General features: G+C 44.7%; 5 protein-coding genes across 19 annotated transcripts in view; 2 read left to right on the forward strand and 3 right to left on the reverse strand.

Annotated features, from left to right (window-relative positions):
* The first annotated feature begins 10153 nt into the window (after positions 1–10153).
* On the forward strand, positions 10154–11956 carry A4GALT (alpha 1,4-galactosyltransferase (P blood group)). The gene has a single exon (XM_040342026.1). The coding sequence runs from the start codon at positions 10220–10222 to the stop codon at positions 11231–11233; it is 1014 nt and encodes a 337-aa protein (XP_040197960.1). The 5' UTR covers positions 10154–10219; the 3' UTR covers positions 11234–11956.
* An 8346-nt stretch (positions 11957–20302) lies between these two features.
* Positions 20303–50379, reverse strand: LOC120932821 (poly(U)-specific endoribonuclease-B-like). Its single transcript, XM_040345560.1, has 7 exons — positions 50262–50379; positions 32525–32624; positions 32315–32426; positions 29147–29268; positions 28948–29060; positions 25462–25615; positions 20303–21991 (listed from the first exon to the last, which is right to left on the reverse strand). The coding sequence occupies exons 1-7, from the start codon at positions 50279–50281 to the stop codon at positions 21728–21730; spliced, it is 885 nt and encodes a 294-aa protein (XP_040201494.1). The 5' UTR covers positions 50282–50379; the 3' UTR covers positions 20303–21727.
* Positions 50380–50528: 149 nt separating this feature from the next.
* Positions 50529–85538, forward strand: LOC120932819 (NADH-cytochrome b5 reductase 3). The gene is made up of 9 exons (XM_040345559.1): positions 50529–50656; positions 62892–63023; positions 64796–64868; positions 65731–65837; positions 78142–78271; positions 78548–78631; positions 78976–79061; positions 79354–79453; positions 83637–85538. The coding sequence occupies exons 1-9, from the start codon at positions 50636–50638 to the stop codon at positions 83807–83809; spliced, it is 906 nt and encodes a 301-aa protein (XP_040201493.1). The 5' UTR covers positions 50529–50635; the 3' UTR covers positions 83810–85538.
* A 16792-nt stretch (positions 85539–102330) lies between these two features.
* On the reverse strand, positions 102331–103369 carry REP15 (RAB15 effector protein). Its single transcript, XM_040342027.1, has 2 exons — positions 102420–103369; positions 102331–102377 (listed from the first exon to the last, which is right to left on the reverse strand). Exon 1 carries the CDS (start codon positions 103203–103205, stop codon positions 102483–102485), a length of 723 nt encoding a protein of 240 aa, XP_040197961.1. The 5' UTR covers positions 103206–103369; the 3' UTR covers positions 102331–102377; positions 102420–102482.
* A 17034-nt stretch (positions 103370–120403) lies between these two features.
* PPFIBP1 (PPFIA binding protein 1) overlaps positions 120404–144179 on the reverse strand; it is a 161249-nt gene continuing 137473 nt past the window's right edge. For 8 of the 15 annotated variants that reach the window (XM_040345570.1, XM_040345569.1, XM_040345568.1 and 5 more), the window contains 14 exons: positions 141714–141768; positions 140649–140823; positions 137299–137331; positions 133441–133582; positions 133139–133273; positions 132023–132173; positions 131082–131193; positions 130264–130352; positions 127543–127665; positions 125873–125998; positions 125411–125599; positions 123043–123222; positions 122006–122071; positions 120404–120554 (listed from right to left, as the gene is read on the reverse strand). In XM_040345570.1, coding sequence (XP_040201504.1) covers positions 120468–120554; positions 122006–122071; positions 123043–123222; positions 125411–125599; positions 125873–125998; positions 127543–127665; positions 130264–130352; positions 131082–131193; positions 132023–132173; positions 133139–133273; positions 133441–133582; positions 137299–137331; positions 140649–140823; positions 141714–141768 — 1663 coding nt within the window. In that variant the 3' untranslated portion in view covers positions 120404–120467. The remainder of the gene's footprint in view (positions 120555–122005; positions 122072–123042; positions 123223–125410; positions 125600–125872; positions 125999–127542; positions 127666–130263; positions 130353–131081; positions 131194–132022; positions 132174–133138; positions 133274–133440; positions 133583–137298; positions 137332–140648; positions 140824–141713; positions 141769–144179) is intronic. The other 7 variants (XM_040345566.1, XM_040345576.1, XM_040345575.1 and 4 more) reach the window with 3 other exon arrangements.

The following is a 144179-nucleotide window of genomic DNA, read 5'->3' on the forward strand; positions in this document are numbered from 1 at the left end:
CTTTTATAAAGTCTCATTTTGCTCCAGAAAACTAACAGGTGCGTACAGGGCGTTATCTACGGCGCACAGGGCGTAATCTACGGCGCACACACTTAATTTTGAGGATCGCCCTATCTCCCTCATTTGCATCTTTGCCTATCAAATAAAGCGGCGTGACTAGCGTAATTTGCGTCAGAGGATGCGCCGGAGTAATTATTTTAGGTAGGACGGAAAAACCGGATTTTTCGTTTTGAGGATCGGGCGCAAAGATACGCGCGGAGTAAAATTAGAAATCTCGAGTTAAGTCGGCGCATCTGCTTTGTGGATTTGGCCCATAGCGTCTACAAAATAGGTGATAGATTTATTTTTTTAATTTCAATATTCTTTATTATTTTCTCAATTACAAAACACCCATTTAAAATACACCACTAACATGATACAACAGGGTAATAATGTAACCTTTAGATATCTTCCTCCTCCCTTTACCCCCCCCCCCCCACACACACACCCCCACCCAACCCCTATCTACTTGTACAGGTGTCCTACATCCCATATAATCTCCTCTTTCCTATCTATAGTAGATCCTATATCTTGTTAACTTCTCCTTTCCTTCCCTTCTCCTCCCCTCCCTCCTCCAACAAATCAATACGCTACTACTTCCCTCTGCTGTCCCTGTCCCCCCCCCCCCCCCTCGGGTGATCTGATATTTACCTTGTAGCCTGTAGATCCAGCTGAAGGCTTCCACAACTTTATAAACTTATTAAAAATACCCCGTCTAGGGAGTACTACCTTTTCCTTCCACATTGTCTTATTTATCACATTTACCCATTCTTCGGATGTCGGGGGGCCTCAGTGATTGCCAGTTTTGTGCAGTCAGTTTTCTCACTTAAAATAAGCACTGCAGTACTACTACTGTAGTGCTTGCTGGCTCACTACCTTCCTCCATACATCCCAGCAAGCATATTCTAGCCTCTAATTCCAGTGTAGTCCCAAAGGTTGTATTCATGATCTCGTGTATCTCTGCCCAATACCTAAACAATCAATATCAATATATATTTGCATTATGTAAATTTCTGTATAATATTACTCAACTAGCAATTGTTTTAATATTTTTCTATAACAAATTATCACTGTCAAATATATTAATTTGTTGTTCCATCCGTTGTACATTTCTTGTGATTTTCAGCATCACCTGTAAAGCTCCTGAAGAAGCTCATTGAGAGTGAAACGTGTTGAGCGATTTCATTGCAAGCCCTCCACGCTCTTGGTTTGAGCGTTGTGTATCTCTGATGGATGGTTTTAATATTTGTGATTTTCTATTCTATTTTGTAAAATAAAAAGGGGAGGGGACAGACAGCTGGCTCAATAGCTATGGCCTGGGAGTTTCTCACTTCTGCCTAATCTTGTCCCATAAGGGGGGGTACCAAACTGATTCTTTGCCCCGGGTGAAATAATGTCTAGCTTCTCCACTGGTACTGCCTATAAGAGTACCAGTACCAGCCATTCTACTCTAATAAAGTAGAATGGCTAGTGGCTAGTGAAGGGGGAGAGGGGGTGTGGGTGGCCGGGGGGGGGGGTGCAGAAGTTGTCCGGCCACCATGGGAGAGACCTGTCAAAGTGGGCCAGTCTGGATGAAGTCCAGGGCCAAATTTTTGTCCCAGTCCAGCCCTGCCCCCAGATCAGTTCACATATCACAGTGCGACCTGTCAATTTGGACAGGAATCAGATCCCATGGGTGTTCACACCCATGCAATCCGATTCTGGTGTGGACAAAAAAAAAGGGTCCTGCATGAGTTTGGTCCAAATGTGATGCAAATTCAGCCATACAATCTATATGGTTAAATTGGCATTGCACAGACGTCGCATGTGATTTGCACAGGAGTGAGCTGCAAATCACAAGTGATGTCTGACATCACAGCAGTGTGAACCGGCCCTTAAAGTGCTTGTAAATCCCCCCCAATAAACCTGCAAAACAAAGGCATAATGAGCTAGTATGCAGAGCATACTAGCTCATTATGAATTACTTACCTTAGATCGAAGCCCCCGCAGTGGTCCTCGTACACCGTTTTGGCCGGCGACATCGCTCCAGTAGTTACTTCCAAGTATCACGGGCTCCGGCACTGTCATTGGTCGGTAGCAGCATACTAGCTGAAGTAACAGCATGGACGTGCAATTGTTTCAGTGCGCATGCGCCGATGACATCAGTGAATGCTGATACAGGGGATGTCTCCTAAACCATGCAGGTCCACGGTAGCTACAGGTAAGCCTTATTATAGGCTTACCTGTAGTAAAAAATGGTTGTAAAAGGTTCACAACCACTTTAAGGTGGAGTTTTTCTTAATAATTATACTGTTGCTGTTTATTGTGACGAATCAGAGCCCCAAAAAAAAGAAATTTGGATTATGTTACGAAGTTTCGGCAGTACGATCTACCTGCATTGACACACTGAACCCAACACACTGAAAGAGCGAGCAGAGGAGAGACAAAGCACAAGCCTAGAGGAAGGTGTGTCAGGCTGCGTGGAAGATATGGGAATTCTGTTACCGAGTCACATTACCAACTGCAGAATCAATGAAACAACACTGAGACCCATCACCAGCCTACGCCATGCCAGGTAAGACTATTCTACCATCCAATTCTCATATCCTTCTATATGAACTGTCTATTGGGAAGGAAAACTGTAAACACTGTACTTGCATTTTTTTTTTTTTTTAACAACAATGTTTCCTTCTCAACAGACAGTTCATATGGAAGGGAAGGAGAATTGAGTTGTATTTTTAATAATTTTTTAGTTCTCAACTTGAACTCAGATGTGTGTGTTTTGCATGGAACATATGGGGGTCGTAACAGATGATTTTAGGACCCTAATGTGAAGCTTTAGATCTGTAAAATGGATTAAGGTGGTAGAGTGAAATAAGCTCTCTATTTCGATATGCTGCTCTTATTGTCCTTACTCCTTTTTTTTTGTTTTGTTTTGTTTCATTTTAAGAGCTTCCAATAGAGTTTTAGAAAAAAAAATATTATTATTTATATAAGATGGGGAGGAAATATATATAGGCATGTATACTTTATGCATGGTTATGTTTAGGAAAAAGGAAATATGGATACTGAAGTATTTTTGTGTTATCTCCTTTTAGCTTTTACATCTATTCCTTATTTTTATTTTTGTTTGTGCTTTTTTTCTCTGTCAATAAAAATTGTATACAAATAAATGGAGTAAAAAAAAAAAGAAAATATGGCTTGCAGTGACTTCTCTTGTAAATATTGCAATTTTACAGTTAGGTGTTTAGAATTACCCCACTGTGACTGTGCGTGATCCAGCACTTTCGGGTTGGGGGCGCACAGGTGCAGTGGCCTGCTTCCGCTGTGACAGCGGTAGCCGATCAGCGGGTACCGCGGACTTGATGTCCACTAGCACCCACTGATCCTTCAATACAGAGGCAGAACAGCAGTCTTCCATTCTGTCAGTAGGAAAGGCATTGATCCTATGTTCCTGCAAAGCAGAGACATGGATCCATGCCTTCCCCTAGTAAAAGCACCTCCCACAGTTTAGTAAAACACTGGCTAGACACACATTTAACCCTTTGATCGCCCTTGATGTTAACCCCTTCCCTATTAGTGTCATTGGTCCCCAAAAAGTGTCAGTTAGTATCCCGACTGTCCGCCACAATATCGCAGTCCCGCTATAATTTACTGATAGCTGCCATTACTAGTAAAAAAAAAATATACAAATATCCAATAGTTTGTACACGTTATAACTTTTACGCAAATCAATCAGTATACGCTTATTGGGATTTTTTTGCCACAAATATGTAGCAGAATACATATTGACCTAAATTGATTAAGAAATTCAAATTTTTACATTTTATTGGATGTGTTGTACAGCAGAAAGTAACATTTTTTTTGCAAAATTGTCAGTCTTTTTTGTTTATAGTGAAAAGAATAACCGCAGAGGTGATCAAATACCACCAAAAGAAAGCTCTATTTGGGGGGAAAAAATACATTTTATTTGGGTACAGCGTCGCAAGACTGCGCAATTGTCAGTTAAAGTAATGCAGTGCCATATCGCAAAAAGTGGCCTGGTCATGAAGGGGGGGGGGGGTAAATCTTTTGGTTAGTGGTTAGAGCAATATTAAACCCAAATGCAAACATTTATTAAATTGCAGCTTAACAATTCTTAGATGCGATAGCTGCATTTGTTTTATTTTTTAAACTTTCTTTCATCTATTTTCATCTGGTGATTTGGCCATAAGTCTGTTTTTCAAATGAAAGTTCTTCCAGATGTATCTGTTTAGGGCAGGGGTGCTTATAATGATTAGCTTCAATCTGTTTGTGTAAAACATTTATCTCAGGGCCGATCCTAGGCAGGGTGCACTGGGTGCTTTGCACCCAGGCGCCGCAGAGGTGGGGGCACCAAAGCTCCAAAGTGCTCCCCTCCCTCCTCCTTGTCTGTGTCCAGAGGCAGAGCTTATGTAGCGGGTGCTGCGGTTCCCCATCCCGCTTGCTCTCTCCGCTGGCAACTGACAAGAGCACATACCTCCCGCTGTCCCCGGAATCCAGGCTTAGGCTCCACTAATTAATTCTGTCCGGTGTGCATGGAGCAGTGTCCTGTCTGCCCCGCCCCCTCTGCATGTGTCGGCTCTTCTCCCATAGGCGGTGTGATGAGAGGCTTCTGGGTTGGCCGGAGCTGCTGCCAATCATCCCGTGCACTCCCAGAAATGCTCTCCGAGTGCCACCCTCCAAGTGACCAAAGATGCTACGTATCCCCCGCCCCCCTGTAATGTGCTTCTGCTCCCAGCGCGCCCGAGCTACAGGGATATATTGGACAAGTACTAATCTATGGGGACACCTGATGTGGGGGGCTCTGATGGGGACACCTGCTGTGGGGGGCTCTGATGGGGACACCTGCTGTGGGGGGCTCTGATGGGGGACACCTGCTGTGGGGGGCTCTGATGGGGGACACCTTCTGTGGGGGGCTCTGATGGGGGACACCTGCTGTGGGTGGGCTCTGATTGGAGAAACCTGCTGGGGGGGACTCTGATGGGGGACACTTATGAAGACTTCAGGGCCGATCCTAGGGTCACAGGTGCCTGGGTGCAGAAATATTTCTGTTGCCTCATTTTACTAACTCCTCTCCTTTACAAATGTTTCTATGGCAACAACTCAACCACAGAGATGCTCCCCCACGAAGTATTCATTACTCTGGGATCCATACATGATCTCTTACAATAAACAAAATACAGGAAGAAAAGCAGAGTACTTTATTGGGACCTGGAAGGCTAAAACTAGCCGCGCTTTACTGCCGATGCCCCCACACTGTCAATGTGAAAGGGCTCTTGGTACATCTCATTATACATCGCATCTGTAGACAGACTACTGAGGTGCAGGTAGGGACATGGGCTGTGTGTCCTATGCAATATATCATGCCATAAAACATCTAGAGCAGGGGCAGTCCAGAGCACATGTAAAGGGATTCTGGGGATGCCCCAGTACACTGAACACTGTGACTCACCTCGGTTCTCTCACTGTGCAGCTCGAGATAGAGATGGGAGGGGGAGGCATTCCAACTGGAGTTGGATGGAGACAGTGCGGGATCCAAGACTCCCAGTGTGAGGAATTCATTCCTGCACATCAGCACTCAGCAGCCACTGAAAACTAGAACCCTAGGCCCCTCCCCCCAGCACTGCCAGGCTGGACGGGCTGCCCTATGCTCACACACCAGTTCTGGACAGACACACACCTATGCTCAGAACACTAGTTCTGGATGGTCACAAACAAGGAGAGAAGGAGGGAGGGGAGAAATCCGGCACTTTGACGCCCCCATCTCTGCAGGCGCCTGGGTGCAAAGCACCCTGTGCACCCTGCCCAGGATCGGCTCTGAAGACTTCTAAGGGGAGCATCTCTGTGTTTGAGTCGTAGCCATAGAAACATGTGTAAAGCGGAGGAGTAAAATGACCACGCTCCCACGTGGGGGAGCCAGAAATATTTCTGCACCCAGGCGTCTGTGACCCTAGGATCGGCCCTGTGTGGGAGTATAATTTTACTAAAAAACGTTACTGCAAAACTAATTGTACAGCTACAGCTTTCTACAGCTAATAAATACTACTGGAGTTTTTATAACATCCGGTGTACATAAAACCTTATATGCAAGTCTGTGGATTTGCTAGATATTGCCTGATGTTAAAGAGTTTGTAAAGGTAAAAAATTGTTTTCCCTAAATAGCTTCCTTTACCTTAGTGCAGTCCTCCTTCACTTACCTCATCCTTCTCCACACCAGGGAGAAAGCCTTGCATTACGGTGTGTAGTTACAGACAGAAGAACAGAAAGTGAGGATTTCTCAGAAGAAATAAGGACATTTAAAAGAAAAATGGAAGGATGAGGTAAGTGAAGGAGGACTGCACTAAGGGAAAGGAAGCTATTTAGGGGATTTTTTTTTTTTTTTTACCTTATAACACCTTTAACTAGTAGCTGACCAGCTACATCACAAAGATACTACATCTCTTAGCCCAGGTTCACACTGGGTGCGATTTCATTCGATTTGAGATGCGATTTCACATGTGAAATCGCATCTCAAATGCCGCCAATTGTCGGCAATGGCGCCGTCCTAATCGGTGCGACGCCACATCTGCGGCGCTGCACCGATTTCAAAAAGTAGTTCTTGTACTACTTTTTGCGATTTCGGGCCGCGATTTACATAGACATCTGTGCAGAAACCTGCACAGATGTCTCTTAAATCGCGGCCGAAATCGGGACTGCCGGCGGGAGTGAAATCGTGCGAGTTCAGCTGAACTCGCACGGCTTCACTCCCGCAGCCCAGTGTGAACCAGGGCTTAGTGCCTTGTCCCTGAACTCACAAGAGCGGTGAATCTGCCTGCACTGGCGGGGCTGTGTGCTCTTTCTGCTGGCTGTGGGATCTGCAGGCATCCCAACCTGCAAAAACTCATATCGGGTAGATGGCCCTCGCACCCCCTCACCAATTTAACAAAACTAGAGGATAATCAAATGAAATAGATCAAAAGATTTTAAAGGAACACTCCATGATTTGAAGTGGTCATGGTGGTAGGAGTCAGTATGAGAAAGAGAGGGAGGCTGAGAGAGGGTGGTTTCAGGCAGGTTTCAGGCAGACTGAAACCCAGACATGTGACTCAAAACCTAGGCTGTTCAGGTGAATCCTGGAGAGGTGGCAACCCTAGGTGTCACCCCCCCCTTAATAATACGAGGATCAATGTCACCCCCCTTCATAATATAGGGGTCAGTATCACCCCCGTCTTCCATAATACAGAGGCCCGCAATAGAAAACCCCTATTAGATCAGAGTCCCCTTATATCAGTGCTCCCCTTAGAGAAAAAATAATTGTGAACAATGGTGGAAACCCCCAAGGATAATCCAAATATTAACTCACTCCGATCTTATTCAAACATATATACTGTGCAATCTTCATACAGTATCTGACAAAAGTGAGTACACCCCGCATGTTTTTGTAAATATTTTATTATACCTTTTCATGTGACAACACTGAAGAAATGACACTTTGCTACAATGTAAAGTAGTGAGTGTACAGCTTGTATAACAGTGAAAACTTTGCTGTCCCCTCAAAATAATAACACACAGCCATTAACGTCTAAACCGCTGACAACAAAAGTGAGTACACCCCAAAGTGAAAATGCCCAAAGTGTCAATATGTTGTGTGGCCACCATTATTTTCCAGCACTGCCTTATCCCACCTGGACATGGAGTTCACCAGAGCTTCACAGGTTGCCACTGGAGTCCTCTTCCACTTTTCCATGATGACATCATGGTGGATGTTAGAGACCTTGCGTTCCTCCACTTTCCATTTAAGGATGCCCCAGGGTTTAGGTCTGGAGACATGCTTGGCCAGTCCATCAACTTTACCCTCGGCTTCTTTAGCAAGGCAGTGGTCGTCTTGGAGGTGTGTTTGAGGTTGTTATCATGTTGGAATACTGCCCTGCGGCCCAGTCTAAGAAGGGAGGGGGATCATGCTCTGCTTCAGTATGTCACAGCACATATTGGCATTCAAGGTTTCTCAATGAACTGTAGCTCCCTAGTGTCCGCAGCACTCATGCAACCCCAGACGATGACACTCCCACCACCATGCTTAACTGTAGGCAAGACACACTTGTCTTCAGTAAAATGTTTGCAGGCTTTCTTGTGCATCATTTTTAGAAGAGGCTTCCTTCTGGGACGACAGCCACACAGACCACTTTGATGCAGTTTGCGGCGTATGGTCTGAGCACTGACAGGCTGACCCCCCACCCCTTCAACCTCTGCAGCAATGCTGGCAGCACTCATACGTCTGTTTCCCAAAGACAACCTCTGGATATGATGCTGAGCATGTGCACTCAACTTCTTTGGTCAACCATTGCGAGGCCTGTTCTGAGTGGAACCTGTCTTGTTAAACCGCTGTTTGGTCTTGGCCACCGTGCTGCAGCTCAGTTTCAGGGTCTTGGCAATCTACTTATAACATAGGCCATCTTTATGTGGAGCAACAATTCTTTTTTTCCAGATACTCAGAGAGTTTTTTGACATGAGGTACCGTGTTGAACTTCCAGTGACCAGTATGAGAGAGTGAGAGCGATCACACCAAATTTAACAGACCTGCTCAACATTCACACCTGAGACCTTGTAACACTAACGAGTCACATAACACTGGGAGGGAAAATGGCTCATTGGGCCCAATTTGGATATTTTCACGTAGGGGTGTACTCACTTTTATTGCCAGCAGTTTAGACATTAATGGTTGTGTGTTGGGTTATTTTGAGGGGACAGCAAATTTACACTGTTAGACAAGCTATACACTCACTACTTTACATTGTAGCAAAGTGATATTTTTTCAGTGTTGTCGAATGAAAAGATGTAATAAGACGTTTACAAAAATGTGAGGGGTGTATAATACGGTAGGAATAGTGGTGTAAACCTCCAACTCATTCCAAAATGTGTTTTGTGCTTATTTTTTACTTAAAAATTCCCTTTGCGTTAGATAAGTTGAATATTAGCACAACACATTTTGGAATGGATTGGAGGTTTACACCACTATTCATACAGTAATATATGTGCAAGAAGATTGCACAGTGTATATGTTTGAATAAGATTGGAATGAATTACCGATTTTTTGTTTTGGCAATAAAACCTGGAAGCTGATTGGCTTCTATACAGAAGTAAGCCTGATTTTGCACTCTTTCAGCTAGATTCAGTAAGAGTTAGGCCGGCGTATCAGTAGATACGCCGACCTAACCCGGAATCTGCGCCGACCTAAGTTTAAGTGTATTCTCAAACAGAGATACACTTAAAGCTATCTAAGATACGACAGCTTGCGCCCTCGTATCTTAAGGTGCAATATTTAGGCTGGCCGCTAGGTGGCGCTTCAATAGCTTTCGGTGTAGAATATGTAAATCACTAGATACGCCTATTCACGAACGTACGCTTGCCCATCGCAGTAAAGATACGCCGTTTACGTAAGGCATTTTCAGGCGTAAAGTTATTCCATCAAATAGCTGGACTAGTAATGTTAAGTATGGCCATCGTTCCCGTGTCTAAATTTGAAAATTTTACATCGTTTGCGTAAGTCGTCCGTGAATAGGGCTGGACGTAATTTACGTCCACGTCGAAACCAATACGTCCTTGCGGCGTACTTTGCCGCAATGCACACTGGGATATGTACACGGACGGCGCATGCGCCATTCGTAAAAAACGTCAATCACGTCAGGTCACCGCCCATTAACATAAAACACGGCCCCTCAGCCTAATTTGAATTAGGCGCGCTTACGCCCGCCGCATTTACGCTACGCCGCCGTAACTTAGCAGGCAAGTACTTTGTGAATACAGTACTTGCCTAGCTAACTCACGGCGGCGTAGCGTAAATACGTTACGCTACGCCGCCGCAAAGATGCGGCGGGCTACTTGAATCCACCTATTTAACTTTAGCAAATAGACCCCAATCGCTTTTCTAGCTTGGAAAAGTAGCAGGCTGAGGAAGGTTTTGGTTACTCTGGTAAAGGCCAGGGGATTCATTAACCATAGGAGATAGACCTTGACTGTCATTGGACTAGGTATAGTGCTCAAGGTATGAATGAAGCTTGTACAAGGCATTATTCTTGTGTACAGGTTGGATGATCATGCATGCTTGCTTTACAATTTTTTTTTTTTATCTTTCAGGTTCATGAAAATGTATTGAAGTGAAGGCAAAACAGCTACTACTTCTGCTTTTTTCCCTTGGTCAATTATGGCTATCAAGTCCTGGTTAATCTATTTGGCTACTTTGACCACACTATCTTTTTTCATACTGATCATGTACTTGAAAAAGGTCTACATCTTTGAAGAAAAGGCAAAAGTTCACCTTTTACCAAGAGAGGTGGTGTGTCCGGATACCATACCTTTGACATTAAATATGTCCCAACCCACAGGGATTGTTAGTAGAATCTACTTTTTGGAGACCTCGGACAGGACAAGTCCAACCTTTCAAGCCATGTGTGCTGTGGAATCTGCAGCAAGAGCCCACCCAGAAGTTAAGGTTACTGTCCTGATGAAAGGTTTAAGTGGCCACAGCATGCAAGAGAAAAACTTTGGCATTTCTCTTCTTAGCTGCTTTCCCAACATAGACTTTTCACCCTTAAACTTCAAGAAACTCTTTAACAATACTCCATTAAGCACTTGGTTCTCTAAAGTAGAAAACCAATGGGCATTGTCAGACTATCCAACGCTTTCTGATGCTTGCCGCTTGGCCATCCTTTGGAAAGAGGGCGGTATCTATTTGGACACAGATTTTATTATCCTAAAAAATTTAAAAAATATCACAAACGCGATGGGTATGCAGTCTTTGTATACACTTAATGGTGCTTTTCTCACATTCCAACCACAGCACAAGTTCATTGAGCTTTGCATGAAAGACTTTGTTGGCAAGTACAATTACTGGTTTTATGGTCACCAAGGTCCACAACTCTTGACTCGAGTATTTAAGAAGTGGTGTTCAATTCGAAGGCTTAGGGACAAGAAGAGTTGCCGAGGTGTCAATGTGCTTTCAAAAGAGGCCTTCTACCCTGTCGACTGGCAGGAATGGAGAAAGTATTTTCAGGTTATTGAACCAACTGAGTTGGAAAAGCTTTTAAAGGACAGCTATGGTGTTCATTTATGGAACAAAAAAAGCCAAGGGATATTACCAGAGGTGGGGTCGTTTCTGGAACAACTTCAAGACAAACATTGCCCTACAACAAACAAGTTGATGAAGTTGTATTTATAAACCCTGGGCCGCTGACTGGATATGTAATAATGCTGACATATTGCTAAATATGGGGCTTGACTTATGAGATGTTGCATTTTACAAGACTGAATAAGAACAAGAGTATCCAATGTGGTGTACGGTGTTTGAAGATGTATTTAATCCATCCTTTGGGGAAGGTTTACCAGCTTTACCTTTTTTGCCCTTCCAGGTTTTGTGGCTGGTTGCTCATAATCCTCAGTGAATGTTATTTCCAAATAAGATTACATTTCAAGGTTCAGGATGAAACTTTCACCTTTCTGATGAATATTGCTCAGAGAAAAAGCAATCCGGTAACAAGAGGTTACAGACGTCAATAAGAGATTCAGCTATAGATGAAACTTTAAACATATATCTGTTCCAATAATAGTTTAGTCCTTTGAAGCAGGCAGTAGATGCACTCAATGGGACTTAAAACAGGAGGAATTTTCCAATTTAATACAGTGTCCCAGAATGAAACTGACGCAGCCACCCCAACGACAAGCCAACGATGGAATCTGTCACTCCTTTTCAAGGGTGTTTACCTCGCCTAATGCCCTACAGTGCATTCTGCACCCTGATTGGGCAAAGTCTTGCCCAATCAGGGCGTAGTAAAAGCTGGTTGTTAGGGAGCAGGATCGGGAAGCTGGCCGCAGTGTCCTTAACAACTGATGAGTCATCAGCTGTCAATGGGCTTCCCCGCTAACAGCTGATAATAAAAAAATTGCTGGTAAAAAAAATAAACGACGTATCAGACCCTTTGTGAATCTCGTCTGCGTCATCAAAAATGGCAATACAACTTTGAAAGAGGTTATAACCCCTCATTGTTTTATTCAAACAAAAAAAAGTTTTGGCTTTATTCTCTTAGCTTGTAAGTTAACATTCGTTTTTTTGCTTTTTTTTTAGTATACCTAAATCTTGGCAGGAGCTATTCCCTGTATTGACCTCCCTGAAAAATGCAAATTTGTAAAAAAAAAATCTACGTATCTGGTTTCCTAGGGCCAGATTCACAAAAGAGATACTCCGTCGTATCTCAGATACTCCGTCGTATCTCTCAGAGTATCTATGCGACTGATTCATAGAACCAGTTACGCATAGATATCCCTTAGATCCGACAGGTGTAATTGTTTTACACTGTCGGATCTTAGGATGCAGTATCGCGGCCGCCACTGGGGGGAGTTCGCGTCGTAAACCAGCGTCGGGTATGCAAATTAGCAGTTACGGCGATCCACAAAGGTTTTTCCCGTCGTTACGCCCAGGGCTGTGGAGTCGGAGTCGAGGAGTCGGAGTCGGGGGAAATGTTGGGTACCTGGAGTCGGAGTCGGAAAACAATGCACCGACTCCGACTCCTACTAAATTTAGATTGGAATAAAAAAAAAAAAAAAAAAGCAAGTTTAAATGTCCCAATTCACAAAAAGTTATAATTAATGACTTCTCTACTGTAAGAATAAAGACCAATGCATGCAATGCCTCACGTAACCGCAAAACGAACACGTTAAGTGACCGTGAAGAAGCATGCTTTTCATGTGCTTCACTATATGGCACGCAACGCACAATTAGGAGCTGCAATACTTATACTTTCCATAGTGTTGTGTTCTGCTTTTACAGGGAACGCATGTTAGAGAACCAGTAAGTGTCCAAATAAAAAAATTCCAACAGGAGTTTTATAAAGCACTAAAAGAAGTTGAAAAGTATGATCGCTCATCAAAACTTACTGTTGAAGAAGCCATCCTTGTTTATCCAGAGATCGTTAGTGATGTGGCCAGAATAGTTACTGCAATGCCACCCACCCAAGTCAGTGTCGAAAGATTATTTTCAGCCCTAAAAATAATAAAGCCCTGGTTCACACTGGGTACGATTTGGAACGATTTGAGATGCGATTTGACATGTCAAATCGCATCTCAAATCGGCGGCAATTGTCGGCAATGGCACTGTCCTAATCAGTGCGACGCCGCATCTGCGATTTCAAAAAGTAGTTCCTGCAGAATTCGCAGCAGTGTGAACCTAGGCTCAGTCTGACTTAAGAGCTTCTATGAAAGAGGATCTGGCAGAGGCAATTCTCTTCCTTAGAACTCTACATTGAATTGATTTGCATTTGCTAAGCCTAGAACTACATTTCAAGATTAATATAAACCATTTCTAGGTTTTACAGATTTTGTTTTTGCTTCATTATAGATAAGCTTTGTTTTTGTTCTAAAACAACCAAATAATGTGGTTTGTATTTTTGAACTGGTAAAAATCCTGTTCCTGATGTTTATGCCTGCTGCTACTATCCAGCCACTTGATTGTTTTCATTGTGTTTGTCTTTTGCTTAAACTGTGCAATACAGTAGACTGTTGGCTTCCCAGCCAGTAGTCCTGTGGTAGGTTGCTTTTCTTTCCCTCAAGGAATGTATAAAATACATTCGCATATTAATACAGAGGAGTCGGAGTCGGAGTCGGAAGTACATAAAACTGAGGAGTCGGAGTCGGAGTCGGAACATTTATCTACCGACTCCACAGCCCTGGTTACGCCGGCGCAAGTGTTAGATTCCCGTCGCAAAGATAGGGCTGCTATTAACATGGTGCAAAATTACTCCACCATGTTAAAGTATGCCCGTCTTTCCCGCGTCGCTTTTGAATTTTTTTGTTTTCCCGGCGTAAGTACGTTGGCGCGTCGTAATTGCGCGCAAAGCACGTCGGGAAATACGCGAACAGCGCATGCGCAGTAAGTCTGGCGCAGGAGCGCGCCTAATTTAAATGGTACCCGCCCCATTTGAATTGGGCCGCCTTGCACCGGACGTGTTTACGATACACCGCCACAAGTTTCCAGGTAAGTGCTTTGTGGATCGGGCACTAAAACTGAAAACTTGCGGCAGTGTAACGTAAACGGCTTACGTTACACGGGCGCAATTGTACCTGAATCTGGCCCCTAATTCCTGTATATACTGTACTCTTATGCCCTGTACACACAATCAGTCAATCCGATGAGAACGGTCTGATGGATTTTTCCATCAGTTAACCGATGAAGCTGACTGATGATCAGACGTGCCTACACACCATCAGTTAAAAAAACGATCGTGTCTAAACGCGGTGACGTAAAACACAACAACGTGCTGAAAAAAAATTAAGTTTAATGCTTCCAAGCATGTGTCGACTTGATTCTGAGCATGCGTGGATTTTTTTCTATCGGTTAGGTATTCATCGGTTAATTCTAAAACAAGTTTCAAATTTTTTAACCGATGGATAAATAACCAATGGGGCCCACACACGATCGGTTTGGTCTGATGAAAACAGTCCATCAGACCGTTCTCATCGGATTGACCGATCGTGTGTACGCAGCATTAGTCATATAAATAAATGGCCCTGACCTTCAGGAGAGAAAAACACATGATGGCATTCAAGAGTACTGTGAGCTCTGTGAGAGGTTATAAATATCTGGAAGTGTGCTTTAAGTAACATGACATTTTTTTGATGACTAAAAGGCACACACGATACCAAAATCGGAAGTAAAATTTCATCCGACGAACGATCTGCTGATTTTCGGATTGTTAGTAAGGTGCTTTCCACAGCTGATTCCGTTTTTTCATCTGACTAAAGCTGGATGTGCCGACTAGAACATTTTTGTCATACGTAAACTCAACGTTATATTTTTGTTTGATTAGTATGGTTTTCGTCCGAAAAAAAAATCATAAGAGCATGCTCAGAAACGCTGAAAGTGCACTTGGAGGTGCAGTCGCTGTTGATCCGAGGGGGACATGCAAGAGAGATAAAAAACAGCATTTTAGCTTGCACATGATTGGATGATAAAATCAGTGCTTCCCCTCATTTCAGATCTTCCCCTCAGATTTACAGCGACTGCACTTCCACGTCCACTTTCAGGTCAATTTCAAGTGCGCTTTGCACATGCAGCGCAAAGTGGTGTTGCCTTTCATAAATAACCCCATTACGTCACTTCTGACGTTGTATTCTGTCGTACGAGAATTTTCGTATGGTGAGTAACCTCTTCACTTTCAACATGAGACTAGCATGCACCAAAAAAACGGACGAACAATCATCCTAAAATCTGAGAGTGTGTGGACGAGGCTTTAGATTGTAAGCTCTAATGGAGCAGGGCCCTCCGATTCCTCTTGCACCAAATTGTAATGTAATGTCTGCCTTCATTTTGTAAAGCGCTGTGCAAACTGTTGCTGCTATATAAATCATATAAAAGTTATGACAGATCCACTTTAAGGGTCTTTTGCAATACGCGGTACTTTGAGCATTTTTTTCTGCTGCTTTTTCTGCCAGAGGTTCTGGTATTTTTCTGCTCCTAGTGTGCAAGAACTTTACACTGAAGGCACTTTATAGGAGTTTTAGCGCAAAAAATATTGCCTGTAAACTGCCACCCCTGCCAACCCAATGTGAAAGCCGGAGTGCTTTCACACTGGGGCGGTGCGCTTGCAGGACGGAAAAAAAGTCCTGCAAGCCGCATCTTTGACGCGGTGCGGGAACGCTGTATACACCGCTCCTAAACCGCCTCTGCCATTGAAATCAATGGGAAGCGCTACCCAAGTACCGGCAAAGCGCTTCGGCAGTGGCACTTTTAACCCCTTTTTTGGGGTTAAAGGCGCCCTGCTCCTGCCCACACAACCCCGGTAAAGCGCTGCTAAAACTAGTGGCGCTTTACTGCTAGCGCAGGGCGGTTTTCAGTGTGAAAGGGGTCTTAAAGAAACGTTCTCATCGTATTCACCTTGCCTGAACTCTGGTGCCCCCTATTGAGCAGACTGAAGTAGAACTCTAAATTTGCGAAGTGTGCAAAACAGCAAGTAACAGGCTGTGCAAGTTATTTACCTCTCAGTGCACCTACGTTTACATATTTGTTTTTTCAAAGTTTACAGAAAACGGTAATACATACAGTCACTAGAGATAATACTATTTATTGAAAAAATAATATATATATATATATATATATATATATATATATATATATATATATATAGGCTTTTGCTTTTGGCTTCTGTTGTGTTTAAGGAAGGATCTGGAACACAATAAGTTAACCTCCCTGGCGGTAACCATTAGTGGTATTCCCGAGCCAGACTCGGGATCGCATGGCAGTATCCAGGCATGGTTACTTACCTTGTCCCCTGAATCCTGCGATGTCTCCCCGCTGTGTGAGCGAGCTGTGTCCTTCTCTGCTCGATTCACAGTGCCCGAGTGCCGCCGAGCTCCGTTCCCTGCGACGTTACGACACACGGGGGCAGAGATCGGCGCCAAACTCAAAAAAGTAAAAAACACAATATACATACAGTATACTGTAATCTTACAGATTACAGTACTGTATAAAATAATTACACACCCCCCTTGTCCCTAGTGGTCTGTCCAGTGTCCTGCATGCACTTTTATATAATAAAAACTGTTCTTTCTGCCTGGAAACTGGAGATTGTCCATAGCAACCAAAAAGTGTCCCTTTATGTCAAAAGTAGTTTTAGAGCAGCTAGAAAACAGTGATAATAAATTAGAATCACTTGCAGAATTGAGCGATAGCGATTTGTGGGGAAATTCGTCATCAAACACTGAAAGTAATGACAGCGACAATTCTGCAACTGAGCAAATTTCAGTGTTTTTGATTTAAATTACATTATTGAATAATTTTTATTATAATTATATTATTATTATTTGTTATAATTATTTATAGTTATTTATTATAATTTATGATTTTGTGTTTTAAACTTTATCATACCTGAGATGTCTACAAGACTCCTGTTTGGACAGATTTAAATGAGTTATTCCTAAGAATTACAGGCCTACAATATAAAACGCCAAATTTCCATGCAAAATAATTGTACTGCTTTCAGCACCTAAAATCTGAAATAATCATACCGCCAGGGAGGTTAATATACAGAAGAAGTAAAGTTTTTATGTAGCAAAGTAAATTTGCTTTGTAAATAGGGCAAAGCTGTGTTCATTTTTACCACTTGCGTAGCTGACCATGCTTTTTCTGGCATTTTTTGTTTACAAGTTTAAATCAGTATTTTTTGCTAGAAAATTACTTTTAACCCCCAAACATTATACATTTATTTCCTTGAGTTGTGGACATTTGAACGTTATCTGTTCTATTTTATTTTGTTAAACGCAATAAAAATATATTTGACTCTAAAATCTCCATAGGCAACGCTTTAAGCACCTTTTTACAGGTTACCTGTTTGGAGTTACAGAGGAGGTTTAGTGCTAGAATTATTGCTCTCACTTTAACAGCAATACCTCACGTGTGGTGCAAATACCTTTGACATATGCGTGGGGGGCTTACGGATGTGATCGCTTTTGCGTGCCAGCACGGAGGTATTGGAGTGCTTTCCATTTTTTTCTTATTTAATTTTACCCTTTAATTATTATTTTTTATCACTTTTTCCTATTACAAGGAATGTAAACATCCCTTGTAATGGAAATAAGGATGACAGGTCCTTTTTATGGCGAGATCTAGGGTTAAAAAATTTTTTTTCTCCTTTTACCATTAAAAGCAAAAGACCAAATAATAATAAAAAAAAAACCTTATCCAGCCTGAAGCGGAAGTGACATCACAAGGTTGCTGCAGTCCTCCAAGGCCAAAGCGATCAAAGCAGATCTATTCCTTAATTTCCTGTTTGGCCATCCGGTGGCACAGTCAGATCGGTTCTCGGGTGAACCAGCGGAAACAAAGCCCTAGACACATGATAAACCGGCCATCGGCTGTAAAAAACAATACCGGTTATGGATGATATCTTCAGCCATAAATACCGGTAAACCACTTGCAAACCCCAACATATATATATATGTATTGTGGTCGGCAAGCGGTTAATACCCAAGCTTGTGCAAGGTACATGCATGTGCACATGGCTGTGAGGTGCACTAGAGACACACCCTTAAAGAGCACTTTTTTGTCCGTGTTTCACATGCACTTTTTTTCAATTTACAGGTGTTTTGTTTTTGTGCACCACCATTTAAAAAAAAAACAGGATTTTTGCTCACCTGATTCAGCTACCACCTTTTTTTACCAAGCTAAGTAAACCTTTAGTATTTGAGTTTTGGAGTTTACAGAGCAATATAAATTTTTGCTAATTGTTTCTTTTTTGATGTGTAGCATTACTTTGTTTATTTCTCTATATGAGTTGCTGTAAATACTCCTCATTGGCAAATATAAGTTATTTTCCCCTTTGCTTTAGCTCTGAATGTGATGCCAACCCTTAGTGGACTTTGCGACATCGCTTTCAGAAAGTGATAGAGGAGTGGCTCTGAAGCCTCGTACACACAATCAGTCCATCCGATGAGAACGGTCTGAGGGACCGTTCTTATTGGTTAACCGATGAAGCTGACTGATGGTCCGTTGCGCCCACACTCCATCGGTTAAATAACCGATCGTGTCAGAACGCGGTGACGTAAAACACAACAACGTGCTGAAAAAAAATGGAGTTCAATGCTTCCAAGCATGCGTCGACTTGATTCTGAGCATGCCTGGATTTTTAACCGATGGTCGTGCCTACTAACGATCGGTTTTGACCTATCGGTTAGGAATCCATCGGTTAAATTTAAAGCAAGTTGGCTTTTTTTTAACCGATGGTTAAATAACCTATGGGGCCCACACACGATCGGTTTTGACCAATGAAAACGGTCCATCAGACCGTTTGTCCTCTGGTTAACCTATCGTGTGTACGAGGCCTGAGGATCTCATCTATGAAAGTCACCCGACTTGAGATAAGTCTTTACGCTGAAATATATATATTCTTGCAAAATATAAATTTGACAAATACATCTTTACACATCGCCGTACATCTGTTTGTTAAGCCAGTCATGCATGGATTGAAATTCAGCTGGTTCAGCAGGTACTGGCCATATTTCATTCCATGTATGGGCAGGCTGGCTGTAGAGAAGTCAATCTACTGAACATCCACCCTGTCGGAGTTTCCCTGCTCGATCAGCACTGCAGGCTATAACCATTAGCACTGATCAGTGTATTTCAACAGTGGGGAAGTCTACCGACTGTCAAAATACAATTAGTGGGGAGGATTCTCCCATTCACATCTAGCGTGTGGATTGGGGATTTTTTATTTATTTTTTGTTCAACCCACCAAACACCAAAAAAAAAAGACTAATCTATGGGCTGCTTTATAGATGAATGGTAACATTTTCAAAAGCCAATATGATACAAAAAAAAATGGATTTTTGTAAAGCAGCAACATGTATCTTTCATCAAATATTCACGGTTTGGGAAACAATCACTGTAAACACATGAACCTGGATGATTAACCTGCAGTGCAGCTCCACAGCACTGTGGTAGTTCATTGAGAACTGAAAGTCGACAACTGTAAAGGATGTCAGGGCTTCTAGTTCATTCACACCCAGAGCTGTGTGAAAGTATGACACGGCTGTGTGGGCGGAACCCCCCACGGCAACACTGATTTTAAAAAGTGACAGCTAATACAGGTAAATTCTCCCCGTACTGCTCTCACAGGTAGCAGCATTGGGAACATGTTACATGTTGCACCCATTTTTAGGATGGAAAATGTAACATGTTCCCAAAGGTAAACTTTAACAAACCCCTTAAATTAGGATCTGCTCCATTTTATTGTTTAGTTAATTCCACCCTTTAATAATAAATGTTTTCACCCAAGACCCAAGATTCATCCAACTTTCACCTAAGGTTCACACATTTTTCGAATTGGATTCAATTAGCAAAATGTGTGACTTTAGGGTGCAAGTTGTGTAAGTCTTTTCTAAAGACATTCATAAATAGAACCAGAGTATAACTAAAGGCAAAACTTTTTTTTTTTTTTAAGAGTTGATTAAAGAGATGAGAGGTTAGAACCCGTCAGGTTTTTATTGCTGCCTGTATCCCTATGCGGGGATGGGTTGATGGTTGTGCCATTGATCTTGACAATAGATGGCCGCCACTGGTTTATAGGTTCTTTTGATGTGAAGACACGGTGCCGGGAGTGTACCACTACCATATCTTCCTAAATCATGCTATGTCCTTATATGAGACCATTTATAATTCTATGGCCATCAGTGTTATGTTGCATTGTCAATTCCTTTAAATAAATAATTGTTATAAGGTTTTTAACTATACCAACTCAACGAAAACTTTTGAAATGTTTTAATGTTTTGAAATGTATATGATCTTTTACAAATGAACACTTTGCAATAAAATCCAACGCTTCACATTACATAGATTCATGGGAATTTCTTCATTAGAAAGCATTCACTGCTTCAAACTTTCTGAAATGTTTACAAGGCACGAGGTAAAAATATTTGGTCTGTAAAGAAAGTCTTTAAATAAAAAAAACAACAAGAAAAAAATAATGTATATGTATTTAAAAAGATACACACTGGCAGTGACTCGTCGTGCTATTTATAAGGGTGTTAAATTGTTCTTAAAGGATAAGTCCTCCCTAACACTAAAATCTATGCATCCACTCTCTCATATAACTTATCTAGCCCTGTAAAGAAGAAATCAGTATACATACCATACATGCCGACAACGACTGTGAAATGTCACGAAGGAATGACTTCACCCATAGACTATGGGGCTTCCCTTGTCGGTTGTGTCCTCGGCAACTGCCTCAGCAGCGAAGCCACGGCTGACAGCTCAGCGTGGGATCGGCTTAAAAAAATGTATATATATGGATTTATTCTTTACAAGGTTAGATAGGTTAGTGTTAGATCGTGAATGTAGAAATTTTAGTGTTAGGGTGGACTTATCCTTTAAGGCATTCTAAAATGCTAGACAATGTTGCTTGAAAGACCTCTTTGCCATGCCCTATGTTTTAAATATTTCCTTTTTTTTTTTTAATACTGTAATCTGACAATTACAATAGTAAAAAGAGGTCACTGAAAGGGACAGTATTCATCTGAAGGCTTTCTTTTTTTTCCCCACAATAAAACCTCCTGCCAGCATATTCTTACACTGTCAGAGCTGACAGTGGTTAAGAGATCAGGAATCACACTGATTGGTCCCCATTGGTCACTGGGGACCCCAGTTGGCAGTGATAAATGCCATTTAGAGCCACCAGCTGCACTGTCAGCATGTGGCTCTCAAAGGGAGGTTATTGAACATATCCCTAGCATGGAGCATAATGCTGGGAGAGGTTTATATATGAAGAGTGGGCAGGAAGGGGTTAGACACGACTGCAGCTTGATGAATCAGTGCCAGTGTGAAAAAATGTAATGTTTAATGACATTCTGTAAACAGGCCTATATTTGGCCCCTAACACCCTGATAAAATATAGTAACTGGCCTCAGTTTTCTCCTTGTATAGGAGGGTACATGTTGAATAGTACTGTCACCTGAATAATGCCCAGAAACCACATGCCCCCACCAAGGTGTCTGACCTGAAACACCTCAATATTATTCCTAGTAAATTCTCATAGAATAATGTCTGAACACAATCATGGCTCCCGTCATTTAGTTCAGGTGACAGTAATATCACGTAACAGTCTTGAGATATGCTTTGCTACATTATTTTGCGTTTCCTGAGAGTGGCCACTAAATGGCAGGACACAGGTTTTCAGTACAAATCTGGATTGTTACTGCTCAGCAGGGCCGGGTAGGCTGTTCCAATGTATCGGCCATGGCGGTTGACAACAATCTGCAACTCGTACTCCTCCACCCGAACAATCGCTTTAGTGACCTTCTCCTGAGACATCAGGAACACGATGGTGTAGACAGCGAACTCAAATTCAGGACTGACTCCAATGAAGCTGCTGCCCACCGGTTTTACCATGTCCTTCCAGCTGAACTGCAGGTTCAACACTTGGTCGTCTTCATCAGGCTAATAGAAGAAAGACAAAGAATAACCCAACAATGAGTACGAGGACCCTGACATAAGTGTTCCTAAACCCACAACAGTAAAATCAGTCTGTATATGCAGTAAAGCATGCTTGTTATGCTCACTGTGGAACCAAAGGGGTTTGGAGGCACTCTGCACATACTCGGTTTGATGTATATTGCAAGAGAGTTTTTTTTTTTTTTGGAAGGATGCATGTGATCAGCAGAGGGCCAATCAGCACTGTCCAGATAGAGGGTCAGTGGTCCTGCAGCCTTAGGCCTTGTACAGACGAGCAGACATGTTCACATCGGACATGTCTGTTGGGAGGTTTTGGTCTGATGTGTGTACACACCATCAGACCAAAATCCCCGCGGACAGAGAACGCGGTGACGTAGACGACACCGACGTTCTCTGACACGGAATGCTTCCAGGTATGCGTCGAATCAATTCGACGCATGCGCGGGATTTCGGGCCAGCGGACATGTCCGATGAGTTGTACTAATCATCGGACATGTCCGACGGACAGGCTTCCAGCGGACAAGTTTCTTAGCATGCTAAGAAACTTTTGTCCGCTGGAAACCTGTCCGCTAGGCCGGGAAACTGTCCGGTAGGCCCTACACATGGTCGGACATGTCCGCGGAAACTGGTCCGACGGACCAGTTTCAGCGGACATGTTCGGTCGTGTGTACAAGGCCTCATGGGTAATTCAGAGGAAAATGAAAACTCCTTCTACAAGCTTTAACCAGTGCTCTGCTTGACACAGATATAAGTCACTGCTTATATACTGCTGATGAAAAAAGGTATTTAGCAGTTTATATTTACTAAAATAATTGCATTTCCATGTTCTGTGTGAGACCAGATATAGTGAATGCAGGGTCCTGGGTTTAGTAACACTTTATGACCAGTCCTTTTGTTTATATGTAACAATTAGTATTGTTTGCTAGAAAATAACTTAAAACCACAAAACATTATATATTTTTTTAAAGTAGAGGCCCTACAGAATTAAATGGTGGATGTTGGATTTTTTTATGCCACACTGTATTTTTGCAGCAGTTTCAGAGTAAATTTTTGGGGGAAAAAATACACTTTGATTTTTAATGCCCAACTGTTTGGTAAAATATAAAAAAATAAGTTACACTGAGTAAATATATACCAAACATTGTCATGCTTAAACTGTGCACGCATGTGCCACAGCGACAAATGACGTAAATGTTACTATCATCACTTTGCAACGCTTTAAAAGCCTTCACAGGTTACCACTTAGATATAAACAGCAGTTCTGGTTCTAGAATTACTGCCCACAATCTGATGTTCGTGGTGATGCCTTACATGTGTGGGCCAATCGCTATTTGCGTGCAAAACATTTTTAATCATTTTTACACAGTCGCTGTGAATTTTTCTAAAAGCATTTGATCACATCAAATACTTTTCCGTATTTAAAAATGGTGCTGTTTACATTTGGGGAAACTGAAAGTAATGTATGCTCATTGCTTTCGGTTTCCTATATCATAGAGACGATCAGAGCCATTCTGGTCTCAGATTACCTCTATGATCAGCCGGTGGAAGTGCTGGCTGGTCGTTCGGGTCTCCTTGTGGGATGGGAGAGCCAAAGAAAACCAAGGAAGGTGGTGGAAGGAGGGGGGGGGGGGCTGGTAGTCCCTTCCTGCTGCTTGTAAAATCAATCCAGCAGTTTATTAGCCGCTAGGATTGCTTTTACAAGAAAGCTGATTGTCAGCTCTAAAAACAATACTGGGATGATGCCTACAGCTGCAGGCATCGTCCTGGTATAACCACTCAAACGGCTGGAGCTGAAGTGGTTATTCAGGTTACAGGGGGCTTTCCATTGGACAACAAAAGCCTATATTGCTCCTTTACTTTCCTCTGTATCTTTCTTTAGATACTGCTTCATATTTTTGGTTAGGGGTTAGGTGTCAGGTGTAAACAGCAATTTGGTATATTAGGATATATTACAGGTCTATAGAGTGGTAAAGTGGCTCAGCAGTTAGGCATTTAGCCTTGAAGTGGGAGGGGTCCTAGCTTTAAATCCTACCAGTTACAGCTGATTTCTAATTCCTTCCTCCCTCCTTGCTTCTAACGGTTTGCAACATTTCAGAGAAATGTGCCTTATTAGTCTAGGGCAGTGATGGCGAACCTTGGCACCCCAGATGTTTTGGAACTACTTTCTTTTACCTTTAGCAAGAAGATTTATTTATTTCTCCCCATATACTCATCACCAGGTGTATAAAATTCTAGCAGGGGCAGCTATTGTTAGCTCAGTTTCAATTGACATATGCACACCTCCAAAACTACATTTCCCAAGAGCTCCCAGATGCTCTTTCCCTACATACAGTGGGCTAGATTCAGATAGGTTAGCGGATCTTTAGATCCGCTTAACCTATCTGATTTACGTTACGCTGCCGCTATTTTTTGAGGCAAGTGCTTTATTCAGAAAGCACTTGCCTCTAAAGTTGCGGCGGCGTAACGTAAATCCCCAGGCGGAATTCAAATTCCGCGGCTAGGGGGAGTGTACTATTTAAATCAGGCACGTCCCCGCGCCGATCGAACAGCGCATGCGCCGTCCGCAAATTTTCCCAGCGTGCATTGCTCCAAATGACGTCGCAAGGACGTCATTGGTTTCGACATTAACGTAAATTACGTCCGGCCGTATTCGCGAACGACTTACGCAAACGACTTACGCAAACGACGTAAAAAATTCAAAACTCGGGAACGACGGCCATACTTAACATAGGATACACCGCACTTACCCCTGCTATAGCAGGGGTAACTTTCCGCCGGAAAAAGCCGAACGCAAACGGCGTAAAAAAAAAGCGCCGGGCGGTCGTTCATTTCTGAATCGGCGTAAATGCTCATTTGCATATTCGACGCGTAAAAGATATGGAAGCGCCACCTAGCGGCCGGCCTGGAATTGCAGCCTAAGATCCGACGGTGTAAGTCACTTACACCTGTCGGATCTTAGGCATATCTATGCGTAACTGATTCTATGAATCAGTCGCATAGATATGACCAACGGAACTCAGAGATACGACGGCGTATCAGGAGATACGCCGTCGTATGTTCTTTCTGAATCCGGCCCAGTGTGTGGGAATGCTCTTAGGAGTTAAAGCAGCAGTATTGCTTTACTGGGAAAGGAATCAATGTATGCATGTGGGGTTGTACATAAAAGGTAGCAGAAAGGTGGAGAACATTGCTTGGGATTTCACAGCAGAAGTGTTGTCAGCTGACTACAGGAAGTAAGAAGCTCACTGGATTTCTGGCAGATCACCAGGTAAAAGGGCTAAACCATGAGGAAATCTGTGTCTATTGCAGAGATGTACAATTCTTTTTGTTTTGCTTGGATGTACAAGTTAATCCAACAAACATTGCCCCCTAATCCCATAAAAAAATGTTCATACTGGTTCAACTTTTGGCACACATACCATAAAAAATCTGGTCCCCCTTTTTCTTATTCTTACCCGGTTTTTGTGCTGTCGGGCCACAAAGCCCTTGTAGTCTATGTTGTTTCTCTTCTCCTGCAGATAGAACTGAACCCAGTTGTGAAGGCCCATGATTTCCTGACCTCGCTTCGACTCGCCCACAAACACGTGTTCAAATCCGCAAGAGTCGTTTCTGCAGTAAATGTAAAAAAAGCTATATTTATTTGAAACTCCTGGTAAAAAGTGAATTTATAGGCTATATTCTCATAACATAATGCCTACATACATACGTTTTTAAAGTTAATAAAAAAACTGTAAAAGACATAGGGGCAGATCTACAAAGGTATTACGCCGGCGTATCTCTTGATACGCCGGCGTAATTTCAAATTTTGCGCGTCGTATCTTTGTTTTGTATCCTCAAAAGAAGATACGACGGCATCTCGGCTAGATCCGACAGGCGTACGTCTTAGTACGCCGTCGGATCTAAGCTGCAATTTTTCGGCGGCCGCTAGGTGGCGTTTCTGTCTAATTCCGTGTCGAGTATGCAAATTAGCTATTTATGGCGATCCACGAACGTACGACCGGCCGGCGCATTTTGTTTGCGTCGTTTGCGTTCGGCTTTTTCCGGGGTATTGTTAAAGCTGCTGTTATGAGGCGTACTCAATGTTAAAGCGGTGGTTCCCCCTTAAAAACAACATTTTTTTATTCCACTGCCCCCCCACATTCCATCACAATTAATGCTCTTATTATTTTTTTCCTGCTGTACATACCTTAGTACAGCATATTCACCCGTGCATCCGGGTTGCGAGTCCCGCGGGAGTGGGCGTTCCTCACATGCTGTTGATTGACGTTTTGCCCAAAAACTAGCTCTCCCCTCGTCGCGTAAGCCGCGTCACGATTGGCGAAAGGAGCCGAACGCCGATGCGCATGCGCAGTATAGCGCCGACTCGCCGTTCGGCTCCTTTCGCCAACCGTGACGCGGCTTACGCGACAGGGGGGAGCTCGTTTTTGGGCAAAACGTCAATCAACAGCATGTGAGGAACGCCCACTCCCGCGGGACTCGCAACCCGGATGCACGGGTGAATATGCTGTACTAAGGTATGTACAGCAGGAAAAAAATAATAAGAGCATTAATCGTGATGGAATGTGGGGGGGCAGTGGAATAAAAAAATGTTGTTTTTAAGGGGGAACCACCGCTTTAAGTATGGCCGTCGTTCCCGCGTACAATTTTGAATTTTTTACGTCGTTTGCGTAAGTCGTTCGCGAATAGGGATTTGCGTAGAATGACGTCACCCTCGTGAGCATTGGCTTGTTCAGGTTAATTTCGAGCATGCGCACTGGGATACCCCCACGGACGGCGCATGCGCAGTTAAAAAAAAAACGTTATTCACGTCGGGTCACGACGTATTAACATAAAACACGCCCCCATCACAGAGATTTGAATGGCGCGCCATTACGCTGCCAAAGATACACTACGCCGCCGTAACTTACGGCGCAAATTCTTTCAGGATTCGGAAAAAATGCACAAAGTTACGGCGGCGTAGTGTATCTTAGATACGCTGCGCCCGGCACAGAGGTATGTGGATCTACCCCATAACCTTCACCTTTTTTTTTTTTTACACACACGTTCTTTTCAATTTTTGTTACTGCTTTTAAATCTCCAGGTTTATAAATAACCCATGATGGTTGCTCTCTAGGGTGCTTTCTAACAATGCAAATTTATGAGTCACAGAATACAATAGGCTCCCTGTGCAGTTTATAGCTAATCTCTATAGAGGTAATGTGACCACAACAAGAGCTCCCTCTAGTGGCTTAACAACATATCTCTATATTCAATACAGTACAAAAAATGTGGTAAAGAGGGTTCTGAAAATGTGAGTCATATAGAGTCATGTGTCATATCAACATGTGTGCTTACTCAAAATACACTGGGGGAGATTTACTAAAATTGGTGCGCACAGAATCTCGTGCAGCTGTGCATAATAACCAATCAATTTCTAGTGTTTTTGTCAAAGTTTAATCGAACAAGTGGAAGTTAGAAGCCAATTGGGTACTATGGCACAGTAGCACCAGATTCTGTGTGCACCCGTTTTATTAAATCTCCCTCACTGTGTAACTTTAATTATATACCTTGTTCATTATAGTAAACCTGTACTGAGCATGTATTTGCAATATTGTATGTATATGTAAACTGTATTGGTAGCATTTTCACATAACTCAATCCTTCTGTATTAAAAGAGAAGTATGGGATTTGCTTTTGTTTTTTTTAATCATACTTGCCTAGCTGGATGGGATGCTGCATCTGTCTCCCGCTGGCTCTAACACTGAGCGATCAAATAACACTGATCGCTCAGTTCTCACAGCTCCACGAGCAGAAAGCTGTTAACTGTCTGTCTCCGGCTCTCTGCTCCTCCCCCCCCCACGCTCACTGGAGCGCTGGGATGTGGAGGGGGTAAGAGTGGCCAGCTTAGACTCTCAACGGATCCCTGCCGGTCCAGGCGTGTAGGCAGATTCTGACCATATGGTTGCGAAGTGAGAAAATATACCGCTCTGTAAACTGCTGATCCCTTGGCTTTGCTTCCGTCCCACTGAACCAAAAGGGTGCTGGCTGTGCACAGGTGCATTAGATAGAAAAGGTCCTGGACCGCGGCACTCCTTGAAACAATGTCTTTATTTAACAAATGGAGTTCAAAAGACAAAAAACAACCAAAAACAATGCAGTCAAAAAGAAGAATGGGGCAAAAGGAAAAGGATGGCTGACATGTTTCACATCGTAAGATGCTGAGGCCCCGTACACACGTCCGAGGAACTCGACGGGCAAAACACATCGTTTTGCTCGTCGAGTTCCTTGTGAAGCCGCCGAGGATCTCGGCGAGCCAAGTTTCCTCATTGACTAACAAGGAAATATCTATTTGGCCTGACGAGAACCTCGTCGGCTTCCTCGGCCAAAAGTGTACACACCACCATGTTTCTCTGCAGAATACGGCTCCGATCGAGTTTCTGGCTGAATTCTGCCGAGAAACTCGGTCGTGTGTACGGGGCCTTACTCGTAAGCATCTTACGATTTTGAAACATGTCAGCCATCCTTTTCCTTTTGTCCACTTCTTCTTTTTGACTGCATTGTTTTTGGTTGTTTTTTTAACTTCATTTGTTAAATAAAGACATCGTTTCAAGGAGTGCGGCGGTCCAGGACCTTTTCTATCATATGGTCGCGAACCTTCCCGAGCCTGGACCGGCTCTGTGACGTCAGCCGACAGTGTGCTTCAGCCCGCTGTCTGCTGAAAATGGGTCACAGGAGTGTAGAATGAACTGCAGTCCTGTGATCCACAGGAGAAGTACAGCCAAACAAGTTTTGGCTGTACTTCTCCTTTGAGGCTGTTAATTATTATTTTTTTATTTAGTATACCAATTGTGAGTTTTAGGAAGTCCACATTTTAGGAAGTCCACATAGTCAATAGTGAGAATATTGCAGAGTTATATACATTGTTCAGTATTGTGTATGGCATGCAATAAATTTTGTCTCACCCTTTTCCTGGCTCCCGGCTGTACAGCTGAAACCAGATCATGAACAGCTGAGATCTGAACTCTTTTTGGCTTGGTTTTGCCAAATTCTTCTTAACCAAATATTCATGAGAAAGCTGAAAGGCCAAGAAAACAAGTTGGATTCACCTCTGCCACGGAAGAAGGCTGGACTAACAAAGAAAAATGCGCCTTGTTCTTTTACCTTCATCACCTTCGTTTCCAAAATGGCATCCAAGAAACGGTTTATTTCTGCCACTTCCTCTGCCGTGACCACTTCAGCCACTCCGGTGGACATCTCATAATTGTCCAAAAGAGAGATGAATGCTGAGTGTGAAAGCAAAAAGGGAAGATTTAGACCATAATCATCATTTGTTGATCTCAGATAGACAATCAGGGTTCCAGTTAAAGTGAATGTGTTCAAACCATGGCAAATGGAAAGAAAGCGTATGAAGGAAAAAATCAGTTGCCAGATAAGTTGCCAGATACAAGCAGATCACAGACCTCCATTAGTAATTCTACCTAGTCAGAATTTTTTTTTTTTTTTTAGATGCCTTCAAAGTGTTGTTGCTAGGCAGAATAGTTAATCTTCCCACTTCCTGCACCTAGGTGCTTAATGCTTCCTAACCTACACCGCACAGACTCCTGGGAATGTAGTGGGTGTAACTTTCCAGGAGTCTGTGCACTCCCCAGTCTCAAAGAATCATGTAACTTGTTATATCCTCTGTGTTGTGAGGGACACAAGACTCTGGTCTGGTACAATGGATGTTTATTCAGTACAGGCTGTACACTGCAACATGCATCTCAGGATATTACATATCTCTGCTTCCTACATGTGGTCTCTCTAAGATGGCTACTATGCCCCTTGACCCTTGTCATCACTGCTGGGTGGAGCCAGCCTTAAAGTGCCAGTACATGTGGAACCCTTCAGGTATAACATAACTTGGACAGTACATGTGCTGAAACCTGATCTGACACTGCTTGTGCAGCACTGAGCATGTGCGAGATCTGCAAGGCTGAAATCCAGGAAGTCATACAGTCTGGCTTCATGATGCCCACACTTAAGATGGCCCCAGTCAATTTCTATTTTATAAAGTGTCTAAATTCTGTAACAACCTAACAAAACGGACCTTAGTTTACAGACTAACTTTACTAGAATACATTAAGCTTGTGTATTACAGGGGTATTTATATTTAAAAAGTGAAATTGTGGCCGGAACTCCGCTTTAACTAGGACACATTTGTAAGTAACCCAGACGTGGATTAAAACTAAACTCGGGGCAAACTGCTAAATACACAGATGAAATACATATAGAGGAGTTGCGTCACCCACCAAAGTATTTCTATTTCTGCCCATCCAATCCTAAGCTCTGCCACACAGCAGAGTCCACTCTGGCAGGAAAGGAGACTTTATTTTCTCTACTGCAGTTCAGCAACCTTACAGATCTTTTCCCTCCCCCAACCTGTGACGGGACAGTGAAATGAGAAGCAGCACAGTGATGAGCTCATCTCTCTCTCTCTCACTCACTCACTCTGCTCTCTCCTCTTATCAGCATGACCCTTGTTAGCATATGAGCATTGCAGCACAGCTGATACCAGGTTAAATTAAGGTCCTTACACTGCATTCACTTAAAATATACGTACATTTAAAGTGGCTGTAAAGGCTCAGGGTTTTTTACCTTTGTGCATTCTATGCATTGGCTATCTGGGACTCGCACTCCTGATTGGCTTGTCAATAAGAAAAGAGAGGGGGCGGGGCTGAGCCGTGGCTCTGTGTGTGAATGGACACTCGGAGCAGATGCCCCCATTGCAAGATGCTTGTTCTGGGAGAGAGCGGCCAAGAGAGTTGGTGAGGGCCCCAAGAAGAGGAGGATCTGGTCTGCTCTGTGCAAAACCACTACACAGAGCATGTAAGTATAACATGTTTGTTACTTAAAAAAAAAAGAAAGCCATTAATATCACTTTAAGGATGTATTAATGATCACAGGTCTGCATTCTGTGACCCAAAAATGGAACTTCCGCTTTTCGGAAACCCTCCCCCCTCCAGTGTCATATTTGGCACCTTTCAGGGGGAGGGGGGTGCAGATACCTGTCTAAGACAGGTATTTGCACCCACTTCCGGGCATAGACTCCCGTGAGAGTCACGCCACTCCCCCCCACTGTCTCCTGGGAAACACACTGGGCTAGATTCACATAGATTAGCGGATCTTTAGATCCGCGTAATCTATGTGATTTACGATCCACCGGTGCAATTTATCGAGGCCAGTGCAGTATTCACAAAGCACTTACCTCGAAAATTGCACCATCGGATCGTAACTCCCCCGGCGGAATTCAAATTCCGCGGCTAGGGGGAGTGTACAATTTAAATCAGGCGCGTTCCCGCGCCGATTTAACTGCGCATGCGCCGCCGGCAAAATTTCCCAGTGCGCATGCTCCAAATGACGTCATTGTTTTCGGCGGCTACGTAAATTCCGGCCATCCGTATTCCCGATCGACTTCCCGATTCTCGGCGCGGGAACGACGGCCATACTTAACATTAGCTACCCCTCATATAGCAGGGGTAACTATCCGCCGGAAAAAGCCGAACGCAAACGACGTAAAAAAAAACGACGGGCGGGCGTTCGGTCTTGAATCGGCGGTTCTCCTCATTTGCATATCCGACGCGTAAAAAACTGCGACGACACCTAGCGGCCGGCAGTAGATTGCAGCCTAAGATCCGACTGGTGTAAGGCACTTACACCAGTCGGATCTAAGGGAGATCTATGCGGAACTGATTCTTATGAATCAGTCGCATAGATCCGACCGTCGGATCTCAGAGATACGACGGCGGATCAGGAGATCCGCCGTCGTATCTCTTCTTGAATCTGGCCCACTGTTCCTAGGAGAGACCAGTGAGAACGGGCCACGCCGCTCGCGCATGCACAGTAGGGAACCGGGCAGTGAAGCCGCAATGCTTCACATCCTGATTCCCTCACCGAGGATGGCGGCGGGGGCAGCCAAGAGACGTGCGATTGCTCGGCCTCAGCTGCCGACATCGCAGGCGCGCTGGACAGGTAAGTGTCAATTTACAGTCAGCAGCTGCAGTATTGTGGCTTTAAAAAAAAATAAAAAATTCAGGTAGACCTCCGCTTTAAGAATGTAAAATAGGTCATATAAAGAACAAAATATTCATTACAAGGGGATATCCAACCAAATGTTGGTTTGATTGAAACATGTGGAACACGAAAAGGCACTGAACTGAACCTGCCTTATGGCCAAACCAATGTCCAATCAGACAGTCCAAGTACTCATGACATAGTAACCATCTAGCAATTCACAATTTAACTTATGCCACTTGAATATGCCTGAAAGCCTACAAGAACACGGAGACTTACTGGCAAATGTTTTCCTGCTTTTCAGCTTTTCTTCATCCACATGCTGGAAGAGCGGGTAGTGGGCGCTGTCTCTGGCATTTTTGCTCCCCGCTGGTACATATCCAGCTTTCCCCTGTAGAAGTGACAGTATAGATATCAACAATAATTTGTACAACGAATATGGTGTGTATGTGTTACCTTTATTCTACGTTCTGCCATTAACAAACGTACCTGCAATGAGATGCGATAATCTTTACCAGGATTCATGCGATTCACATCGGCATCCCAGAGTTCGTTGAAAAATTTGGAAAGCTCATGATTTAAACTACCCCTAGGAAGTAAAAGAGAAAGTCGTAGGAGTTTAACGATGACAAGGAAACCAGTTGGATGCAACTATGACCTCAAATGCCAACTCAACTCCTTCTGTCGTTCTAAATACAGAATGCAGCAGAGGGCACAACTGAGCTTCTGACATCGCCGAGTAGTAAATAGAAATCCTACTCGGTGCACAACTGAGCTTCTGACATCGCCGAGTAGTAAGTGAGAAATCCTACTCGGTGCACTAACAGTCATGGTATCCGAGTCTGTGGTTACTTCTGTCATTCTGGTTCAGACCCTAGCCTTTGTATTCTGTTGTGTATCGCTACCGGCTCTGACCTTTGTTTACAATTCTGCCTATCCTGACCACGTTTTTGCCAACTATGCTCTTGGAAGTTGAATAAGTACTTTGGGGCAGATTCACAGAGATCGGCGTATCTCTGTGCGGGCGTAACATATCTCATTTACGTTACGCCGCCGCAAGTTTTTCAGGCAAGTGCTTTATTCACAAAGCACTTGCCTGTAAAGTTGCGGCGGCGTAGCGTAAATCACCTGGCGGAATTCAAATTCGGCGGGTAGGGGGCGTGTTTCATTTAAATGAAGCGCGTCCCCGCGCCGAACGAACTGCGCATGCGCCGTCCCTAAAATGAATTGCACTAAATGACGTCGCAAGGACGTCATTGGTTTTGACGTGGACGTAAATTACGTCCAGCACCATTCACGGACGACTTACGCAAACAACATAATTTTATAAATTTTCGACGCGGGAACGACGGCCATACTTAACATTGACTGCACCTCATAGACCCAGGGGCAACTTTACGCTGGAAAACAGCCTAACATAAATGTCGTAACTTTACTGCGTCGGCCGCGCGTACGTTCATGAATTCACGTACCTAGCTAATTTGCATACTCGACGGGGAAATCGACGGAAGCGCCACCTAGCGGGCAAAAAAAAAATTGCATTTAAGATCCGATGGCGTAAGAGACTTACGCCTGTCGGATCTAATGGATATCTATGCGTAACTGATTCTAATGCCGCGTACACACCATCACTTTATGTGATGAAAAAAAACGACGTTTTTAAAAACGTCATTTTAAATGACCGTGTGTGGGGGAAAACGTTGTTTTATGTCTTCTGAAAAACGACAAAAAAAATTTGAAGCATGCTTCAATTTTATGTGTCGTTTTTCAAAACGTCGTTTTTTACTTCACAGAAATTGACCGTGTGTAGCAAAAAACGTTGTTTAAAACGACGTTTTTACACCCGCGCATGCCCAGAAGCTAGTTATGAAGCGAGCTTCAATGGAAAAACGTGGTGAACGTAACCTCGCTTTGCTAGAACATTGTGAGAAAAACGATGGTGTGTAGGCAACTTCGTCTTTGAAAATTGAAGTTTCAAAAACGTCGTTTTTTACTTCACAGAAAATGCCGTTTTTTTTCATCACATAAAGTGATGGTGTGTATGCGGCATAAGAATCAGTCGCATAGATACGACAGGCCAGATTAGGACTTACGACGGCGTACATGGCGATGCACCGTCGTAAGCCCTTTGAGAATCTGGGCCTTTGTGTTGTTCACCGGTCTACACCACTAGCAAATCTGGCACCCGAGGCTGAACATTTCTTTTGCATGTAAATGGTATGTGGCAATATAGCGGCACCAAGCCAACACTGTGGGTGAAGTCAGATTGCATCAACAGTGGGAGGGGCTTAAAGGGCCATATGTTTTAATGACTGTGCCACAAGCGACTATGTAGCAGACAGTCCAAACCTCAGTATGCTCATTTTATTAAAATAAAACTGTTCTATTGCATATTCTTTACTACAAACTAACCTTAAAGTGATATTCAAGTTTTTGTTTTGTTTTCTAAACAATAAACATGTTATACTTACCTGCTGTGTAGTGATTTTGCAAAGAGCAGCTGGTTCCTCCTCTTCTTGGGTCCCTTGCCAGCACTCCTGGCCCCTCCCTCTTTCTGGGTGCCCCCACAGCAAGCAGCTTGCTATGGGGGCACCCAAGCAGGCACGCTCCTGAGCTGCGGTTTTGTGTGTCCATTCACACACGTAGCTATGACTCTACTCTGCTTCCACCCTCTTTTGATTGGCTCACTGGCTGTGATTGACAGCAGTGTGAGCCAATGGCTCCCGTTGCTGCCAAAAGCCAATCAGGAGTGTGAGTCCCCAGACAGCCAAGGCTCTTGTGGACATTGCTTGATCGAGAGGAGGCTCAGGTAAGTATTAGGTGGGGATAGGGGGGCTGCTACAAAGTTTTTAAAAAGCTTGTGCCTTTACAACCACTTTAAAGCGGGGGTTCACCCTTAGAGGGCACTTTTCCCCCTTAGATTCCTGCTCGTTATTACTAGGGGAATCGGCTATTTATTTTAAAATATGTGCAGTACTTACCCGTTTACGAGACGCATCCTCTCCGTCGCTTCCGGGTATGGGCTTCGGGAATGGGCGTTCCTTCTTGATTGACAGGTTTCCGAGAGGCTTCCGACGGTCGCATCCATCGCGTCACGATTTTCCGAAAGAAGCCGAACGTCGGTGCGCAGGCGCAGTATAGAGCCGCACCGACGTTCGGCTTCTTTCGGCTACGAGTGACGCGATGGATGCGACCGTCGGAAGCCTCTCGGAAGACTGTCAATCAAGAAGGAACGCCCGCTCCCGAAGACCCATACCCGGAAGCGACGGAAGAAGATGCAGCTCGAAAACGGGTAAGTACTGCACATATTTTAATATAAATAGCCGATTCCCCTAGACCGAACGAGCAGGAAGCTAAGGGGAGATTTTTTTTTTTTTTTTAAATGGGTGAACTCCCGCTTTAACAATGTGCTGAACTTAGAATGCAGTAATCAGGAGTAAGCCCAGGTTCACACTGGGCTGCGGGAGTGAAGCCGTGCGAGTTCAGCTGAACTTGCACGGCTTCACTCCCGCTTGTCAGTCCCGATTTCAGAGACAGTCAATGTAAATCGCGGCCCGAAATCGCAAAAAGTAGTACAGAAACTACTTTTTGAAATCGGTGCAGCGCCGCAGATGCGGCGGCGCACCGATTAGGACGGTGCCATTGCGACAATAGCCGGTAAATGCCGCCAATTTGACATTGCGATTTGGGGTAATATGTGAAGTGGGGTAAAACTGTATTATACTTGATTATACAGCTCCCGCGCCTTCAGTCCACGACTGTCCTTCCTCCCGCTCTCCACTCTGTGAAAGGTAGGAGTGGAGAGGGAAGGGAGGAAAATGTATGAAAATGTTAAGGATGGGGAGCGGGGGCAGTGCTGTGTGTGTGGAGGGGTGGGGGTCATGTAAAGGGGGCATCATGTAAAGTGGGCAGTACTGTGTGTGGGGGGATATGTGATGGGGGCAGTACTGTGTGGGGGGGGGGGTATGTGATGGGGCAATACTGTGTGGGGGGATATGTGATGGGGCAATACTGTGTGGGGGGGATATGTGATGGGGCAATACTGTGTGGGGGGATATGTGATGGGGCAATACTGTGTGGGGGGATCTGTGATGGGGGTCATCTAAAGGGGGCAATACTGTGTGGGGGGATTTGTGATGGGGCAATACTGTGTGGGGGTATATGGGATGTGGAAATACTGTGTGGGGGGATATGTGATGGGGTAATACTGTGTGGGGGGGATATGTGATGGGGCAATACTGTGTGGGGGGATATGTGAAGGGGGTAATACTGTGTGGGGGGATATGTGAAGGGGGATATGTGAAGGGGGTAATACTGTGTGGGGAGATATGTGAAGGGGGGCAATACTGTGTGGGGTGATATGTGAAGGGGGGCAATACTGTGTGGGGTGATATGTGAAGGGGGGCAATACTGTGTGGGGGGATATGTGAAGGGGGTAATACTGTGTGGGGGGATATGTGAAGGGGGTAATACTGTGTGGGGGGATATGTGAAGGGGGATATGTGAAGGGGGTAATACTGTGTGGGGAGATATGTGAAGGGGGGCAATACTGTGTGGGGTGATATGTGAAGGGGGGCAATACTGTGTGGGGTGATATGTGAAGGGGGGCAATACTGTGTGGGGTGATATGTGAAGGGGGGCAATACTGTGTGGGGTGATATGTGAAGGGGGGCATTACTGTGTGGGGTGATATGTGAAGTGGGGTAATACTGTGTGGGGTGATATGTGAAGTGGGGTAATACTGTGTGGGGTGATATGTGAAGGGGGACAGGGCTGTCCTATGAGGCTCAATAACTCATGATCTGTTTGGACAGTGCTGATTGGCCCTGTGCCAAATCACATGCACCCCCCACCCCCCCCCCCCAAAAAAAACTTTCTAGCAATACACATCAAACTGAGCATGTACAGAGTGCCCCCAGTGCTTTGTTCTATCAGCAGATGGGTCAGGGACTGTGGAGGAAGGGGAGGATCAGAGAAGACAGGCTCAAACAGCCTTTGTACACAGCGTGCAGGATTAACCCCTTAGGCTCCACAGTGAGTATAACAAGCATGCTTTACTTTACTGCACATACAGACTGATTTTACTGTTGTGGGTTGTTTGGTAACACTATACTATGGACTTGGGATCAAAGCTGGCTTTACCTTTCATCTTGCCATTGTGCATTTGGCTCCCCTTCTCTCTAAATTGTTATGGCTGCAAGGATCTGAATCTTCTAGATGTCATCTAACAATGGCCAGGTTTCAGCACCAGCTTCTGTATTCTCATAGAGGGAGGACAGGGTGGCAGGAGGCCACATGTTCAAACAGAGGTTCTTTGTGCAGCTTCTATATTACAAGAGGCAAATCGTGCTTAGTCAGCAAGATGTGTACAGTAAAGCTGCTGTATAAGCTGGATTCCTGCTTTAATATACAGTTCAGTTCAAAAACGTTTCCTTTGTGTAAAAACGCCATCACAGATAGCCCGTGGGGCACAATTGACTTGATCAGATTCCTTTGTTTTGTAGGCATGCAGGAACCCGATAAACCCCATAACGTCAAGGCTTGTCATGCAAAGAGTGTCTCCAGTCAAACAGTTAAAGGATCAGTAAAGCAATTTTTTTTTTAAAATAACAAACATGTTATACTAACCTCCACTGTGCAGCTCGTTTTGCGCAGTGTCCCCGATCCACGTCTTCTGGGGTCCCTCAACGGCTGTCTTGGCTCCCCCCGCAAGGACTCAACACCTTCATGCGAGCGAGCCATAGCCGCCGACTGTATCACGTGGCCCCGCCCCCCGGTGCGCCGCGTCATCGGATGTGATTGACAGCAGTGCCAGCCAATGGCTGCGCTGCTTTAATCCATCCACTGTAGCCAATCAATGGCCAGGCTCAACGCCAAAGAGGATGTCGGGAGCGAGCGCGGGACTTTTCGAGGGGTCAGGTAAGTATAACGGGGGGGCTGGTATTGTCGGATGTTTTTTCACCTTAATGCATAGAATGCTATAAGGTGAAAAAACATTTACCTTTACTACCTCTTTAAAGTATAAATAAATGCAAAACTTTTTTTTTTTAGTTTTGGATAGAGTGGAGAGGGATTAGAACACCCGTCAGGGAGATTCACCCTTTCCATTTGTTCGGTTTACCATTATCATTGAAAGTAAACGGAAAATCGCACATTTTGGGCTGTCTCCAGAAAAGTAATAGAGGGGAAATCTTACAATGGGGACTCTAGTTCTAGTGACCTTCTTCTCCTCTTCTCTCCCCCTTTTTTTTCTTACTACTTGTAACGGAATGACCCGTGACACCCAAAGACTTTTGAAGGATGGGGGGGTACTCCTCTGCCAGCGTCACTGATGACTCTTGGGTCTAGGGTCACCCTGTGCCCCTTTTCGGGCATAGGGTGACTGATAAATGATAATTCATGTTTTGCAGGATATCTTGGAATATCACAGTTTGATTTCATGCTGACCCCCAACCGGTCAATAAGAGTGTCTACTTCAATGCTTAACCTAGGCTGTTGAGATGCTAACTAAGTCTGCTATTATAAGATGTTAAAGTATCTTGCTGTGATTACATTCTGTGTCCATTGTACTAATTAAGTATGGAAGGTCAGATGTCTTCTTTCAGGGGTAGGGAATTAGCATGTCAATTATGTTTGGTAAAGGAATGTGTTTGTGTAACAGGTGAGGGGAACTTGTCGGAGACAGGTTGTCTGGATAATGACTAATAATTAGCTCAACTGAATGTCATTGTCTAAGAGAAGGTGTATTGAAGCCCCCCATTGTGTGATGCTGGGGGTGGAGAGTTTCATTGTCACTGTAACATGCTTGTACTGTATAAGAAAGCTAAGAAACCATTAAAGTTCATTCATACATTTTGAAACCAGAGAACAGAGCTGTGCGTGTCTCGTTCATTCTGGGAAATGGGATGGATCGTGTCTGCTAGATTGTGGAGTGTCAGATAAGCTGTCGTGGTTGATGGAATGGGAGTATCGTAAACGGTGGTGACACTACTCTTTCTACTTCTTTTCCTTTATCTCCCGTCCACCCCATGCTTCTTGAAGCTCAATGTTCCGTAATTATTATGGTAGGAATACTTGAAACTTTACTGACAGATTGTATCAGTTCTAAAATCTCTTCTATTAATATTCCTGCTATCTATCATAAATTATTATTTGGTTTATATTCCAACTTAGGGCCCTTTCACACGTACGGATCCCATGAGGATCTGTACCTTTCTCATCCGCTTGCTCAGCGGGGATCGCTCTGTTGATCCCTGCTGAGTCGGCAGATGACAGGGCGGTCCCCGCACACTGTCAGATCTCCACTCTCCTCTATGGAGGGAATCAGATAAACACGAACCGTCTGTCCGTGTTCATCTGATCTGCAGACGAGAGGAAAAATAGGGTTTTCCTCCGTCTGCAGAATCGGAGCATAGCGGACACCGATGATGTTTTTCTTAAAATAACAAACATGTTATACTTACCTCCACTGTGCAGTTCGTTTTGCAGAGTGTCCCCGATCCATGTCTTCTGGGGTCCCTCGGCGGCTGTCTCTGGTCCTCCCCGAAATTAGTCACGACAGTAATGCGAGAGCTCGCATGGTGGTCAGTAATTGTGGGCGCGCTCCCGTGATACAGCGAGCAGCCATAGCCACTCACTGTATCACTCGGCCCCGCCCCTCGGTGCACCGCGTCACTGGATGTGATTGACAGCAGCGCCAGCCAATGGCTGCGCTGCTCTCAATCCATCCGCTCTAGCCAATCAGCGGCCAGGCTGAGCGGCGAAGAGGATATCGGGAACGGACGCGGGACTTTCAAGGGGTCTGGTAAGTATAACGGTGGCTCGGAGGGGGGGGGGGGCGTCAGCATCAGATGTATTTTCACCTTAATGCAGAAATTGCATTAAGGTGAAAAAACATTTTCCTTTACAACTCCTTTAATAAAATCTTTTGACAAGAAAAGGGATAGCATATAAAAAGAAAAAAAAAACACACCAAAGTTCTGCAGATTCCATTGCGACTTTACATTGTGACTTTCATGATACTCAGTCTCTGGATGGGTGTGCGACTTGGATGAAACTTTGGCTGTTCACTTTGCCTTTGAATGCTGCACAACTGTCACAATAATAACATTAAAGGGAAGTTCCAGCCTTATTTTATGTTTATGAAAAGTCAAAAAGACAAAAAGTGTAGCTGCTGGCTTTAAATAAACAGACACTTACCTGTTCCACTGTCCAGCGACGCAGCCGCCTGGAGCTTCACTCCCCCCCCCCCTCTTCGCCAGCGCCTCCATTCTAATTGTGGGCACCCGGCTGTGACAGCTTTCGGCTTCACGTTTGGGCACTCACTGCGCATGTGCGAGTGGCGCTGCGCTTCCCGAGTGGACAGGCGATCGCCTACAGGGAGGGGCCGCCAAATGGCGATATGACGAGTCGCCTAAATGGTCCCTGGGCGGAAGGAGGAAGTGGGACAGGAAGTCCCACTCCTACTGAAGCCCACACTCCCCCTCCCAAAAAAAATGACATGCCAAATGTGGCATGTAAGGGGGCGAGGAGTGGTTTAAGCAGAAGTTCTACTTTTGGGTGGAACTCCGCTTTAAGATGCAACTTTCATGAGTTTACATTGCAGTCTATGGCACGCAAGTTGCATAAAAGTTGCATCACAGCAGTGCAGGAATCTACTTTAGGTTGCATAGATTTGAACATCTTTCATTGAATAGATGGACTTTAACCTTTTATGCGACTTTAGGTGTCCAAAGTTGCACTGCAAGTCACACAAGTGTAAATTTGCAAATGCGTGCAACTAAACCCCTGTTTCGCCCCTTCCAGTGCTCCTTGCTGTGAAGACCAGTTATAGGTAGGGGCAGTGACTGTTTTTTTTTTTCCCCAAGTGTAAATGGAGCCTACAAAAAATTTAATAAAAGAAAATAACAAAACTGGAAAGACTGCAAAAAAGGAAGGGCAAAGGAACAGAAGAGCAGAAAGATGAAAGAAATAGAATAAAACAGAGATCAAAGGATGATGAATAGGTTAGTCTATGGTGAACACAGAGAAATTACAACAAAGCAATAAAGAAGGAAAAAGAACATGAAACACTTAGGCCGCGTACACACGACCGGTTTTCTCGGCAGAATTCAGCAAGAAACTCGATGGGAGACGTATTCTGCCGAGAAAACCGGTCGTGTGTACACTTTTAGCCGAGAAACCCGTCGAGGAACTCGTCGAGCCAAAAAGAGAGCATGTTCTCTATTTCCTCATTGGGCAATGGGAAAATTTGGCTTAACTAGTTTTTTGACAGCCGAACAAGGAACTCGACGGGAAAAACGATGTGTTTCGCCCGTCGATTTCCTCGGTCGTGTGTACGCGGCCTCAGGAAAAAAAAAAAAAAGTACAATAGGAGATTTAGAAAGCAAAATATGGACACATCCAGAAAAAAAAATTGCACAGTAAGAAAAAGAACTATCCCTGAAAGGACCTTTGCTGCACATAAGGTGAAATCACCTCACAGCAGACTGCTGACCCAACCTGGAAGTAGAAAGTCTGATGGAATCTTTTGTAAAAACTTGCTGGATCGCTAATCCTATTCTTCTAAAAAAAGAAACTGGAGCTCAACGGGACCAGACAGGGTCAGGAAGAACATTAGTATCCTCTCCTTAATGACAGGTTTATATTTCCAGTGGGTTCTGCCTAAGTATTCATTCGGGTCCAGGACCATCCTGATATCCATGTCCCCCTCACTTATCAGAATGATCAAAGTCCTGTGGCTGCCAGGGAAAACGTATCAATGCAGAACTCCCGCCCAAAGTTTTATTCATTACTAAATTTAACATTTCATTTACACAGCCAATGACATACACAAGATTATATGTATTTATTAATAGGATTTTAAATGGTATAATTTACACCGTAGGGGAGATTTACTAAGGCCCCTTTCACACTGGGGCGGGAGGTGCGGTGGCGGTATAGCGCTGCTATTTTTAGCGGCGCTATACCGTCGGAATTGCTGCGGTATTCGACTGATAGCGGTGCATTTTTAACCCCTGCTAGCGGCCGAAAAAGGGTTAATACTGCCGGCAATGCACCTCTGCAGAGGCGCATTGCCGGCGGTATAGCCACGGTGTCCCATTGTTTTCAATGGGAAGGAGCGATGGAGGAGCGGTAAACACACCGCTCCTCTCACCGTTCCAAAGATGCTGCTAGCAGGACTTTTGGAGCAATCCCGCCAAGGCATCGCCTCAATGTGAAAGCACTCAGGCTTTCACACCGAGACTGCAGGGCAGGAGTTTTTCAGGCGGTATTTAGCCGCTATTTTTAGCGCTAAAACACCTGAAAAACTCCTCAGTGTGAAAGCGGTATAAGACTGGTCACCAGGGGTCAAGTCCTGGGGAAAAAAAAAGTGGGAACTCCCACTCAAGATCCACTCCCCCACCAAAAAAAAAATGATACGATCCACTGTACCACTGTAAGCAAGTTCTTTCTAAATCCCGCGATAACTAGCGGCAGACCGCAATGTCTCCTGGGAACATGACAAAAGCTCCCAGGAGGCATTGCGGCATCGAGGAAGTGACGGATGAATCCATATACAGGAAGCGGCCAGTAACATAAAGGATTACTAAGGTTCGCCTGCCCCTGACAGTGACTCGAGCTGGGCATCGCCGCTTAGTGAATGATTGGCTCGGGCGGCTCGGCTGCTCTAGACCTGCAAAGGGAACTGAGTTCCTGCTGTGAAAAAAGTGCAGGAACTCTGTTCCCACGCGTTCCCGCAGGACTTGAGCCCTGCTGGTCACACATAATCTGGTGCAGCTGTGCTTAGCAACCATTCAGCTTCTAGGTTTAAGCCTTCAACCCGCAATGAACGCGGGTCTGAAAACGTGTAAGTTCAGCTGAACGCGCACAATTTTAAATCTGCATTTCAGTGCGAGTTCGGGGGCGATTTGTATAGGTTCATGCACATATGTCTATTAAAATCGTCCCTGAAGTCACCAAAAGTAGTGCAGGAATTACTTTTGGAAATCGGTGCGGCGCCACAAAGTCGGCGTTGCACCGATTGGGACGGTGCCATTGCAGGTAACAGGCTGCGATTTGGCATTTCAAATTGTGCCCATGTGAACATCTTAATTGAACAAGCCGAAGTTAGAGGCTGGGTTCACACTACTGCACTACTTTCATCCTACTTTGCTCTGCTACATTGGTCCTACATTTATCCTACATTGGTCCTACATCCATCCTACTTTCATGAACAGGATACTACTTTGGTCCGACTTCAATGATATTCAATGGGTTGAAGTAGGATCAATGTAGGACCAAAAGTAGTACAGGGAGCATTTTCAAATTCGGACCGACTTGTGTAGGACCAGTTAAGACAGCTCTCATAGGGAAACATTGATTTTCACACGTCCTGCTACATGAGCTCCCAATTTAGGAGCGTTTGTCGGACAAGTGTGAACCCAGCCAGAAGCTGATTGGATAACATGCACAGCTAGGGTTGCCACCTCATCCCTTTAAAACAGAACACATATGAATTACACAGGTTCTGAGGCTAATTTAATGCAGGTAAGGCACCAAATGAGTCTAATAACCACCTTAATTAGCCACAGAACCTGTGTAATTAATATGTGTTCTGTTTTAAAGGGATGAGGTGGCAACCCTATGCACAGCTGCACCAGATTCTGCGTGCATCGCTTTTAGTAAATCTCCCCCTGTGTGTTTACCAGTGTTCAGGTGAATTCATTTTAATTGTCTTTGTGAATGTGCTGCCACGGATAGATAGATCGATTTTCCTCAGTCCCCTCTCCCCTAGTGATCAGACTGCAACATATTAATTTTGAGGCTGAAGCATGGGCTGATCTGTGTTAGATGCTTGTGAACACCAAGAACTTAACGGGCACCAGGATTTCCATGATTGTGTCATCTTTGAGCTGGCATTTCGTTCCAGGGAGTAGATGGTGACCCTGGATGATGTCTGACTCTGAACAAAGATGGTGCCATCCTTTTGGAAAGAAAAGCAGAAGGCATTTCCAGGGGGGACTAGGGTCTCAGTGAGAAGTGGAAAAAAAAAAACTTGGAAGTGTTACACTGGCATTACTGAGCATGCATGCACTTAAAGGAGAAGTACAGCCAAAGCTTGTTTGGCTATACTTCTATGGACCACAGGAGTGCAGTTCGTTCCGGTTGAAGCCCACTGTCGGCTGACGTCACAGAGCGTGTCCAGGCTTGGGAAAGATTTCGGCCAAAAATGAACGGCTGCACACCATAGGAACATTCCAGAAATAGCAAATAACAGCCAACAAAGACAGAGTGTCCGAACCTAGGAGGTGACACGTGCGTTTCACACTGACCTCAGTGCTTCTTCAGTGGTTTGAAGAAGCACTGAGGTCAGTGTAAAACCTACACGTCACCTCCTGGGTTCGGACACTCTGGGGCAGATCCACAAAGAAAGTAGGCCGGCATATATACCGATACGCTGGCGTACTTTCAAATTTCCGCGTCGTATCTTTGTTTTGAATCCTCAAAACAAGATACGACGGCATCTGGGTTAGATCTGACAGGCGTACGTCTTCGGATCTTAGATGCAATTCTTCGGCGTCCGCTGGGTGGCGTTCCCTTCGTATTCCGCGTCGAGTATGCAAATTAGCTATTTCTGACGATCCACAAACGTACGAGCGGCCGTCGCATTCTTTTACGTCGTTTCCGTTCGGCTTTTTTCGGTGTATAGTTAAAGCTGCTATTTGGTGGCGTACGCAATGTTAAGTATGGCCGTCGTTCCCGCGTCAAATTTGAAAATATTTTATTTTGTTTGCGTAAGTCGTCCGTGAATGGGGCTGGACGTAATTTACGTCCACGTCAAAACAATGACGTCCTTGCAATGTCATTTAGCACAATGCACGGTGGGAAATTTAGGGACGGCGCATGCACAGTTCGTTCGGCGCGGGGACGCGCTTCATTTAAATGAAGCACGCCCCCTACTCGCCGATTTGAATTACGCGCCGTTACGCCGCAAGAGATACACTACGCCGCCGTAACTTACGGCGCAAAATCTTTCTGGATTCAAAGCTTTGAAAAGTAAGTTACAGCGGCGTAGCGTATCTCACATACGCTGCGCCCATGCAAATGTACGTGTGAATCTGCCCCTCTGTCTTTGTTGGCTGTTATTTGCTATTCTTTTAAAATAAAATCGTTGGAACGTTCCCGTGGTGTGCAGCCTTTCTTTTCTTCCTATTGATCATCTGTGGCTTGAACCCAGCGCATCCGGACTGTAGTGATGGCTCACCTGGAGCGGCATCTTCCTTGTTCAAATCTTCGATTTCAACCATATGATCGGGATCCACCCAGATCCCGGGACTGGCACCCAGCTCAGCCTCTCAGCAAGCAGCTGAGAGCCTAAAGCAGGAGCTTGCGCACTGAGAGATCGGCAGTGTTTGATTGCTCTGTTCTCAGCCTAATGCCCCGTACACACCATCACTTTATGTGATGAAAAAAAACTACATTTTTAAAAACGTCACTTTAATTGACCGTGTGTGGGGGAAAACGTCGTTTTATGTCTTGTAAAAAACGACCAAAAAAAATTGAAGCATGCTTCAATTTTATGGGGCGTTTTTCAAAACGTCGTTTTTTACTTCACAGAAATTGACAGTGTGTAGCAAAAAACGTCGTTTAAAAAGACGTTTTTACACCCGCGCATGCCCAGAAGCTAGTTATGAAGCGAGCTTCAATGGAAAAACGTGGTGGAACGTAACCTCGCTTTGCTAGAACATTGTGAGAAAAACTATGGTGTGTAGGCAATTTTGTCTTTGAAAATTGAAGTTTCAAAAAGGTCATTTTTTACTTCGTTTTTTTTCATCACATAAAGTGATGGTGTGTATGCGGCATTAAGCTACTTTTCACACTGGGGCGGGGGTGTTTTTCGGCAACTAGTGGGCACATTTAACCCCAACTAGCGGCCAAACAAAAGGGTTAAAAGTGCCCGTGTTGTGGTGCTGCCAAGGTGCTTTGCAGGCGCTTCAGCAGCGCTGCCCATTGATTTCAATGCGTTTTGGGAATGCTGTGTATATTGCTCCCACACCGCCCAAAGATACTGCTTGCAGGACTTTTTTTCCATCCTGCAAGCGCACCGCCCCAGTGTGAAAGCACTCAGGCTTTCACACTGGGGAGACATGAGTGGCGCTTTTCAGACGCTATTTTTAGCTCTAAAACGCCTGAAAAGCGCTTAGTGTGAAAGGGGTCTTAGAACCAGCGGGGGCTGATGCTGCATCCACCTAGGAAAGTATCATTCCGAAAAGAAAAAAAACCTCAGCTTCTCTTTTAACATGACAAATATATCCGACGGCCGAGTTCTGACAATACGAAGTGCGTTTCCTGTCTTTACAGCTTAGAAAACAAAGAAATCTTCAGAGAACACGAAGCCGTAAATGTAACTAAGTGAGAAAACGAAATAAAAACTACAAACAATGTCGCAGCACAAATCTGTAGAGAAGACGGGAAGTGGCAGGGTGGTGTCAGGAGATCTAGAAAAGTAAAAAACCCTCAAAAACCACATAAGACGGCGAAGAGCTCCGGTCATGTGACCCCCCTCCACACTGTGCAGCCATTAGGAGGGGACTCTGCGATTTACAGACAGCTACAAGATGAAAGCCTGCGATCACCAGGGGCTGGTCTGTGTCTCATTAGAGAAGAGAAACTCCAAACAGAAAAAAAGACGTCACAGAGTCTCATAGTGCCCACACACTAGATGAAAAAATCGGTCAAAAATCGGTCATTTGGAAATCGTAGACACTGCATTGTCTGCAGCATCAAATATATCATATAAAGTATGAAATGTATGAAAATTGATTTTCATCCCAGACACCAGCAGTCATGGGAAAACCGGAAAGACCAGTATTGACTACAGAGTACCCACATGGCACTTACTGAGGAAGAAAGGTTTCTGGCGAGTGCCCAACACTGCGCTGTTCCCAGACTGTTATTTCACTAATAAATACCGTCATCTCCACCTTTATTAAACAATCCGCCAAGGCCGCACCGAGAACGCGCTCCTATTGTAACGTCACCATTCACAATCCCCAATATTAACCGTAAAAGCCCTGTCTGCCATAAGGACCAGTTCAGGGTATAAAGTTCCGCTCTGCTTGTCCCCGGAGCTTGCACTTAGATGTCTGAAACCAGTACAGAAACCTATACTGTATGTGTAGACAGATTTTACTTTCCCACACACATACAACCCGATAACAGCAAGAGACGCAATGCTGCCAAGCAGGGACGGCGCTACCACTAGGCAAACTAGGCAGCCGCCTAGTGCGCACTGCTGCTTTGGGGCGCCCGGCCACTGGTGTTCTTACCCTCTTCTTTCTGCAACAAGCAAATAAGTCTCAGCATCAGCAGGCAGCCGCCGCTCCGTTCACAAATAGTGTCAAAGGCACACTGGTGGTGGAGGGCTGTGTCTGTGTCCCAACTCCCGAATCAATGGAAGCAAGCAAACATTCATTGATGGGCGCTGGTGAGGTTGCAGTTGATGGGCGCTGGTGAGGCTGCATTTGATGGGTGCTGGTGAGGCTGCATTCGATGGGCGCTGGTGAGGCTGCATTCGATGGGCGCTGGTGAGGCTGCATTCGATGGGCGCTGGTGAGGCTGCATTTGATGGGCGCTGGTGAGGCTGCATTTAATGAGCGCTTCATTAAAAAGGTGGGGCATACATGGGCAGGGAAAAGGAGGTGGGGTCAGGGGTGGAGCCAATGGGGTGCGGCAAAATTAGGTTTTGCCTAGGGCAGTGGTCTCCAAACTGCGGCCTTTGCTTGATTTTATCTGGCCCTTTTTTATTCATTGGCACCAATGAAGGGCAGAATTCCTCCCAAGGACTTCAATGAAGGGGCAGAATTCCTCCCAGCGACGGGGCAGAATTCCTCCCAGTGATGGGGCAGAATTCTTCCTAATGACACCAATGATGGGGCAGAATTCCTCCCAATGACTTCAATGAAGGGGCAGAATTCCTCCCAATGACGGGGCATAATTCCTCCCGATGAAGGGGCAGAATTCCTCCCGATGACGGGGCAGAATTCCTCCCGATGACGGGGCAGAATTCCTCCCGATGACGGGGCAGAATTCCTCCCAATGACGGGGCAGAATTCCTCCCGATGACGGGGCAGAATTCCTCCCGATGACGGGGCAGAATTCCTCCCGATGACGGGGCAGAATTCCTCCCGATGACGGGGCAGAATTCCTCCCGATGACCGGGCAGAATTCCTCCCGATGACGGGGCAGAATTCCTCCCGATGACGGGGCAGAATTCCTCCCGATGACGGGGCAGAATTCCTCCCAATGACGGGGCAGAATTCCTCCCAATGACGGGGCAGAATTCCTCCCAATGACGGGGCAGAATTCCTCCCAATGACGGGGCAGAATTCCTCCCAATGACGGGGCAGAATTCCTCCCAATGACGGGGCAGAATTCCTCCCAATGACGGGGCAGAATTCCTCCCAATGACGGGGCAGAATTCCTCCCAGTGAAGGGGCAGAATTCCTCCCAGTGACGGGGCAGAATTCCTCCCAGTGACGGGGCAGAATTCCTCCCAATGACACCAATGATGGGGCAAAATTCCTTCCAATGATGGGGCACAATTCCTCCCAATGACGGGGCAGAATTCCTCCCAGTGACGGGGCTGAAGTCCTCCCAGTGACGGGGCTGAAGTCCTCCCAGTGACTGGGCAGAAGTCCTCCCAGTGACGGGGCAGAATTCCTCCCAGTGACGGGGCAGAATTCCTCCCAGTGACGGGGCAGAATTCCTCCCAGTGATGGGGCAGAATTCCTCCCAATGACACCAATGATGGGGCAGAATTCCTCCCAATGATGGGGCAGAATTCCTTCCAATGACGGGGCAGAATTCCTCCCAGTGACGGGGCAGAAGTCCTCCCAGTGACGGGGCAGAAGTCCTCCCAGTGACGGGGCAGAAGTCCTCCCAGTGACGGGGCAGAATTCCTCCTAGTGACGGGGCAGAATTCCTCCCAGTGACGGGGCAGAATTCCTCCCAGTGACGGGGCAGAATCCCTCCCAGTGACGGGGCAGAATTCCTCCCAGTGACGGGGCAGAATTCCTCCCAATGACACCAATGATGGGGCAGAATTCCTCCCAATGATGGGGCAGAATTCTTCCCAATGACACCAATGATGGGGCAGGATTCCTCCCAGTGATGGGGCAGAATTCCTCCCAGTGATGGGGGATTTTGTACTCCTGATGGCCACAGTCCGGCCCCCTTAGAGTCTGGAGGACAGTAACCCGGCCCTTTGTTTAGAAAGTTTGGAGACCCCTGGCCTAGGGTGTCAAAAATCCTTGCACCAGCCCTGCTGCTAAGATAAAGTTGGCATTTTCTTTTCCTCTGCCAGAACTCTGGGAAATATCCGGCACTTCCACATACAGGGGCCATGTGACCTCCTGTTACATAGTGTGGGTACATCTTCGGCTCCATCCACACCAATGTGTTTTTTTCATGCTTTTTGCAGAAACGCAGGACATTCTTTTGAACACTGGTTCCTATGGAACACATTCACATCAATGCATTTTTTTTTGGAAAGGGTCAGGGAATTTTTTTTTAAAGCGAAACTGTGCTTTTTTTTTTGTTCAAAAAAAAAAAAATCAAAAAGCACTGCAGAAACATTTAAAAGCAAAGCGCATAGGTGTGAATGGAGCCTAAGCCTAAGTTTTTCCACTATTGCGACCTGAAAGTTTTGATTTTCCGCCAACAAACGTTTTATAGCATGCTTTAAAATTTTCCGCCAACAAATGTGTGACGGTGGATTATCCAATCGTGTGTACAGAAGTCTGTCGGGAAAAAAAATCCAAAGTACAAACACGCATGCTCAGAAGCAATGCTAACCACAGCACAACATTAGCAGAAGTTGCCCAAAGGGCGGCGCTAAAGAGCTGAAAAAACAGGTAGTTTGTTATTTATTGGCTGACAACGTTTTGCCGTCTGTATGCAGACGCTTGTACAGCAGGGCTTGGATCCCAAGAGCACAATGCAGCACACCCGTGTATGTACTATTTACACATGCGCAAAGGCCACTAAAATTATACATATATATATATATATATATATACATACATATATAAATATATTTGAAAAAAATAAAACATTTTAAAAAAAGCCCTTGCACTACACAGTTGGCAGATTGTATGATGTGTGGACAGGATAGACTGTCACCAGATCAGACATATCATTAATTGCAGTGATGGGCATTGGGCAGAGCACCCCGGGCACTCACCTGGCTGCACCTGTGGCCATTCTGCTCCGCTGATCGCACCGGAATAATCACACAGCTGCCAAACACTCGAGTACGATGCCAACTCATCCAGCCAATTACAGCTCGCATCCTGGAGCCGCCCAGAAACCGGGAGAGGCCATGATAGACAGCCAGTCCAGCGAATCACTGTGCTGGTCCAACCCCACCCTGTAAAAGGGGGGTGGTCCAAGGTTGACGTGCACGCCCCCGTAATTTGATTGGTGTTGCGTTGAAGAATAGACACAGGGTGGGCGTGACAGACTGACATATTTCGCGAGTGCGCGTGTCGTAGAACGTTTGCAGCTTACATCTTTTTTTTAAGTGAAGGGAGACGGGGAGCTGCTGTCACTGACAACATGGGGGCACACGTTAGTACGGTAAGTTAGGGGTATCGCTGGGGGACAGGGGGAGGTGTTTGGGGACGGTGGGTGACACAGCATGGTGGTTCCCCAACCGCCGGGCCTGGGATGGGCGTGACGCCTGTCAGGAACTCCAGAGAACTTTCCCGGACAGAATTCACCCTTTGCCCAAGTCTGCCCCCCAACCAACCCCCATCTCCCCTATACACCGAGACATTGCTAGATGAGCCTCGCTCACACCTCCAAGAGCTTCTGCAGCAGGCGTGCCCTTCACACCCTCCCCATACAGCTGAGTGCTGGGAGGACCCCCCCTCATTACTGTATCCCCAGAGTCATGTGACCTTCCACACGTCATCTATACCAGCTTCTCCCATCTCCTGGGCCTGACCAACATTCCATTCCTGCAGTTGCCCCATCGGTGTCGTGTGTGTGTGTGTGCCCCATCGCTGGCCAACCCTCTCCTCCTCTTCCCCTCACCAATGCCACCGGTGCCGTCTCCCCTTGCCCCTCACCAATGCCACCGGTGCCGTCTCCCCTTGCCCCTCACCAGTGCCGTCTCCCCTTGCCCCTCCCCTTGCTCCCCCCCCCCCAACGGTGCCGTCTCCCCTTGCCCCTCCCCAATGCCACCGGTGCCGTCTCCCCTTGCCCCTCCCCAATGCCACCGGTGCCGTCTCCCCTTGCCCCTCCCCAATGCCACCGGTGCCGTCTCCCCTTGCCCCTCCCCAATGCCACCGGTGCCGTCTCCCCTTGCTCCCCCCCCCAACCACCGGTGCCGTCTCCCCTTGCCCCCCCCCCCCACCACCGGTGCCGTCTCCCCTTGCTCCCCCCCCCCACCACTGGTGCCGTCTCCCCTTGCTCCCCCCCCACCACCGGTGCCGTCTCCCCTTGCCCCTCCCCAATGCCACCGGTGCCGTCTCCCCTTGCTCCCCCCCCCCCCCCCCAACGGTGCCGTCTCCCCTTGCTCCCCCCCCCCCCCCCCAACGGTGCCGTCTCCCCTTGCTCCCCCCCCAACAGTGCCGTCTCGCCTTGCCCCTCCCCAATGCCGCCGTCTCGCCTTGCCCCTCCCCAATGCCGCCGTCTCGCCTTGCCCCTCCCCAATGCCGCTGTCGCCGTCTCCCCTTGCCCCCCCCCCAATGCCACCGTCGCCCCGCGCCCCTCCCCAATGCCACTGGTGCCCCTCCCCAATGCCACCGTCTCCCCCCCCCCCCCCCACGGTGCCGTCTCCCCTTGCTCCGCCCCTCCCCAACGCCACCAGTAGCGTCGCCCCCCCCAAAGTGCCACCCCTGGCATATCTCCCCCCGCCAGTGTCATATCATCCCCTCCCATTCATTGCTTTATACCCCCCATTATTACTGTATACACCTGCCACCCCATCAGACGATTGACAGGTCTGGTTGGTAGGATGTTCTGCAGCAGCTATCCTAGTTCATTACTTGCCCCTCTCCGATGATGATGGACTGATCTGCATTGTCAGAGGATTTGCAGCAGCTTGCTGGTCACACAAGTCATGGCAGAACATGTGACTGCAATGGACCCCAAGCTCTCTGACAGCACGGTGTATTATGGTGGTAAAATGAACATTGGGATCATCTGTGTGGGATGGATGGATTGTGGGACACATCTTGTCAGTTGCTATGACATAAATATCAGAGGGATTGTCTTTGAGATGTAGATTGGGACAGCTTTTTGCAAAGGGGACCTTTTTGTCAGTTTCCACCCTGGCCCTGCACATTACCGTTTAATTGTTCAGATGCAATTTCTTTGCGACATGCAATGACCTGTTAAATGAAGTAGCAAGCTGCACTGAAATCGCTGCTCCAAATTGCACTGTTCTGCAACTTTGGAATCGCGCATAAGTAGTTTCCGCACTGGTGTGAACCAAACCCACAACAGTAAAATCTGTGCAGTGAAGCATGCTTGTTATACTCACTGTGCAAGGGGTTAATCCTCTGCATTGTGTAAAAAGGCCGTTTGATCCTGTCTCCTCTGATCCTCCCCTTCTGTCCCCAACCTATCTCCTTATAGAACAGAGCCTTGGGGGTACTCTGCACATGCTCAGTTTTGTGTGTTGCTAGTTTTTTTTCTTGGGAGAGTGCATGTGATCAGCACAGGGCCAGTCGGCACTGTCTAGACAGGGTCAGGGGTCATGCAGCCTTATAGGGGGAAATAATTATGCTTTTGGGGGCGTTTTTTTCTACTAAGGGGACATGACAACTTCATCGCATCAAAGGGACGATGGACAGGGCCATGTACCGTCAAATCTTGGGGTAAGAACCTTCTTCCCTCAGCCAGGGCATTGAAAATGGGTTGTGGATGGGCATGACAATGACCCAAAAGACATGGCCAAGGCAACAAAGGGGTGGCTTAAGAAGTAGCACATTAAGGTCTCAAGGGCTTGCACTCCAAGATCTAAATCAAAGTTATTTGAAGATTTTACTTCTAATAAGGTGCTAGAGCATCTGTGACCTGAACAGTAACAACTGGGTGCGTCTTGGCACCAAGGCAGGATGGGATAATGCGTTCTCTGGGAGTTTTTCAGTACTTGGATGGCTTACACCTATAGCAAGTGCGTTCTTGGCCAAAGCTGCAAAGGTTGTTTCTCTCTACAGACAACCCTTACCTGCATAGGAAATTTTACATTTTTTTTGTAAAGGTAAACTATGCCTTTTAAGCTCTTTGCACTATATCCGAAAGACGGCTACAGTGTACATCCTCCAGAACCTGTGCGTCCCCTTTGGAGCGCGCTATGATCTGCGAGACTTGGCTGACCGGAGTGAGGGGCTGCTCCCAGCCCCTCAGCAGCGATCAGCCAATGACAGCTGATCACGTGATGTAAACAGAAGCCTGTAATCGCGTGGGTTTATTTTATTTATTTCCCCTTCCTTATGCTGGTGTGAGGAGAAAGAAGATGGTAATCTGCTCTGTCAGAGGGACATCGGTCCCGCACAGACACCCACTGCTGCTAAGCAGTGCCGCCTTATCAGTGCCCATCAATGATGGAGAAAAATCACCTGTTTGCAAATTTTAATAAACTATGAACCTCCCTTTTTTTTTTTTTTCATCAAATGCCACCAAAAAGCCCTATTTCTGTTGAAAAAATTATACAAATTTCATATGGGTACTGCGGAATTGTTACTTAAAGAGTGAAAGTGCCTTCTAATTGGCCTGAGCAGGAAGGGGGTTAGAGTGCCCAAGTAAGCAAGTGGTTAAAAATGTATTTCTTTACTTTAAAGCGGAGCCTCACCATTAAGGGGAATTTTTGAGCTTCTGCCCTTTGATGTGACCCCCATGGGAAAATACAATGACTTGGGGGAATGGAGTGGTTGCAGGAAAGAAATTCAGATGTGTCCTTATCTCTGACCTTGTTCAGTCATGGTCACACACAAGCAGGCCAGACTCCTGTGCTCAGTGTATATAATAATAAAGGGTCATCATACAACATAGGGGACTGAGGAAAGCTTGTCTAACCTGTGATGACACTTCCTGTATTATGTGGGCTGTGAGTGTTTTCAAGTTTGTAATAATAATGTAAGGTGCAGGTATGTGTGTTGCATAGCATTCCACTCACACCTATTTCCCTCAAGACCTTGTGGTGAAATGTACACCGTTTCCAGAGTCTGGAGTTTTTTTTTTCTTTTGGATACGGTAAGTCACGGTTGGAGCCTGTATCACCCATACAGAAACATGGTCCTCTATAGGTGAGGATGCCAAAGTCTTGACTCCCCATTTAACCAATTTGCTTTGTCTGACACAAGTCAACAATACACACTACCTTGTGGTGTTTACTTTTTCCCGCTTGGTCAACGTGAATAATCACAAGTGCAAATAAACAAAAAAAATATATATCTTGGCAATAAATTGCACGCCTGAAAAATGTATCCATGTAGGCAAATTCAATACTGTACTGACAAAGCCAGAAGCAAATGTCAGTAGAGACCAAACTTGTACCAGAAGCATGCCACCAATGAGGTATAGTGAGGTGACAGCCAGATTGTCTATACCAGACGCTTCATCCTCACTGAAGCTCAGTAATATCATTCTGTGCAGCATTAGAGTTGGTTGCTAGGATGCTGGTGGCAGGACTGCACAGTGACACTAGTTGTTATGATGCAGGAGGCCACCTGAACCATGGCAACCAATATTGCTGTATGGCCCATTAGTCTGCATCTTGGTAACCAATGCTGCTGTGTGTACCAGTGTCCTTGGTTGCTAGTGGCTTTGCCATGGCATTGGTTGCTGTGCCAGCATCCTAGCAACCAAAGGTGGGGGGCGAATGGGATGGCATCCACAGTGTACACTCCAGTGCTCCCAGGTTGTAGGCCATAGTGCCAGACCACTACCTCAGGGCATTTATCTGAAGACAATTTCCTTATTACCCTCTCTGCCAACAGCTAAACCTTGACCTCTCTGTGGTAAGAGGCGGGAAGTGTTGTCTCACTTGTTAGTCTCCTCCACCTTCGCAGCGGCTGTACAGTGGCCAAGAAAAATGGGGGAGGGGGGGATTTGGGAGAGCAATGACTGCTTACCAGCACCGCCACTATCGGTATACAGCAGGTACAGTGCTGCTGCAGCTTAAATCCAGCCAGCTGTCATCACAAAGCAGAAGGAGCAAATGACAACTGAACAGATTCCAGGTCTTTACAGATGGAGTGCAGCTGCTCTTTGCAAACCTTTGTGTTTGTAAATCAAAAAAATAAATTGAATTTGTTTACATGACATTTGTCCTGTCACAATTACATTTTCCTGGCTGCCGATTCTGTTTTACCTGGTTGATCCTGCCTGTGCCCCTCCTCCTGAGAGTAAACTGACCATGCTAGCATGGCTGCTGGTCCATGTTGGTGTGGTCAGTTTACCTCTAGTGCCATTGTATGCAAGAGTACAGTGCACCTGTATCTTCTGTAGTCAAAACAAGGCCATGTTCCTCCTGCCGCTGCACTAGGCTAAGAATAGGGGGAAGTGACATTGTACCGCCGCGACACATGGCGTTCCATTGCTAATGGAAATGCAAAAGCTTGGCAGCGACGTTGCTTCCTGTCATGACGTAATGCCCCAGGCACTAGACGCATCCACCAGCAGGTCCGTGCATCAATGTAGAAGCTACCGCCATGTGACCCCTATTGATACTCGGAAGAAAGCCATAAAGGAATATTTATAGAAAAAGTCATGATAGGCTTACATTTCCTGATTAAGGGATTGTATCATGAGTAAGCTTTAAAACCACTTTAAGTGTGGTCAGTTGTTGTATGTTTCTGCACCTACAGACTTGGTGATGGCAGGGGTCTGTTACAATGTTGTGTGTCCCCCACCACACTGCATACAGTAGCGCCCAAGGCGTCCACCTCACCTGCCTATGAAATGGCCTGGTCCTGTCTGTTGGGGTTTGTTGGCCACTTATGCCTTTTTTAGGGCAGTTTCACTTCCTGTCCTGGAGACACAACAGGAAATGAAAGGAAATCCCTGTTAGACATTTGTCACCAGAACAGGTGTCCCTATTAAAAGATGTACTGTTGAGAACCGTAAGGTATTGGGTTTCCCATCACTTTCTGTCCTGATCAGGTCTAGAGGGTAAACCTACCCTGTAGTGATGCGCACAGCAATAAATTATATGAGTGTCTCCTTAGATCGGTGACATTTCATAATTGGTCAATCGTTGTTGGAGAATATGAACCTGCTGCCCCCTTTTTGGGTGTCTCTGAGCCTCTTCCTGCACTCAGAATAGTTTATCATTGTAAGCTCAATGGTTTACTTTCCTTCCCTGTCTGTAGAGGACTCTTGACCCACTGCAAGATTTCACCATTATTATTACAGATGGACTTTGCTTACTGGAGTGTGCAAATTTAGCAAGTTGCATGGGCTTTTATTCTTTTCCATCATTCTAAAAAGCTTGTTTACTTCATAACCAGAGATCCTACCGATCATTTGCCTAGGCTTGCAGCTATAGACACAAAGATGAACTCCCAATGACAGTACAATGAACAGTCTGCATGACTGGAAATTTTCCAAATTTCCCTAAAATGTTATATTTCAGATCCTGGTTTTGATCTGATTAGGCTTACTCTTTGTTGTGTGGTCCATCAGCCCTTCTTCATTATGGGGTTTAATAGGAAAAGTATCAAGGAGTCATGTTGTATGTGCAGAGCAAAGCTCCTTTCAAAAACAAGTGCAAAGGGCGTGTTTTTTGATGCACTGTATAGATTTCAATTGGGGGGGGGGGGGGGGGACGCATCTACTAAAAAACGGCAAGTATGAGTAGGCCCTGATGCCGCGTACACGCGATCGGAATTTCCAATTAAAAAATTCCGTTGCCTTTTTTCATCGGATATTCCGACCGTGTGACTGCCCCATCTGAGTTTTTCCTTCGGAAATTCCGACAGACTTGGAAAGAGAACATGTTCGTTTTTGCAGCATTTACCATCTGCTGGAAATTCTGTTCGTCTGACGGAGAAAAAAACACGCATGCTCAGAATCAAGTCGACGCATGCTCGGAAGCATTGAACTTAATTTTTCTTGGCTCGTCATCGTGTTTTACGTCACCGCGTTCTTGATGGTCGAAATTTGGTGCGACACTGTGTATGCAAGACAGCTTGAACGGAATTCCGTCGGAAAAATCCGTCAGTTTATCACAACGGAAATTCCGATCGTGTGTACAGAGCATAAGGCTTCATGCACACTACAGCTCAAAAATGGAATGCATCAATGAATGTGCATGAGCTTTTATTGCTTGTAGGGTGGTTTGGCATCCAAAGCTGTACACAGGATCCGAAAATCGTACGACAGATCGTTTGTTCATTCGTTTTTTGTTTTTTTTTTCGCTTTAACCACTTTAGCCCCGGGCCTGTTTTTCAGATTCGGTGTTTACGAGACAAAACCATTTTTTTGCTAGAAAACTACTTAAAACCCCCAAACATTATATATATTTTTTTCTAACACCCTAGAGAATAAAATGGCAGTCATTGCAATACTTTTTGTCACACCGTATTTGCGCAGCGGTCTTACAAGCGTGAATTTTTTCCAAAAAAAGTGCTTTTTTAAATAAAAAAATAAGACAACAATAAATTTGGCCCAATTTTTTTATATATTGTGAAAGATAATGTTACGCCGAGTAAAATGATACCCAACATGTCACGCTTAAAAATTGCGCCCGCTCGTGGCATGGTGTCAAACTTTTACCCTTAAAAATCTTGATAGGCGACGTTTAAAAAATTCTACAGGTTGCATTTTTTGAGTTACAGAGTAGGCCTAAGGCTAAAATTATTGCTCTCGCTCTTAACGATCGCGGCGATACCTCACTTGTGTGGTTTGAATACCGTTTTCATATGTCGGCGCTACTCGCGTATACGTTCGCTTCTACGCGCGAGCTCGTCGGGACGGGGAGCTTTAAAAAAAAAATTTTTTTGCTTTTCGCATTTATTTTTATTTTAGAATTTTTAACACTGAAATAAAAAAAAATGATCACTTTTATTCCTATTACAAGGAATGTAAACATCCCTTGTAATAGAAAAAAGCATGACAGGTCCTCTTAAATATGAGATCTGGGGTCAAAAAGACCTCAGATCTCATATTTAGGCTTAAATGCAAAAAAAAAAAAAATTTGGAAATGTAATTTTTTCAAATGACAAAAAAGAAAAAATGTTTCTTTAAGACGCTGGGCGGGACTGACGTTTTGACGTCACTTCCGCCCAGCAGAGCTATGGGGACGGGCGAAGGAGATTTTTTCCTTCAGTCTCGTCCCCGCTCAGCTGCCGGATGGTCACGATCCCCTTCGCCGCTACGGTAAGCGGCAGAGGGCGCGGGAGAGCGGCGGTAGGGGGTGCCCTCTCCCGCCACCGATAACGGCGATCTCGCGGCGAATCCGCCGTGGAGACCGCCATTATCGTTAACACGGCCGCCCACAGAAGAGATGAATATCTCGATTGTGGCAGCAGCTGCTGCCGTTACCGAGATATTCATCTCTAAAGTGAGGACTTATAACGACGGTGGGCGGTCTGTAAGTAGTTAATAGTCGCAAGTAGAAATTGATGAGGCTACTAAAGTTACAAATTCTCGTACGACAGAAAAAATAAATCGTAAGTGGTCATGTGTTTTCGGACGACCACTATACTGACTAAACGAAAAGCGTACGATCTGGTATCGTACGAGGAATTTTCGTGCTTGTCCGAACGAATACTATCGGAGTGAATTGTCGTGATCGGCTCTCGAAAGCTCTGTACTAATCGGATTATGGTACGATTCTTCCTCGGACGGCAGTTTTCGTACGATATTTGTATCCTGTATGGGCCGCCAAAGCTGGACTTTATACGCTTCTATGTACGCATTATGCACACTTGTAACTTTGTAGCTTTTTAGTATAAAAAATGGACATTGTTAGTGATGATGCTCTGCAATGGTCACCAATAATCCCTTATGTGCATCAATGCATAAAAAATCAACAAAAAGGATGCTAAAAACTTATAACCCTCACATTTCCCTTATGACAGGTTTTCTTTAACTACGCAGAACATGTTTTGAGGCTTCGGTTACGTCGGTTGGAAGAAGTCACGCTGCCTATTAAAGCTCTGTATTGAGTCTCGGCAAAAGCTGATTGGTTTGCAGCTTTTCTGTTCTGTAGACAGTTGCATGTGAAAGCCACTTTCCGGGAGGCGCCATTAATCGCCTCCACATTGGCATTGCCGGAGCACGAAACATCGGAAAGATGCAGAGTGGGAGCCGAGCGATGAGTCATGGAGCTGGAATTACAGCCAGGAATTTATTTCCAGGCCGGTCCTCTGTCTTAAAGGAAATATTTACTGAGGGGAGAATGAAGGGGCCATTACTGACCTTCTGAAGACTTCTATTTGCTCAGTTTTCTCTGACTTTTGATTCATAGGTTTGACCTAAAATTATATGGCTTTAGTAAATCTGCAGAAAATCTAAGTGTGTATGGAGGGCCTTACACTCCTCCTGAAATACACTGCACTGTGGAGGAGCTTGCTGTACTAACAATGTGATGTTGGTACATTAATCTCCCTGCTGATCTATTGTGTTCTGACAGGGGGCGCCCCCCACCAGAACACACCGGACATTGGCTGCCAGCACCGATCAGATGCTGGTTTTCCAGCATGCCTGTTAGACAGAAGCTGGCCAGGCTGATGTACACATGGACTGATGTCGGCTGGTTTGTGTTGAACTGGCCGATATTTGACCCGCTTTTACCAGGCTTGACTCTGCTCTCCTTCCTCTAACCCTCTTTTCCTGAGTAACCCTTATTGAGACAATAAATGCCACAACATCCTACTTTTTGGGTTTTGAACTGCAGCTCTACCCAGCAATGACCCCTTCCACTGTTCTCCATAAAAATAAACTTTTATAAGGCTGTAAATAGCAATTTATTGTAAGCTCATTGGTGAATTTCAATTTTTAGCCATGTATATTGACCCTGTTGACTGACATGCATTTAGGGCAGACTGGCGGTTATGAATGTTTTGGCTTCTATATATTTATAGACTTCTGCAGGTGTGAGATGCCAACTGCGAGTTGCTGTTTGAGAAGTTTTCCCCCGGGATCCATCAGTGGCGGATGGTAAACGCTGCACGAGCCTGTGTATTGCACTCACAATCCGCTGATCACGGGTGCAATGTTCTACAGGCTTCAATGCAAAAAAGTACTAAATGCACATCGATCAGTGTTGCTGTATTTACTTTTTGAAAAGCGCAGACTGACTTTTAAAAAAGCATGCTTGTTAAAATGCGCATTTGTTAAAGCAGACTATTAATTTTAAATGGACAGCCAACACAGGGAAAGGGTGCTAAAAAACAGGCATTGAGCTTTTTTTCTGGCGCATTGTACCAACGCAATCCTGTCCATTGTGGTGCACTGCAAGCATATGTGTCAGAGCTGCGGTGCTTTATGGAGGTGTTTTTTTTGCCTTTCCTTCATTTTTTATTAAATGGAGATATGTAGATTGGCCACTAGAGGAGTAAACACTTTTTCAGTCACTTGGACAATACCGATGAACTGTTGCATTGTGAAATATCAGGAGGCTTAATTTTTGCTAAAGTAATTGGCAGTGGAAAGTGTCTCCTCCCTTCTTGTTCTGGTGAAAACCGTAAAATTTTAGATTTTTCCATAAACTTCTGTAGCGGTGACAAGTTACTAGAGGAAAACAGGAAGGTGAATCTCCCCAAGAGGAACACGTGCAGCAGTAGAAACCTGACATGGACTCTATTCTTGCCCACTCAAAACTTGGAGGGGGATGGTACGGCTTTGGATACCAAGTCAGAGGATGCCCAAAGTTTGGGCGGTTTCTGGGTACATAGAGGATACTTGGCACTAGTTGGTACATGCATTTGAGCATAGACAGTTTCACTTTAATTGACCGAGCCTGGCCTGTCTCCAATATATTGTGTATGCCATGTACAGTGGCTAAATATACCCATTGTGTGTAGGTGGAAAGTCCCATCTAAATCTGGATGGGTGCGACTGTTTCTGGGTAAGAGGGTTATATTAATCCCAACACTTGTGCTGTTTAACAGATGCAACTCTTTATCTTTCTGTTGTGTGACAAATGCACAAATCCCGCTGATGTCACCCCTGAATATTTGCCAGCATTGGCCTGCTTTGGGGACACCTTTCTGAGAGCATGACAGGGCAAAACTGGAGCTTTAACCCAAAGCAGCCTGTAAGATCTAGCTTCTGAGCAAAATGTGGAATGTGATTGGTTGATGCAACGTTATGAGATTTCCCTGCTTGGTTTTGGGTTGTTCCCAACCACCTTTGTGTTTTTCAGCTCCTGTTATGTTCTTTATAGTCCTAAAATACAACCCCAGCGGGGAGGAATGGTGGGAACCCCTCATAATGAACACAGCAGGTGTGCAAACACGGTGAAGGGATCTTTTGAACCCCTCCATAATGGGCACAGCAGTTATGCAATGCCAGGGACTTTGTGTAGGGGTGATGGGATCCCCTCATAATAGGCACAGCAGGTGTGGAGATGAGGGAACTCAGTGCAGAGAGGATGAAACCCCCCCCCCCCCATGGTTGGTACAGCAGGTGTTTAAACCCAGAAATGTAGCATATGGATGCTGGGAGCCCCTCGTAATGGGCACAGCAAGTGTGCAGACCAGGAGGCTTTGGCACAAGCATTATAGGTGACCCTCATAACAGACATGGCAGATGTGCAGACCTAGAAAGTTGGCACAGGGATAGTGGAACCATTCATATTGGGCACAGCAGGTGTGCAGAGCCAGAAACGTTGTACAGGGATGGTGGGACCCCTCATAATAGGCACGGCAGGTGTAAAGACAAGGGAACTTTGCACAAGGATGATGGGTGCCCCTCCTGGCAGGCACAAGTGTATAGACCTAGTAAGTCTGCGTAGGGTTGGTGGAGCCCCTCATAATGGGCACAGCAGTTGTGCAGACTTGAAAATCTGGCACGGGAGCTCTCGTCTTTAAAGTGTCCTAAAGAGCGGAGCATATGTCAGCGAGAAGAGGGTTTCACGCTCAGCATCCTTCTAGAGCTGCATGATTCTGGCTAAAATGAGAATCACGATTTTTTTTTTTTTTGCTTAGAAGATGGATCACAATTCTCAAGGCCTAACATCTTTCACATTAAACAAAAAAATCGGGCTAACTTTAGCTTGCTTTTTTTTTTTTAAATGGTCATTAAAGTGTTGTTTTTTTCCAAAAAAATGCGACTGAAAGACCACTGCGCAAATACAGTGACAAAATATTGCAACAATCACATTCTGCGGATAGACTGCAGGCAGGATGTCAACCTGTGCGGTCGCTCGTCCTCAGCTGCCAACGGTGCTGGACTCCAGGACAGGCAAGTGTCCTAATATTAAAAGTCAGCAGCTGCAGTATTTGTAGCTGCTGCCTTTTAACTTTTTTTTGGGGCGGGGATCCGCATTAAATTCAGCATTTTAACAGGGCCGCTGCTTTCAGAAAATATATATATTTTGGGGGAGGGGGGGTTTCAGGTAATGTGTCTAAAATGAATTTTAATGTGTACATAAAATTCTGCCAGTGAAAGGGTTAAACACCCTTTTGCATTTGGCCACAGACCCGAATCTGTAATAGATTTGGGTTGCTGGTCATGGTTTGTCAGTTCAGTCGCATGATCGCTGTTATCACATTTTTAGCACAATGCTGTGTCACAAGCACAGGGGGAAGTTAAGAAAAGTGTCACTTCCCATCATAAGGTAATGTAAGCAGCGATCTGTCTGTGAATGATGGAGTGTAAACCCTGTGATCCTGTTTGTGTTTTGTTGCAGTTGGGGACGGTTGTGTGGTATCCCTTCTACCTGGTCTTTGCCATATTCAAGAGGCTTTTTGGAAAGTCTGCTCCTGCCATCACCTTGGAAAGTCCCGATATCAAATATCCGCTGAGACTTGTCTTCAAAGATGTAAGTCCCCAACCACCGAATGATTTACTTTGTATAGTTGACTGTTTTTTATTTTTATTTTTTTTCTATGTAGTGCTGATCGTTTTTATTCACAGCCTTTTATATTCAATAAAACAGTGCATTATGGGTGGAGATGTGCTTTCAGCATCCTCTACACTACAGCAGTGGTTCTCAACCATCTAGTGCCGTGACCCCTTGATAAAATTTCCCAAGTTGTGGGGACCCCTAACAGTAAAATTATTTTTGTAGCTTGGGTTGTCAGCACCCAGGGCAAGACAAGTAATTTGCACCCCTCACACATGGATATTTAGCGCTCCCTGAGTCCCTTCCACACGTACATATGTACCACTCTTTGTTCTCCTTCTCCCTTTTTATCTCTCTATCCTAATTTTTTTTTTTCCACATCCCTCTCTCTAGCCATGTTTCTTGTTCTCTCTTATTCTTTCTCTCCTTTATTTCTTTGTTCCTCCCCCCCCCCTTTTTTTTTTTTTTTTTCCTCTCACTTCCATGTATTCTCTAATTTTTTTTTTTTTTTTTTTTAACAGAAGGATGTATTCTCCATTTTTACTCCTTTGGTGGAGGGTGAGGATGAGTGGCAATGCTGGGGGGAGATCTGTTCAGCCAACTTAGGTGCTCTTGATTAAGGTCATCTGCTGATCTGAGAACTGTAGATTTTTAATGGCAACTATAATCACAGGTAGTGTTACTCACTGTGTCTCTGGCTTCACTTTGTCTCCGACTTTGGTGTCCCGTAGCAGTGACACCTATGCCGAAATCAGGAGATGGGGTCTCCTCCAGCCCCTCCCACTTCTCATTACTCACCAGCCAGCTGACCTTTAGTTTCGGCCCCCCAGCCATGCCATGAACTGAATGGGTGGCTGCGAAGAGGTTGAGTGAGCGGCCGCAGGCTCCAGGAACAGCCCAGCTGGGCAGCCATGAAAAGGCTGGGAGAGCGATGCATTCAGGATCAGCCTAGGATTTGTAACCCCTGGCAAACTGTCATTTGACCCCCAGGTTGAGAACCACTGCTCTACAGGATGGTTGTGCAGAGGCAGCACTGGGTTCCTCGGTTCAAATCCCAACCAGGACACCATCAGCATGGAGTTTGCATGTACTGTCTGTGCTTTGGTGGGTTACCTCTGCATAATTGATCCATTGTACAAGCCAAAGACTTAAAGGGGTTGTAAACCTTTGTGTTTTTTGACCTTTAATGCATCCTACGCGTTAAGATGAGAAAACACCTTGCAGTCAAGCCCCAGTTTTACTTAACTGAGCCCGAATCTCGGAGGGCGCGATCCTGCATCATTCTCCCCATGCCTGGTCGGCTCTTCATTGGATAGATTGATGGCAGCATAGCCATTGGCTCCCGCTGCTGTCAATCAAATCCAATGACGTGGCCGCCGGAGGGCAGGGCGGAGTCATACAATTGATGGCAATTTTTTTTTTGGAGCCTGTAAACATAAAGCATTCAGAAGACTTCTGGTGCCATGCAGGTCTCCAGCAGCTCTACCAGTGTATCTGTGTGCCTGTATGGGTTACCAGATACAATGTGACGGGAAGCATGAATGAACTCCCACAGTGCATGGTAGTTCACTGAATACTACAAGCCGACTGCTGCAAAGGCTGCCAGACCTTGTAGTTTTCCATGCACAGAGCCCTGTCAATCAGTAGCGTGGGCGGTGCCCCGCTCAGCCAGGCAGATCACCTGTAGGTGATACAATTCTTCATTTCTTCTATCCAGTGTATTCTGAATAGTCTGTTTTTATTCCCAGGAACTCAGTCATGACACAAGGATGTTCCGCTTTGCTCTGCCGTCTCTCGAGCACGTTCTGGGTCTCCCCATCGGTGAGTTGCATGACCTTTTACACTCTGACAAACTTTTTTTTATTTTTTTTTTATGTTTATTAGCCTGCTTGAGAAAACAAACCAGTGGTCTGGTGGCCTCAATCTAAATACCCATGTTTTGGAGAGCTTCCTGTCTTTCCTGTCCCTTTTTTCAGTCGAGGCACCCTTTACAGTTCTGCCCAATCTCAAGGCACTCCATTCTAAAATGTAAAAGACTAAACTAATGGTTTTGCTTATCGCAGCAGCATGCACATATAGAACACTAGAGGTGATTTATTCTTGCAAAGCAAGTATACCTTTGCACACTGGTACTCGGTGGCACCCCGTGTATATATATATATATATATTCGAGCACATGATTAGAGGCTGAGGCTCTAATTGTCTTAAAAAAAAAAACCCCGACTGACACAGCACCCGCCGCCACTACTGGTACTGATTGGTGTTCCGGTGTTTCTCTTCCTCAATGTCTCTCCCTCAGTCAGTGTGACCCCCAGTTCTAATTTGGGGGGGGCGGGCAAACAAGATGACCAGGGATTGTGGAATATAATTTCTTCACAGGAAGTGTCGGAGGTCACACATTAACCTGTGCAGTGCCATGCCACATGTCATGTTTGAAAAACTTCTTATACAAGAAGAGTTACAGTACTATAGGCTGTGTACAGGAGAACCAACACCATACCATTACATGATCAATGCATCTTTTGCCGGTAGTAGTGTTTTTATAATGCCTTTAAATTATATTCAGATGTTCCCTGGAACTTGTGAGCATTGTTTTGTCCTGCACATATTTCTCTTTCCTTCAAATAATCTGGTATTGGTATTAGCTTAGTATATCTTTAACCCCATTTTATTTGATCTTTAGGCCAACACATTTACCTGTCTGCCAGGATAGATGGGAATCTGGTGGTGCGACCCTACACTCCAGTGTCCAGTGATGACGACAAGGGCTTTGTGGATCTGGTTGTTAAGGTGAGGATCTGGTTGTTGGGCTTAGCTGAAGGCAGCTAGTGGCGAACAGACCGGTATATGAAGTGATGCAGCTGATAGCTAAAAAAAACATCAAATGAACGTAACCTCACACATTATATGGCCAAATGTATGTGGACGCCCCCCCAATTGATGGGAGTCAGTGTTTCCAGTGAAAGGTGCTGCAAATATTACAACATACAAACTTATTTTGGGCATCTTGTGCTCTGCCACCCTAAGAACTATGAGAGTTTGCTTTTTCAAAAATACTTGCCCAGGTGGATGCAGCATCAGTACCCCGGCGCCTCCAAGACTGAGAACTGAATGATCAAACACTGCCGATCGCTCGTTTCTCAGAGCTCCCTGAGCAGAGAGCCAGTGTCTGTCAGTGGCGTGCTGGGCTGTGGAGGAGAGGGAGCGGTTGGTTTAGGCTCTCAGCGGTTTGCCAAGACTGACCTGGGTGTCGGTCCAGGCATGTGGCTGGATCCCGACCATATGGTCGCGATCTTGCCCAAGCCTGGACCGGCTCTGACGTTGGACACTTGTGCGTTGCCAAAAGATAATTTTAATAAAGGTAACACAGCAATGATTATACTTGCATACAAACGTGGTATACGAGCTTAACAATGCAATGGCTATAGTGAGCAGTGTATATCTATGGTCTGCAACTGGAACCGAAGATCTTGGAGGACCAGATGGTATTGCAATGAGGCTTGCGCATTTTGAGGGAGCCCCTGCTTCTGCAGAACCAAAGCTATGAATGATTGGCCTCTTGCAACTGTCTCTATATATGTACATGCCCATATGATGGCAGATCCTGCTACACCCATCCACACAGGCCCCATCTTCCCTGCAAACCAAGGGAAGGTGTATACTCCTAGCGAGTGTCCCGGGCCCACCTTTTCCATAGTGCAGTTTCTGCATGGGGTACGGCAGAGTGGCCTGGTGGCACATGTGGGGAGCAGTATGACCATCAAAAATCATATGTGATGACAGTGGGCTTTAGTGGTCACAGGAGTGCCGAACGAAGTGTACTCCTGTGATCCACAGAAGTACAGCCAAATGAGCTTTGGCTGTACATCTCCTTTTAGGAAGGCCCTGTTCTGTTCCAGCATGACACGTCCTCCTTGCACAAAGCTGGCTGCATTAAGATGTGGTTTGACCAGTTTTGTATGGAGGAACTTTAAAAGGCCCGCACAGAGCCCTGACCTCAACTCTACTGATCACATTTGGGAAGAATTCAAATAACAATTGTGAGCCAGGTCTTCTCATCCAGCATCTAACATCACAAATGTTGTGGAATCCCTTCCCAGAAGAGTGGAGGATGTGGTGGGCAACTCCAAATCATAGTTTTGGAATATGTCCAACAATCCCCTGTAGGTGTGATGGTTCCACAGCGTTTCTTGCTATATAATATATAATATATATATATATATATATACTAGTAATGTTTACCGTATGTTGGGTTATCCTTTGGGCTCATGGACACAGTTTGGCTTGTACAATTGGGAAAAAAAGGTGCAGTGTACAACTCTGTAGGTTAACTAGGAGTATGCCATCAGCATATAATGCTAAGTGACACCGCCCCTTTTTTGTGAGCAGTGCTCCAGGATTTCTGATGCTAGATACTCTGGGTAAAAGTTGAATTGGGCCAAGTAATCTATTATCCCCTTAGTCCCTGATATGCATATTGCAGTGGACTCTGATATACCTTTTTGAAATTTGTGACTGAGCTATCTGGGGGGGGGGGGTATATTTTGTATAGGGCCCTAAACTTAATGCCTTTGCTTACCATGATGGATGCATGGCAGTGGTCTTCACTTTAATTGGTAGGATAAATTTACCAAAAAATAAGGTTGTCACAATTTTTTATTTTCAATTTACTTCCTGGGTCATACCCCAGTATGGATATCCTGTTCTTGACATGGTAGGCCATACAGGGAGTGCAGAATTATTAGGCAAATGAGTATTTTGACCACATCATCCTCTTTATGCATGTTGTCTTACTCCAAGCTGTATAGGCTCGAAAGCCTACTACCAATTAAGCATATTAGGTGATGTGCATCTCTGTAATGAGAAGGTGTGTGGTATAATGACATCAACACCCTATATCAGGTGTGCATAATTATTAGTCAACTTCCTTTCCTTTGGCAAAATGGGTCAAAAGAAGGACTTGACAGGCTCAGAAAAGTCAAAAATAGTGAGATATCTTGCAGAGGGATGCAGCACTCTTAAAATTGCAAAGCTTCTGAAGCGTGATCATCGAACAATCAAGCGTTTCATTCAAAATAGTCAACAGGGTCGCAAGAAGCGTGTGGAAAAACCAAGGTGCAAAATAACTGCCCATGAACTGAGAAAAGTCAAGCGTGCAGCTGCCAAGATGCCACTTGCCACCAGTTTGGCCATATTTCAGAGCTGCAACATCACTGGAGTGCCCAAAAACACAAGGTGTGCAATACTCAGAGACATGGCCAAGGTAAGAAAGGCTGAAAGACGACGACCACTGAACAAGACACACAAGCTGAAACGTCAAGACTGGGCCAAGAAATATCTCAAGACTTATTTTTCTAAGGTTTTATGGACTGATGAAATGAGAGTGAGTCTTGATGGGCCAGATGGATTTGCCCGTGGCTGGATTGGTAAAGGGCAGAGAGCTCCAGTCCGACTCAGACGCCAGCAAGGTGGAGGTGGAGTACTGGTTTGGGCTGGTATCATCAAAGATGAGCTTGTGGGGCCTTTTCGGGTTGAGGATGGAGTCAAGCTCAACTCCCAGTCCTACTGCCAGTTTCTGGAAGACACCTTCTTCAAGCAGTGGTACAGGAAGAAGTCTGCATCCTTCAAGAAAAACATGATTTTCATGCAGGACAATGCTCCATCACACGCGTCCAAGTACTCCACAGCGTGGCTGGCAAGAAAGGGTATAAAAGAAGAAAAACTAATGACATGGCCTCCTTGTTCACCTGATCTGAACCCCATTGAGAACCTGTGGTCCATCATCAAATGTGAGATTTACAAGGAGGGAAAACAGTACACCTCTCTGAACAGTGTCTGGGAGGCTGCGGTTGCTGCTGCACGCAATGTTGATGGTGAACAGATCAAAACACTGACAGAATCCATGGATGTCAGGCTTTTGAGTGTCCTTGCAAAGAAAGGTGGCTATATTGGTCACTGATTTGTTTTTGTTTTGTTTTTGAATGTCAGAAATGTATATTTGTGAATGTTGAGATGTTATATTGGTTTCACTGGTAAAAATAAATAATTGAAATGGGTATATATATTTTTTTTGTTAAGTTGCCTAATAATTATGCACAGTAATAGTCACCTGCACACACAGATATCCCCCTAAAATAGCTAAAACTAAAAACAAACTAAAAACTACTTCCAAAAATATTCAGCTTTGATATTAATGAGTTTTTTGGGTTCATTGAGAACATGGTTGTTGTTCAATAATAAAATTAATCCTCAAAAATACAACTTGCCTAATAATTCTGCACTCCCTGTATGTGCAAGGTCAGCTCCCATAGAACCACAGTGAGGACAAGCTGCAGCAGAGTCAAATCCCATACGGGCTAATTTAGCATGTGTATAATGCAGCTGGTGTATAAACTTGTATAAATCTATCATTCAAACTAATTAAATCCTGAAAACAGGCTTCCGAGGCCTTCTCCGATAGTTCGTAGAACGGCACCATCCACTTTCATTGAGCAAGTTGGCATGGTAAAAAAAAAAAGAGCAAGTTGGAAGGGGTTGTTCTCAGCAGACTGGAAACATGAGTAGACAGTTGTAACCAGTTGATGTATTGCTGTCATATCCAGATATCACTAAAGCGCAGATTCTGGGAGCTCCAGGGTCAAACCTTTGAACTGTGCTTTAACGGCATGACACAACAATATATACTTAAAGAATTTGTTAGCCACGAGTCTTCAAATCCTCAAACGAAACCAAAAGATTTACAAAAATATGCGAGGTATGGGTAACCCCAAGTGGGGTCACCACAAAGTCAGGGTGGCCCAAAAGCTCTGGGAAATTTGGATTATGCCACAGGGGAGCATGAGGGGAGACGCACCAGCAGTCAGGGATAACACGTCATCCCCTTCATGCCAAGCCAACCAACATCAATTGGGGGAGCTATGTGAACAGCAGACAACTCTGGATCTGTGAAGTGCATTGATTACTGCGGATTTTGACTACTTTAAATTCTTAATGGGTTAGTCCGCTCCTTTATCTGGTCATCCTTGCACCCTAGAATTGCATTCTGGGTGCTGCGGGAACCCCTGAATCAGGGCAGCATGGCACTGCCTGACTTCAACAAGTTCTTGGCTGGACAAATGGTGTTTGCCTGCAGGTGGTTACTGGGGATGATGCAGCCACAGTGCTGGGTGCCCTGACAGGCTCTTATGAGTGAACCTATGTATCGCCTAGTTCTCCACTTTGGCTGAATCTACAACTGCACCACTTCCTCGAGCCTCCAGACCTAACCATATGGGCCAATAAAAGGGGTGAAAATTGGAGACTTAGTGGTTGATTTACTAAAACTGGAGTGCAAAATCTGGTGCAGCTGTGCATGGTAGCTAATCCTCTTCTAATCTGGTAAATTAAGCGTTGGGGGGGGGGGGGGGGGGGGGGGAACCTCTGGAAGCTGCTTTCTCTGCAGATCTGCACCAGATTTTGCACACCAGTTTTAGTAAATAAACTGCAGACAACTTCATGACTCTGAACAAAGTATTCCCTTCCAAACTAGGGGCCAGATTCTCGTACCCGCGACGCAGCGTAACGTAACCCGTTGACGTTACACCGCCGCAAGTTTTCAGTCTAAGTGCCCGATCCACAAAGCACTTACCTGGAAACTTGCGGCGGTGTATCGTAAAGACGTCCGGCCCAATTCAAATGGGACGGGTACCATTTAAATTAGGCGCGCTCCCGTGCCGGACGTACTGCGCATGCTCCGTTCGCAAGTTTCCCGACGTGCTTTGCGCAAAATTACGACGCACCGAGAACCGCGACGTGCGGAACGTACTTAAGCCGGGAAAACAAAATTAAAAAGCGACGCGGGAAAGATGGGCATACTTTAACATGGTGGAGTACTTTTACACCATGTTAGTAGCAGCCCTATCTTTGCGACTGGAATCTAAAACTTGTAATGACGGGAATGACGGGATGACGGGAAAAAGCTTTGTGGATCGCCGTAACTGCTAATTTGCATACCCAACGCTGGTTTACGACGCAAACTCCCCCCAGCGGCGGCCGAGGTATTGCATCCTATGATCCGACAGTGTAATTCGAGATTTTCCTAGCTTGTGACGGAAAATATTAATTATATGAAGACAGGAGGCGAGTATCTTATGCATTATCTTTCTTTAATAATGCCCATAGCAGAAATACAGTAAACATTTATTGTAACTTAAAAAAAAAATTCAAAGAACTACCCTTCCCAGCAGTCCCTGGGCCAGTGTAGCCCCTCCCAGACCGTAGCCTATATAAGGGACTGTCTGAGGTAACCTATTCCTCTTTCTTCATGCGAATTAGTGTAAACAGGAACCGAAAGTCCAATTACACATCTCCGCGGCTGCCGGGAACCTTCCGACCGGAACACAACATCCGAATCTGGAGGAAACGAAAGGACAAGGCCAACACAGACCAACTTCATCCGGACCAGCTTCATCCCAACGGGGACTATAGGAAACCCAAACCATTCGGAGCCGACCGGTCAGTTGTCCTCAGCAACATGGACCAACGGATTCAGTCAACGGCATCCCGACTCCGGATCTGGAACGCAGTAGGAACCTCCATCTGCGGTGAACTAAACCCATGGATCGAAACGGACAGCAATCCCAACGGGGATAGTGAAAACGAACTCCCGGGGCGTACCAGCCTCCGACTTGCAGGGTGCGTGGTTCATCAGTCTAGAACGAGAGAGAGACAACCTCGTGACAGGGTTGGGTTGGGAGGGAAGATACTCGCCTCCTGTCTTCATATAATTAATATTTTCCGTCACAAGCTAGGAAAATCTCGAATTATAAATCGGACAGGAGGCTCATATCTTATGCAAGTTCAAAGCTATAACAATGCATATGACCAATAACAATCAAAATAATCCACAACACTGACATAGATATGTGTACCTCCTGTTCAAAGCGGGATTGGCGGAAAAGCGGTCGCTGACAACAGTCCGCCGCTATAGTAAGTCACAGAGGAAACCGGGAAGAGAGGATTAACGTAGGAAACGAGGAGTTGAAAGACTTGCGAAGATCGCAGCGAGGTTGTCAAGGACATATAAGTCTGTAGACAGCGGACCACATACAGTTGTGGATGTGCGGGGAAGAACGGGTAGAAAACCGATCGAAGTACCGTCTGGTCCAACGCACGACGGAAAAAGACTTGAGTCTCTGAGGCGAGGAATGACGCCTGGATATGTCCAAAGCCTTGACGTCTGACCCACGATGATGGAAATCAGACACAAGAAGACAGTAAGCTCGAAAGACAGTAACCTCAAAACAGAGTGTCAACGTCCCCCAGCCCGAGAACATGATCATGACCTTGGAAAAATCCCAAGTGTGCTGGTACATTGGGCGATTTAAACTTAACGCCTTCAAAATTGACACACCAACGGATCCAAAGAGTCTGCCCGATAATTGGCTATTACAGACCCTGGCGCTTGAACGGGGTCGACCCGTCGTTGATCACACCAAGTAACCCAGAGTCCCCAGGTAGATCGAGATGCCGATCTAGTCCCGGGGCCCAGTCCAAGGCAGGGAATCCCTAGCTGTTCCCGAAAGGTCGTAGTCTGCGACCGGAACCCCGATACTAACCATGTGAGAGGTAGGATGTGCTTCGTGAGTAGAGGGTGCAGATCCCCGTTCGGACCAGCGAGGAGGTGGGGGGGAATGAGGAAACAACCTGGGGAGTTCCACCGTCATCCTCAGAAGGAGGGGAAACCATGGTTGCGTCGGCCACCACGGAGTGAACCGCACGACTGATGCCCTCCGGCTCGCTAAGTGAAGGAGGACCCTGAGGGTCACCGGGAACAGGGGAACGCGTAATGTGTCCCCTGTGACCACGTTTGGTGGAGGGCGTCCACATGGTGCGCCTCCGGATCCGGCCTCCGGTTGTAAGAGCGCGGAAACTGGTGGTTGATACGGGGAACGAACAGGTCCATAGAGAAGGATCCGCGAAGTGAGCGAGGATCAGGGACCCTGACCGGTGCGGTCGCCAATCGTTGGAATCGGTCAGGTAACGAGAATCCAATCTGCCACCCTATAGGGATAGTCTGTGGCATATCCCGCAATCGGGATGATGTTGCATTCCAGGCAGAAGTGCCCGAAGTCTTACTAGATCCGCTAGGATTCTGGATCAGGGGCCCACCAAGCGATCGACGTACCGGACTGCGGGTACGTTGTCCGAACGCAATAGCACACAGCAGATGGACGTGCGTGGCAACAGACTTCCGATGGCAAAAAAGGCCGTCAGGGGTGTACGTGTTGATGTGCAGCCGAGGGTTCTCTGCGGACCACGTCCTACCGGAGGACGAGGGACTGCACCGAGCACCCCAGCCGAGGCGGCTGGTATTCGACCCTATGACAAAATCCGGTGAGGAGTTGAAAATGTCTCGCCGTTCCGTTTGACGGCATGACGTAACCACTACCGTAGGTCCACCATGGCTTCACTTAGTTTGTATAGCGAAGCCCCTAGCGAAGATGTAGAGTCTCGAGTCTCTGGAGGGTTCGACAGTGAAGAGGGGCTGGAGAGTGGCCTGGATTGACACCGGGAACAGGCCGACTAAGCGAGTCAGTCCGCGTAAGGACACCCGCTGCTGCCCAGCATGATACTGATGTCTTTGCGGATGGCGGCTAATTGGGTATGGGTAGCCGAAGGATCGCTCGGTTGGTGTCCACCAAGAACCCCAAAAACTCTATCTCCTGAAATGGGGAGATAATAGGTGTTCGTGATCTATGAGGAGTCCCAGATCGCGAAGCGATCCGACCATCCAGGAGGCGTGTTCGCTCGCTAGGCGAGGGGAACCAGCCATTAGAAGTAGGTTGTTCAAGTAGATGTTCAACCTCACCCTTGTTCCACAGGGCAGTAAGTTGGTGAGATTTCTCAAACTCCCACCGGACGAAAAACCGCCTTTCTTCTTCCTGATCGGGAAGATGTTGTTGAGGAAGTTCAAAGAGAGCGGGTCCATCTCTACTATCGGCTGTTTGGTCCAAGGTCTAGCAACCTGTTGTCCATTAGGACGGTGTTTAGGTTTGAAAAACCGAATGGGATGGTGAACCAGGTATACGCCTGGTAATATAACTCCATTTGTCCTACCGTCTTAAAGATATCATCAATTTGCGTGATCCCATTGTGCTAGGTCAACCGGCTTACAGAGGCGGTAGCCTGCTCACTAAGGCGTAGGGTTAGGTGATAGGTCCAGAGATCTAAGACCCAGTACTGTGAGGTCCCAAAGGCCCTCTCTATTCCCTTCCTGGAATACTGAATGATTATGGGATCCACCTCTGGAGTGAGCACCACCGTATTTGGTAATGGAAGGGTGAGTATTCCACCCTCAACTTGTCCGGTTAGCTTTCCGATCGATCTCCGGGTCCAGCATTCGATCTATTGGATCACCTCAGGTAGAGGTGCCCAGTCACCGGAGTGTGGGTGGCCAATCACCTCCTGATCGAAAAATGGTACTCCACAAGAGTCCAATAAGGTTTTACCCTGGGACCTAGGGTTGGCGTTGTCATGGAGCGCCATGTGCCCACTGCTCACATAATCATCATCATCATCATTTTCATCCTCAGACTCAAAGGTGTTAGCCGCCTTGTACTCCGCGGACGACTCTGGAAGAGTCCACGAGGAGTTTGGCTCAGTCCGTCTAGCGGATCGCTGCCTCTGCATGTGCATCTCCCCGAGGCTCGGGGGTCGATTGGAGTCTGGGAAGGCAGTGGGTCGGCAGGGAGGGTACTGCCTGGGGCATGTTATTTACTTCCCCTGCCGGGGAGTCCGTGGGTCGGCAGTCCTGGGAAGGTACTGCCTGGGGTATGTTATTTACTTCCCCTGTCGGGGAGTCAATGGGTCGGCAGTCCTGGGAGGGTACTGCCTGGGGCATGTTAATTACTTCCCCTGCCGGGGAGACGGAGGCCACATTAATGTGACGGCGCATACGGGACGCCATGCCCTACTCAGGGGCGTTATATCCTTGCCGGGAGATCCGGACATAGGGGTGCATGTGGGTTGGAACAACCGATGCCCTGGTAGTCTGGACGGACCTACCGACCAGCTCAGGAACCAGTGCAGCACTGAGGTAGGTAGGGTCTTCCAGGGCTGCGTCCACCACTTCAGTGGCACCAGTAGGGAGTAAAGGATCTGTCGCCAGCCACAGGAGAAGAGTCAGCTGTCTGCGGACAGCACGGCCGTGCAGCACAGGAAGATACGGAAGTTATGTACTATAACTTGTATAGTAATTTCTATAATTCATTCAATTATTGTTATAATTTGTTTATATATATATATATATATATATATAATGTATGTATGTATGTATTTATTCAATTATATATAAAGTATAGTTTAATAGTTTATATTTTAAAATTTATTATATATATATATATATATATATATATATATATATATATATATATATATATATATATATATATATATATATATATATATATATATATATATATATATATATATATATATATTTTATTTATTTATTCAATCATATAGATTGTATAAATTATTTATTTATAGACATTTATGTTCATTGATTTATATTTATTTAATAAGTCAATTTATTCATTCGTATAATTATTTAAATTTATTTATTTACATGTATTAATATATATTCATTATATGTAGAATAGACTACAGGGGAATAAATTCCCAGAACAAGAACTGATGTTAATGTAACTGAAGGTGAAGGAGTGACAGAAGCAGGGGAGGGGAGGAATTCCCCACCAGCTAGGTGTGAGTGACAGAAGTTAGATGAGGGGAGATATTCCCCACCACAAGGGGAGCTAGACGTGAAGCTCGGGGCCGTAGTCTCGCGAGACTACGGCCTAACGTGATTCGCATAGATCAGTGAGATCTACAGCCGCACCCTGGCGTGGCGGCGATGGGGAGAGACGGTCTAGCACACGGAGGATGGGGTCCCCAGGACAGGTCCGCAGCAATGGCACCGTCGATTCGCGACAATAGCGCGATTGGTGCAGGGAGATCCTCACTGCCACGCCCCCCTCAGAGATGAGACGCTCTGAGGAGAAGGAGAAGAAGGGAGGTAGGAAAAAAGGCGCCGAGATGTTAAAATGGCGCCGTCCTACCTCCAGTCAGAAAACGAGCAGTGTGCAGAGCGCACCGGGGGGAAACAAAAGAGGCAAAGCCCAATGACTGTAAGATGTACACATCAGAGGAAACCGCGTTCTCTGCAAAACGGGTGGCACAGATAGCAAAGTGGGAAAAGCATACAGCAAAAACTAAACGTTTATCATTTTTAGAAATATCAGTTGTGCTTCATAAGACAGAAGGTTGATAGAACAACACACAGATGAAGGTCTGAGGGGATCAGAGGGTATATACAGATACAAGTGGAAGTTGAAGGGAATAGCGGAGGAGGGAAAAAACCTCCGTAGCTGTAATAAAAGCCGGGGTGGGGGGGGGGGGATCCCCAGCACCCTGTGGAAAGACGATGTGACATTAGGATCTACACAAATGAAAAAGGCTGCTGATGACCAAATAACAAGCAAGCCTACATAAAAATTATAAACGTAGAGTAATGTACTTATCTGAGTTCTGGCTATGAGCAGAAAGAAAGAGGAATAGGTTACCTCAGACAGTCCCTTATATAGGCTACGGTCTGGGAGGGGCTACGCTGGCCCAGGGACTGCTGGGAAGGGTAGTTCTTTGAATTTTTTTTTTAAGTTACAATAAATGTTTACTGTATTTCTGCTATGGGCATTATTAAAGAAAGATAATGCATAAGATATGAGCCTCCTGTCTGATGTATAATTCGATTACACCTGTCGGATCTTAGGGCAAACTATGCGTAACTGATTCTATGAATCAGTCGCATAGTTAGGACGACCCGAAAACAGAGATACGACGGCGTATCGGGAGATACGCCGTCTTATCTCTTTTGTGAATCTGGCCCTAGGTACTTGCAATTTCGACATGCATTTTGTTTTTGTTTTTTTTTGTTTTTTTGTCAGTTTTGGATCGCTCTCTTTAGTAACTCGGCTCTCCTGTTTGGAAACATTATTGTGCTCTGACTCTAAAACTTTGTCATGCTGTTTTATAAAGCATTGTTCCCAGTCTCTTCCCCCTCTGAGCGTTGTAGTATGCAGTGGATTGCTGATGGTCTGGACCTACAGGGGATGCCTGGGACGACGTGTCTATTCATTTCAGCACTTGGTGTCTGCCAAGGATAGATTGATTCCACATAAGTTTCTCCTCCACACATACTTTACACAGCTAAACTACCATTTCTTATCTGTGTCAAGCTGGTGCTCTTCACCCATCCACACAGGCCCCACCTTCCCTGTGAGCTAAGGCAAGGTGTATACCACTAGCGAGTATCTCGGGTCCACCTTTTCCATAGTGCAGTTTCTGCGTGGGCCTCTTACATTAAAGTCTCAAATCTTTTAAAGTCCTAAATTATTGTAAGTTTCCTCAGCTAAAGACAAGAAAATCCTGAAATGCAATTCAATTAACACTACTTTTCAAACGAGAAATATGCTTTTCTGCCTCTAGGGGGCACTGCAAGGGAAAGGCTCCAGTTAAGTATGCCTACAGTTGGTCAAACTGTACCTCCTACAGTTGGGATGATGGGTTTTCCGCCTCTCAGTAAATGGGTGAGACCAACATCCTAGGGTTTGGAAACCTTTTTTTTTTTTTTTTCAGTGCAATTTCTGAGTGCAAAGCTGCAATTTGCAACGATTTTGAGTGTTTTTGCTTCAAGACATTAAATACTTGGAATTTATGGAATTCATTTAAATGATAAATGAATTTCTTCTGCTTCTGGATCATCACAACGTGTTTCTTCACCAGCAGCATCTTTGAGTAAGTGATCCAAACCACGGCCTCACAAATGCACACAATACCTTAATTTATAGATAAAATGACACCTGCAAATTGGGAGAACATTGACCAAGCTATTGCAAGAGCAATATATGTTTCTGGATCAGCATGTTCAATAACTGAAAATGCTTATTAGCAGGAAGCTTTGACCTGGTATGCATAGGTGAAATGTTCTTATGTACAGTCCTTGTTTTAAAATATATTCCCCCAGCTATAAAATATATATATTTTTTTAATATTCTAGATCTACTTCAAAAATGTCCACCCCAAATTCCCTGAAGGAGGTAAAATGTCACAGTATTTGGAAGCGTTGGAAATTGGGGACACCATTGACTTCCGTGGACCCAGTGGTCTTCTGACCTATGGAGAGAAAGGTAATGCACATTTCATTGCTCCTTTTGTCAGTTTCCTTTTTTTTTTTTTTTTTCTCCATCTTGGACACTGTAAAACGTTTGTGTGCTCTTCTTTTTTTTTTTTTTTTTTTTTTTTTTACTGTAAGTAATATACATGTTTCCAGCCTGTGTTCTTGTCACCAAAAATCCCCTTTATTGCAGATTATACATTTTTAGCTGTCGTAAGATTTTGACAAAACATCTAGGAATGCTGATCACTACTTTTTTATAGAATATGATAAATTTGAAATTTTTCAGGAAGTTTCCAGATCCGAGCGGACAAGAAATCTGCACCAGTTACGAAGAAGGCAAAACACCTGGGCATGATTGCTGGGGGAACAGGTACACCCACAACCAGGGAGTTTGCATTCAGTAGCTTCATGTATTAAATTCCCATTGACCCCTTTTTTTTTTTTTTTCCTCCAATGAGACCTGTACTTGGACTACTGTGCTTTCATTCAGTGCTGTGATCTTAGTTCCATGTAAAGGTTTCCCTGGCTGTCCTCTAATCATCCCCTTCTTGTCTTGCTGCCACCTTCCATGTTCTCTCCATTTATCTTATTGGCCATTCTCTCTCCTTTTTTCTCTTTGCTTCTTCTGACCCCCTCCCTTTTTTTTTCTTTTTTTTTTTTTCTTCATCCTTTTGACCTATATTTTTTTTTATTTATTTTTTTTCCCCCTTCTAGGAATAACCCCAATGCTACAGCTCATCCGTGCCATCATGAAAGATAAAGATGACCCTACAGTGTGCTATCTGCTCTTTGCTAACCAGGTTTGTAAAAGTACATGATTTGGCCTCCATCATTGACTAGCTGGCAGTGGGGAACACTCGAGTCCTGTACAATCTGACTACCTGATGGCATCCAGAATATAAACACACCCATGTTATTTTCCACAATGGCCCCTGGGTGACTTATGAAGAGACCTGTCTTCTGACTTTTATAAAGTCGTATTGGCACAGGAAATTTGGTGGGTCACCATAGTTCCCCTTTATGAATGCTGAGTTTGTACTATTTTGGCTTTGGTATAAAAAAAAAATCTGACCTTTTTTGTTTGTATTACAGACAGAGAAGGATATCCTGTTACGGAATGAGTTAGAAGAAATCCAGGTCAATTACGGCTCCCGCTTCAAATTATGGTACACACTGGACCGTGCGCCTGAAAGTAAGAAGCCTTTATCATATTATTTATATATATATATATATATATTCTCTATCTCGCACACGCGCGTAGGAAACTTGTCAATAATGGCCAAGTAAGGAGTAGCTCTAGGAACGATCTGCTCAGATCTTGCATTAGAGTGACATTGTGAATGCAGAGTTGTTGGAAGTTTTAGGCCCTTTTTTGGCTCTGACATGTCATACGACAGTCAGTCAATGGGAGATCTGAATTCTGTGTTGTATACTACTGACCCCTACACTCTGTAACACAACAGTAGTAAGTGTTGGTTATTTCGGACCTCTAAACTGTTACATACTACTGGCCCCTGCACTGTGAATCTCATACTATTGGACTCTGCATTACTCAACCCTGCAAGCTTTGTCATTTAATGCTGATCTCTGAACTTTATGTTGCTCGCTACTGACCAGTGCAATGTGCATTACATATTGCTGACCTATGCACTCTGCATTATTTACTTACCCCCTGCTCTGTATATTGCATACCTTTTTGACCCCTGCACTCCCTGTCACTTACCATTGAACTCTGCGTTACTACTGACCCCTACACTCTACATTACTGACCTATTACCCTGGTGATTTTTTTTTTTTAATGTCTTCCATGTTGTTCAGCTAGATCAGGGGTCCTCAAACTTTTTAAACAGGGGGCCAGTTCACGGTCCCTAAAACTGTTGGGGGGCCGGACTATAGTTTAAAAAATATATGAACCTATGCACACATCTTATTTGAAGTACAAAAAAAACAGGAAAAAACAATACAATATTTAAAATAAAGAACAATTTTAATCAACATAAACTTATTAGTATTTTACAGACTCCCTTCATTACGGAACCCCAGCCCCCGCATCACCGATTCCTCTCCATTACAGATCACCCCCATCAAAAATTCCCCCGTATTAGGTCCCCCCAACACAAACTTCTCTCCATTACAAAGCCCCCAATAACAGACCCCCCCATCACACAGACCCCCAACACAAAGGGAGGGGAGAGGATAGGACAGAGAAGGAGCAGTCAGGTGGAGGGGAGGACAGGGTGGATGCAGCCATGTGGAGGGGAGGACAGGGTGGATGCAGCCGAGGGGAGGACAGGGTGGATGCAGCCGAGGGGAGGACAGGGTGGCTGCAGCCAGGTGGAGGGGAGGACAGGGTGGGAGCAGCCAGGTGGAGGGTAGAATAGAGTTGGCGCAGCCAGGTGGAGGGTAGAATAGAGTTGGAGCAGTCAGGTGAAGGGTAGAACAGAGTGGGAGCAGCCAGGTAGAAGGGAGGACAGGGTGGATGCAGCCAGGTAGAAGGGAGGACAGGGTGGATGCAGCCAGGTAGAAGGGAGGACAGGGTGGATGCAGCCAGGTAGAAGGGAGGACAGGGTGGATGCAGCCAGGTGGAGGGGAGGACAGAGTGGGAGCAGCCAGGTGGAGGGGAGGACAGAGTGGGAGCAGCAAGGTGGAAGGAAGGATAGAGTGGATGCAGCCAGGTTGAGGGGAGGACAGGGTGGGAGCAGCCAGGTGGAGGGTAGAATAGAGTTGGAGCAGCCAGGTGGAAGGAAGAACAGAGTGGATGCAGCCAGGTGGAAGGAAGGACAGGGTGGATGCAGTCAGGTGGAAGGGTAGAACAGAGTGGGAGGAGCCAGGTGGAGGGTAGAACAGAGTTGGAGCAGCCAGGTGGAGGGTAGAACAGGGTTGGAGCAGCCAGGTGGAGTGGAGGACAGGGTGGATGCAGTCAGGTGGAGGGTAGAACAGGGTTGGAGCAGCCAGGTGGAGGGGAGGACAGGGTGGGAGCAGCCAGGTGGAGGGTAGAACAGGGTTGGAGCAGCCAGGTGGAGTGGAGGACAGGGTGGATGCAGCCAGGTGGAGGGTAGAACAGGGTTGGAGCAGCCAGGTGGAGTGGAGGACAGGGTGGATGCAGCCAGGTGGAGGGTAGAACAGGGTTGGAGCAGCCAGGTGGAGGGTAGAACAGGGTTGGAGCAGCCAGGTGGAGTGGAGGACAGGGTGGATGCAGCCAGGTGGAGGGTAGAACAGGGTTGGAGCAGCCAGGTGGAGGGTAGAACAGGGTGGGAGCAGCCAGGTGGAGGGTAGAACAGGGTGGGAGCAGCCAGGTGGAGGGTAGAACAGGGTGGGAGCAGCCAGGTGGAGGGTAGAACAGGGTGGGAGCAGCCAGGTGGAGGGTAGAACAGGGTGGGAGCAGCCAGGTGGAGGGTAGAACAGGGTTGAAACAGCCAGGTGGAGTGGAGGACAGGGTGGGAGCAGCCAGGTGGAGGGTAGAACAGGGTTGGAGCAGCCAGGTGGAGTGGAGGACAGGGTGGATGCAGCCAGGTGGAGGGTAGAACAGGGTTGGAGCAGCCAGGTGGAGTGGAGGACAGGGTGGATGCAGCCAGGTGGAGGGTAGAACAGGGTTGGAGCAGCCAGGTGGAGGGTAGAACAGGGTTGGAGCAGCCAGGTGGAGGGTAGAACAGGGTTGGAGCAGCCAGGTGGAGGGTAGAACAGGGTTGGAGCAGCCAGGTGGAGGGTAGAACAGGGTTGGAGCAGCCAGGTGGAGGGTAGAACAGGGTTGGAGCAGCCAGGTGGAGTGGAGGACAGGGTGGATGCAGTCAGGTGGAGGGTAGAACAGGGTTGGAGCAGCCAGGTGGAGGGTAGAACAGGGTTGGAGCAGCCAGGTGGAGGGTAGAACAGGGTTGGAGCAGCCAGGTGGAGTGGAGGACAGGGTGGATGCAGTCAGGTGGAGGGTAGAACAGGGTTGGAGCAGCCAGGTGGAGGGTAGAACAGGGTTGGAGCAGCCAGGTGGAGGGTAGAACAGGGTGGATGCAGTCAGGTGGAGGGTAGAACAGGGTTGGAGCAGCCAGGTGGAGTGGAGGACAGGGTGGATGCAGCCAGGTGGAGGGTAGAACAGGGTTGGAGCAGCCAGGTGGAGGGTAGAACAGGGTTGGAGCAGCCAGGTGGAGGGTAGAACAGGGTTGGAGCAGCCAGGTGGAGGGTAGAACAGGGTTGGAGCAGTCAGGTAGATGGGAGGACAGGGTTGGAGCAGCCAGGTAGATGGGAGGACAGGGTTGGAGCAGCCAGGTAGATGGGAGGTAAGTTCTTACCTTGGAGGGTAATAAAAGAATCACTGGCTCCCTCCACTCGATAGCCTCATGGCATTCCTTCGCCTCTCTTCCTATTCCCCCTCCCGCTCGGCATGTTGGGGGCTGAACTCCTCTCAGGGAATCATCATGGGACCTGCTGGTATCCAGGACTACAATTCCCATAATGCTCTAGTTTCCCAGCTATTGGCTCTGAATATAGCCAATAGGAGCAGGCATTGCCAGGTGAATGCTCTGCTCAAAGAGAGGGAGGGGTGGAATTCTCCCGCAGCTGCGGCTCTGCCTGTGTCCCTCCTCAGAGCCTGTCAGTTTCGTGGCCACTGCCCTGTCACTAGTTTCAGTCCACGGGCCGGGTAAATCACACTGGCGGGCCGGATACGGCCCGCGGGCCGTAGTTTGAGGACCCCTGAGCTAGATCTTCACCTCTGCAAGGTTGCCTACTCCTAATTGCACTTTTATAGGTTTTAGAGATCTAATACACATTTGGTGGGTCTGCAGTTACATTTGACCACATGCTTACACATGTGTGTTCTACTTTTACTGTGGCTGCAGTAAGAGGTTGAAGGTCTTAATCTTGTAAATTGATGTCCCCCTCACGGTTGGTTTGCTTGAATGGATAACTTTTCACCCAAACAAAATTATTTGTCCATTTTATTTAAAGATCAAAAAAGTGTGTGTGTGTGTGGCGTAACGTGTTGCATAGTTTTTGTATGTATTCTTTCGTTTCTAAGCATGCGTAGTCTTGCTCTTGCGATTTTTAGTACAGTTTTATTCCAACAAAAATAATTAAAAAGAAAATCCAGACTGTGTTCACATACAATTTAACATTTTATAGTCTGCACATCCAGCTTTTGTTGTAAGAACGAACCTGCTGTCGAATGCACACCGTACTAATGATCTAAAAGATCGGATCGGCAGATCTTTTAGAGTAGTTACATTTCTAGTTCACACATTGCAAATGAATAAACAAAGGAAAACACTGCAAGTCATAATTTTGAAATACTTGCTTTTTCTGTGCTTTTACCAGTAATCTTTTCAGATTGGTGACCACTGACCAGGTCTTAAGTGTAACCTCACTGCTATTGCTTCTTGTTTCAGAATGGGATTACAGCCAGGGATTCGTAAACGAGGACATGATCAAGACCTTCATGCCACCTCCTGGGGACGATGTTCTGATGTTGATGTGCGGTCCCCCGCCAATGGTCCAGTATGCCATTAACCCTAGCCTGGACAAGCTGGGCTACCCCCAGGACAGGAGGTTTGCCTATTAGACCCTCTATGTCCAGCCCTGAGGTTGCTACTCTGAGAAATATGGGAAAGGCAACGCCAGCATCAGACCTGGAGCAAAGAGCAAGTGTTTCGTCACAAGCCTCTTGCAATCTGCTGCCTTGTCATTGTATCCACGTATTCAAAGTTTTGTTATGCTTATTATATTTTCTTCTTGGTATGGAACACAAACACCAGGCAAAGTTAAGTCTGAGCCCAGATGGTAACATGGTGAAATATAAAGGGGTAAATTATATGGGAGGCGCACGTGAGAGGTTGGGCATCAGGTCGGCTACATGTCCAGGTTTTAAGCACTTGGTAAGATGAGACTAACTGTTAATCAGTTGCCTTATTGGCAAGTCCACTCAAAAAATGTTTTGGGTGTTTCTCTCTCTCTCTCTCTCTCACTCACACACACACACACACACACACACACACACACACACACACACACACACTCTGGGAGCTATGTAATGGGTCGGAATAAACTAGAAAGTTAAAGATCTGTGAAATGGGTTTTTGTTTTTTCTCACCACTTCAGTTTCACATTACATTTTTAAACCCCCTAAAATTCTTTGAGTCAGTTTGGATTCCTTAAAGTGTATGTGAACCCTAAATTACTTTTCAGCATGTTTTGGCAGCAGGCCTCACTGTAAACCGTTTCTTAAGCAAATATATTTTTTGTGAATGTCACAGCATTTCCTGTTTCAGACCACCAACGTTGAGTCACTGCCTTGCAGCAGTGTTGTCGGCCTGTTGTATGAGGTCCTTCAGTTAGCCATTGGGCCACCTATCTGATAAACCTAATAAGCAGCTGAAGGAGCGCAGGCTAACAACGCTTCTAATTGTGTGAGACAGCGGCCTAGCATTATGTTATAGGAAGTGCTGTTACTGGTGGGATCTCCAGGTAAGAAACATTGCAACAGATTCACAAAAAGTTTGCCTAGGAAAACTCTACACAGTGAGACACGATGGCAAACTCAAAATAAATTTTGTGTTTTCATACTTAATTTTTTGTCACAATTTCTGTTTTAGAGAGAGTTGCGTTTTTTTTTTTTGAACGCATACAAATTGTTTGAGTCACACAGTTTGGGTTCCTTTTTTATAGTTCGATCTTTTCTCTCCACCTGTTGCAGAACTACTTAAACATGCATGCTATGTCATGCAGCATGGCATGCTGGGACTTGTAATTCCACCCTAGGAGAAACCTAGGCTGCTCCATTTTTCTGGGATTGTAATTGTGTTGGTTCTCACTGACAGTCTATTATCTAAGTGTTAACACTAGCAATGGTTCTAAAATAGCTTACGTTTTTTGGGGTCAGAATTGTGTTGGTGGGTTTCCCTATTTAGGCAGGAAATGGTCTGTCTCTTGCTGTGTTCTTTTTGCTGTGTATTCCCAACGTGTGCACTATGCTTGGCCTCCTTTTTATTCAATTCTCAAAACTGTCTCTTACCCAGAGCCACTAATCAGGCTTCACCAACTACATTCCATCTATTGATTACTGAATGTTTAAGGCTGTGGGTAACAGACGGTTCATATTTAACAAACCTGAGGTCAGATCTCAGCACTAAGCAGCCGTCTTTCTATTTGCACTATGAAATTTCTTCTGTCCAGCCTGCGGCCCCCTTGGACATCCTCTTTGCAGCATAACTTTGTCTTTCTGGAAGCCTGTGTACAATGTAATTTTTTATTATCTTCTCCTAAATATAAATCCGTTTTGAGAATGAATTTGACATTTTGAGTCTTGTCGTCCTTTTGGTTTTCTGTGGCTCTGAGAATAAAAAATGTTAAGCTGACCAAACTGTAAATTGGGCTCATTTAACAGATTAAAATATGACTAACAGTTGTGTACAGTGAGGGACTATCTAATTACAATGATCTCATAGTACAAGAGGCAGCTATAGACATTAGAAGGTGCACAGACACTTGGGCTCACTGCCCCTTGACTATTGAATCCTCTGCTGCTTCTGTAAGTGCCAACAGTTGCATCGTGTGACCAATTTTGTCTGCCCAACAGAAGGGAAGGTGTCTGGCAGCTGCCTGGACCCTTATGGGAGATGTACCCCTTTACTCCCTGTCGGTGACCTATATTGGGGCAGGAAGTGAGGACTGATCTCCAACAGGCCAATCCCTGTTGTAGAGATTCATCCCCAATGAGCACAGTCTGGAATTGGAAGAGTGAGGGATCTGCTCTCCTAACTGGATTCTGAACCTTCCTCCAGAAAACTTTAAAGCTGAACTCCAGGCAGCTATGAAAGACTCAAATTATTGTTGGTTGTACAAATAATACAACCACTGAAGGGGAGAGATTATATATATATATATATATATATATATATATATATATATATATATAAACGTATTGTACTTGTTGGATACAGGTTTCTTTTCAAATCGGCAATAAAATAAAAAAAAAAAGACAATCTAAAGTCATTTATCCACCATGGGAGGAAAAAAATATAAGGGAGATGAAGTGTGAGGAGTAGATCTGAGGAAAGATCAGATGGCCCAGACAGGCTGGGCATTGACCCAAGGGGGGGGGGGGGAAAGGTAGTGCAGGAGGACAGGAAAGGAGTTGGGAAGAAAGAAGGATGCATAGGAGTTCTGTCCTAATGGAAACCCAAAGGGAGTGAACATGTAATGCTAATATTATATACTAGCAGTTATGTTTACAGTGTCTGGTCACTAACGTCCATCCATACTGTCCAGATTTTCATTACATTTTTGGGAGAATTGTATCCAAAGTATTTTTTTTTTTTTTTTTATATATATATATATATATATATATATTTGTCCACACCATGTGAAGAAATATACTAACTGCCTTACGACATTTAAGGCAATTGGCATTATTTATAGTGCTAGCAGAGAGGTGGTGTATAATATATGTAGACTTCTATGTAGGAATATTGGTTGTACCCATGTGTCTCCAGCTAATGTCATAAGTGGAAAATATTGTTGGATATCTTCCCATTTGCTATCTGTTAGGCTGGGTTTGTCTTGACATGTCTGAAACAGTTTGGTAACAATAGCGGTATCAGACTGAGCTAGGCAACTGTATAGTGGAGAAAACGGAAAATGTATATCAAATACTTATCGTAATTTTGCTTTCCTGATGGACTCCATGGCAGCCTACATGTGGGTTAATCCCACCCCCTCATAGGACCCTTCTCCCATAAATCTTTGCTCTGGGCCAGAGGCCGTGTTCCATAATTTAGCCTACTTCAGCCATTGGGAGGGAACTCCTGCTGCCATGGAGTCAATCAGGAAAGGAAAATTACGGTAAGTATTTGATATAAGTTTTCCTGACAGACTCCATGGCAGCCTACGTGTGGGAAATAACTAGCCAGCCACACCCGGGTGGGCAGAGTGCTGGACAAAAGCAAAAAAGGTTTAATTGGCACCATCAACAGACAGATATGTAAACCAAAATTAACGAGGCTAGCTCTATGCCAGTGGTTCGCAACCTGGGGGTCGAATGACAGTTTGCCAGGGGTCACAAATCCTGGGCTGTTCCTGAATCCCACATCGCTCTCCCAGCCTTTTCATGGCTGCCCAGCTGTTCCTGAAGCCTGCGGCTGCTCACTCAGCCTCTTCGCAGCCACCCATTCAGTTAATGGCATGGCTGGGGGGCAGAGACTAGAGGTCAGCTGGCTGGTGAGAAATGAGAAGTGGGAGGGGCTGGAGGAGACCCCAGCTCCTGATTTCAGCATAGGTGTCATTGCTACGGGACACCAAAGTCGGAGACAAAGTGAAGCCAGAGACACAGTGAGTAACACAACCTGTGATTATAGTTGCCATTAAAAATCCCCACTACAGTTCAGAGATCAGCAGATGACCTTGATCAAGAGCACCTAAGTTGGCTGAACAGATCTCCCCCCCCCCCCCCCCAGCATTGCCGCTCATCCCCACCAAGGAGTAAAAATGGAGAATACATCCTTCCTTTTCCTTTTTTTTTTTTTTTTAACAGAATACATGGAAGGGAGAGGGAAAAATAAGGGGGAGGAACAAAGAAAAAAGGAGAGAAAGAAGAGAAAGAATAAGAGAACAAGAAAACGTGGCTAGAGAGAGGGATGGGGGGGAAAAAAAACAAGAAATTGGGATAGAGAGAAAAATGGAGAAGGAGGACAAAGAGTGGTACATCTGTATGTGTGGAAGGGACTCATGGAGCGCTAAATATCCGTGTGTGAGGGGTGCAAATTACTTGTCTTGCCCCGGGTGCTGACAACCTACGCTACAAAAATTTTACTGTTAGGGGTCCCCACAACTTGGGAAATTTTATCAAGGGGTCACGACACTAGAAGGTTGAGAACCACTGCTCTACACAGTAGTGTGCCTTGAACGTGTTACTTGAAGACCACAAGGCCGCCTTCCAAATAACTTCTGGAGCCACGTGACGGTGACGCCACCCATGATTAAGACACACTTCTAGTTGAGTCAGCAGTCACCGTTTCTGGAGCTACCAAGCCCTTGGCTTTGAAGGCCCACTAAATGGCCTGAACAATCCATGCTGCGATATATATCTGGAAGAGGCAAGCATTCCCTTATTCTTCCCATAAAAAAAGAACAAACAGGTGGTCGGTCTGACGGAAAGAAGCGGTAGCTTCAAGATACTGACGCCAAGCTTTTCCAATATCTAAGGGATGAACACTGGAATCCTCGGTAGATCTGAACGTTGGAAGGGCAGTCTGATTGTCATGAAACACAGATGCCACGTTGGGTTTTAAACCCAACATAGAAATTATAAAGGTTAAAAAAGGTCTCCTTGCAGCCCAGAGAGCTGATTTCAGAGACTCTCTTGGCCGATGTTATAGCCACCAAGAAGGAAACTTTTAGAGAGTCATTTGATAGAGGACTGATATTCATGTTTCAACTCTCTACCTGAGAAAAAATCCAGGACAAGGGGAAGATCCCAATTAGAGAATCTTGTCTCTTTCTGAGGTCTGAGCTTTATTGCTCATCTAAACAACTACTGAGTAAGAGGGTGTCTAGCCCAGGAAACACCCGTAAAGGCAGAGATTGCAGAGACTTGGACTCGCAGCAAGCTGACTGACAATGAGATCCAAGCCTGATTGTAGGAAGCCCAGGATATCATGTATCTTTGGGTTATTGAAAGAACCTGCAGTGGAGGTGGTGTAGTCTGCAAACTTTTTCCAAATCCTCTGGTAGACCCTGTTGGTGCCTGCTCTAGTGGCATTTAATAATGTGGAGATGGCCCTACTTGGACAGTCTATGGCCGCCAACCTTCCCCTCTCAAGAGCCAGATCATCAGATGTAGATGGGCCGGGCATGGATGTAGAATTTCCCCTTGTGATAGGAGATCTGGTCTGAAGGGTAGAGGAACTGAGTCCCGGAAGCCGAGTGGCATCAGCAGCAAAAACCATGGCCTGTTTGGCCAGTATAGGACTATTGCCACTATCTCTGCTTCTTCTATCCTGAGCCTTGACAGAAACCGGAGAATGACAGGAACTAGGGGAAAGGCATAGGCCCTGTGGAACCGCCAATGGTCTGTCATAGCATATACCAGAAAGCCTGGGGATACAGAGACCTTGTGTAGTATCTCTCTAGTCTGAAGTTGCAGAAGAAGGCAAACAAGTCTACTTTCGGAATGACCCCCCAGGGACAGGAGCCACCTGAAGACTTCGGAGGGAAGTCCACTCGTTGTCCAGAGAAATTCTCAACAGAAAATCTCCCTGAACGTTCTGGACTCAAGGGAGGTAGACAGCTGACTGGTTTTTCTGGGCCCAGATCATGATGGGCTGTACTTCCTTCGACAGGGAGAGACTGAGTACCCCCCCCCCCCCCCCTGTCTCTTGATGTATGCGACTGCCGTTGTGTTGTCCAGTCTTAAGAGGACTGAGGCTCCTGCTGTTAAAGCGGATGTGCCATGGGAACAAAATATTAAAAGTCAGCAGCTACAAATACTGCAGCTGCTGACTTTTAATAATAGGACACTTACCTGTCCTGGAGTCCAGCGCCGATCGCAGCAGAGCACGAGCGATCGCTCGTCACTCTGCTGCTCCCCCCGCCATCCACGCTGAGGGAACCAGGAAGTGAAGCGCTGCGGCTTCACTGCCCGGTTCCCTACGGCGCATGCGCGAGTCGCGCTGCGCCCGCCGATTGGCTCACACGCTGTGTGCTGGGAGCCGAGTGTTCCCAGCACACAACGGGCGACAGACGGGATGTGACGGAATGCCCGTCTTTCGCCCGTATCGTGTGGCCGGAAGTGGGTGCAAATACCTGTCTTTAGACAGGTGTCTGCACCCCCCTCCCCCCTGAAAGGTGTCAAAAGTGACACCGGAGGGGGGGAGGGTTCCGATCAGCGGGACTCCACTTTAGGGTGGAGGACCGCTTTAAGTGGTGAAAGGCCTACAGAGCGCAGAACTCTGCCCGGAGTTCCAGAACATTGGAAACTATCCTGTGAGGGAGAATTCCATATGCCTTGGGCTACTTCTGTCAGCCCCTGTTGCTGGCATCTGTAGTGATGGTGACCCAAGACACAGGTGCGATCGAGTGACAATTGAGGAGGTTCTTCTGTTGTAGCCACGAAGGAAGGCTCTCCCGCATGGATGAGATTATTTGGATAGAGTGATCCCGAAGCCCTGGGTTCCACCACTGAAGGAAACCCTTCTGGAAGGGCCGTATTTTCCACTGAGCCCACTTTACCATGGGTGTTGTTGCCACCATGGTGCTGATGATCTTTAGGCATTGAGAGGCTCGGAGAGGAGGACGACATTGCAAGCCGAAGTCTGTCCCGGATCACTGGGATTTTTCCAGGGGTAACGAGATGGTGCTCTTGATAGCGTTGACATGTTCCCTGAGGAATACCAGGGACTGCGTAGGATCCAGATGGCTCTTTTCCAGATTCAAAAGCCAAGCAAACTCGAGTAGAGTGGAGATGACCTGGGATCTGTGGATTAGCAACTGCTCCCTGTCCCGAGATAACAAAAGCAGGTCATCTAGATAGTGATACAGACGGATACCTCTGGTCCTGATCAGAGCCACGACAGCCAACAAGAGTTTTGAAAACACACAAGGCAATGTCGTAAGCCTGAAGGGGAGACAGATGAACTGCAGATGGATTTGATCGACAGCAAAGCAAAAGTATTTCTGGAATTCTGACGCTATCGGAACATGAACATGGAGCGTTCTTCAGGTCTATAGACACAAGCCAATCGCCTGGTTAGATTGCTTGACTGATCATGAGTAGTATCTCCATCTTGAACTTCTTGATAAAATAATTCAAGTGGGTTAGGTCTATAACTGGCCTCCAGGAGCCATTTTTGTTCAACACCATGAAGAGGGGCGAGTAGACCCATTGAAACCTTTCGTCGGCTGAAACTGGAAATGCAGCGCCCTCAGCCACAAGAGAGTCTGCATAGGACAGGAGAATTTGCTTTTTCTCTTCCGAGAGAGGCAAGGCAGGCGCAATATCATATTGTCCACCGGAAGATGCCCCTTTTGAAAGCTTCTGGCCTGAAGGCTATTTTTCCTTCCAGGTCTTCTTGAACTCATGGCCAGGCCTATAGTAGCGAGCATCCCTTTCTCAATCTGAACATTGCCTGGGCTGTGTTCTCTTCTGGTTTAGCAGACAGCGATCCTGGGGGTGATGGCACTGTCCAATTTGTTCCCAAAGAGGGACGAATCTTCAAAGGGAATCCTGCACCATGCCTGCTTGAAGGCAGGGTTAGCTACCCATGGGCGCAGCCACAATGTACGCTTAGCTGTGACAGATGACAGTATGATCCGAGCCACCAGGTGAATTATGTTTAGGGAAGCCTCACCCAAAAAAGCCATCGCCAACCTTAGCCCATGAATAGATGAGCTCCTGGCCAGTTCTTCTAAAATGCTCCTCAGTCCGCCCAGACTTCCATCGCTTTAGAAAGAGCTGTGAGAGCTAGAGCTAGTTTGCATCTCATACCCACCCTGAGGCGATTCAGTTCGCATTTGCTGCGCTATATACGTTTTTCAATGTAGATCCGCTTGAGGTCGGTCTCAATTTTCCTCTCCAGGCCATCCCTAAAGGAAACGGTATCCTCCAATGGGAGTGTGACGTGCCTCGCCACCCTCATTGGGGCTGCATCAATGAGAGGAGCCGACTCCAGGTGTTTTACATCCTTGCTTTTAAATGGGTACATTTTTTACACCTTTTGTTAACAGGCAATACTTCCTTTCAACACCACCACATTCATCGGTAATTATTGCGCCGAGTTCACCCAAAAGGAGAAATCAGGGTGTTGGTTTTTTGTTTTGTTTTTTGAGGCGTTTAAAATATTTCCCCTGTTTGGTGGGTGCCCCCACTGGCTCTTCTCATCGCAAAGCTTCTTTGACAGCTTTGACCAGTTGTGGTACTGGGGCAAATTAAAAACCTGCACCAGGGTCATCTAGCTTCACCCCACTGTCTGAGGCTTCAATTGAGGAATGGCTCGGCTGTGAATGGCCTGGGGCCTCGAGATCATCCCTAATAGGGACTAACATAGTGTTGCCAGCAGGGTTGTGGGTATGACCAGAATCCACTTTACTCAGGGATTCATGGACCACTTTTCTGACCAGTGCTTCCACTTGTTGGTCTCCATCCTCTCTTTTGCGACTTTAGAAAAGCATCGCTCACAGAGCGATTTACCTTCAGGAACCTGGGCCTCGCATACCCAGCAGGCTTTCCTCACAGAGCGGCTGGAGTGGTGGTGAGAGTGTCGCCCAGAGGTGGTTTTAGACTCCTCTCTGAGGTACCTAGATCTAAAGGGAGATCTATGACGTCTGGAGCTTGAAGAGAAGTGACGACGTTGAGACCTAGGACGGTCTTTGCCATGCTTTGGTGTTCAGACCTAAAAGTGCTGTGTGAAAAAGAAAGGGATAAGAGCTCCTGAATGAGAGAACCCAAGCATCACAAGCAGAAAGTAACTAAATCCTATCTGCAGCGCAAGGGTTGGCCACAAGAGGGCGGTGACATATCAATGGCAAGGCAGTTTGAGCCTAGGTTCACACTGCTGCGAATTCAAAATCGCGGTAAAATGCGCGATTTCGGCCGCAATTTAATGTAAATCGCGGCCCGAAATCGCAAAAAGTAGTACAGGAACTACTTTTTGAATTCGCAGATGCGGCGTCGAACTGATTAGGACAGTGCCATTGCCGACAATTGCCGCCGATTTGAGATGCGATTTGACATGTCAAATCGCATCTCAAATCGTTCCAAATCGTACCCAGTGTGAACCAGGGCTGAAACTGAAATGAACCATTAAAGCCTTATTAGAAACAGGAGTGACAACAGTAGGGGTGTAACGGATCAAAAAACTCACGGATCGGATCGATCCTCGGATCAGGAGTCACGGATCGGATCATTTTCGGATCAGTGCAAAAAAAAAAAAAATGTGTGTGTAATATATACATATATGTATGTATGTATGTATGTATATATATATATATATATATATATATATATATATATGTATGTATATATATATATATATATATATATATATATATATATATATATATATACATATATATATACACACACACACACACACACACACACACACACACACACACACACACACACACACACACACATTTCACGGGTGGATTAAAGAGGAAGCAGGTGAGGCTGTTTGGGACTTGTTAAAAGTACAATCTTGATGTTTTTACAGCTATATATATATATATATATATATATATATATATATATATATATATATAGAGCTGTAAAAACATCAAGATTGTACTTTTAACAAGTCCCAAACAGCCTCACCTGCTTCCTCTTTAATCCACCCGTGAAATGTGCTCTCCCCCCCCCCCTCCTCCTCTCACACTAGTGCTTCTCTGCTACTATTCCCTCTCCATGTCGGCTTGCCAGAGCCCAGTGCACAGCGTGACACGCCTCCCCGGGGAGACGTGTCACGCTGGGCACTGGCAAGCAGACTGGGTGGAGCAAGATCGCTCCGGAGCTAGGCCGAAGCCGGGGACTTTCCTAGGCCTAGGCTCCGGAGCGCTCCGCGGATCGCGGGGTGTGCCGATCCGAACGGGGTGGCCCGTTCGGATCACGGATCGGTGACGATCCGTTACACCCCTAGACAACAGGCATGAGAAAGCACAATTCAAACATAGCCAGCACCTAGGGAGCCTGCAGCAAACAATTTACCTTGTAAACCAGAGACCAGTGCATAGGGAAACCGCTGCTTAAGCATGCAAGTCATCCCAAGGAATAGCTGCTTTGACAGCTATTTAAATTTGCCACCGATAATGATGTCACCACCCCACAGCGCGCCTGCGCTGGAAAAAACGTTGCGACCCGGTGGCGACCATGCGCAACTACCACCACCATTTTGGCAAAACTGCGCCTGCACGAACCAAGCACGGAATCTTTGTTCGTGGCTTGCAGATGCGCAGACAGGTCCTGGCGACTCCCTGAAGTAGCGAGCTGGAACGCAGCTGCTCTCCAGCCGCCATGGCCACTCACTGGAGTTTGATAGAAAATAAGGAGACAAAACAGAGATACGGCTGCCATATAAAATGAATATCTTTGTACATTACCACCACCATGGCACGATCTGGACCAGAACCTGGGACTGGGGAGCTGTTTGCTCGACCCACTGCACTACAAAGCCTCCCGCTAGTAGCCGGGACGTTTGGTCATATTGCCGCTTGCCTGCCAATGGCCAGGTTAGTAAGCTCTTCATGAGATCGCCCATGTCCACCAGCTAATAGCTAGGATTGCTGGACTGCAGAGAGGATCACCGCTAACCACCAACGAATCGCTGTGCACACCACCAGGCCTGGATTACAGAAAACTTCATTAAAAGGTAAGACTATATCTTGGTCCTAGGAGGAGGACAAAAAATGGAACACGGCCTCTGGCCCAGAGCAAAGATTTATGGGAGAAGGGTCCTATGAGGGGGTGGGATTAACCCACACGTAGGCTGCCATGGAGTCTGTCGGGAAATGGTTTTATCCCCCTTGCTCGGCTATCAGGAAGTGTTCAACCACATGGGAAGCCAATATCACAGGAAACCCAAATTGGGCCGCATGCCTGAGCCATAGGTATCAGAAGTAAATCCTGTTGAGCAGGTAGAACAATCAGTCTTTTAGACATTAGTACAGTGAGGGGGAGTATCTGATGCCCCTGCTGATTTTGTATGTCTGCCCACTGACAAAAATGTTCAGTCTATAATTTTAATTGTAGGTTTAGTTTAACAGTGTGAGAATGACTAAAATATCAATTTTTGTCAGTGGGCAAATGTACAAAATCAGCAGGGGATCAAATCCTTCTTCTTTTTTTTTTCCTCACTGTAGATTTCCTTGAGAAATCTCGTAGGGTTTTAATGTTTGACCCAGATGGATGGCTCCGGTATGGAGCAGATATGTGGAAGCATAGGTTTCCAAAGTGGGGTGTTTGGGGACCATACAGCTGAGGCTCCTAGTTTATTACTGACTTGACCCCCAAAGTGTTCATCATAGGAACTGTCATGTTTGGGTTAATCAGGGCCTTGTAACCCCAAAGGGTCACTAAAGGAAAAAAAATGTTTAACTGAAATGACTGTTTACAGGGGATAGAGACATAATAGTTAACTGATTCCCTTCAAAAATGATTAAAAATAGATAAACAATCATATAATGTACCTACAGTTTAGTTTTGTTTTTGCTGTTGTTTCCTGGTCCTCTGATGTACAGAGACAAAGAGCCAATAGAGGGCAGTGATGCTTTGTAAAACTGGATTGGTGCTGACACACAGTAATCACACCTCCTTGATTAGTCACCACAGTGAGAAATCTCCCAGTACTGTGGTGATCAGACAACAAACAACCAGGAAGTGTCCAGAACAGAGAGGACTGCAGTAAGGTAAAGGAAGCTATTTAGCAAAAAAAAAAAAATCCTTTAGTGACCCTTTAAGTTCAGAGCAGCCCCCACAATGACTGCTGGGTTGTTGTGCACCTGGTAACTACCAATGAATGGTACCCAGCACTGCAGCTCAAAAAAAAAAAAAGTGTCAGAAAATAAAGGAACTTGGGAAGGAAAGCTTTTTTCCTCCACCATGTTTCACTGTTTGTTTGCAGACACTCATTATTATACCTCTCTCCAGCCTTTGCCAACAAATAAAACTTGAAATCTTTACTCATCAGTCCAGATCACCTGCTGCCATTTTTCTGCACCCCAGTTTCTATGTTTTCATGCATAGTTCAGTCGCTATGCCTGGTTTCCACATCCTTTACACAAAAACATAGGAACTGGTGTGCAGGAAAAAACAAGTGCTCTGGACTGATGAGTAAAGATTTGAAATATTTGGCTGTAGCAGGAGGCAGTTTGATGGTAAAGGGCTGGAGAGGGGTACAATGAGTGTCTACAGCCAACAGTGAAGCATGGTGGAGGTTCCTTGCATGTTTGGGGTGGCATTTCTACACATGGAGTTGTAGATTTGGTTAAGATCAGTGGTCTCAATGCTGAGAAATACCATCAGAGAAGACACGTGATTGACCCAAAATGTATTCTGCAGAAGGACAACCACCCCAAACATACAGCCAATGTCATTCAGAACTATCCTCAGTGTAAAGAACAAGGGGCCAGATTCACAAAGGAGATACGACGGAGTATCTCAGATACTCCGTCGTATCTCTCAGAGTATCTATGCGACTGATTCATAGAACCAGTTACGCATAGATATCCCTAAGATCCGACTGGTGTAAATGTTTTACACTGTTGGCTCTTAGGATGCAGTACCGGGGCCGCCGCTGGGGAGAGTTTGCGTCGTAAACCAGCGTCGGGTATGCAAATTAGGAGTTACAACGATCCACAACGGATTTTCGCGTTCGCTACGTCGCCGCTAGTCTAGTTTCCCGTCGCAAAGTTAGTCGTCGTTTTGGGTGCCTTAACTTTACACAGCACACGTATGTGCTGTATAAAGTATGGCCGTCGTTCCCACGTCGAAATTTAAAAATTAACGTCGTTTGCGTAAGCCGTCCGGGAATACGAAAATACGCTGCGCACGTCGCCGTTTGAAAAAAAATGACGTTGCGCAAAGCGGCAGGTAATTCAAAAGGGAGCATGCGCAGTAAGTCCAGTGCGGGAGCGCGCCTAATTTAAATGGCACACGCCCCTTTGAATTACGCGGGCTTACGCCGGAGGAGTTTTCATCGCAAGTGCTTTGTGAATCAGGCACTTGCAATGAAAAACTTGCGGCGGTGTAACGTATCTACGATAGGTTACGCCGCCGCACTTCTACCTGAATCTGGCCCAAGGAGTCCTGGAAATGATGGTTTGGCCCCCACAGAGCTCTGATCATAATGTCAAGTCCGTCTGGGATTACATGAGGCGACAGAAGAATTTGGAAAAGCCTACATCCACAGAAGATCTGTGCTTAGTTATTCAAGATGTTTGGAATAAGCTTCCTAATGTGTTTCTATAAAAAAAAAAACTGTGCAAGTGTACCTAGAAGAGCTGATGCTTTGAAAGCAAAGAGTGGTCACACCAAATAGTGATTTCTCTACTCATTTACTTTCCAACTTGTTCATTGATAGAAGTGTTAATATTTAAAGTTTAATTCCATTTATTTTTTTCATCTCCTAATTACATCCAAATAGAATTCAATATTTTTTTATTGAACACAAAAAGACTACCGATATAGCTTCTCAAACTGAATAAGAAACCTGTTGCTGCATGTGTCCACCATTTTATTTTTAATAAGGAATGTATCACTGTAAGAATATATAAAATCTTTGACCTGGAAGATTCACTGATTTGAAGAATTATGCCCCTTGGTATTGTCATCTTTGACTTTTGTGTCACAATATTTGGCAAATTCATATATCTGTTGCCACAAATGGTGGGCGCTTGTGTACTGTTTTATCTGCTACATTTGGGAAGAATATGAGGCTAGGTCACATAGGTGCAGGTCAGGAATGCAAGCATAATCGCTTGTGGTCCCGACCTGCAGGCAAAGTGCATTTCTCTTTAGAACACACACGGGGTACCATTGAATTTAAATGGCATCGTCGGGATGCCCGTGGTTCTGCAACACCTTGCAGTTCTGTGTGGTGCATTTTTAATAAAGGGTCAGGAACGTCTTTCCCTGCAATGGTAGCTCTTTCAAATGAATGGGCTGCTGTATTTGCAACGTGCACACGCACAAGTGAGAACCTAGGTTAAAGGGACAGTATAAAATTGTTCTTGAAGTTTATTGTTCCAAGATGTATTATGTTGGCTTTTTTTTAGAATTAATGTATTTTATTAAATACAGTGCAAGGTGCAATTTCTCCATGAATCCACTAGATGTCAGTCTTGTACATCCATGAACTGTATGGAGCAAGTATATCAGTCCTATTGTACATTTAAAAATTAGGTTTCTTCTGTTATTTGGAGTAAAAAAAACAAAGCTTTTTGATATCAAAGGCCTGCTGTCTGACAGATCTGGGAGTTTTAAAGGAAATAGGGCTTGCCATTGCTTACAGACCTCTAAAGGCCCATACACACGTTCAGATATTCCAACAACAATTACCGATGGATGTGTTTTGTCCGATAATCCGCCCGTCTGTATGCGCCATCGGACAAATGTTGGATGGTCATGCTCTCAAATTCTCCAACAACAAATGTATTCTGTCAGATTATCCGAACGCGTGTACACAAATCTGTTGGATTAAAATCCAAAGTAAAAACACGCATGCTCCGAACCAATGCTAACCATCAGACAACATTAGAAAAAGTTGCCCAAAGGGTGGCAGTAAAGAGCTGAAAAACCACTTAGCTTTGTGTTTGTTGGCTGAAAAAGTTTTGTCTGTATGCAGAACAAGTTCACGGCCATCGCACTTCAGACAAAATTCCACGGATTTGTTCCGATGGAAATATGATCGTGTGTATAAGGCTTAAAGGAAAACAATTTTTGGGCTGAAATGTCTGTTTACAGGGTATAGAAACATAATAGTTAACTGATTCCTTTTAAAAATCAATCATATAATGTACTTGTAGTTGCAGTTTTGTTTTTGCATGCTGTTTCCTGCTTCTGTGATGTACAGAGCCAATACAGGGCAGTGATGGTTTGGAAAATGAAACTGATTGGTGCTGAGGGGTTTTAGACACACAGTAATCACACCTCCTTGATTAGTGACCACAGAGAGAAATCTCCCAGTACTGTGGTTATCAGGAAACAGACAACCAGGAAGTGTGGAGATCAGAGAAGAATTACAGCAACTTGAGAGCAAAAACGAACAATGAGGACATGAAAACAGCACTGCATTAAGGTAAAGGAAGCTATTAAGATAAAAAAAAAAATTCCTTTACAAACCCTTTAAACAATGAAAATTGCCTCACCATTGTGCCGACCCTTTGCCTTCAGAGCTTCAAGTTGTTAAATTACAGCAAGGATGTGAATCTGTGAAATCGGAGTAAATTTGCCACATTTGTTTGTGAGTCAAAGTTTTGAAGTGTGGGGATTAGCATGAGAACCAGTCAACTAGCATTTTCAAGAAAGGGAAGCTGTAGCAGTCATTAGGTGTCCTTTACAGCGCTATCACTATCTCTCTATTCATAATATACACTAAACAAGGAGGGGGTTACATTGGATGTCCACTTTAAGTGTGGAGGTATGAAACCTCCACCTCAGGCACAGTGAAGCTAATTTACTAAAGGAGTTAAAAATCTTCACTGTGAATATTCCCTTTTATTATTCAATCATGCGAGAAGCTAATTCCTGTTCACTTTGAATATCCAATTATGTGTAGATGACTTTCAGCTGATGGGAAAGCTTATAGAATTTTTGAATGAAGATTCTCCGCTTTTTATAAATCAGCTTAAAATAACGGTACTGGTAAATCAGGGCTCGACAAATCCCGGTCGCCATGGCGACTAGAAATAGCGTCCTGGCGACTTGGCTTGGAAGATGGGCAAAAAAAAATTTTTTTTTTTTGTGAAGTCCCCAACTCTTCCTTGTGTGAGCTGGCGCCATCTGGTGGTGGCCGTTTGTATTACAAGTTAAACAGCAATTCTAATGTCATTTTTCACTATTTTCACTGCCATCTTCTTCCCTCTAATTAGAACCCCCAAACATTATATATATTTGTTATCCTAACACCCTAGAGAATAAAATGGCGATCGTTGCAATACTTTCTGTCACGCCGTATTTGCGCAGTGGTCTTACAAGCACACTTTTTTGGGGGAAAAAAATTACACTTTTTTAAATTAAAAAAGACAACAGTAAAGTTATCCCCATTTTTTTAATATTATACAAGATAATGTTACGCCGAGTAAATTCATACCCAACATGTCACGCTTCAAAATTGCGTCTGCTCGTGAAATGCCGACAAACTTTTACACTTTAAAATCTTCATAGGCGACGTTTAAAAAAATCTACAGGTTGCATGTTTTGAGTTACAGAGGAGGTCTAGGGCTAGAATTATTGCTCTCGCTCTACCAATCGCGGCGATATCTCACATGTGTGGTTTGAACACCGTTTACACATGCGGGAGCTGCTCACGTATGTGTTCGCTTCTGCGCGCAAGCTCGTCGGGACGGGTGCGTTTTCTGGCGCCTAACTTTTTTTAGCTGTTTCCTAGATTCCAAGCAAATTTGTCAAACCCTGCTGGTAAACAACAGGCGGAGGCAATGCCGGGGTGTCTTAATGTAAAACGATCAAGGGAACACCTTGTAATAAACATTGATTATGTGAAAAATAAAATGATACCACTAATGACAAACTCTACACAAAACAGATATTACATATTTAATAAACAGTCAGCTCATCATTCACTATTCAAAGTGAACTTTACATTTCAGTGCGCCGTTCAAAAATGTAAATATTGGATTCCTTCCTTCCAAGGCTGCCTGGAGCTGTTCTCAGCCACATGCTCCTCATCTGGGAAAATCAATGAGCCAATCAGTCTGCACAGAACCTGAGGTAAAATAACAAGCATGCCCTGCTCTACTCTCTATTTTGCAGCAGAAAGGCTTTCATCCTTGCTGATATTGGTACACTGGGACGGGGCAGGTGAATATAGCAGTTGGATCTTTTTAAGTCTCAATGTTTGAGGAAGCATAATGGCCTGTCTCAGGATTTACATTTACCATGCTGGTAAGAAACTGCAATGAGTTTTTAAAATGATTGCAATGTATAAAATGTACCTGGAGAGGATTTATTTTCTTTATTTTATAAAAAAAAGTATTTTTCTTTCAAATTTTTTTTGTCAAACCTTTATGCTACTTCAAGCAATGCAATCAGACCTGTCTCCCTCCCTGCCCACAGAAATCAGAGGGTTTAGTTGTGCACATGCTGGCATAAGATGACTGGCCACATGTACACATTGCAGCAGAAGCCCAGGGGGACAAGATGTGACAACTTGATAAATAGGCATCACTGATTGGCATTTATAATGGCCCCTGATTGGCCTGCACTGATAATCAGTGCAGACCCCCCCCCCGTCAGGAGTGCAGCCGATTGGCTCTATTTGCGTCTGTCAGTGCGAGCGAAGGATAAGTGTGAACCCAGCCTAAATAAGCTTTTTAATATGCAACTTCTGTTTAAGTAGAATTCTATTTTGTATTAAACATTTCCTAAGAATAATTTCCTATTTGAAAGCAAACATCAGTTAGCGCTGGCACTGCTGGGGCGTTTGGCAGTTGCACAATATTCTAACCAGGCGCTCAGGTGACACACGGGTTTCATGTTGCCAACAATGCAGGAAATCACTTAAATTACTCCGGTTCAACTGAAAAGCAAAATCTAGTTGAAAACAAGGTTCTCGAAAGTCTAAAAATACAACCTGTTATCTCGGTCATCACCTGTCCGGTAGATAAATGGAGGATCATTTAAAAAAAAAATTGGATGCATCTTCATTTCTATGGAATTTTTTGTGACCATTTTTGACAGTCTGAATTTTTTTGTAAAACTAGATCTTTCCACTCTGCACATGATGATAGAGGCCGTGATTCAGATACATTGTCGTATCTTTGAGCGGGCATAGCGCATCTCATATGGGCTACGCCGACGTAACATTGAGAGGCAAGTACTGTATTCAGAAAGCACTTGCTCCCAAAGTTACGTCGGCGTAGCGTAAATGGGCCGGCGTAAGCCCGCGTAATTCAAAGTAGCAAGGCAGTAGGCGTGTTGTATTGTAATGAAGCGTGACCCCATGTAAATGCATGGCCGATCGAACGGCGCATGCGCGCGCATGCTCAGAATCACATCGCAAATACTCCCTGAGATACGTCGGCTCAATGCTTTCGACGTGAACGTAACTTATGCCCAGCCCCATTCACGTACGACTTACGCAAACGACGTAAAATACGACGCTGTTCCGATGTCCATACCTTAACATGACTTACCCCTGCTTTATGACTTACCCCTGCTTTATGAGGGGTAAACTTACGCCGGACATAAGCCTTACGTAAACGGCGTAGCTAAATCCGGCAGGCGCAAGTACGTTCGTGAATCGGCGTATCTAGGTCATTTGCATATTCGACGCGTAAATCTACGGAAGCGCCCCTTGCGGCCAGCGTAAATATGCACCCATATACGACGGCGTAAGGAGACTTACGTCGGTCGTATCTTGCAAAATTCAGGCGTATCTCAGTTCCTAAATAAGCGCATAGATACGACGGCGCACATTTGGACTTATGACGGCGTATCTGGAGATACGCCGTCGTAAGTCCTTTCTGAATCCGGGCCAGAACCTCTATCTTCCTTCCAACTCTACCAACATTCATAAAAAGTTGATATATACTTTTCCAATGTTCCTTTGCCCGTTCCTTTTGAACAAACAGGTTTCCAGTAACTCCTTTGTGGGAAGGAAATTGTCTGTGTTCAGGATGAATTGCTGCAAAGCTTTCTCGGCCGGCACAGAGTTTTTTTTGTTTTCCCTGCTGACGCTGTCCAAAAGGATGCCTCGCACATCCTTGGGTTTTCCCGGAAGGCCGAAGATGATGAAGAGGCCCAGGCAATCCGAGCCCACCAGCCGACAAAACTCCTCTAGTTTCTCATACGGGCTCTTATTTTTGTAAAAGGTGTCAGTCAGTTGGATTTCCTTGTAGGGGCCATTCTCTATTGGGTCTCCTCGTCCATTGTCATTGAAGTCGGACATCTGTAGGGCCTGGACGGCTATCTGCAGCCTTGTGGTTTTGTCAGGACCAAGCAGAGTCCAAATCCAGTCCACACCAAACAAGACAGCTTGCTGCTTGGTCATTTTGCTGGTGACAATTCGTTCTTCGACTCCTTTTTCCACACAGAAGGTGATAAAGTTGACCAGGAAGATCTCTGTCAGGGTCTCTGGGCTGGGACGGAAACTGCCATAGGGATCTTCGAATCCAAGATAGTCCTTTAGTTTTTGGGAAGCGTGTACCACTCCCTGGCTGAAGATCTCACAGACAATATCTGACCTGTCTGGCTGGGTGACAATGATCTGAGCAGAAGGGGTTTGACCCATCATGGAAAGCTTTACATGGCCATCAAGGTTCTGGAAGCCCCAGACCACGTATTGAAGGTCAGTGTGAAGCAGCTGTAGGCTTGCACTGCGATGTATCGTGTTCTTTGACGTGTGACTATGTTACAATAGGGGGCTGGGCTTTCTTATTGTGTCTCCAGAGCTGCTAAAACTGGAATGACAACTTCCACGAACTGTAACTAAAAACACATCCTCATTCGTAGCTGAGGGCAAAGTCTGTTAGCATTACGTAGAGGATTAAAAAAAATACATAGGATATTCCTTGACTGAAGCCCGAGTGTGACAAATCAACGTTGGTGTCTTGGTCCTACCCTTCTTTCTTTTTCTTTTTCCGGTTCCTGGATTTTGCTGTCCTAGTGCAGGACATTTAAGCCTCATACACGATCGGATTTTCATCGGACAAATCCGTGGATTTTTGTCCGAAGGGCGTTGGCCGTCAGGAAAAGTTATAGCCTCTACAAACTATGGTAAACAGTATCTCACAAAAGTGAGTACACCCCTCACATTTTTGTAAATATTTTATCTTTTCATGTGACAAGACTGAAAAAATTACACTTTGCTACAATGTAAAGTAGTGAGTACACTTGTATAACAGTGTAAATTTGCTGTCCCTTCAAAATAACTCAACACACAGCCAATAATGTCTAAACCGCTGGCAACAAAAGTGTTATTGTAGCAAAGTGTAATTTCTTCAGTGTTGTCACCTTACCAGTGTTAATTTCATCAACAAAAACATTTTGTCATCATTTTCGTCAGTGGCTTTTTTACAGTGACAAAAACAAAACTAAAAGTACAGCTCATTTTTGTCAACTAACAGGGAAACTATCACTTTCCCCCTGTCAGAACGGAGCTCTGCCTTGTTTACATATGCAGAGCTCCGTCCTGCATCTCTTCCACACAATTGGCCGGCGCCTGCTGAACGGCTTCTGCTGTGACACATCACAGCAAAAGTGGCACGCACGTCCCCTACCCAGAAGTGCAGAATCACATATTATATACTATACATAATATATATATATATATATATATATATATATATACATTAGGGGTGTCAAATTTAATCAGTGCATCGCGATTCGGGTGTCCCCGATGCATGCCACCGTAATAATCAATGTTTAGCCCCGCCCCCATCCCTCCCCTCCCGGGAGAGCGCTCCGTTCAGATGTTACCTTGTGTTTGTGTATGGTGCGCTCATGTGACTTATTGCGATTTTTTTATTTTATTTTTTACCAAAATTATCTAGAAGAATATATATATTGGCCTAAATAGATGAAGAAATTCTTTTTTTTTTTAAATTGGGAATATTTATTATAGCAAAAAGTAAAAAAACTTTTTTTTTAATTTGTCGCTCTTTTTTTTTTTATAGCGCAAAAAATAAAACCGCAGAGGTGATCAAATACCACCAAAAGAAAGCTCTATTTGTGGTTAAAAAAAAGGGACGTCAATTTTGTTTGGGTACAGTGTCACACAACCGCGCAATTGGCTCTAGTTTACACCAATGCAGTCAGTTCCAGGTGCAGAAACTGACTGCACTGCTGTGAACTAGAGCCATTGGAATACATGGAAAACATTGTGCGTGAATTTTTACAGCTATTCCCACCACAAAAAATGCATTCTGGATGTTCCCAATGAGTTTTTGCTTACAGTTCACACCACACGCAGTTCTTGTGCATTTCTGATACAATTTGCTATGTTCCAGTACAGTTCTTTGCAGATAAAAAATGTAGTACGCCCTATTTTATTTTCTGCACCAGAAACGGACTGCACTGGTGTGAACTAGAGCCTTTAGAAAACAGTTTGCATGAATTTTTAGTGCAGAAAAAAAAAGCACACGGAACTGCACCTGGTGTGAACTGGCACGTAAAGTTTGGGGTCAGGTGGATGCAATTAAAAAAAATTAATGGCATTAAACACCACCTTACCCAATTCCAGGTTCTCATTCCAAAAAAACAGCAGTATGCAGAATTACTTTTACTCTGGATTCATTTGTTACACTGCCACTGATCAGAGACCAAACCACTTACCAGGGTGCTTCTGGAATACTAGAGGAGCGAATAATCACCCTACATGCAGAGAGTGCCATGCTGGGACTACACTCTGGACCTCAGCGCTCCAAGACAGGCGCTACTGGAACAGCATTTCAATTAGGACAGCCACAAGTAAAGCATCATACACACAATCAGATTTTTCAGACGACCAAACGTTCGTTTTTTTGTGGCATGCTAGTTTCATGTCGAAAGTGAAGAGGTTACACACAATACAAACATTTTAATACGTCAGAAGTGACGTAATGTGTTGAACAGTTTTGTATGTATGCCTTTGTCTCTGGGCATGCATAGTCTTGCTCTTACGATTTTTTTCATACGAAAACCCTACTAATGATATGAAAATTGGACGTTGAGTTCACATTTCGACAAAAATGTTATAGTTTGCACATCCAGCTTTTGTCTGACAAAAAAGCAACAATCGGGTGTTGAAAGCACCATACTAATGATCCAAAAATCGACAGCTTGTCATACGAATATTTCCATCCGATTTTCGTATCGTGTGTACGCGCCTTAAAGCACTTGATCCTCGAAAACCTCCAGCAATGACGTTGCCTTGCATTACCTCAGCAGTTTCCAATTCTGGGCTTTGTTTACCCTCATTACTCTCACTCCCGTGTAATGAAGCTTTGCTTTCAAAGTAATGATAATTGCACTGTAATTTTTACCCTGGCGTCACTCCTTATAAACCTTACCTTAATGACGCGAAGTTTGCTTCGTGTGCGGTGTATTGTAAAACAAAATCCTTGTTCACCTTTGATACCTTTTGGCAAAGGTTATCTTCTTCAGCGAATTTGCAGCTACTGCCTGTTTACATGCAATCACATTTCTCACTTTAATAAAAGCTGCAGATTTAAAGATATTTCTAATCGGCCCCTACTAGTTATAAGATGCAATGCAGACCAGGGAACACCTCTCGGGTTTGCATCTTTTAAAGCATATCTATGGTCAAAATAATTTATTCATTTTAAATTGAATTTAAATTATTTCTAGCATGCTCCTATTAATCTGAATGATCTTGATTGAAGTTTGTAAACTTACTTTGTGAAGACCCCTGTACATCGCTCAGCACTGGCGCGATCCCATAGGCACAGCAGATTATGGAGCTTGGTACTTTTGCCAGGCTAGGGTATCATGTAATCGCTATGACCAATCATATCAATTGCATATAAGCAAAACTATCATGAATAGCTTCCATTCATGACACCTTGCTTATTGTGATGCTGTGATTGGCCCACAGCTATTACATGATACAGGGTGCCAGGTACCATGTGACAGCTGTGGCTGTGATTGGCTCACAGCTATTACATAATACAGGGTGCCAGGTACCATGTGACAGCTGTGGCTGTGATTGGCTCACAGCTATTACATGGTACCTGGCACCCTGTACCATGTAATAGCTGTGGGCCAATCACATCACAATAAGCAAGCTATCATGAATGGAAGCCACCAATGATAGTTAAAACTATTGCTTATAACTGTGTGGTTCACTGTTATTGCCTATAACAGTGTAAAACAAAGATCACTACGGTGACACTGAACAACTCCGATGACAGTTTGTAAAAATAAATTGTTAAAGATAAAAAATAAAAAAAAACGGAATACAAATTTTTTATTTTACATATTGTCACCAGTCGGCATCACTGATCAATGACCACCAGTCTTATAATGCTGTACCTAAGAAAAAAAAATCTATTTAATTTCTACATTTTCCAAATTGTGACAGCTTAAAAAAAACAAACAAAACCTCACCATGCCTCCTACTAAACACCTTGGATTCTCTACTCTCCAAAAAGGGGTAATTTGGGGGTATTTGTACTGTCCTGGCATTTTAGGGCCTTAAGAAATGAGATAAGCCGTTGGTACACCAGGATTGATACATTTTCACATATACGGTGTATATACCATAGTTTGTAGTCACACAGACTAAATAATACTACACTTACACATGTATGCTGTGACCATAGACCTCCTTTACCTGCATGAAAGTCTCCTGGGCCTGGATACTGCACTTTTCCTTATATTGCTTTGTATGATTAAGATAGGCCCTTGCGTAGGAAATTCTGATGATCTATAGTTGAATTTTTTTTATGAATTATTAAAAAGAGAAAAATATTACGTTGACATGTTAACCTTTAAACATTTTTTTTTTTAGGGGGGGGGGGTGTATTATTTAAAAGTCCTTTGTTTTATGTGACTTTCCCATTTTGGCTTTACTTGCTGGTCTATATTTTAGCTGCATTCTGTATACTGATCTGTAGATTTTTCTTCTAGTAATCAACTGCATACACAGCAACACAGTCGGCAGCTCTGTCAAAAGACAACAGGGAGACCAATTTGCCACTTTAAAAGATAGAATGACAGTGAAGTACGATCATTGTGCTTGGATAGAGCAAGGGAGGGTTATAACCTGGCATTTTTTTTTGTCATCTGTCCTATTTAGCCTCCAGTCACACAAGTGCGGCTTGTAATATGATTTGATAATTTCAAGTCGCATGACACGTTGCACCCTATTGTCCGCAATGGAAGTGGTCAAATCAGTGCGACTGATCGGATATCGGCGTGCCACAGATTTTTTAAATAGTTCCTGCACTACTTTTTGCAAGTTCAGGTGCTGCTTGGAAGACATCTGCGATTTCTACTTTGAAATCGTGCGACTTCAAGTAAAGTAGCAAGATTTCAATGACGTGTTTGGTGTGACCGAGGGCTTACGGAGATTTCCCTTTACTTCCTGTCCCATAGCCAAAACAGGGAGTGAGATGAAATACCTCCAAAGTGAGGGAATACATTGTTGTCACAGGAACTAGTGTGCCAATTGGAAGATTTCCCTTCTACTAGTTTTCTGATATCAATCCAATATTTGGGGTTTTGCTTTACTTTTGATGATAATGGTAAACAAGACAAATCGACAAGGGTTCTAATCCCTATCCACTCTATCCAAAATATTGCCTTTAGTTTCCACTTTAAGCCCAGGTTCACACTGGGCTGCGGGAGTGAAGCTGTGCGAGTTTAGCTGAACTCGCACGATTTTACTCCCGCTGGCAGTCCTGATTTCGGCCGCGATTTTAGAGACAGCTGTGCAGGTTTCTGCACAGATGTCAATGTAAATCGCGGCCCGAAATCACAAAAAGTAGTACAGGAACTACTTTTTGAAATCGGTGCACCGTCGCACCGATTAGGACGGTGCCATTGCCGACAATTTGAGATGCGATTTGACATCTCAAATCGTACCAGTGTGAACCAGGCCTTAAACACAGAAATTCTGTGCTCCATGAGCTCCACTCCACTTGAAATTAGGTGCTGGGGCAGTACACACTCATGGACTAGATGCTGAAAAAAAAGGAAGCCACCGCACACTGGAGGGATCACCAATCTCCACTTTTATCACATGGGAAATCCACAGGCATGACTTTGGCAGTCCTTGCCCTAGGAACCCCCTCTGACTCATTTCACCCAATAAGGCTTAGTCTAACAACTAACCCCTTTTGAATGAAACATGTTAGAGGGACATTTAAAGTCTAAACATTTTTTTTTTTTTACCTTCATACAGAATCTGCATTAAAGTAAAAATGTTTAGGTAACAGAATTGCCCCCTCACCTCCCCTTATACTTGCCTGAGCCCTCACTTGATCCAGCACTGTGCCCATCTGTAGTGGCTCTCCTTGCTCTCACAGGCTTACTCCTATCAAATCCCTTGATGAAAGAGCAAGGGGCCGAGCTGAGCCACGCGGCCTGTGTCTATGGCACAGGCACTGTGGCTTGGGATCAAGCCTGAAGGTGCACCACCATAGGAAGCGGCTTCCCATGGCGGCACACAGAGAACAGGAGAAGCCAGAAGTGCCGGCAGGGGACCTGAGAAAAGGATTAAAGCGGCTCGGTGTAAAACCATTGCATGTAGCAGGTACAGTGGATATAAAATGCTACACACCCCTGTTATAACGTCAGGTTTCTGTGATGTAAACAAGAGACAAAGATAAATCATTTCAGAACTTTGTTCACCTTTAATGTGACCTATAAACTGTACAACTCAATTGAACAATAAACTGAAGTCTTTTAGGTGGAGGAAAGTAAAAATAAAAAATGGTTGCACAAGTGTGCACACCCTTAAACTAATACTTTGTTGAAGCACATTTTGATTTCATTACTGCACTCAGTCTTTTTGGGTATGAGTCTATCAGCATGACACATCTTGACTTGACAATATTTGCTCATCTTCTTTGCAAAAACATTCCAAATCTGTCAGATAGCGAGGGCATTTCCTGTGCACAGCCCTCCTCGGATCACCCCACAGCAGGGGCGGACTGACCATTTGGGCACTCGGGCACTGCCCAAGGGCCCCATGCCACTATGGGGCCCCATCAGGGTTGCCAGCCTCAGTAAAACCAGGGAAAGTATGTAAAAGCCCAAGATTATAGCTGCCCCGTCTCTCCAGTACCTTTTCATTGTGTGTGTGTGTATACTGTGTGGCCCCATAAGCTATTGCCCGGGGGCCCCATAATCTCCTATTGCCCATTGGCCCCATAATTGCCCGGGGGCCCCATGAGCCGTCAGTCCGCCCATGCCCCACCGATTTTCACTGGGATTCAGGTCTGGGCTCTGATTGGACCATTCCAAAAGTTTAATCCTCTGGTGAAGCCATTTCTTTGTTGTTCTGGATGTATGCTTTGGGTCGTTGTCATGCTGAAAGATGAAGTTTCTCTTCATGTTCAGCTTTCTAGCAGAAGCCTGAAGGTTTTGTGCCAATATTAACTGGTATTTGGAACTGTTCATAATTCCCTCTACCTTGACTAAGGCCTCTGTTCCAGCTGAAGAAAAAACACCCCAAAGCATGATGCTGCCACCACCATGCTTCACGGTCGGTATGGTGTTTTTTGGTGATGTGCAGTGTTTTTGTGCTAAACATATCTTTAGGAATTATGGCCAAAAAGTTAAACCTTAGTTTCATCAGACCAGAACACATTTTCCCACATGCTTTTGTGAGACTTCAGATGTGTTTTTGAAAAATTTAGCCAGACTTGGATGTTTTTCATCATAAGAAAAGGCTTCCGTCTTGCCACTATACCCATAGCCCAGACATATGAAGAATAAGGGAGATTGTTGTCACATGTACCACACAGCCAGTACCTGCCAGATATTTCTGCAGCTCCTTTAATGTTGCTGTAGGCCTCTTGGCAGCCTCCCTGACCAGTTTTCTTCTTGTCTTTGTATCAATTTAGAGGGACGTCCAGTTCTTTGTAATGTTACTGTTGTGCCATATTTTCTCCACTTGTGACAACTGTCTTCACTGTGTTCCATGGTATATCTAATGCCTTGGAAATTCTTTTGTACCCTTCTCCTGACTTATACCTTTTAACAATGAGACCCTCTGATGCTTTGGAAGCTCTCTGCGGACCATGGCTTTTGCTGTAGGATGGGACTTAAGGCTCGTACACACTATAACGGGCGAACATTTTCGTCCAAAGAATTTTCATACAATTTTCGCATTGTGTGTACACAACTTTTGACAGCCGATTCAGAATTTTCGTACGTAAATTCTTGAAGGGACAAACTCCAAAATCTTTCTCGCACGGGAACAGAACGAACGATTTTCGGTTAATGTGTACCATTTTTGTACGATTTTCGTCCAAGAAAAATCAGAAAAGAAAGACTGCGCCTGGGAATTGTTGTACGAATATTAGATCATAGGTTCTGATTTGCACTGAAACATCAAGAAAAATTAGATGAACGTTCGCCAGATTTTGTGTACCCCATTTAAGAAAATGTCAGGAAAGACCTACTAGAACAGCTGAACTATATTTGGGGCCAATTAGAGGCACTTTTAATGATGGCAGGTGTGTACCGACTCCTATTTAACATGAGTTTGAATGTGATTGCTTAATTCTGCTACAGCCCCAGTTTTATGAGGGTGTGCACACTTATGCAACCACATTATTAAATGTTTTTATTTTTTAAAGGTGGAAAAAGTTCTGAAATCATTTATCTGTAAACATTTTTTACATCACAGAAACCTGACATTTTAATAGGAGGGTGTAGACTTTTTATAGCCACTGTAAGTAGAACATGTTTGTTATTTAAAAGAAAATTTTGTATTTGCAATAGATTTACAGAGAAGTGGGGAAGTGACATCACGATCCCCATCTCCTCCAATCAGACAATTCTTTGCATTTACAAAATGGAATGTGTTCTATGAATGGCACCCTTGCTGAGTGAGCAACCTCCTTTGTTCACCAAGTGACAGGGAAGCTGCTCCGTGTAGGATCTGGAAGGAAAGCATATCGTACATCAATGCGTGTTGCATTTATTGCAGCCCACTAAACTGAATAGACTTCCAACGCACCACAAGCCTGAAAGTCAGATCTGACCCTAGTGCCATTCAAAAATAAGTGCATGAACCACAATGTGTTTGTAAAATGCAAGCAGTGTGTGTACGTACATTTGACTTGGTATCAGCCTCTTGCGGTCTCTGTATAGCAGCACTCAGACTGGGAGAGAAAGAAGCAGCGCATGCAGCCAATCAGTTGTACGGATATGTGAAGATCTCAGGACTGGATGGGCATAAATACAAATCCTTTGGCAGAGGGAAAAAAAAAAACCTTCCATATATATTTTCTCTGTGTATTTAGCCATTTGCCTGGAGTTCAGCTTTGAGTTTACAAAATGTCAGTTGTACAGACGTGATTTTTACAAACATTTTTTGAATACAGAAAAATCTGTACCAGAGAGATGCCGAGATGTATTCCTGAGAGGTGATGTGCACACATACATAACACACAGTCAAATCTATGCAAATGACACTCAGCTCGGTACAATCAGGAAGAAAGAATCTGAGAGGAGCTTTATTGCTTGAAAATGAGGTCAGGAATACATTGACACCCCCCCTTGTCTGTTCTGAGCCCCTCCCTATATTAAAATAAAGATGTCATGCCTTGCACCCCCTCCTGGTGAATCTTGGCATTGCGGCACACATTCTCTGTACGAGAACCAGTGCAAATTCACTTGCTGTACCTGGCCCGATAAGCGAACAAGTAAATAAAAAATAAAAAAATTTGCGCCAAAGAAATAATAAAAAAGTAGTTTCCAGCAGCAGTATGAATGTTAGCTTGACTAGCATCACTACAATGTGAAATTATTCAGGAAAACACTGCGCTTGCCTAGTGACTCATATCAATGGGTAAAACATACCAAGTGTACAATTCTAAAAACAAATATATACAATGCTAACAAAAAGTCCCACACTAGTGAATAAAGTGCTTGTGTCTCAATATAAAATTGGTGCTCCACTGTTCAATGTGGAGACAACGTTCCCCACATGGATGTGCACTCACCTTGGATGTGGACCACCTATCGCTAGAGAGGGGGGGATGGGACTCTAGTTGGCATCTTTCGAGGTCAGCTGCACTGCCAATGATCCTCCATGGATAGGAAATAAAAATGATAGGGGGCGGGGGCAACTGCCCCCCCCCCCAAGACAATCATGTCACATTGGCTTTAAAAAATATATATATATATTTTTTTTATATAATTTGTTTTTAAAACTGCTTTGCGGTGCCTGCAGCTGCCGCTGCTGAGTCTCTCACTCTCATCACCAGGGGCGGACTGGCCCAGCCCAGTAGGCTGCCTGTCCTGAGGCTGCTTTGAGCTGTAGCTGACTGCAGCGCTTCCCCTCTCTCCTGCGTGTATGACACCGGGCATCTCTCCCTGTGTGAGAGCTGGGTCTGTGTTCGGCTGTGCTGCCTGTGCTAGACCTGCTTGTGTGATAGTAGATGGAGATGGAACAATGATTGAATCAGTGTTTTGTCTATCACACAAGCCAGTCTAGGGGGGGACCTTGCTAGAGCACACTGCCCTGCCGAACACAGACCTACAGCTCCTGTTTGTTCCATGACACGTCGGGAGAGGAGATACCTGCTGTGTGTGATCGAGGCAATGCCATGGTGAGTGCCATGCACAGTGGGGCTGCATTCATATACAAAGTGGGGCTGCATTCATATACAAAGTGGGGCTGCATTAATGACAGAGCTTCCCGATGACGACCTTTCCTATTGGCTCATGCCCCCCCTCTCATTTTTATTCCCTATCCATGGAGGATCATTCGCAGTGCAGCTGACCTCAAAAGATACCAAGTAGGGTTTTTTGCCCCACAAAGCGTAAGTGACCACTCTAGCGATAGGTGGTCCACATCCAGGGTGAGTGCACATCCATGTGGGGCACGTTGTCTGAACAGTGGAGCATCGATTTTATATTGAAGCGCAAACACTTTATTCACTACTGTGGGACTTATTAGCATTGTATATATTTTATAGAATTGTACACTTGGTATGTTTTACCCATTGATATGCATCACTAGCCAAGCGCAGTGTTTGCCTAATAATTTTCACATTGTAGTGACGCTAGTCAAGCTCACATTCACACTGCTGCTGGAAACTTTTGTTTATTTATTTGGTGCAAAGTTTTTGTTAACAGTGCAGCAGACCCCGAGAGTTACCAAAAAGCCCACACACACACACACACACACAGCACACACAGAGCACACACACAGCACACCACAAGTGACCACTCAAGTGAAAAAGTAGATTGTGTGGACCTGAAGGCCACCATATTTTATTATAACAGAGGTCCTAATAATGTAAATCTTCATATTTTCATTTACCTTTAAAAATCCCCTTTAAAGCTGTTGTAAAGTTTTTTTTTTTTTTTTAAATCAAATTAAAAAGCACATGTGGTATTGCACAGAGCGGCCCCAAACCTCCTCTTCAGAGGTCCCCTGCTGGTGCTCTCGGTTCCTTCTCTTCTGTGAATGTCCCCATAGCAAGCCAGTTGCTATGAGAGCACACTCATGGGCTGGATTTTTAGCTAGGTTGTGTGCAACCATAAAGACACACAGCATGGCTTGGCTCCGCCCCTGTTTCCTCCTCTCAGGATTTAATTGATAGCAGCAGGAGCCAATGGCGTCTGCTGTTGCCTCTGTGTCCTGTGAGGAGAGAAACAAAAACCAGCACAGATAGACACAGTGCGGGATCAAGATGGTAAGTATATTGGGAGGGGGCAATATTAACTGCTGGAACATTTATTTTGATGCATTGAATGCATTAAAGGTAAAAAATGTCTTAGTTTTAGAATTACCAAGATCACAGTACTCATCATGACAATGCCTTCATTTGCTTTACTCTACAGAAAGTACACTGCTGTCTTTGTTCAGGCATCATCCAGGGTCACCATCTACTTCCTAGATTGAGGTACCCGCTCAGAGATGACACAATCATCCTGGTACCTCAGCAGTTAAAAAATGTCCAACACAGACCAGCCCCTGCTGCAACTTAACCACTTCAATACTGGGCACTTTCGCTCCCTTCCTGCCCAGGCCAATTTTCAGCTTTCAGTGCTGTTGCACTTTGAATGACAATAGCACGGTCATGCAACACTGTAATCATATGAGATTTTTTCTCATTTCTTTCACACAAATAGAGCTTTCTTTTGGTAGTATTTAATTAGTACTGGCTAAACAAAAATGTTATAAAATTTAGCAAACGGGTAATTTTCTCCTTCATTGATGTGCAATAATGGAGGCGGCACTGATGAGGTCGTACTGATGGTCACTGATGAGGTGGCACCGATGAGGTAGCACTGATGGTCACTGATGAGGTGGCACCGAAGAGGGGGTACTGATGGTCAGTGTAGATGTACCTTTCGCACTTGCCGGTTACCGGCTCTCCTCTTCCTCACGCTGTCACAGCGTGAGGAAAAGAATGCCGATAACCGGCAAGTGCGTTTACATTGGACACAGCTGATCACGTGGTAAAGGGCCGATGTGATTGGCCCTTTACCCTGATCTGTGAGAAGGATATCACAGAGCGCATCGGATGTGCGCCGCAGCTGGTGTGCGGGGAACACTGTTCTTGGGAGGATGTCAATAGGTGCGGTCGCCAAGTGGTAAACTTGTTACAGTTAGGCTTCATTTCCACTGGCGTTTTTACAGCCACTTGTGTTATCCTTTTTTACAGCTTAAAAACGCCTGTCCATGTTTATTTTGTAAAAAAAAAAAAAAAAAAAGCGTTTTTGAGCATTTAACGTCTAGGGTTTTTACAGCTCTACTCTGGAGCTTCAGAACGCCCTGGTCCCGCGTTTTTTTTACAGCTCAAAAACGCCTATGCCATTTGCAGCTCAAAAACGCCTATGTGGGCATGATGCCATAGAATAACATGGACAGGCGTTTTTAAGCTGTAAAAAACGCTCAGAAAAGTGGCTGTAAAAACGTCAGTGGAAATTAAGCCTTATAGTGTTGCAGTCTGATCACTTGGGCAAAGGAGATTGAGGAAATGCTTTCTCCTGCCTGCAGCAGACTGATGACATCATCTCAGCCTAGGCAAAAATCATTAACTGGTGCCCAAGGAAATCTTTTCAATGATAAAAGGTGGAGCTTTTCTGAAAAACGATACTGTTCTGTATATTGCGACGTGTCAGGAATTTATTCACGCAGACTTGCCAGGATAGCTTCAAGTTCCCTTCAAAGTCGAGAACCTTTAGTTTTTATTTACTGGCAAGTAATGCAGCCAGATTTTTATTCTCAAAGGGAATTTATGACGACACAAACCAAACCCGAGAACGCCTTCAAGTTAAACATAAGCCTTTATTAGATCAAATATATAGACTGACACAATGACCATCTGCTGTATATTCTATAACAAAGTCATAGTGTTATATTAACTCTTGCAACAAACTAGAACTTCCAAAAAAGGCACAAATTCCTGGAGGGGTTCCAGCACCTCAGTTCACAGGTCCGCTACACCCCAAACCTGGCGCCATTCATAAAATGAATAACTGAGCAAAAATGTTGCTATATGCCGATCGGTGAACACTGGAGCGGGTTTATTCTGTGAGCCAAAACACATTTCTAGCAGCCAATTTTTTATCTCAACTTTTTTTTAATGTGATTTCAGAAAAACTGAGATCCTATTGGCTCCTGTGGGTTAGGGGAAACTACATTGTAACTACTATTGACCCCACCTTAAAGCTAAACTTCAGGCAAATATAAAAAGGCTTAAATAATTCAGCTCTGTATTCATCATTAAATGTATTTCCAAACACGAGTACCTGAATTGGTATCAGCCTATTGCACTCCCTGTACAGTAGATCCCAGACGACTGGGGGAGGGAGAAGCAGCATGTACTCAGGGCCGGATTCCAGACAAGGCCAGGCCTCGGGGCGGCAGTGGGTGCAGGGGCGGCACTGTGGCTGAGAGGAGAGGACACTTTCACCACTTTTACTTTAATTTTTAGCTCCCCCCTGGCATGTCACGGATGGTGAGAGGAGAGAAAACTTAGGGAAGAGGAGGTGAGCACACCCCCCCCCCCCCGCTTCTCAATGCAATTTTTAGCAGCAGCACCTCCCCCGTCTCTCAATGTCAGCACCCCCCCCCCGCTTCTCAGTGTCCTGCCAAAAAAGTCCCCCGGCGGGTAATGTCCTCCCTGTACTGCAGGGGCGGCATTGAAGGACCCGGCCTTGGGGTGGCAAAGGGCCTGGTTGTACTGCAAGGAGCATGAGGACAACAGGAGACTCAGTCACCAGCTGAGGGAGGAATGAGACCTGTAAGTGTTACTGAACTGCAGCAGACAAAATATAGGTCGTTGGTCCTGCCATAGGACCGTGTTGTGTGGCGGAGCTGTGTAAATCTCAGGACTGGTTGGACAGGTATACAAACCCTTTGGTAGGTAGACCAGCTTACATATTTGTGTTTCATTTGACTGTTTGCCTGGAGTTCAGCTTTAATAAATAACCCTCTTTCGAGAGAGGCGGCAGCTTATAAGCAGTAGGACTACAAATCCCAGCATTCCCTGACTGAGCACTCTTGAATATCAATTCCATAACTCCTGAAAGGATACAAGCTGCTTGTTAGACACCTTACCAGTTAATCAGTACACATTATCTTATAAAAACGCCCATTAAACCCTCCAGCTCCATTTATCCGCAACGCTTGCGTCAACATTGTGTTATAAATAAAACATACATAAAAATACATAAATATTAGCCAAGGGGTAAATAAGGCCACGACGGAAGAGGACATCAAACATACGGAATTAAGCAGGTTGGCTTTAGAAACAGCTGTGCTAATAAACTGGATTTTTTTTATTTATTTAAACAACAACACTGACAGTACAAAGAAAACCCACCGAAAGGCTCAGCCCTGCCCATTCCAGAATCCAGCTGGGGTGTAAACTGGAATCACATAGAAAATTAGAAACGCGTGACCAGAGACAAAATATTTTTTTTCCCCCCAATAAACTTTTTTTTTTTGTATTTTAAATAGAAAAAAAACTTTATATAAAAGTAACAGTGTAAATAGGGGAAAAGGTTTTGGGCACAAAGAAAATGAAACATGACTGCTGCGAAGAAGGAAATTCAGAATATTTTTTTTCTCCTAAAATCTGCAATATATATATATATATATATATATATATATATATATATATATATATATATATATATATATATATATATATATATAGTTTTAGTCCACCCAAAACAGATATTTTAGAATCTGGTGGCTTCCTTTATTTATTTCTCCAGCTACAAGGGTTCTCAGCTCTGCCTACCTGCTGTGGCTACTTGGATTCTCGTTATACATTTTGGCAAATGCAGGAGAAGTGAGACTTTGCCCCAGGAGTTAGTGAGTAGGTGACGCAAGGCATCCATGGCTAAAATGTCACTTTTGGATGGTGTGGCCCTTTAAATACAAGTTATATTGCAGGAGATGCAGACTCAATTCAATGTAGTTGAACGTTTTAATATTTTAACTTGAACAGATAATCGGTTTTCCTTTAATACTATGAACTACCGATGCAGATCCTTCCCCAAACACAATGCAGCTGAAAATGTTTCTTTGCCAAGGGAATCGCACCGTCGGCCGGAAACTATTTTGCATCAAAGTCTTTTAACAAGCGACATATTCCAAAGACAATTACAGATGTATTAACCTCTTATGTGCTGCAATGTAAAGTTTTAACCAGACTACAATGGGACCAATGTACAAGTCTCTGTAGCATCTTGCTACATTTTAGGGATTTCAAATACAGTGGAACCTTGGATTACAAGCATAATCCGTTCCAGGATAATGCTTGTAATCCAAAGCACTTGCATATCAAAGCGAGTTTCCCCAAAGAGGTCAATGGAAACTAAAATAATTTGTTCCGCATTGACTTCTATGGCATACAATACCGCATGTGGCCAGAGGTGGGGTGGGGGGGGAGGGAGCGACAGAGAGCCTCGGAAATACTCAGGGACAGCTCAGCTGAACTCCTAAACCCTCGGAAAGGCTCGGGAACTGAGTATTTCCACGTGTTTCTGACCGGCTCCGGCTTCCCCGCACCTCTGTCCAAATGCGGCATTGCACACTGCTGTGGCTTGAATCCTGCTCGTTTTGCGAGACAACACTTGCAAACTGAGTAAGGATTTAAAAAAAAAAGCTTGTATTGCGAAACGCTTGTTTCAGTACAGTGGAACCTCAGATTGCGAGTAACACAGTTAACGAGCGTTTCACAATACGAGCACTGTATTAAAAAAAAAAAAAAAAACGCAGTGAGCCGACAACAGACCACCAAGGTACACTATTTCACCCGACATTCCTGCCTGCCCCCCCCCCCCCTTCTCCCTGTCTCCCCCCTTCTTTTTTCTCTCTCACCTGCCCCCTTTTTCCCCATCTCCTTCTCCTACTCTACCCTCTCGCTTCTCCTCCTCTCTTCTTTGTTACCTAGTTGTTTTATACGTTACTGATTGTATAACCAAGAATGAAGCCGCTGTGTAAGTACATTCAGCTGGAATTTTTGTATTACCTCTTTTATCTTACACTTGAAATGCTGCTACATTTTGTATTGACCTTTTACGAAAATAAAAAAATCGTTATTTGAAAAAAAAAAACAAAAAAAAAAAAAACCTGACTCGGTTTGCCAGTGTTGTCTGAACAGGATTCAAGCCAAATCGGTGTGCAATACCGCGTTTGGCCTGAGGTGGGGGGGAGCCGGAGACAAGCAGAACTGAACAGTGCTGATCGCAAATGCTTGGAAAAACTCTGTTTCCGAGTTCAGCCGAGGCAACCTCGTCCCTTTCAGAGTGTTTACGAGGCTCTCCGGCGCCCCCCGCCTCTGGCGCATGCGGTATTGCATGCCATTGAAGTCAATGCGGAACAAATTATTTTTGTTTCTATTGACTTTAATGGGGAAACTCTTTAACATGCAAGTACTTTGGATTACGAGCATTCTCCTGGAACAGGTTATGCTCGTAAATCCAAGGTTCCACTGTATTTGAAACCTCCTCTTTGGAATCCACAACCTTTCTTTCTGGAAAGAGTGACCAAAGAAAAAAGTATAAAAGTTTAGGAGAAATGAATACTTATTATTTGTACACAAAAGATCAAATCCACCCAACATAGAAGCAAACAGATCCTGCTCTCTTGATGGCTCTTTAGGACCCAGTAGGGAGACCCCCCACCCTTACTATGAGTGGGGCCACAATTGTTAGGGAGTTCTCCACATATGGAGAGTAAGGTACATGATGCAGGGATTTCGCATTGCGCTCCCTCTAGGTCAGAGATGGCAAACCTTGGCACGCCAGATGTTTTGGAACTACATTGCCCATGATGCTCAGCTACACTGCAGAGTGCATGAGCATTATGGGAAATGTAGTTCCAAAACATCTGGGGTGCCAAGGTTCGCCATCACCGCTCTAGGTAATGGATTTATTTAGTCATGTGACAATGATAACTCTGCCTAAATATTTCCAGCCATATCAAAGTAGTAGAGGGGACAGGGGTCTACTTGCATTGGTTCCATAATTTAAAAAAACAAAAACAAAATGGGGGTCAAACTTCACCCAAAATGGAAGATCTGAAGTGTATGCAAGTTATGCACAAAATTATTGAGAAAAAAATCTGCCTATCAGTTTGCCAGCAACAACAGAGAGGTTCAGTCCCGGTGGTGGCGATCGGTCTGATGCTTTTGCACGGTTTCAGATAAGTGCAGAATACAGTTACGCAACATCAGAGCTGCACTTTAAAAAACGAGGCTCATTTTTTGTTACCACTTTAAAGAAAAGGCACATGCTCCACTTCTTCCACCTAAACACTGTGAATAAATTCCGTATCAAAAAATTATTTATATATATATTTACTTTGACACAAAAAAAAATAAAGTTACAAGTGTTTGCATATTTGTCACATGTTCGAGTCGTCATCTGTAATACTGGTGCATGGCGATCTGGCGGAGTAGTCTCTGAACATTTCGTCTTCTTTGAGCATATGCTGCGGAGACAAAGAGGAAGGCGCATGAAAATTCAGAGCCAAATTTACTAACCCCTCGCCTATATACACTTTATATGGAGCAGCCCTGTGCACCTGTTTATCCCTTAAAGTGGAGTTCCACCCAAAAGTCGAACTTCCGCCCACTTCCCCCCCCTCTGAGTGCCACATCTGGCACCTTTTTTCGGATACCTGTTTTTTTTTTTTTTTTCTTTTACAGGCACCCTGTCCCCACTTTCAGGAGACCGGGCCGTGGTGAATTACATCAGCAGCTCGGTCCCCCTCCCTCCCGCCGGGCCAGTGTGAGCGCGCAGCGCACTTCGCACAGTAGGGACCCCCCGTGAAGCCGAAAGGCTACACTGCCGGGTTCCCTTACCGGCAACAGAACCCGACAAACCAATGTAAACGTCGGCTGTGGTGCCAACATCGTAAGTGTCCTAATGTTAAACGTAAACAGCTACAATGTGTGCAGCTGCTGACTTTTCATTTTTAAAAGGGGCAGGCGGACCAGCCTCTTCCATCTGTAAAAGTTCCACAAACTAGCCCATGCACCTGTGCCCCCTTAAGAGTCAACCCTTGCACCTGTATACTCTTACATATCATACCCCCGCTGTATATCCCTTACAAACCACCCCCTGCCACTTATGTACCCCTTGCTGACCAGCCCCCTGCACCTGTGTACCCCTTTAGCCTATATTTGTAAATGCCTTTTATAACCTCAGTAATGGGGGGGGGGGGTCAATATTATCCGGTAAGTCTCCACCTTGTCCTCACTGTGGTGATTTACTTGGATTTGAAAGTTTGCCCTTTCTGGGACTCACCCGTGCATCGTGTGAATAGATTACCAGTCACCTGGGATTTTTTTTTTACCTTGTATGAGACTTTATACTCACTCGTGTTCATTTATGTAATCCTTTATTTTTTATTTCAGCGCAGACTTTTTTTCATATTGCACAATATTTGTGATATATGCTACTTGTTAAAGGGGTTGTAAAGGTTCGTTTTTTATTTTCTAAATGGGTTCCTTTAAGCTAGTGCGTTGTTGGTTCACTTACCTTTTCCTTCCATTTCCCTACTAAATGTTTTTTTTCCTTTGTCTGAATTTCTCACTTCCTCCTCAGTAAGCTGTTCTGGCTGACTAACCCCCAGCCAGAACGGCTCGGATGATGGGGGCAAGCTTACCAAGGAGGAACTGGAAGTGAGAAATTCAGACAAAGAAAAAAAACATTTAAAAGGGAAATCTAAGGAAAAGGTAAGTGAACCAACAATGCACTAGCTTAAAGGAACCTATTTATAAAATAAAAAACAAACCTTTACAACCCCTTCAAACGATTAACTTTGTTTATTCGTTACACTACGTAGTTGTTGATAAATCTAAAGGATACTGTACATTCAGCTTGGAACACGCAATGTGAGCTGGTGGTCTAATTGATTAATCAGCTTTGCACACTTACTGTCAGGTTGTTGATGCCTTCAGAAAATGCCCCAATCTGTCTTACAGTTCCTTCTGAATCTTCCATCTGGAAAAGTGTAAAGCAGATTGTTCAAACTACAGCTACACATCTCAAAGTGGATGTAATGATCAATGCATGGCAACGCTTCCCAGGTTAAGGAAAGCTGGCACTTTCTGACCTACTTTTGACACATTTCAGTTACAATTGGGCACATACAAATGTTTAAAATCAACAGTTTGTTTTACTTAATGTGAACTGGTCGGCCATTTTTGCTTATTAAAAGTAAAAAGCCAGTTAAAAAAAAAAAAAACGAACAAGGTTAGGTGTTTTCTACAAACTTTTCTAGCTAGAAAGCCCTCCTCTGTGAAACTAGTTTATTTTTATTACTAGCTGCTTGACTTTCCGATTGTTCTAGTAATTTTTTTTTTTTTAAGTGTATTTTGTGCGTGTACTCGAGAGAGGAGCCGGACTGCAGGAGTTGGGAGTAGGCAGGCCTCCCCCAGAGGCAATCTGCCACCTTTCTCCATGCCCCGGGTGGCAATGGCGGGTGTTTGAGGGGGTCCTCCCACACAGACCGTACTACCTGCTCCGCTTCGAAGCCCAACGGGGCAGAGGGACTCCCTATAAGGGAGTGAGAGGATTTGCCCGCTCAACCAGCCCTGTTAGTCCTTCGCCTCTCTTTTTTAGAGACCGCGTGGTCAAAGTGCGTGCATGTTAACCCAATTTCAAGTGCGTGCAAGTGTGGTGTTTTTTTTGTGGGAGGGAGGTGGGCATACTAAGCGCAGGCTTACCTTGCATAGCACACCCACCGGGAGCCGGGCTGAGACCACCAAACTCAATTCACATGTAGCCGAGACCGGGATCCGAACCCCTAGCTGCAGAGGTGAATGGCTTGTCAGCGCAGTGCCAATCGCGTTGAGCCACCGCAGATCCCCTGACTTCCCGATTGCTGTCTTCTCATCCAATCAGAAAGTCTTGTTGGCCATTGCCACAAAGGATAGGAAATGCCACACTACAAGCACACATTCTGAGCATACCTGTTCCAGCCTGTCTAAGTCCTCGTCGTCCAACATCCGGAGGTCCAGGCCGGCCCGGAAAGGTTTGATGATATTGTTGGCAGAATTTAGCCCGAGCTCCATTGGGCACACGTACTCCTCATTTTCTTCTTGTTTCTTTTTCCGCAAAGTTCCAAAGGTGGTAAACGCCAGTTTCCTCGGCTATGTGCATAAAGGGAATTAAATAAAATTACACATAGAATTGTGATTTTCTTTGGCAAAATCAATATCTAAAATGGTAGATTTATTGTCAAAAATTCCTAAAATTCCTTCCACTGGAGAATTTCTATCCTACCTGGTGTCAAATTTTCTATCGAAATAGTAGCCTAAAAAAAATTGCATTTTGAACAGCTTTAGAAGAATTACTTTTTTCCCCTTTCTGTTCTAAGCCAGGATAATCATTATTTAGACATATGGACAGTTTTCTACTCTGTCTGACACTCTAAGCCCTGCCTTGTATGGGTAGCTCATAAGCAATAAGAGGAGAGTGGGAGAAGGTTATATATCTTTTACACAGTTATGCATTATAACATTAAAAATTACACAATTTAACAATTTAAATCATTGAATCTACAGTATATTGCACACCTTGGACAGCCTGAGCACACTAAAGAATGATGGGATAATGTAGCTATACTTTTAGTGATGCGAGTATTTAAGCATCTTTGCAGTGCCATTTGGCCTTCATTTTGAAAATTGATGGCAGCCCAGGGAGTGTTTGATATATGTTGACGATAGGGTTGTCCCGATACCACTTTTTTTAGGACTGAGTACAAGTACCGATACTTTTTTTCAAGTAGTCGCCGATACCGAATACCGATACTTTTTTTAAATGTGTCCCCAAATGCAGCCATGTCCCCCCACATATTGCAGCCATGTCCCCCCACAGATGCAGCCATGTCCCCCCACAGATGCAGCCATGTCCCCCCACAGATGCAGCCATGTCCCCCCACAGATGCAGCCATGTCTCCCCCCCCCCATCCAGCCATGTAGTATCCCCCCATGCAGCCATGTCTCCCCCCCCATGCAGCCATGTCTCCCCCCCATGCAGCCATGTCTCCCCCCCCATGCAGCCATGTCTCCCCCCCCATGCAGCCATGTGTTCCCCCCCATGCAGCCATGTCTCCCCCCCATCCAGCCATCGTCTCCCCCCCCATGCAGCCATCGTCTCCCCCCCCATGCAGCCATCGTCTCCCCCCCCATGCAGCCATCGTCTCCCCCCCCATGCAGCCATCGTCCCCCCCCCCCTGCAGCCATCGTCTCCCCCCCCATGCAGCCATCGTCTCCCCCCCCCATGCAGCCATCGTCTCCCCCCCCATGCAGCCATCGTCTCCCCCCCATGCAGCCATCGTCTCCCCCCCATGCAGCCATCGTCTCCCCCCCATGCAGCCATTGTCATCCCCCCATAATTTGTTTGCGTGGGTTAAAATATATATATATATTTTTTACATTAATCATTATGCGTGTGAGATTGTCACCAGTGAAGGCCGATTAGATAATTACTAATGTAAGACTTTGTACAATGCAGCGCAATATATGAAATGCAATCCCAGCATTGGAAATCTGCAGATCCATCGTAGGCTCACAAGACAGCTCTGAGTAACCTAATGGGACATAACACACAGCAACATACTGTACGTAGGCAGCAGAAACAATCAGCGCGACATCATGCGCGCTGTCTGACAAAGATGCACAATTTACTTAGCATCAAGTTGGGATTCCAAATCTACATCACTTTGTAGGTTCCAAGACAGACAAGACAACCCATCAGCATCATTACCCCACAAGACCCAGAGGCAAGTCTAAGTCCCCCCATCCAGCCATGTTCCACTTACCTGCATCCCCGCTGCCGCCGACTGTCTAATACGCCGGGAACGTTACAGCTTTGAATCGCTGTAATGATTGGCCCTGCGCTGCGTATAGACACTCCCCCTTGCTCGGGATTGGACAGTTCACCCGAGCAAGGGGGAGTGTCTATGCGCAAATCATTACAGCGATTCAAAGCTGTAATGTTCCCGCCCGTATTACACAGTCGGCGGTAGCGGGGATGCGTCGTAACGGCGGCGGATTGCGGCTTCGGTTGCGGCGGTCGGCGGCGGCGGGGGGGGGGGGGAGGCAAGTATTCTATTTGTGTATCGGGGCGGGGTATCGGCGTCTGAGTACCGCCGAAAAAACTCGGAATCGATACCGATACTAGTATCGGTATCGGGACAACCCTAGTTGACGACAGAAGCATCCAGGGATTATAATGTAGGTTTGCTAAACATCTTGGGATATATGGAGGGCTTAAATAAATTTAGAGTTTGCCCTTGATTTCTTGCCTCCACGAGCCAATCTAAAGAGTCCTCACCTTGACCTTGGCTGTTGCTGTCAATAGCACATACTCCGGAGCCGACAATGCTTCCTGTTTCTGCAGCTGAGACTGCTGACCCACCAGGAGGTTAAAGTGGGTGGCCAGATGTCGCCGTAGGAGGGTCTTGTTCGGTGGGATGTTCAGCAATTGTGCCATAGTCTCCACATTAAACCGAGGCTCGAGCACCTGGAAAAAAAAATCATCACAGATATAGCAATTAATAATAAAAAATAAAAGAAAAATAGGATTAAGATGCTCAGTTAGGGCCCAAGCATCAGTTTGGAAAATGTGCAAATAGCCTTACCCCCCTCTCTATCTATATACATATACACACACACACACACACACACACACACACACACACACACACACACACACACTTTAAAGAGAATCCATCACTTTGCCTATTTATGGCAATCTTTTTGTTGGTTTTCCATGTTACCAATTATCAGTACTTACCATAAGACCACCATGTACCCCGCTACCCCTCAAGTTAGGGGCATATTCTGCTAAATCCACAGACCGCAGCCACTCCATGACTCTGTGATTGGTCCACTGGGCCACCTCAGACGGTGAAATGTTACTCTACAAGAAGGCCAAACAGAACAAAATAATTATCAGTTGTATCTTTAAGAACAAGTATAGGTAACAAAATAGGTTTAGGCAAAGCAGGACTTCAGAGAAGACGATGGAGGTGCTGGAAAAGAGAAATAAAACCACAGAGGTGCCTCTAAGTGCAGACCGTTGTACATTAATTCAAAGCAAAGGATGCAAGATCAAATCCCATTTGGAAAGATAAAATTGGCACATCATTAGTCCATTTCCGGTGGGATGAAGGTCAGCACTCGCGCTGTAGATGTTAGAACCACCGCTCAGCTAGATCCAGAAGCTGGAGCAAAGATAAAGGGCTGGAATGCTCTTGGAGCGCAGCGTCAAACGCGATGACATCACTGGACTTATGATGCTATTCTGAGGATGCGCACTATGGATAGCTAGTCAGGCTCGCTCCTTTGTCATACTACTGGTATGGGACTAAAGATGCCTTTATAGATAGTGCCTTCTATTAACAGATAGCTCCAGCTTAGCGGCAAATCTCACATCTACAGCATGAGTGCTGACCTTCATCCCACCGAAAATAGACAAATGATGTCCCAAATTTCATCTTACTAAATGCGAGTTGATCTTACACCCTTTGCTTTAAAAAAAATGTACAACCGTCTGCACTTAGAGGCGCCTCAGTATTCTTTTGCTCTTTTTGTCCTCTCTTATTAACTTTATCCACTGGACTCTGCATCTAGATGGTTCTTTGCAATAAGTGGTTGTAATAATTGTGCCATACTTTATTCCTATATCAATGGAGGTGCTGGAATCAGAGCCAATGAGGGTTACTACAGCTTTGTTTATTGGATTGCTCACAGGAGGGGGAGGAGGACCAAGGTTACTTCATTTATGCGCTGCTGCTTCTTCACTGTCCAATCAGCAAGGGGTTTTTAACAGAAGCACTCTAAAGTTGGCTGCTCTCCTCTCTTCCTGAGCACCTGCCCAGTTTTACACTAGAGATTGCAAGGCTAGCAGGCTGCCACATCACTTATGAGGGGCAAGCTGAGCTGCCGATAAACTGCTGAGAGGGGGGAGCATGGGGACCCGAGCTGCTGCATCAATGAAGGAAGGAGGGAGCATTGGGAGCTGGGCTATGGGGTCACTGCTGGGAACTTAAACTATTTAAAGCGGAGGTCCACCCGTTTTTTTAAAAGCCAGCAACTACAAATACTGCAGCTGCTGACTTTTAAAAAATGGACACTTGCCTGTCCAGCACGCCCGCGATGTCAGCAGACGAGGCTAAGCAATCGCTCGGTCCTCGGCTGCTTCCGCCGTCATCCTTGGTGAGGGAATTAGGAAGTGAAGCCTTGCGGCTTCACTGCCCGATTCCCTACTGCGCATGCGCGAGGATAGCGGCACGCCGTCACTGGTCCCCGCTCTCTCCTGGGAACAGTGTTAATTAGCGATATCTGTGAGGCCTAATGTACACTATGCTACAGTGGTGAAAAATGGGGAGCATATTTGACTTTTATCTGGTGAGACCTTAATAGTCTGGGAGTAATTTAGAAGTCGAGAATGAAGTTTATCACCTCATCGGAGGGTCTCCGGCGCAGACAGTTGGGTTCAAAGCTGTTTATCCGCAGAACCTGTATGGCACGTTTAATACTGAGGTGGTGGAGGACGCTTACAACTTTCAAAGACAGCAAATCATCCTGGGAAATAAAAAGAAAGACACAAATCAATAGAAATAAAAATAAAAATAAATAAAACTGCACATTACTACGGGTGAAGATAGCAAATGTCTCTGAAGTGCAGTTTAGTAAAAAGAATTATACAAGAATGTCTAGACTATATGGCTAAAGATACATGAACAACTACCCATTTAAAGCGTTACTAAAGGAATTTTTTTAAATAACAAACATGTCATACTTACCTCCACTGTGCAGTTCGTTTTGCACAGAGTGGCCCCGATCCACGTCTTCTGGGGTCCATCGGCGGCTGTCTCTGGTCCTCCCCGCAATTAGTCACCGCAGTGATGCGAGAGCTCACATGGTGGTCAGTAATTGCGGGCGCGCTCCCGTGATACAGCGAGCGGCCACCCCGCCCCTCGGTGCAACGCGTCACTGGATGTGATTGACCGCAGCGCCAGCCAATGGCTGCGCTGCTCTCAATCCATCCGCTTTAGCCAATCAGCGGCCAGGCTGAGCGGCGAAGAGGATCGCGGGACCACGCGGGAATTTCGAGGGGTCAGGTAAGTATAACGGGGGGCTCGGGGGGGGCATCAGTATAGATTGCATTAGAGGTGAAAAAACATTTTCCTTTACAACTCCTTTAAGGATTCCTACCAAGAATAATAAAGTAGCTCAATAAATCTTCACATAAGTGTTCATTTGCTGATATTTCAAAAGTCATTTTTAATCCTGCATTCAGATAATCCCTGGTGATCCTGCCATGAAGGTCCTTGTCCAGTCATCCAGGTATTCCTGCGAAAGGGTGACACCATTCTGTTCCCTCTGTCCTGTCACATGCTCTCCCTGGTGGAAACTACAAGTGCCATGCCAATTGAGCAAGCATGGTCCACCATTGCTGCCATCAGGAATCTGCTCCAGAGTAATGAAGTTCTCTAATATAGCAACCTAGGTCATCAGTTCTGTGCACCACTGGTGAACATCGCTGCAGTAGCGGGCAACTACTCAAATCCCAGCCCAGTTATGCAACTCCCTTTCCTGACCACAAGTTTACAATCTTGTCACTTCTAATGTAAGCCTTTTCCTGACTCAAATTAAAGCTGGAATGCATCTCAGCATAAGGACCTTATCACCGGCAAAAAATGACTTTTGCAGAAATAAGTAGACTTAAAGATATTTTATATACCTGTCCGGGTGACACAGTTAAAGAGCGGGAAGGGTGTCACTGGGTGGGAACGCCATTTCACAAGCTCCCTGCCAAGGTAAGCAGTACTATTTGTGCTAGGATTAGGATATTTGTTGGAATAACGCCTTAGTAAACACTTTCAGTGGCTGAATCTCAATGGAGTGAACACGGTTCATCTCACCAGATGAGCAATGAGCAAAACTAGGAAGGTTATAAAAATATATACATGTCGTGTACAGCAACTGAAAATGTGATCAAAAACTGTGGCAACAACAACAATATTACAATGTATCCAAATAATGTCCAAAACGATCTATGATAAAGTCCCCATAAAAGAGCTGAATAGCCCGTGATTACAAAGTCTAGTCGTAACTATGTAGCCATATACCTTTTTATTTGCTTGCTTGTTTCTTATACAGCGCAGCACTTTTTATACATTGATATTTTTACTGATTACAGATTTATGTGCGTGCAGATTAATTTTAAAGGCCATTTTTTAAAATTAGGAGGGCTTACATATATTTAAGGCCCCATTCACACTTGTGAAACTTGTCATGCGAATTTGGACTCCAAAGTTGCATGACAATTCCACCCCATGTTTGACAATGAGTACTGTTCATATCTGTGAGACTTAAGGTCGCAGTGACTTTAAAGTAGTTCCTGCACTACTTAGGTCTGTCTTTCATGCAACTTTTGAGGGCCTTAGACTTCAATATAAACCCTCAAAACTTGCATGAAAGTTGCACCTGCATGATGTACATGCGACTTAGACGTGCAATTCTTTTTGGTTTTGTTTCCTTGATTCGTTTTTGAGCAAATTTTACATTTTCAGGACGATTGGAATTCAAAATCAGTCAAAAATTATTGTCTGTTCCAAATTCAGTATGAAGAATAGCTGGTTGTTAAAGTGCGGGCTGGGAAGCCGGCTCCTTAACCAATGAACCCACTGACAGCTGAATGAAACAAAAGAATGCCGGCAAAGTAAAATAAAAGGTACCTCCCACCCTTTCCATACCAGGCCCCATGCCAAAATATATATATTAAAAAAAAAAACGTCCCCCCCCCCCCCCCAACTCCATACCAGACCCTTATTCAAGCATGCAGCCTAAGTCAGGAAAAAAAAAAGGGGGGGGGCAAGCAAGCGCCGCTCCCTTGTGACATCACTGACACAACATGCCCTTGGTCGATGACATCACAAGGGGGCTACAAACAATACATTGGAGCCCTACTGCTGTGATATGATTGGGGGCGCATTATTGCCATTCAATCTGTGTAGGGACAACAGGCAGGGCTGTCCTCTCTCACAATGTGCTTTCTGGGGGCCCCCTTGTTACAGAGGGCTTCCAGGTTCTGATAAGCCCCCTGCCGCCCGCAGACCCCCCCACAACCCTGGCAAGTGGACACACATTTTATATCCAAGCGGTGAGGAAACTTACCACTGTCATATAATGCAGCATTCGTCCATCGACCTTTGCCTCATCAAACTGTGTCTTGTACTGGGGGAGCCCTATATCATCCAGCCACCCTAGAAAATCCATAAAGATTGTCACCAAGTTACAGTATCAGAAAGGAAAAACAGATATCTGATGTCCAACAACCTTGGATGCTACAGGGCCTATTAAAAGCAAATTTCCTTTGTTCTAAATCACACTACACTACCCTGTCAGGTCACCAAAACTAGAAAAACTGGAAAATCCTCAACAGGGACACGTTCAAGAAGAAAAACCTAAAGCTGGATACACACTATACAATTTTCTTTCGATTTTTTTCTTAAGGTTTGACCTCATATTATATGGTTTGGTAAATGTAAAGGGCCCTTTCTCACGTACGGATCATTAAATACGGACATACTGTCCGCATGTGTGAAAGGGACCTAACAGTTTAAATTTGTATGCAATGGTTTTGGTAAATCTAAAGGAAATCAAACAACAAAAGTTGTATAGTGTGTATCCAGCTTAAGAGAGGTGCCACATGCTCAAGACAAAATGATTTCTAGGTGGCTCTTCTGTAAAAAGAAAGGATAGCGGGGGATATGGCCCCACTGAGTTGGGGCTCATTTACACTTGCTAGCAAAGTGTAAACAGGACTTTAAAACTATACATTTTATTTAGAGACAGCGTTCAGAGAGCTTTAACAAAGCCTGGCCGAAGCCTTGTTTTGAAGAAAGTGTAAACTAGCCCTGATATATTGCAGGGTACCACCAGGATGCCTCCAGGGAATAAAGAATAAAGTCAAATCAAATAAAGTTACTTACGTGTGACCCACTTGTAGTCCAATTTTCCATAGTTACTGTCATCTTCAGATCCCAGGGACTGCAGAGCCAGCTGGAGCTTCTTCCGATGTAACGGGTGTTTAATACCCAGTTCCTAAAGGATATAAGACAGCGACGTTGAAAGAGTGCGCAAAGTGTTTATTATATATTTAAGTTCAGTGTTCAACATACAACAAGAAAAGGCTACAAATTATGGACTTCATCACCTAAAAAAAAAGGAGCCCCAATGTTTAGTAATCATTCACTTTTTTTCGTTCAACCAGGATGATATCCGATTTGAATTTCGATCCATGTAAAACAGATTTTAACAATGGCATAGATCAAATTAACCACTATCGGACTGGCTCATGACGATAAACGTTGGCACTTGGAAGAGGAATATCATGGTTATGGCAGCAGCTGGCTACCATAACCCCAGTATACTCTTCAGCGAGCGGTCCGGTTTCAGATAAAAGTGGTCTCTGCGGCTGATTAAAATCGGGGACAGGAGAGCCCCCCCCCTCCCACCATGCTCCGGTCATCTTTTTGACCCCAAATCTCATATTTAAGGAGGTCCCGTCATGCTTTTTTTCTATTACAAGGGACGTTTACATCCCTTGTAATAGGAATAAAAGTGACCCACACATTTTTTTTTTTTTTTTTTAAAGGACAGTGTCAAAATAAGTAAAATAAATAAAATTTAAAGCACCCCCTCCTGCCGCGCTCGCGCGCAGCAGCGAATGCATACGAAAACGGTGTTCAAACCACATGTGTGAGGTATCGCCACGATCATTTGAGCGAAAGCAATAATTCTATGGATCAATAGATACATTAAATGGACATTGCCACCATGCAGCTTTGCTTGTAGGTCCCAGCTGGTATATATACATGTTATGGTATATTATTGACAATAGGGTCTCTGCAGAGACTGGGCCTGGCCTCACCTTCTCCAGGTCTTGCTGGGATGCATGCAGTAGTGTTTGACCTGAGACAATCCATTGCTTGCAGCCGTTAACATAGCTTCCCAGCCCTTGCTCCCTCAGCCAGGTGCATACCTGCTCCTTCGACCACTTGGCAAAAGGCGTATCCAAATCACTGTGGGATCAGAACAATACTTACACACTTATTGTTACAGCTTCGTATTTACATGTACAAGGTATTTGATAGGAAGTGGACTAGAATGTACATTACTGTAGGATACCTTAATGCATAAAATAAAATAAATCTTCTATGTGACAAAAAGCCACCCACACTGAGGACTTGTATACCAAGGTGTTCAATGCATATGGCACATTATTAAAAAGATGTCAACCCAGAATTTCCTATTCCTGCTGTATGTATCAAAAATGTATCATGTTCTCTTTGTATTGCTTCCTTTGTGTGAAACACCTGGTGATCCTGCCAGTCCCTCTGCTATCCTATTTTAAAAAAACGGATTACACTAGGCATATCCGCACAGTGCGGTGAGTTTTCTGGCTGTGCTGAGAACTCAGCCTGCTCTCCTCCAATGACCAGACTGGTGCAGACACGCCCTCAAACCCATTCACTGGGAAGACAAGTGTACTCCTTTTTCTGCTGCCATGTAATCACATCTCCACAGCATAGTCCTGGCTCCGTTCCTGCTCTTTTAGTGTTCCCACCAACCATGAAATGTTACCACTTCTCTGGTCTATACAATGCTAAATAAATAAAATGGAAGAGTTGAACCCCCCCTTGTAATGACAGTGAAGGATGTGCAGACTCAGGCGATGAAAGTTCTCACCACCAGATGCATCCTTTAATTATCCCCAAAGCACTTTTAAGGCTTGGTATAGTTCATGGACTATTTGTCCCTGCACAGACCTGTGTGCTTGACCAAGATCTCTGGACCTGTCCAATCTTGGCCCGGTAGTAGACCTGGTCCCTCACTTCTAGATGTATAAAGATATACAAATTGCATTCAAAAGAAAGAAAATGTTTTTCCTGGAGCCAAAACGACCATATCCTTGAATTTGCATTGAAACCCTTTTAAATCTCAGTAAGGATTTACAGAAAGGCCATTTTTATTTCCCCGTACAGACCTGTGTGCTTGACCAAGATCTCTGGACCAGCCCAATCTTGGCCCGGCAGTGGACCTAGTCCCTCCCCTCTTGAACTCCTCCTCCTCTGGGAAGTCATCGTCTTGGTTTAAAGTGGTAGACTGACTCCTCTTCAGCCTGGAATAAAATAAAATAAAATAAAAGAACATTCTAATCTTGCAGTTCTATTTAATCAGTTTATAGGAGAAATCCAAGTGGTTCCATGGTCAAGCACAGTTTATAGAAGAAATGTAGACTGTTCCATGACCAGTTTATATAAATTAAAAATTTTTAAGTTCAGTTACCTCCCGAACAGCTTTTTGATTCCCCGAGGCTTCTTTTTGGAATCAGGTGAAGATGGAGAGCTATGGGAGCTTCCTGCATCTGGTGAACGAGGGGAGGAAACTGCCAAGTCCAAGGCATCCGCAGACCCCTTGTCGGTATCTGCTGTGAGAATTTAACAATATATCAATTTCAACTATAACCCAGAATTTCACACTTATCTTTTCTAGAATAATTGCTCATAAACGAAGCATTTCCTGTAAACCAACAATTCCTTATCTAGTATCCTGGGAACTTGGGGCTTATGTTTACATGTTATGGCTTCTGAAGCTCTCCCGGTCCCTAGTGTAGTGTACAGTGGTGATAGTGGGAGAAGGGCCCCACACCAGGCTTCTCATTATCAACAGCAAACCAGCCCGACCAGACTAGGGTGAGCACCAGGGACAGCTTCAGGAACTGCAAAATCTAAAAAGAAGTATTTTAATGCAGGGACATGGATTCTTTGAGGTACTGAATTTTATCTAAAGATTTACAGAAAACAAAGAAGCGTTGCAAACAACCTCCTAACCCTTCCATTGTGCAGCTTATATTCAAGCTTGTTACCAGACCTCCACATGTGTTGATTCAATGTCTTTAATGCCAGGAGCCATACATAGTGACTTCTATGCTGCAAAGCACTTGTGTAAACCTAGCAGACCGCAAACTGTTAGAATAAGGAAGCCCCTTAAGCTTGGCTCCAGTATAGACTGCACATGTCCCTTGACAACATCCAAGAAACAAAGTAGGATTCAGGGACTGTTCTCAATGTGCATTCTGCACTACACAGTTGGCTGTCTTGAAGAATCTGATTTGGATGGATAGGCAGAGCATTTTGTTATCTCCAGTGAATACACGAGTGCAGTGCAACATATTAATAATTTATGGCTTTTGGCAGCAAATGTTTTGAATTAAACAGGTCTCTGGAGCAGATGCCATTCTTTTTCTCAGTTCTGGTCTGAAGAACCAGTGCCGACAGCAAACAGGTTACACCAGCCAGTGCCTGTGCTGACAGCCCTCACAACTTACAATAAAAGGCAGAGGTATGAGGTTAGACTAGTGAAGGTTTTTCAGTATCCCTGGACAGATTAAGACTTAAAGGCTTCAAATTTATGAACGAACAACAATTAACAAAATGTATGTATTCCTAAAATAAGGTGTGATCGTTAGATTTGTGGTAAATCTAAACATTTTCAGCTCAGTAGCAACCAATTAAAAATTTGGAAGGAAGTTTCATGGTGCTAAAATAGTAAAGGAAGCAGATAACTGGCTGCTCTGGAAATCTTGCACAACCTTTTTTGCTAGCTGAATTCAGGACTAAATATATAAAAATGTCCTTACCTTTTGATCCTCATCAGCAACAATTACAACAAATGCTTAATTAATATTGTTTTATTTCTTAGTAAGTTATGAGTTAATAAAGGCACCAAAAACTACAACTATAAGGAGGTCAGAGAGAGAGTCAGGAAATTCTTCTAAATGTATACATGGAATGAAAATGCGTAAAGTAAAAGTCCATGCAAAAACAAAAATCCCTGCATCTATAGCCACCAACATTCTAACCCTAACCTCTCTAGCCCTGAAAAGAAAAAAAATCTGTATACAAGCCGATCCGATCTTCAGAGGCAGAAGCTCTGATCCCATGCTGGGCTGTCAGCTGCGGCTTTGCTGTGGAAACGGGAGGAGAGGAAACGTCCATCAGCGGAAGCCCCATAGTAAGTCTATGGGTGACGTCACTTCCCATTCATTTCACAGTCATTGTCATACATGTACTCAGCAGAGCTTCCACCACTGGAGATCTGGTCGGATCAGCTTTAGAAAAAGGTATGCATAGCGATTTTATCTTTACAGGGTTAGAATGTTGGTGGCTAGAGATGCTAGGATTTTATTTTTTGCATGGACTTCCACATTCATATCGTCACTATATACTATATGTCCTCATGACACTCAGAAAGAAAAAGCATTTATCGGATAATAGGATAACTTTAAATCTCTCTTGCTGAGCTCCAAATAAAATTAGCGTTATATTTACAAAACGAGCATTGGACAAATTTGGTGAACCAAGGAGCCAATGCCAAAAATGGCTCCTTTTCTCCGACTTTTTCCACAGTTGCCAATGGAAGATGCTTTCAAATGGCCTTATACCAGAGAGCTGGCCAGCTTTAGAATTTAACACAAGTTTGTTGATTCTCGAGTCAAATTAAACAGGTACAATGCCCAGCGAATCGATTTGTAAACCTGCTAAATCCAGCAAATCAATGTTCATCTTTATTAATGAATAATGAGTTCACCTAAACATGCACTTTTCCATCTGTGAAGAAGCCCCAAATTAATTTGGGAAATCAAGTTTATAAAATGCACCATCTTCTGCAGATTTGCCACATGTGAACTGTGTACATTGAGGCTAGATGAAAATTCATGATCCCCAAAAAAGATGAGATTTGCCAAATTTACCCAATTTTAAATACAGATTTAACCTTTACACGCAGCCAAAAACGTTAGCTCTAGAAACTGTACATAAAAAGACATAGTTCCTCTGTAAAGCGAACCAGTGACATCAATGGACAGTCTAAATCACAGGTGTAGCATCGGATGATGTCCCTAGGTTCAGCTTTAAATACGCTGGACACCTCATAGTTACCTTATCTTGGGGGGAAAAAACATTAAAAATTGGACAATGTTTCTGATCTGGTTGACATCATGGGGTGGATTTACTAAAACCAGAGAGTGCAAAATCTGGTGCCTAACTAAACAAGCTGAAGTTAGAAGCCAATTGGCTACCATACACAGCTGCACCAAATGTTGCACCCTCCAGTTTTAGTAAATCAATCCTCATTTGCCTATGGCCTTCATAACCAAACCAGATCTCAATTTACTGCATTCAGCCCAACGGAAAATAAATTCTGATTGTTTTTTGCAGTTTTTAACATTTGACTATTAAGTCCCACAGACATAAACATCCAATAATCTGCAATTGCAATGTTCACACAGGTCACAGTACATTACAAGAACAACAAATCACAAACATCTTCAAGGTTAACGCCATCAAAAACTGAGAACTCCCGTTCTGTGTGGTTTAAATAACACCAGGCTTCCTAAAGTGGAACCATAGGAAATTAAAAAAAAATATTAGGATTTATGATGCAGGCTGTATTAACACAGCCGTTTTTTATTTTATGAGTCCCCCTGTGTAGTGCTTTGCATATTGGCACCCTTCAATGAGACCATAGTGAGTGCTTACACAGCCAGCCTCCCAAATCAATAATTTTTTTCTACAGTGTGGAGTGTCATTTAGAGTGTAAAACACAACAAATTTAGGTAAGATTAATTGTTAAAATCTCCAAAAGACTAAAAAAGCAAATGGCACACCAACACACTAAAGTAATGTACCCGTGGGTCATGTCTGATTCTTTTGCATATCAGTGTGCGCTGGAAGCCCATTGATTTCAATTTTCTGCCTTAAACGCAACACGTGTTAATATACCGCGTATAATTTAAATGGGCCCAACCGCACAAAAAAGGAAACATCAGTTTTTGATGGAACTCCCCTAAAGCAACAAAGTGTACATATGCACAACAACTCTGCAAATTCTCATATTGGACACAGGATGGAGCTAGATTAGCTGAGCAGCTAGGCATGTAAGTGTAAAACTACTATAGACTACTAATATCAATATTAGCTGAAGGCTTCAAACAATACACACATTAGTGATGGAGTAGGGGGTGGTTTGATTTTCTAGTTGGGTTTTAGCTAGGCGGCAAAACGTAAGGGTTAAGGGATACAATAACGGGAACACAGCACTGAGGGTTGTTTTTTTGTTTGGAGACATGCAGTTTTACTATACCTAAAGCTGGGGCGCTGGCACTTCGGCTGCGATCTTCAAAATTCCGTTAAAGTGCATAAAATCATACGCAGCCCAGAGGAAGAGAGAGTTTGTAGAAAGATATTTAATAATACTGAAAGAGAACAGTAGGGGGAGCAAGAGACACAGACACATACAAGAATCCTTTGCCTATCCAGGTTGTAGGATGTGTAACTGTCTATACCGACCAATCAAAAAACAATCAGATTCAAACAGCCAAGGAAAATTACAATGGACGTTTGAACCTAATTTTTGGCTGTTGGCAATACAAAACAGTTTTTTCTACAGAAATCCCCAAGGAAGAAACACAGGCGGAGACAGGTCATTTAACGTGAACACAGCCCCGTTCTCCCCATTTGAATAAGAACTACTAGTCAAAGAAGGCTCTTCTGACACCATACAGAGGCATTCACACAGATATGAATCATACAAGATAGTATTTCACACTGAGCTACATTGAGTTTTAATAAATTAGCCAAATACTTTCCAGGTGCATCAGAACAAAAAAAAGGTATTGCGTTTAGTTTTTTCTTTAGAAAGCAACTACAGTGCCTTAAAGTATTCATACCCCCTGAAATTTTCCACATTTTGTTATGTTACAACCAAAACTGTAAATGTATTTTATTGGGATTTTATGTGATAGACCGACACAAAGTGCCACATAATTGTGAAGTGGAAGGAAAATGATAAATAGGTTTCCAATTTTTTTAGAAATATATATGTGAAAAGTGTGGCGTGCATTTGTATTCAGCCCCTCTGAGTCAATACTTTGTTGAACCACCTTTCACTGCAATTACAGCTGCAAGTCTTTTTGGGGATGTTTCTACCAGTGTTGTAAGTAACGGCGTTTAAATAAACGCCGGTACATAACGATGTGCCTCCTGAGGGTAACGAGTAATCTATCAGATTACTTTTTCCCTCTCGGCAACGCCGTTCCCATTACTGAGCGGCGTTACCGAAATTACTTAGAGAGCGCGGGGGGGGGAGTCCTGGCAGACTCGTCTCTGACTGAGGGGGTCATGTGAGGTCTCAGACTGTGACACGTCAGTGTCACTGTCACTCTGTCAGGGCGGGATGGAGCTGGCCTGTGATTGGATGGAGGATTTGATTTGTCGCCGCCTCGCCGGCGGCCGGTTCATGTGTCGTCGTCGTAAAATGACTCGTCGTGGGTGGCGCTGGCCTGGCGCATGCCCTCGCCTGGAGTCTCCGAGTCCCGCCGGCCCGCCTGAGGCTGCAGCAGTGTCGTGTCACGAGGAGGGAGTGAGTCTCGGTCTGGCTCACCTCAGCCGCCGACATCTCCCCCGGCACCGTCCACCACCGGTCCGGACTCACCTCACCTGAGCGCCAGCAGACCTACCAGCATTGCACCGACCGACCGTGGCCCTGCGCAGGTGGTGAGGAGCCGAGCGGCATCGGATTGCTTGTAACTGGGAGTGGGGGGGGGGGGGGGAGAGCGGCCTAGTTAATACTCTCCTTGCCCAGCCTGTCAGTTTAGGTGGACGGCCATGACTTGGTAGATTTGCAGTTGTGCCATACTCTTTCCATTTTCAGGTGATGGATTGAACAGTGCTCTGTGAGAAGTTCAAAGCTTGAGATATTTTTTTTTTATAACCTAATCCCACTTTAAACTTCTACACAACTTTATCCCTGACCTGGCTTCTGTGTTCCTTGGCCTTCATTATGCTGTTTTGTTCACTATGGTTCTCTCACAAACCTCTGAGGGCTTCACAGAACAGCTGTATTTATACTGAGATTACATTACACATAGGTGGATGCCATTTAATAATTAGGTGACTTCTGAAGGAAATTGGATCCACTAGATTTTAGTTGGGGATCTCAGAGTAAAGGTGGCTGAATACAAATGCACGCCACTCTTTTTAGATATTTGTAAAACATTTTGAAAACAATTTATAATTTTGTGTTGGTCTATCACATAAAATCCCAATAAAATATATTACGTTTTTGGGTGTAACGTGACAAAATGTGGAAAATTTAAAGGGGTAGGAACACTTTTTCAAGACACTGTATAGCCCAAGTAAGAAAAGCATGTCCCTTGCCAGCATGTTGCAGGCATGGACCTGTGCTTTTTGTGGAAGCAAGGAGCTCCCTGCATATCACAGCTGGAGCTCTCTAATCAGCAAGCATGAGGCTCGTCTGACCGATAAGCTGTACCAGGACTCGGCAGAAGATATGTGGAACCTCTGCATAGAGAACACTGCTTCCACAAAGAGAACAACGGTCCTTCTCTGCGGTGGTCTAACAGGGGACAGGCCTTTCTTAGCCAGGCTATGGCTGTTTTCTAAATAGAACTGCAAGATATTAAACGCCTAAGGTTTTGCTGCACCTGTATTTTTTTTAGCAGATTTGGGCTTTAAGATAATTAAATATAGGATGCCATTAAAAATACTGAACCCACTGCATACAGTACATCATTTTTTTTATTTTAAAAGGAAGAGTGAAAAAAATGTGTAATTAAAAAAAATAAAAACCCCTGTGGAGTTAACTCTACTGTAAAAAAAAAGTTCTCCCGACATTGTAAAGGGTCAATAATTACATGATTTGGATGTCTAGACAAGATACAGGAGGCTGAAAAATCTGATGCACCGGACATTTTTTTTTGGAGGGGGGGGGTGTCAGATGCCTGGTCCCCCACTGCATGTTGTGGTTCCTTCCTCAGGTCCCTGTGTTAATATTGTGTCCTGGTAGTGATGAGAGAAACCACAGAGCTCAGAGGGGGAGCAGACACCCAATACTTCTGGGAGTGCTGCAGATATTTCAGCCTGTGTAGCCCTTGAAGATGGAGGAGATTGACAGCGTGGGTGGAGCGGGTAGGTATCATTCTTTTTATTTGAAGGAATGCTGCCTGATCTTTCGTGTGGATCACAGTAAAACACACCATCTATACCGTAAAATGTGCTAAAGAAAAAAAAAATGCAGGGGTGTGAATGTAGCCTATATGTCATAAAGTAATGGAAGTATGGTACAGAATATGGCTTGGCCAAAAACACATTATAGCTTTTGCATTGGATGTAGGATGAACCAGCTCTGGCGTGTAATTAGAGGCTCACTGTCAGAATATATGAACATCCTGTTACATCACGGACCATTTTATTAAGGCAATTCGCCACACAGATGGATGGAGCTAGACAGAGCTACCGTTTTCTACAAAAACCAACCCAGATGACGAGGAGATATTATGTCATACTTGCTTACATGTTTTCTTCTCTTGACTATCCCCAGGACAAGTGTAAAGACCTACAAGTCTCAGCAAACACCAATCCCAGTAAGCAGTTAGGCTGGAAGTTTTACAGGAAACACAGATAGTAGCCTACCTAGATTGGGTGTGCTGGCAGTTTTCTTGGTGTTACTTTTAAGCTTGAAGAACCCACGCCCAAATGATGACCTGGCTTTACGGGTGCCAAAGACCTCCTCTTCCCCTCCCGTGCTGTGTCCGGGTGGTCTCGGCGGGAGGGTCTCAAACTTTCCAGAATCTGGGGAAGCCGCTTTCTAAGAGAGGCAAATCAATTAAATAAAATTATTACAGATGTCCCTGTGAAAATGCAGTTTGTAAGCTCCGTGCACTGAAAGAGAACTGGTCAGAGAGGTCTTCTCGCGACATTTCTCATCACATGTTCAGGAATGTATGTCAACTTGTAGAAATATTAGGAAAGGATGAAAAAAAAAAGAAGAGGAAAGGAAAGGGAAAAGGAAAAAAAAAGGAAAAAAGGAAGAAAAAGGAAAAAAGGAAGAAAAAGGAAAAAAGGAAGAAAAAGGAAGAAAAAGGAAAAAAGGAAGAAAAAGGAAGAAAAAGGAAAAGGGAAGAAAAAGGAAAAGGGAAGAAAAAGGAAAAAGGAAAAAGGAAGAAAGGGAAGGAAAGGGAAAAAGGAAGGAAAGGGAAAAAGAAAAAAGGAAGGAAAAAGTAAGAGATAGATAAATAGATAGCGAGGGAGGAAAAAGTGACCCCCCCCAAATCAAACTATAATAACCCCTCAATTGCTTTGGCAATTCTATAATGTTATTTGAGCCTCCCAATAAAGCTCATGTAAATTGAAAGAGAGGAGAGACAGTGAAAAAGGAAGATACTGAAAGAAAAATAACAGAAAAAAAAAAAAAAAAAAAGCAAAGTAAAAAGGAACAGAAGTCACAGAAAGAAGAGAAGAAAGAAAAAAAAAAATCTGGGAAATGACTGATCAATAAAAAATCGGAAACAAAAAAACAATAAAAAGCAAATGATTTTGGTCCTTGTAATGAAAGTTAAATCCTTTGTTATTAGGAGCCAATAATCCAATTTTTTCTCATTTTCTAATCTAGAAAAAATAAACCACAGAATCCGATTGGCTGCTGTGGGCAGTTAAAAGGCTCTCTGTACATATCCTATTGGATTAAATAACCCTCACCTTTTCCGGCGTCTTCTTCAGGTTGTCTAAACTGCTTGATTTCTGTATAGGAGATCTGAAAGAAATAGAGAGAGAATTGTAAGTAGACAAGTGACCCCTTACATTGTAATTCATTGATATACCTCACCATACACAAGTTTCTGCCAAGAGACAAGATAGCTGAGAGAATTACACTGGTCAAAGATGTAAAGCTGAACTCCAGGCAATCCATGCAATATTTGCCCACTCTTCTTTGCAAAAACACTCCAAATCTATCAGATTGCGGGGGCATCTCCTGTGAACAGCCCTCTTGAGATCACGCCACAGATTTTCAAATCTGATTCAGGTCTGGGCTCTGGTTGAACCATTCCAAAACTTCAATCTTCTGGTGAAGCCATTCCTTTGTTGATTTGGATGTATGCTTTGGGTCGTCGTCATGCTGAAAGACGAAGTTCCTCTTCATGTTCAACTTTCTAGCAGAAGCCTGAAAGTTTTGTGCCAATATTGACTGGTATTTGGAACTGAAGAAAAACAGCCCCAAAGCACGATGCTGCCGCCACCATGCTTCACGGTGGGTATGGTGTTCTTTGGTCAAGTGCAGTGTTGTTTTTGCATCAAACATATCTTTTGGAATTATGGCCAAAAAGTTCAACCTTGGTTTCATCAGACCATAACACATTTTTCCACATGCTTTTGGGAGACTTCAGATGCGTTTTTGCAAAATTTAGCCGGGCTTGGAGGATTTTTATTCACAAGAAAAGGCTTCCCTCTTGCCTCTCTACTCATACCCCAGACATATGAAGAATACAGGAGATTGTTGTCACATGTACCACACAGCCAGATATTCCTGCAGCTCCTTTAATGTCGCTGTAGGCCTCTTGGCAGCCTCCCTGACCAGTTTTCTTCTTGTCTTTTCATCAATTGTGGAGGGATGTCCAGTTCTTGGTAATGTCACTGTTGTGTCATATTTCTTCACTTGATGTCTTCACTGTGTTCCATGGTATATCTAATGCCTTGAAAATTCGTTTGTACCCTTCTCCTGGCTGATACCTTTTAAGAATGAGATCCTCTGATGCTTTGGAAACTTTTTTTTTGTTTGATGGCTCATTTGCTTCAAAAATGTGGCAAAATATTTAAAGGGAACTATAATAACCTGTTTATATTTTGTCTTCCCTGGTTCCTTCCCTTCCCATTATCAACATGCTAATGGAATGTAGAACTGAAGAGAAACTGACTGCTTGCGCAATCTGACGCCGACATTATGTGGGGGTCAATAATTGGATGGCATTTTGCATCGCCAGTGTGTAGGCAATTTCTGCCATCTGTGTCCTAGCAACTAGCTGGGCAGCATTGACTGCCAATAAAAGCTATTTATCCCCTACACAATTGTTCAAGTTACATGCATACATCATACAAAGCACTTTTAATGCAGGATCTTGTCGTCAGCAAGAGCCTGCATAAAAGCTGTTGCCTTCTTTCATCTGGCCATGTGCATGAACCCTAAATAGGGATGTTTGTTCTGGTGAAAACTGTCTAAGATAGGCTTGCCTCAAACTTTTGAGCAATTTCATTCTGTAAAAGGATTTTTTTCTCAATGGAACACAATCAGCAAAACAACTGAGAGAGGTTTTTAAAGACTCCCTTACTCTATAAATAAGTAAAAAAAAAAAAAAACTGGACATGGGTCTCTCACAATGAAGGAATGCTCTTGCGTAAGGTTGATAACATTTCCCTCTGTTCCTTCCTCCAAAGGAGCAGCGACAATAGTATATCAGAGGGAACCAGCTGTGTGCTTATCTGTCATCTAGAAGAGGCTCCTATGTCAGACGCTTGGAGCTTCCAAAAAACAGACAAGATCTTCCGAGTGTCTCCGTGCACATGTATGTCAGGCGTCTCTTTGTTAAACACAGGAAATTAGCTTCTCTTGGGAAAACAGGCTCTTCCTATTAGTTTGGTGGAACGTTCGTAAAACACACCAAATGTCATCTAAACAAATCCTTCTCCAACTTCCACTGTAGCCCAAAGATGTCAAAACTCAAAATCGCACTCTTGAAACGGACACAGGGAGCAGATCTTTTACGTAGATTTTGCTTCTAAATTTATGGCGGGTGTTGATGCAGGGCAAAGGCCACCAGAGAAACCAGGAACACCTCCATCTTGATTGTCAGAGCAAGGTGTTCCCAACACCACCTACTGCGAAGGTTACCGGACGACTAGGAGTCATTGAGCAGTTTTGGTCATCACCTATGTTTTCTACCTTAAGCACTTTTTGTTTTAATGTAGTCTTTAATTGACTAACCACAAAGCTGTACAATACAGAAAATGAAACAGCAATCAAACAAACAGTCCCATACATCCTGTACCCATTAGGTGACCAGTATAACAGAAAAAAAAAAATCCAAGGTACAGGTACACAAACCACGATAGACTAGACAGAGAACAGAGCACAGTCCACTCTAAAATATGTGGTGAACCATCACTAAAAAT

This window comes from Rana temporaria, chromosome 3 (assembly GCF_905171775.1).
Source record: "Rana temporaria chromosome 3, aRanTem1.1, whole genome shotgun sequence".
Lineage (NCBI taxonomy): Eukaryota > Metazoa > Chordata > Amphibia > Anura > Ranidae > Rana > Rana temporaria.

What these genes read in the sequence shown, in the direction of transcription:
- LOC120932821 (XM_040345560.1), bottom strand. Translation starts at nt 50,281, where the DNA reads ATGGCCACAGGTGCAGCCAG. An exon ending in ATGGCCACAGGTGCAGCCAG is followed by an intron (nt 32,625 to 50,261) that starts GTGAGTGCCCGG and finishes TTTACTTCCTAG; the next exon opens with GGGTAGTTTAAATCATGAGC. An exon ending in TGGAAACGAAGGTGATGAAG is followed by an intron (nt 29,061 to 29,146) that starts GTAAAAGAACAA and finishes TTGGCCTTTCAG; the next exon opens with CTTTCTCATGAATATTTGGT.
- LOC120932819 (XM_040345559.1), top strand. Translation starts at nt 50,636, where the DNA reads ATGGGGGCACACGTTAGTACG. An exon ending in CGTTCTGGGTCTCCCCATCG is followed by an intron (nt 64,869 to 65,730) that starts GTGAGTTGCATG and finishes TTTGATCTTTAG; the next exon opens with GCCAACACATTTACCTGTCT. An exon ending in TTGTGGATCTGGTTGTTAAG is followed by an intron (nt 65,838 to 78,141) that starts GTGAGGATCTGG and finishes TTAATATTCTAG; the next exon opens with ATCTACTTCAAAAATGTCCA.
- REP15 (XM_040342027.1), bottom strand. Translation starts at nt 103,205, where the DNA reads ATGATGGGTCAAACCCCTTCTGCTCAGATCATTGTCACCCAGCCAGAC.
- A4GALT (XM_040342026.1), top strand. Translation starts at nt 10,220, where the DNA reads ATGGCTATCAAGTCCTGGTTAATCTATTTGGCTACTTTGACCACACTA.